The 122,907-nt window shown below is 41.7% G+C and overlaps 2 protein-coding genes across 2 annotated transcripts; both read right to left on the bottom strand.

The window, feature by feature from the left end:
* Nucleotides 1–9,286: 9,286 nt before the first annotated feature.
* On the bottom strand, nucleotides 9,287–45,431 carry plxnc1 (plexin C1). The gene is made up of 31 exons (XM_062517580.1): nucleotides 44,476–45,431; nucleotides 44,229–44,357; nucleotides 43,889–44,023; nucleotides 43,087–43,187; nucleotides 42,477–42,579; nucleotides 42,249–42,378; nucleotides 42,041–42,143; nucleotides 41,648–41,744; nucleotides 40,307–40,345; nucleotides 38,676–38,809; nucleotides 38,396–38,590; nucleotides 36,433–36,535; nucleotides 35,870–36,052; nucleotides 34,440–34,598; nucleotides 34,170–34,263; nucleotides 33,179–33,295; nucleotides 32,480–32,586; nucleotides 32,330–32,371; nucleotides 30,581–30,705; nucleotides 27,388–27,586; nucleotides 25,690–25,836; nucleotides 21,002–21,170; nucleotides 20,005–20,105; nucleotides 17,013–17,088; nucleotides 14,770–14,804; nucleotides 13,700–13,789; nucleotides 13,260–13,426; nucleotides 12,732–12,879; nucleotides 12,308–12,448; nucleotides 11,924–11,998; nucleotides 9,287–11,457 (listed from the first exon to the last, which is right to left on the bottom strand). The coding sequence occupies exons 1-31, from the start codon at nucleotides 45,385–45,387 to the stop codon at nucleotides 11,353–11,355; spliced, it is 4,461 nt and encodes a 1,486-aa protein (XP_062373564.1). The 5' UTR covers nucleotides 45,388–45,431; the 3' UTR covers nucleotides 9,287–11,352.
* A 10,473-nt stretch (nucleotides 45,432–55,904) lies between these two features.
* On the bottom strand, nucleotides 55,905–112,871 carry LOC134061787 (plexin-D1-like). The gene is made up of 15 exons (XM_062517581.1): nucleotides 112,863–112,871; nucleotides 112,332–112,465; nucleotides 112,055–112,249; nucleotides 109,680–109,782; nucleotides 108,731–108,913; nucleotides 108,105–108,263; nucleotides 79,853–79,943; nucleotides 78,302–78,376; nucleotides 75,760–75,831; nucleotides 75,617–75,691; nucleotides 68,228–68,308; nucleotides 62,902–63,042; nucleotides 58,957–59,031; nucleotides 57,917–58,057; nucleotides 55,905–56,253 (listed from the first exon to the last, which is right to left on the bottom strand). The coding sequence occupies exons 2-15, from the start codon at nucleotides 112,445–112,447 to the stop codon at nucleotides 56,231–56,233; spliced, it is 1,530 nt and encodes a 509-aa protein (XP_062373565.1). The 5' UTR covers nucleotides 112,448–112,465; nucleotides 112,863–112,871; the 3' UTR covers nucleotides 55,905–56,230.
* Nucleotides 112,872–122,907: the final 10,036 nt, after the last annotated feature.

Genomic DNA, 122,907 nt, shown 5'->3' with positions numbered 1-122,907 from the left:
GTTGATGAGAAGGACAGGAGAGGGGGGAAAGGTTATGTTGATGAGAAGGACAGGAGAGGGGGGAAAGGTTATGTTGATGAGAAGGACAGGAGAGGGGGGAAAGGTTATGTTAGGTGAGGTGGTAAATTAATCTGTCTTCTTGCAGGCCGAAGGTCAGAAAGTCATGTGAGCCAAGCAGCCAAAGACTAGAGTCAGGTTTTTGTAACGTGTTAATTTCTAACTCCGAAGAGCAGAATGGAAGATCAACAGGTGTGTCGAGGGAAGTGCAGGTCAACTTTACTCCCTCACTACGTGAGACAGATAGCAGCACGTGTGGAGTTTGGCCTCCTTGTCAGCATTACCGCCATCTCCGTCTGAAGGAGCAGGCTTATATATGCACACTGAAAACTACTGTATGCAGAATACAAAAGGTTGCCAGCCTGGGCCATCCCATATTTTGAGTGATTTGGATTTGTAGTGTGTGTGTGTGTGTGTGTGTGTGTGTGTGTGTGTGTGTATGAGTGTGTGTATATTATGTGTGTGTGTGTGTGCAGTGTGTATCCCGTATTTGGGTGATTTTGATTTGTGCCGTCTGGGTCAGCTCCAGTCCCTAATATCAATTACAACCTTGTCCGCCTTGTCAAGTTGTCAATGGCCGATAGAAACCAACTGTAAACACACCTTGAACAAAGAGTGCAAAGTGCCAAAGTACCACCACGCGCATCTCCCACTGTACGTATAAGGGGCGGAGGGGGCACCACAATTTAGCCAGAGTAGCTTTACTGCAAACTGCTTTTCACTATTCTTAGAGAATGTGCACAATTGCGATTGGCAAAACGGCAAATAGCCTACATCCTTCTTTAAAGCAACACCATGGAAGTTTTGCTCTCGGGTTCCCCCTACAGTTGGGAAACAGTAATTTCTTTACTTATGTCGTAAAATCTGTCACGGTTACACCAGAAGCAAGTTAGACATAGCGTACAATATAGGATAGACATATTGAGCTGCACATTAAATATTAAATTATGTGGTACTACGATACCAGTTATGTGATACATTTGTAAAACTAGGCTTTCAGCTCAGGTCTGTGCACGTTCTCGGTATTGTTTGGTCAGTAGCCTATAGGCGAGAGATTTACACATTGAGCTATAACTAGCACACACAACCAGCTCCCGAGCAGTTTGGTTGGCAGCATGGTGATAGAGCTGGGATACACGTGCATTTGTTGACAAGCCGAATTCTGCAGGAGGAGTCCTCTCGTCTTGAGCAAACTCGGACAGCATGCGTTGCATGTGAAATGTATAGCCTACAGTAGCCTATAGCATAGGCTACATATCATCATATGAATATAATTTCATGGGGTTTATTTTTTTCAAACGCCAAAAGATCGCGTAGCTCATGTTTATAAGGCAGCATCATTATACTCACAGAATGAATATAATTCAATTGTTTGTAGACCTATGGTATTGGTATAGGCTATATGGTCAATATTATAATATGAAGCAATCTGCAAAGTAGAAAAGTCGATTTGCATTATAGCCTGTGGCAAGACACTTTCACCAGAAAAGTAAATAAACAAACATGACTCAGTCATTTATTGATTTATTTTCAAGAATGTAGGCTAGCCCCTACCAAACGTGTAGGCCTATACACCCGGTGTAGATGACTGTTTTTTGTCCTAATATAAAAGGGGCTTCGTCATAAATCAGGCTGTAGCCTACAAAGTTTACACTTGTATCATAACACTTTCGGTTTCGTTGCTGCTTCGGCCATCAACTGTCTATTCAACATACACGCTATTAGGCTCGCACTGAATTTGAGGAAGTGGTGGGGGAAGTGTAGCCTATGCCGTAAAGCAATCAAATTTTGTAGTTCTTTTTGGGCAAGGATTCACACCCGAAATCCAAAGTTCCACAGTGCCAGTAAAAGCGATACAGACACCGTCAGGCTATGGCAGACGTGTCATTCAACCGATTGTAAATCAATGTACCATCACAAGGGTCTTGGAAATATATTATGAAGGTTAAAAAACTCCATGGTGTTGCTTTAATTCACACTACTCTTCTCACGACCCACCAGCGGGTCAGTTTCCCACCTCCACCACCTCCCCCCACCATTTAAAGTCAATTGTGAGGGTTATAACAATGTTACACCCCATAATGTCATACATTTTCTGAAAGATTGGACTCTTGGGAATCCAAAATTTACAATTTGTTGTATGTACTATCTGTTTAGTGCTTTACATTGTCAGATTAATCATACTATGTCTTAATCAAATTTAATCAAAAATGCCCTCCTCCCCCTCCTCCACTTTTGGTGTCACCCTGACATCTGGCTGCAGTGTAGCTGCACTACAACAAGTAAATGCCACATATTGGGTACTGAAATATTCACAAGAATCTATAGAAATTGAATCGTCATGTTGTTTTGACCAATATTAGTTGTCCAGATGTATAGTCTAGCTTATATACAACCACTGATCCAACAAAGTAAATGCACAAATAGAGACTTTTGTGTAATAAGTCCATATTTGGTGTAGTTACTCTATATCAGAACACCTGACATACAATACAAAAGGTCTACAAGAAACCTCAGAGTGTTACCTTTAATTTGAGACCAAGATTATGCTTCTTCACAAATGTGCAGTAAGCATTTGATTGTCAGTATGCATTTTGGATTGCCAAAAGTCCTATGGGGAGTTTACATAGGGAATTTTTAAAAACGCATGGACATATCTCGGCAAATAATGGTCTGCAGCACTCATATTTCATGTTATTGGCTCAAATTTGTTTCTAGGTTACAGTAGTATATATGACTTAGAGGGGTGATATGCGGTCAGTTTAGAGATGATTGCAATCCGCCTGGAAGAAAAAACTATATTCTAGCCTCTGTCGCCCTGTGTGGACCTGCTGTGTCTCAGCTTTCCAGAGAGGTCAAGCTTTTGATTACAGGTCAAACTAGGTGGGAACAGTGGCCTCTAAAGCAGGCGCTGTGCCATTTTAGGCAAACCTTACAAAACTATACTGTGCATTATAAACAAACAACTTGAGTCATTTTGAATTATCACACCTGTTAAACTCTCGCGGGGACGATAAAGTCTTAAATGCAGACGTTTTCCTGAACACACTTTTGTCCTCTGCCTTCTTGTGCATACCGTAATTTCCCGACTATTAGCCGCGGCTTATAAATTGATTTTGCAAAATGTCTTCAGCTATGAGGTTAATACAGGAGGGCAGTTAATATGATGTTAATATGGTTGTGTTTCTTTTAACACTAGAAGCGCCAAGCGCCGGTCATTTGACCGCTGACGCGTATTCCTAGAAGCGCCGTGTGGGTTTGACCTAGATATACCTAGAACTGCCGGGCTGCGGTCATTTGACCGCAGCGATTACAAAAAAAAAAAAATCTTTTCACTCGATTAAATTCCAGGACCCTACGTTCACGACTTTTCCTAAATACGCGTGTTTTGTCACCCAGAATTTTTACATGATCAAAAGCACACCGGTACAAGCTAGTTTAGAGCTATTTTGCGCTCACTTATGTGACAACACTATGTTGTCTCGCGTTCGGCCATTTTTGTCCAGGCTGCTATTCTCTTTTCTCACAGCAGATGTCGCAAGGATTTCCTGTCAGTCGGGCATGAGAATAATATTTTACCATAAAACATATCGTTTAGGCTATATATGTGCAATATGTATTATATATGTGCTTTATTTTAATAACTATTTTTCATTTACATGGCATAGTCTATGGAGGCGATTTACAGTGGTAAAATGCGAGTTTGTTTTGAAAACGTTGCGACAGGCCTACATGTGTAAAACATATTTTCGTCGTAGCCTATTTATGTACGTAGGGCGCGTATGCCTACGTACATTCATAGTTGTATATCTTATCTTCTATTTGTAGGCTATCTTTTAAAGCTCAGACTAATGTATAAGCATTTTCTTACATATTTGCTGGACATATTTAATGTCAAGTGGCGCAGCGTTAACACTCCTGTCTACAACGCCAGAGACCCGGGTTCACATCTTGGCAGGAGCGAAATGCAGAATCTTATATCGATTGAATTCCTGACCGTTTTTCAACGTCGATGAACAATTATTTTTTGTTAATGGTTTTTAATAACAACCTATCTGAAATAAACGGATGAATCACAATAGCCTATGTTTAGGCCTACCATTAACGAAAAATAATTTCGCCAGCCAATCATTTTCTGCCGCCATCTGACAAACTTTGACTAAGCCAGTTAGACTTTTTGCATCTAAAAATGATTATATCATAGTGACACGCGAAAAAATAAACGATAGTTTAGATAACTAGGCCTGCATGAGATTTTCCCACTGGACACACCACATCAGTATTGTGCTCGTTGCTACGATACACAGGACTCACATTGAGTTGACGACCAATGAAAATGACATGGGGAAAAGAAGGAAACAAAGTAGCCTGATTTTGATCTCACCTTAGGCCTACATACTTTCCTAATTCCTACGTTACTCAGACTTTTGTTAAATCGTCAGGGCCCGGTTGCACAAGGACATGGATTTACAGCATTGAACGTGATAGGCTATTAGGCTACTGCTGCGACTTCCACCGTTTCCTTTCCAGAGATTGCTGCGCATTCACTAATGAACGCATGCAGTCTACATTGAAGTGAAACGTGCAGAACGTTGTCCAAAACAATACAATAACATTGTGTGTTGATATCTAATACAATATACACATCTGTAGACATGAAGTGGCAACTAAAGCCATTATCAGTCATGAAAACTGTGGCGGCTGCATTAAGGTTTTGGCTGAGCCAGCTAGCCAGCCAACAACTTCATCAGCCAGCCGTTCTCAAAGCAAATGGCTTCGGGGTCTATAACACTATCCATTGCAGCCTATTTGAAACCGATCATCCCCCCTCCCCCATACACTCGTCTAGGCTAGGCTACAGACATCACCGAGGCACTGAGGACAATTAACTGCCTCCCCACCCCCACCCCATCTATCTGTCCCTGCATAGGCCTACTGTAGGCTGACTGTTTAGGCAACTCGTGGAAGAATGCGCAGTGTTTCATCGCATATGCACGTTTCATAATGTTCGAATTCGCCAGCGTGCGTGTAGTTATGTGAATAGAAAAGAATAGAATATAGCCTACTTTATTGATGCCTTGTTCAAAAGGACTTCCGTCATGAATAGATTGGGAATCGAACCAACACCCCTTGGGTCCTCAAGCCGAAGCTCTAACCAGTGAGCTACAGCCTTGCTTATCAATCATGTGAAAATGTGTGTCTCAATGCTGAATCTCGAATTCACATAGAAGTTAGCTTAAATTGTAGAAACGTGTGCTTTATTTTAATAACTATTTTTCATTTACATGGCATAGTCTATGCTGGCTGATGAAGGCCTAGCTTTTTTTCAGCAGACATCGCAAACATAGCCTACACATTCGCAAAACGGAGAATATCATTCACTCATTATTTTAAATTATGCTACTTCTCACGCCTATGCCTGCTCAGCATAGCTCTCTCTATCTCCCTCCCTCCGAGGTAGCTAGCCTAGACCCTATAAGATGCTTCTCCCTAAATGAATGAAAGTTGTTTTAGAAAGTAGCCACAGTAGCCTGTAAAATGCGGCATGAAATCCTGGCTACTGTGTAATTGAAACCAGACTGTTAGGCTCTTTGTTCCAGGTGACCAGGTCCGATCATTTTCGGCGGCGCGAACATATAGGCTAAATGAATAGAAGTGAATTTGGGGAGTGAATTAGAACTAGCCACATTCACTTTTAGAGCATTTTAGTTGAAAGTCAAGTTTGCTTAAGGTTTGTTCAAGAACTCTTCCAAAGTTGTTACCTCAAACAACACAAATCAACACAAATACATGAACAGATAACTCAAACGTGCTGTATGTCATAATGAAACAAACAACCACAGATTATCAACAACACGGTCTGACACGAATGACACATGGCTTAGTGCAAACTGAATTTATGACCAAACGATTTCATTCGTGCACGAAGCGCCATCTAGCGATCATTATGTGTAAGTAAAAGCCTCCCAGTCTAAGGACTCAGCGGTCATTTGACCGCCTCGCCGCACTTTAAAGGGATAATCCGGAGTGAAATGCACTTTAGATCAATTTTTCGGACTATTGGGAGTACATACGTTGAGTTGACACCAAAATCATGTCATTCGGATGTATTTTGAGAAAGTTCGAGTTCACCGTTTTTAGCCAATACTCGTTAGCCTGGAAGTGACCGGGGCAGGTCCTTTCGCCACTACAAAACGCTATTTTTATACCTCTTCTACTGTTCCAAACAACACTACACTTACGTGGTAGTGAGTAGAGGGTCCCTAAAGCCAAACCGAAGTATCCCCACGTCTTTATGTGGTCGGATAGAGAGTCCGGAATGAATTTAATCGAGTCAGTACCTTCCGGAAATGCCGCTGCGGCAGCTGCGCAACGCTTCAACAACACTTTACTAACATTTCCGGAAAGGTACTGACTCGATTAAATTCATTCTGGACTCTCTATCCGACCACATAAAGACGTGGGGATACTTCGGTTTGGCTTTAGGGACCCTCTACTCACTACCACGTAAGTGTAGTGTTGTTTGGAACAGTAGAAGAGGTATAAAAATAGCGTTTTGTAGTGGCGAAAGGACCTGCCCCGGTCACTTCCAGGCTAACGAGTTTTGCCTAAAAACGGTGAACTCGAACTTTCTCAAAATACATCCGAATGACATGATTTTGGTGTCAACTCAACGTATGTACTCCCAATAGTCCGAAAAATTGATCTAAAGTGCATTTCACTCCGGATTATCCCTTTAAGTAGTTCACAACAGCACGGCGCTTCTAGTAGGTCGTCAAAGCGGTCAAATGACCGGGGCGCGGCGCTTCTAGGTATAAGTGGGTCAGAACGGGGCGGCGCTTCTAGTGTTAACTTACATAAAACACTGTCCTGCGGCTTATACACAATGTGGCTTATATGCGGGAAATTACTGTATTGTGATCTCCATTACGGGAGGTCGGCACACTTTAATTTTTGCTAACCCAGAGCTAACTGGCTAAATAACTTAATGGCAAGTTGCATGGCAAGTTAGCTCTTCTCGAAGGCAGAGGACAAAAGTGCGTTCAGGAAAACACCTGAATTTCCGATTTTGTCATTCCCGCGAGAGTTTAACAGGTGTGATATTTCAAAATCCCCCGTTAATTTCCCATAGAAAAATCGTCAGATACCGTATCTCCTTATATGGGCAAAGATGGTAGCTTTTTTGTAGGCGAACTTCAGAGGTCTATATCGGAAGTCGAAGGTGAGCTAAGGCGGGCTCAAAGACTGCATACACAGATAGAGCGTTCTGATTGGACAGGCTGACTTGGTGCATCATGTTTTTAAATGGTCGTGCATCATTCCCTCAGTTTGCCTTGAGATGGGAGAAATACGGATTTCAATGAAATGATTTTTTACATCATTGAAAGCAGGAAGTCCAACATTGAAATACGTATTTCTCCCATCTCAAGGCAAACTGAGGGCGAATGATGCACGACCACTCAAAAAGCTGACAACATTTCACTGCTTGCTTACCCCAAATAAGGCTCGAAAACTGGTGGCCATGAAGTATTTAATGTAGCCATGCCATGAAGGGGGAACGGGAACATTGAAATGTGCCTAGCAAATTCCCAGACATATCTTTATTTTAATTTTATAGCCATTTGAAAGTCTTGAATCTACTAACACTTGCAGGTCTGGGGCCTTTTCAGGCACTTTGAGGCAGTCTGCTATACCTTGAGATTTTAAAGTTTTTCATCTCACTAAAAACACCTACAGTATGCAAAAGTGGCACATATTATAGTTGGTGGTTGGTAGAGGTCCTCAACAATAATTATATACCTACTGTGAAGCATGGTGGGGGCAACATTATGTTGTGGAGATGTTTCTCTTCAGCGGGGACTAGGCAATTGGTCAGGATCGAAGGGAAAATGGATGCTGCCAAGTACAGCCAAATTCTTGAGGAAAACCTGCATCCCTCTGCTAGACAGCTGAAGATGGGCAGATCGTTTGCCTTCCAACACGACAATGATCTTAAACATACAGCCAAAAGAATAAAGGAGTGGCTTAAGGATAGGATGGTGAATATCCTTGAGTGGCAAAGTCAGAGCCCTGACTTAAATCCTATAGATAATCTGTGGATTGACTTGAAGAGAGCAGTCCATCGCCATTCCCTAAAGAATTTGACTGAATTTTAACAATTCTGCACGGAAGATTGGGCAAATATTCCCCAATCTAGGCGTGCAAAGCTATAATAGAGACATCCAAACAGATTGATGGCTGTAATGAAAGCAAAAGGAAGCTCCACAAAGTATTAAGTCAGGGGTATGATGACTTTTCCAACCCTGTTATTCTAGTTTTATTTTTTTTTATTAATTTTCAGAACTGCTGACTTTTTTTTCGCTGTTATGATGTTGTACTGCTAAATTTGTAGATAAAACTGGAAAAGATTATTTTATTTTTGTTTTAAAAAAATGGGTTTTGATTTCAGCCTGTAAGACAAAAAAGTAACTATTTCAAAAGGGTATGATGACTTTCTATAGGCACTGTATGTCTAGCTAAGTTTTTACCTGGAAAACAACGGTGTTGGCTCCATATAAGTAAAAAGAACATTCAAAAATGTTATTTAGTTTTACTACAAATTGGAAATAAGTCAGACTAAATGGATCACTTAGTGAGTGTCTCTTTCAAATGCAAATTAGGGTGAATGGGCTTTCTTTTATTGTTTTTACAAAGTGCCATTGATACCTTCTCACATATAAAACATGTATATTTGGAAACTAGTTGATTAAAGGTTTCTAATGGTATCACTTATGTGTTTCTAGGACAAAAACTAGCAGAGATTGAGATGTGTGTTAAAATCCCCAGGGGAGGACACTTGCAGAGAAACTTAACCGTTCATTAGTTTTCATTAGCGTTTATTTACATGTTTTTCACACACATACTGACAAATTGCACATGAAAATCGTAATAAAACTTAGCACACATAAAAATAAGTGTTAGTTGATTAGTCGATGATTAAAATAAGCTTAATTTGTTTAGACAAAAACATCCCAGCTGTGTCTATTGCTAGCATCATGTACTGGTAGTGGACCAGAGACCAAACCCATACAGCAGGACATTAATATATAAGTGTATGTGTGTGTGTGTGTGTGTGTGTGTGTGTGTGTGTTCGTGCGTGCGTATTCGTGTGTGTGTGTGTGTGTGTGTGTGTGTGTGTGTATATGACCTTGAAAGTGACTGACACAGATAAACAAACCAAAGGAAAGAGGAATGTGACCTGAATTTAATAAACAATGGTTAAAAATATACAAATGATTAAAAATAACAAATTGTTAAAAAATATACAAATGGTTAAAAATATACAAATGGTTAAAAATAAACAAATGGAGGTGGTGTCATTACAGTCAGTAGACACTCCAATCCCCCTCAGGTCCTCAGTAACAACAATAGGGAACCTAAGTCTCCGCCCCAACAAGCAGCAACAAGTCTTATTTGAGCGTCCCCCCTTGCCGGTGAAAATACCATGAGTCAGAGGATTATACACACCAAATAAGTTGTATTTATCCATAGACTGTACATAAACTACCGTTAAATGACATAGTTGGCAGTAAGATGTAACCGCTAACTATCAAAACCGCCAGCCAACTAGTGAGTCTCTCGTTCAAGTTGGTGACGTAAATCGTTTGAGACGAGAGATGTACTGTAGTCCACTGAGCGGATTCACACAAAACTAACATAACCTTTAAAGTCTATGGAACAACAGTACTTTATTGACGTGAAAAAATATCTTTTAAATTCACACACATCTTTGTGAAATGCCCAGTACAATTCGAACGAGACCAAAAAATAATTATTATCTCTCCATTGACTCCCGTTCATAATTTTTCACAATTTAGGTCCAATGGACCGGAAGCAAATGCGCGTCACTTAGGTTCCCTATGCTGTAGTCACCTGCCACCCCCCAACACACAAAACGCACACACACACACACACACTAGAGTTCTCAACGGGTCGGGTCGGGTCGGCCCGACAAACCCGACGGGACCCGCGGCTTCGGGTCAAAAATATAAGCGGATGACTCGGGTCGGGTCGGTCTTCGGGCTTAATATTTTCCGCTCAGTGAAAAAAAAACAAAAAAACATGTATTAATCATCGCTGCTGTTTACCGCGAATCATCATGAATTTCACCTTGGGGATCAATAAAGTATCTATCTATCTATACCGTAAGTTTGGCTGCTGCATGCAACGTGCATGCAATCATGGAGCGGGTTCCTGTGCAAGTGGGCTATATGTCTTTGTGATTAGCTAACAACTCATTGCCATCAAAGTGAAGCGTGTATGAAGCGGTTATTGTTCAATAGGCTATCATGCTCTGTGGATGATTCTGCCTTTCTTATAGCAAGAACAGTACGTTTTCCCATTTATATCATGTTTGTATTGTGGAAAATATCGTTTCACTAGGTTTTTACGTGGGTTAGGTAGGCCACTGCACATAATTGTGCCCTTAATGACCGTCCATCTCCATTGGATAACATGGAAACACTCGACCGCCAGCGTCGGGCCGCGTGCGTGGTTCGGGTAGATAATTCATATTTATGTGTCGGGCTACATCGGGCTCGGGCTTTGAAAGCCACGGGCCGGGTCGGATCGGGTTGTAATTTTCAGGCCCGTTGAGAAGTCTAACACACACACACACACACACACACACAAACACACACACACACACACACACACACACTCACTCAGTGCAAATACATGTGCATAACATGCTGATTAAAGGCCGGTGCCCACCGGACACGTACACGGCACGACACGACAAGAAAAAAAAAATAGAACTCCATTGTTTTTAACGGAGAGCAAAGCCCACTAGAAACGCCTGCCGCGCAGCAGCCGCAAAGGGATTGAAAACTGTTCTAAAACCGTGCACATCAAGTCCACACCACACACACTGAACGCCGTGTCCGGTGGGCACCGGCCTTTAAGTTCTGTCTGAGTATTAGCAGACAGAAGTGGACAACAAGAACGTAAAGCGCTCCGTACGTACACGCCGCTGGCATGAGTGTGGTGCACTCTGCTCTGGACATTCGATTGCATTACATTTCACTGTTCTCACTAGAACTAGAACCCTTTTAAGGAAACGGGGGGTGCCTCTCATTTGGTCTTTTATACACCCTCCCTTCCTTCCTCGATCCTCGTCCTCACTGATCTAGGTAAAGAATGATGGGCGGCAACAATGGGATATTCTATCCAGTGTTAGTTATAGATTAGTGGGAAAGAGCCTCGAGGACCGAGCATCGAGGATGGAGGACAGAGTTTAAGAGCCACCCACGGTCTTCACTCCCAGGCCGTCTTCTTGTTGCTCTCAAACAGCTCTTTCACCTTCTGCAGTTCCTCTGTCAGCCCAGATGGGGCACTGTTCTGTTTCAGTGTCTGTGAGATCTGAGAGGAACACACAAAAGAAGTCAGGACCCTGAAGAAGACGCACTGCGTCGAAACGTCAGTCGTTTGTGCACCACAATAAAAAAAGTTTATTTAATCCAAGTGCTCCAGTCATCTCTGGGTTAGTCTTTTAGAAGTAGCCCAGCCAGCGTTTCACACAAAAGAAGTGCCTCAGAAAACAGGAGCCTTTTAAGGAACTATCTGCTTAAACAAATGCACTGCCCTGTATCCAATTACACTGATAGGAAGAGGTATCACATGGCTAGGTATAAACTAATATAAGATATCATTGGATTTGGTCAAGTACATTTAGCAGAAAGTCCCTGTGTCAGCTTGTGCAAAGAGAAAACCGACATAACTTGTGCAAAGATCTACTCACACTAAAACACAGCATGAGTAAAACTGATGGTGATTTTGTTTAAGAAGTTTAATAATAATGTTTAGTCAGTGTCTGTTGGGAACATACCTCGTTAAAGTAACGAGAAAGGAATTTGTAGATTTCACCGAGGGCCACAGATTCATTGAACTCATTTTCATGTTTCTAAAATGCAAAAGAACACAAGAGAAAATTACCAGAGTAAATAAACAACAATGTATTGATTTACTCAACCCTTCCCCTGAAAAAACACTGCGGAGAATTATATCTAAACACTACAAAACTAATCTGAACTATTTATTTTATTTGTTTGTGTTGCTTTCATTCTTTTCTCTTCACCAATAGTGTTGTGTGCCAGTATCATATCTTATGATTTGTAAGGCTCTCTAGGTGTTTCCAAGGGGATGTACAGAGAGTGAAACACAGGACCACAGCATGTTTACTTCCTCAAACACAAGTTCCGTAAAAACACACCTTTGATTCCTGCTCCAGGAACTCTTTGAACTCCGAGCTGTCGAGTGCTGATTGGTCCTTCACCTTGTTGTAGTAGGCCTTCACTTCCTGCTTATATTGAGGGATGTCTTTGGCATACAGTAGCTTATTGGTCGGGGCGTGCTGCGGGTCACACACACACACACACATAAAGCTTAGGATCTTAGTGTGTGTGTGTGTGTGTGTGTGTGTGTGTGTGTGTGTGTGTGTGTGTGTGTGTGTGTGTGTGTGTGTGTGTGTGTCTGCATCATACATTTTACCTTCACAAGCTATTGCTCGCTAAGGGAGAAGGAGTCCATGAAGGTCTGAGCGCCCACAGTGTGTGTGTGTGTGTGTGTGTGTGTGTGTGTGTGTGTGTGTGTGTGTGTGTGTGTGTGTGTGTGTGTGCGCGCATCATAAACGTTACCTTCCCAAGCTGTTGCTCGGTGAGGGAGAAGGAGTCCATGAAGGCCTGAGCTACGACAGACAGGCAGCCGTCCAGGTGTGGCGTCTTCTCCAGGTCAAACACAAACTGGGGGTTCTTCAGAATGTTCACCCAGAAGCGCAGAGGCAGGCTGGGATGGTGGAGGACCCAGAAAGAGAAGTAAATCAGGGAACAATGGCACAAGGGCATGAAAACCGTCACTCACAAAACACCCTGGACTGGCCGATTGAATCTCAAGGGGAGCCAGAGATTGATTGACAGTGTCATCTATTTGCAGAGATGAACAGCTTGGCTTCCGAAAGTAACATATTTGTTCCAACCATTTACTAAACCATGTGAAACAATGTTTCAGCCAGGTCGATAAGCTAAGTAGTGAATTCACTTGTGTTAAGTGTACAGGCAGAAAGAATAGACGGCAGGACACATGTCAACACAGTATGTATCTGTGTGCCCCATTAGTCTCAAGTGCCCGCGGGACTAGCCTCACCCCGCGACGCCATCCACCCCTACCTGTTGGTCTTCCAAATGTGCACCACATCAGGGTCACTGATCTTCTTGTTTTCTGCCTGGCCGTCCAGGAAATCAAAGAAGTGCTTGACGGCATGTAGAGGCTTATTGTTATTGGTCATACCCCAGATGGTTCTGAAGAGATTCTCTACATAGGAATGCACAGCCACCTGTTTGGATGGTGAATGAATGAATGAATGAATCAATCAATCAATCAATCAATCAATCAATCAATAAATGTATCAATTCAATGGATCGATCGATCAATCAATCGATGGATGGATTGATCGATCTATCAATCAATCGATGGATGGATCGATCAATCAATCAATCAGTCAATTAATCACACAATCAATCACTCAATCAATCAGTCAACCAATTACATGATTAATGTATTGTGTTTACTCTATGTGTAGGTATGTATTGCATGTATGATAACTGACCTTGGTAGAGAGCAGCTTGGTAAGATACACCTCTTTGACCTTGAGTTTTTTCCCCTCTGCACTTTTGCTGTCTGCTAGCTCGGGGTCAATCTGTAGGCAAAAAAACACGTTTTTACAGTCCCCTGTAGTCAGCCGGTGTGATCCCTTTTATATCAGTATAGCAGGTACCACTTATTACAAGTAATTTCCATGCAGTTTCTAGTGCAATTACTCTGCTGTTTCTAGGTTATAGCGATGCAAACAGCATTAATTAAGGTGGTAATTTCTATGGTATTTTTTATGTAATTTCATGGTAATAATCTTTTGAGCTCCTTATTACAAGTCATTTCCATGCAGTTTCCAATGCAATAACTCGTTTGTTTTTAGGTAACAGCTTTCATTTTAAGTATAATAAAATGTTCAAAATTTGAAACTTTACTTATTGTTTTTGTTTAATTACCTGAAAAAGAAAGCACAGGTCAGGTGACCCAAGAGATAACAAGATGGCACTTCATTTAAAAACACAGTGTTATGAGAGAGCCTTTTGGTCTGGGGTGGTTGTATGGGTAACACTGAGGTAAGGGTGAAACATTCACAACTAGAAAAGCACTCAGAGAGCGCAGACCTCCGCCTGTATTGTTCTTCCTAGGTTGTCATACATTTGCACCTAAAGTATTCAGATCGCCACCACGTGGCCATACCATGCCATTACATCACTAAGCGAAACTAAAGATCACTCCCAAAATGTAATCGTTTCTTCCTTGGGTCATTTCTGACCTTTATATCTTAAAAATGTTATCAAAATGGATCCATTACTTTTTTAGTTATCTTGCTAACAAACAGACAGGCAAACAAACAAACAAACACTGGTCCCCGATAAAAACATAACCTCCTTGGCGGAGGTAAAAATCCCCAAAAGACAAGTGTGGACTATCTATAATCAGTGCACAGAGAAATAATAAACATTTAACAGACAAGCAGCAAACTAAAAAAGAAACAACTAGAACGTTTTTTTTTCTGGTGCCACAACCTTTAAATATAATATAACTTTAAGAACAACCACACAAACATGGATATAAACTTCTACTCACCAGGTGATAGTACTTTGTTTCAAAGTCAGGTTCCTCTGTTAATCACACACACACACACACACACACACACACACACACACACACACACACATGCAACATACATGTTTGTATAGGATACAGTAGTTCTACTGTTTTATAAAACATGTTTACCTTATTTTTTATGTATAGACATTTTATAAATAAATTGCCTAATATTCTTCAAAATTTTTATATCAAGAACTCAGGGTTGCTGAGAAGTTTTGTTAAACTGCCCAATGAAAAACAATAACGGCATTCTACTGTATTCTATTCCATTCCATTCCATTCTATTCAGTAGAGAGAACAGTCAGTCAGTTCAGTCAGTGGAGAAAACAGAGAGTTCTGTCATTTCTAGGACAAGAGTAACAGCTGTATTTGATAGGGGTGAGTGGAGCAACAGAAGGTAATTTGAGAGCGTGGGAAAAAAAGGAGTTTTATTTTCCGGATGAGTGGATCACGGCAGATTAATAATCTCATGTGGTCTAATCTGGAGCGGCGTTGCGGCTCTCTGTTCTGCTCTGAGGGCCTCTTTGTACTGTGGGACTCGAGGGCTTATCCCCTGGTGTTCCGCTCAGACATTAGGTAACGGCACACGGCCAGAGCCAAACCAGGAGTCTGAGTAGCCAACATTCGCCTTGTGGACCTTTTGCTCATTCATAAAAAGTCCAAATGGTACAAAAAATATCAAAGGCCTACGTTAATGCCAGATAGTGTGTGCCTCTGTGAAGGATTGACAGTCTAGTGCAGTGGTTCTCAAACTTTTTCTTTCATTCCCCACTTTAATCAAGGGGGCTTTCTCGAGCCCCACCTGTCCATCATCGCTCTATAGAAAGTATAGGTCAAGCTCAAAATTGTCATATTTATAACGTCACTTGCTAAATATACATCAGTAGGCCTAACAAATAACAGTTTACTAAAGATAAATATCAGTTCAAAAATAGAGAAAATAAAAATCTAAATCAATGACCAATAACGTCAGTTTTTTGTCATTGACAAGGTGTCAATCCTTGCTTCAAAAAAAGCTGATTTCCAATAATACAGCAAAAGGGCCAACTATATGCTACCATTGTGTTATAAATGAAGTTCAACACTCTCACAACCTCGTTCAAAATCTTATTCAGGTCAAGCCTTGACGCGAGCGCTTCCCTGAATGAAACAGTCCGTCTGTTGCGCATCAGGCACTACCCTCTTTATCACGACGATAGCATTTATTTGACCTGCTATCATCTGTGCGCCAACCGAGCAAAGTCCCTCACAGTTTTCCCATTTGATTACCTGTTCTGCCACGTAGACTAATTGTTGAGATCAATGTTGAATAGTTCATCTGCAGTGGCCCTACTTTTGGCATACTCGCAGAATAGAATATCTTCGCCCGCTGTCAAGTTAACAAAGCGGACATAAGCAATAACTAAACCACCTTTGTGGTGGCCTTGTCCACTTGCAAGGCAAAACATGAGTGTTTGCGTTTGTCAAGCAGTTGTTCTTCGAGATCGCAGAACAGCAATTGTGTCGTCGGACAGATAGCCAAGATATCCTTCAATTTTACTGCGCTCGTCTCGAACATAAACAGGGTTTTTTTTCCCGCTGCAATTAAATCCGACATCAATCATTTTTTTCGGACTATGGTTCCAGGACAGACATTCTCATCTGGTCAATGATAGGCCTACAAGAGTCTAGATTACCTTGTTTGTGTTTGTTTTGTGAGATGGAGGTGCATTCTCGTAATTATCAATAAAGAAAGGCACAGGCTACAGATTAAAAAGAAATCTCCGGTTTTTCACGTCAGCTCGCGCCCCACCTGGCACGTCTCTGCGCCCCACTAGTGGGGCGCGCCCCACAGTTTGAGAAACGCTGGTCTAGTGTGTGTGTGTGTGTGTGTGTGTGATGGAGTGCCGTTACTATGAGTAAGGTGAGTATACACTCTGACTGCATTACCGAGCCTGGCTGTTTGGGGTTCTGGTCAAGCTCTAGGTGTGCCCTTTGGTACCTCGGAGACTCAAGTTGAAGGTCGGGTGGGGAGACGGGTTAGCCTGACGTAGCCATACTCTAAACTCTATTCAGAATTTGAGTCTGGATCCGAAGCATTGGGACATAATTACAGGAACGTGTTTCAACCGAAAAAAAACAACAACAAACCTCACAGTGATCTAAATACATTAACTGTATGTCTGTGGCCACTGTGGTGAGGAAGGGCAGTGTGTGTGTGTGAGTGTGTGCGTACTCACCTTTGAAACTGAGTGTAGGGCTCTGAGGAAGCTGCACTTTCCTTGTGATGACCTTGATGGTGGCCCCGTCAGGGATCTGTGGAGAGAGAGAGAAAGAGCATTTCTTGGTGTCTTTTCCCCATCAGGGCAGCATTATTTAGCAGGCAGCACAGTCCTATGTTATTAAAGCAGTCTAGGGCTGCACAGTTTGGGGAAAATCACCCAATCACAATCTTTCCAACTGGCCATAGCATGTATCAAAAAAAGGCTACTGTATTTGGGAAATACCAGAAATACTTTCTAAACCATCCATATCTGTCGATTTAACCTATTCCTTCATCACTACACTGACTCTGTTGATTAAACAGACAATTAAAAAGCTGTACATACTGTATTTCAAATACATGTATCATAAATACATACTGCCCATCCCTGGATGTGACAAGATTTACCACATATTCACAAACAGCATGATCCATTGCAGCCTTTGCAATGAGCTAATTGCATTAGTTCAATTTGTGACCGCACAGTTAATTGAAAATCAATTAAGTTAATTGAAAATCAATTAACTGTGCAGCTCCACTACAGTCACTTGACATGTTAGGACTGCAGTCATATGGAGGCTATACCATAAGCTCAGTCTCTTATATAACAGCACATGAGGGAGCTTAAGGGGAGGCATTAAGGGACACACACACACACACACACACACATACACATACTGTATATGTGTATATAGGCTACACACACACACACACACACACACACACACACACACACACACACACACACGTATAGGCTACACACACACACACACACACACACACGCACAAGACAAACAGTTACAAAACTGTAACTGCTCTCCTTAAATTCACACCTACAGTATTCACATTAACATCTCTCTCTCTTTTTCACACACACAGTCTCTCTCTCTCTCTCTCTCTCTCTCTCTCTCTCTCTCTCTCTCTCTCTCTCTCTCTCTCTCTCTCCTCTCTCTCTCTCCCTCACTCACTCACTCTATTTCACAAACAAACACAAACACACACACACAACGTGGGTAATTACCCTAGTGATAGAGAATGGAAATGTTTTCTAGGGATTTAATCTAATTGGAGTGTTATCAGAATGTGTGTAGTAACACACAGATTAAATTAACTCCCTAGAACACACATTACTTGATGACCTTTTGACAGAGACACACTTGTCCACACACACACACACACACACACACACACACACACACACACACACACACACACACACACACACAGCAGACTTAAGTGCAGTCAGCAAGCACCTCTGGGCACACACACACACACACACACACACACACACACACACACACACACACACACACAAGGTGCTCTGGTAGTGTGGAGTGTGTGCAGTGGTAGTAGTGCAAAAATGATCAGTGCAATAACTTTGCTTGTTATTAAAGGTTGGGTACGGAATTAGCAAAACAGACGGCAGAGTTTGAACATATACAACCTCAAGTCCCGCCCTCCATGCACGAGCGACAATTCAAATGCGCAGCGCGAGAGCGAGCCAGGCTAAATGAAATGCCAGCCTGGCGTCTACAGCACTATGAGCTCTAGTCTCCATACAATCACTCACATCAACTTCCCCAATTACATTCTTTATTCACCTCCAAAGGGTTGTAGTACATATGGTTCAGTAGCCATAGGTGTGTATATTTGAACAGAATCTGGTTTGTTCTTACCAGGGCGATTATCTCCTGAAATATCCGAGTTTAGTGCTGGCCCGTTGGTTCGCCTATTCCACCGTAGCTCCAAGCTGTTAAGTTTCGATTTCATGTTTACAGCACTCTTCGTGTCACGGTAAAATGTATTTTTTGCTACATAGCTTATTTATTGCGTGGGTGATTGAGTTTCCGTAGGTATCCGCTGCCTTAGTTAGTTTGTATAGAAATGAAGTGACACATATACAACAAGAGGGGAACATGGACGTGCAGCAGCAGGCAGTTGGTTTCGTTTCAGCACTGACTCGCGGTCACCAGCTTTCGAAAGGGTCGCGCGCGGTGGGGAGGGGGAGGAGGAAGAGGAGTAAGACGTTAGATTGACGAACGAGCTGTGAAATGATGGTATGGGGTGAGGAATTCTATTGGCTGGAGTTTTTCGAGCCCTGCCCGTTCCGCAGATGATTGACGTGTTTAATTTCCATTTCAGTGCTTCCAACTTAGTGGCTATAAGTGGGTTAGGAATAGGATTTCAAGTGATTTTGCAAAAATGGCCAACAAAGCTCATTCCATACCCTACCTTTAAATATTAACTAAGACTATGAAAAGACAAACATGTAAACATACTAGAATTGCTTAACAAACTAGAAAAATACTAGTACAGTATAGGGAAAAATAATATGCAATAGGGAATGAGCTACAAGGTGTAGAAGGGCTACAACATATATTAAAATATATATATATAAATATAAAATATACTGTAGCCAAGTGTCCAGTCAAGTGGACAGTACCTGCACAAGCTCATCACTGACCCAGTGGAGTTACATCGCACAGTGTCACCTTTAACATCACAGCACACACACACTCACTCACACACACATGCACACGCACATACGCACGCACACACACACACACACACACACACACACACACACCCACCAGATAGCAAACTTTAACATCACAGCACACACACACTTTAACATCACAGCACACACACACACACAGAGAGCAAACTTTAACATCACAGCACACACACACAGACACTTTCACATCACAGCACACACACACTCATTTACTTCCTTCCTCACACAGATATGGGCAGCTGGACATGCGCACACACATTTTCTCTAAAACACAGACACGTTTGAGCACGCGCACACACACACACACACACACACACACACACACACACACACACACACACACACACACACACACACACAATGTCTGCTTCCCTTGCAATGTTTGAGGGTGTTACGTGGGAACTTTTCTACACACACACACACACAAACACATACACACACAGTGTGTGCGTACCTTGTAATGTTTGAGGGTGTTGAGCATGGTGACTTCCCCCATCATCTCTGAGCTGCCGTCCACTTCCTGTAGGGCCTCATAATGCCCATCACGCTCATACTCTGTGTGAGAGAGAGAGAGAGAGAGAAAGAGGGAGGGAGGGAGGGAGGGAGAGGGAGGGAGGGGGAGGGAGAGAGAAAGGGAGGGAGAGGGGGCATTGCAAAAAAGGAGAAGAGAAAAAGTGAGAAAGAGGGGGAGGGTTCAAAGAAAAATGAAAGAGAAAAATAGAGGAAGGGAGTGAGTGACCAAAAAAACAGGTACTGCAGAGAGAAGCATGGTGGTGTTACTCTACCCAAGCTTGCTGTATGAATTTAAACAACACAGGTCAACACACACACACACACACACACACACACACACACACACACACACACACCTGGAGAGGACCATGGGATGGGAATTGAGTCCGAGACACTGGCGTACTGTGCAGGTGCCCCAGTCAGTTGCCCACAGTTGTGGCCCTATAAGACTTTCTGATAAGGGCTTCCTGTTGTTACCGCGGTACAGCAAGTACGGGACTACACTCTCTTCCTGTCGTTACCCAGCGGTACAGGAAGTATGGGACTACGCTCTCTTCATGTCGTTACCCAGCGGTACAGGAAGTACGGGACTACGCTCTCTTCATGTCGTTACCCAGCGGTACAGGAAGTACGGGACTACGCTCTCTTCATGTCGTTACCCAGCGGTACAGGAAGTACGGGACTGTGCTTGTAACCTGCGTTGTGTGGAACCACCGCGGTCCAGCCCTGCACTCGCCCGGACTCGAACCCACGAAACAGCAGCACCTCGGATCGGGAGTCGAGCGTGCTAACAATCCAGAGAAAGCCCAGGCTACTAGCTTTCATGCCAGCGGCGCTCTTGAGGCGTCAGGGAGTGAGGTTTACTAACGTTCTACTCACACAGCTAACGAGCTGGCATCCGTTACATGCTCTCTTCCTGTCGTTAGCGCGGTACTCACCGATGTCGATGTCGCGGAGCTGCTGTGTGTAGCGGAAGCCGAACTTGCGGTGGAAGGTGAGCAGGATCTTCTCCTTCACCTGCTCCACCGTGTCACAGTCCAGCGCAGAGATGTCCAGCGGCTCACTCACCTCCCCCTCCGTGCCCACCGCAAACAGCACCGTCAGCTTCTGCACACACACACACACACACACACACACACACACACACACACACACACACACACTTTATCATCATCACCGCAAACAGCACCGCCAGCTTCTACACACACACACACACACACTTTATCATCATCACCGCAAACAGCACCGTCAACTTCTACACACACACACACACACACACACACACACACACACACTTTAACATCATCACCGCAAACAGCACGGTCAGCTTCTACACACACACACACACATACACTTTAACATCATCACCGCAAACAGCACCGTCAACTTCTACACACACACACACACACACACACACACTTTAACATCATCACTGTAAACAGCACGGTCAGCTTCTACACACACACACACACACACTTCAAAATCATCACTGCAAACAGCACAGTCAGTTTCTACACACACACACACACACACACACATACACACACACTTTAACATCATCACTGCAAACAGCAAGGTCAGCTTCCACACACACACACACACATTTCAATATAATCACTGCAAACAGCACGGTCAGCTTCTACACACACACACACACACACACACACACACACACACACACACACACACTTTAACATCATCACCGCAAACAGCACGAGCTTCGAGACACACACACACACAGACACACACACACACACACACACACATACTGTACACACACACTTTAACATCATCACAGCAAACAGCACGGTCAGCTTCTATACACACACACACACACACACACACACATACATTTCAACATCGTCACTGCAAACAGCACTGTCAGCCTCTACACAAACACACACACACACACACACACACACAGCATACACCCTCACACACAAACACACAAACACACACACACACACACACACACACACACACACACACACACACACACACACACACACACACACACACACAGACAATCCTATACCAATACCAATACAGCTTCATATAAGCATAAAGGGGTAAAGTTACACTGTTTTTTGATATACCGTCATTATGCGCATTAAGCACACACCCTCACACACACACACACATACACACACACAGACAATCCTATACCATTACACGAGTGTGGCATTTTGTGTAGCATTGCACACACAGGATACACCCTCACACACACACACACACGAGTGTGGCATTGCACACACACACACACACACGCACACACATGACACAGACAATCATATACCATTACCAATACAGCTTCATATAAGCAAAAAGGGGTAAAGTTATACTGTCTTTTGATATACAGTCACGATGCGCCAACATGAGTGTGGCATTGCACACACAGGATACACCCTAGCTGTGGCGCAAATGTCATAGTGGTAGTGGCAATTCATAAACCAGTTTTTACAGTGTGAGTAGATAGAAAAATAGTAAATATTAATAAGTCAACATTTACCATTAAATATTCTAATATAACTCAAATTTAAAAAAATAATAAGGAATGAAATTCGAATGGGATAATAGAGGAAAATTGACAGCCCTAACACACACACACACACACACACGAGTCTGGCATTGCACACACAGGATACACCCTCTCACACACACACACACACACACACACACACACACACACACACGAGTGTGGCATTGCACACACACACACGAGTGTGGCATTACACACACAGGGCTGTGAGGCTTCACACAAATGCCGTTACTGAGTCATAGCACTGTTGTTGACACTCGTTTTCACTTTGACTTGCAGAACAATAACTTTACTGAGAATCCCTGCACAAACCACAGCATTGCCTACACACACACACACACACACACACACGAGCACACACACACACACACACACACACACGTCCTCTGTTCTGTTACGTAGAACTACAGCTATGAATATGAATGGGACTATAATATACAAAACGTTTCTATTGACCCAAGGTCAACACGTTGTAAACACCTGGTATGTTTTTATAACTACGCTCATGAATATAAAGTAAAGTATAATATAAAGTTTTTATGTCGCATTGAGAAACACAACTTCAAAGAGCGAGTTCTGTCTGCTCTGTGCCTCACCACATCCTGTGAGGATACAGGGTGGGGTGTGTGGAGGTCAAGATGTGTACATGTGTGTGTGCGTGTCTCAGACAGAACACACACCATGGGTGTAATCACAGATGAACCACAGCCCAATAATAATACCATTTGTGTGCATGTGTGTGTGTGTGTGTGTGTGTGTGTGTGTGTGTGTTTGTGTGAGGGCCAGATGTACGTATATTTGCGAACGCAGCGTTATCAGTGCCCTGGCGAACCCGCAGAAAGCTAACACTATGATACCTACAGTAAGCTTGCGTGGTATTTATGAAACGTGTACTGTAGTTCATCGGGTTATCAGCGTCTTTCTCCGCCCCCTTACCGCAATTTGCACAACATCTCAACAACATGATTCAATCACAAGCACAGTTGAATGAAGTTAACCGATGACAACATTAAAAGGAATCAAACGTTTAGCGATCATGAAATAATACAATACATGATAAAATGTCAACAAGCAGGGGGATAATGTAGAGCAGTAGTTCTACTCAAACTACTTGTGTACGTAGGCTATGGAAGATTGGTCAAACATAGCAAATAGCCAAGTAAAGTTTAAGTGCATAGTGTGAAAGTGAAAGTAAGACATTCAAAGGGGCAGCGAGAGTTAAGTGTGCTTTTGATGTAGTACAAAGACGCAGAACTGGTGCTCTGAATAGTGATTCTGTTGTCTTTGGAAGTTTCTCTTTTTGACGCATTTAACTACAATTTGGACTAACACCTGCTTTCAACAGGCGGTAATGTTTCACCGCAACAGATGTGCGCTTTCATGGGTAGTTTTCATACATACAGGGGAATATCTAATTCGGCGCATTTTACGCTTCTACTCCCATCCTTTTCACACAAAACTCCCATGTTCCCCTGACCCTCCTATGAATGCATATGCATGACATGGAAAAGTGCAAATTGCTATTCTCAGCTCCTGCACCAGGCAATCTGCACTTTTTCCTCAGTGTGGCCTGTCTGTACATGCCTCGACATGTTTTTACGCACACGTTGCAAAACAAGTAGGCGCGTAGTGGGCGCAAAAGCGTACATCTGGCCCTGAGTGATGTCTGAGTGCGAGAGTGTGTGTGTTTGTGTGTGTGTGTGTGTGTGAGAGAGAGAGAGAGAGAGAGAGAGATACAGAGAAAGAGAGAGAGTGTGTGTGTGTGTGTGTGTGTGTGTGTGTGTGTGTGTGTGTGTTTGTGTGTGCCTAGTTGTGCCATCATGTCAGCCAGCTAAATGAAAGAGAAGGATATGCTATACCAGTACCTCAAGTCTCCACTTCCTTCCTCTGTTGTGAAGCAGAACTGAAACCTGTTGCCAGGGCAACACCTTTTCCCACTTTATTTGTTTGCTTGTTTGTTTGCATTATATACTGTGCATGTGTTGTAGGCTTCTCACTATCATTGTTATTGTGTTATTGATTTTGTGTGATGCATTGCCTTTTAATCTAGAGCCTGAGTTTGTATTGTAAATAAAGTCTGAGCTCCCTACGATCTGATTCAACACCAGAAACAGACACACACACACACACACACACACACACACACACACACACACACACACACACACACACACACACACACACACACACACACACACACACACACACACACACACACACACACACACACACACACACACACACACACACACACACACACACAGATGTCTCTTTTCCTGTCAAACTCCACCCAGGCAGTATATGGATGATGGTAGATTAGATTGTGTAGATTGTGGTTAGATTGTGGAAGGTGGAGAAAAAATAGAGAGCGATGTTTGCTCTCAAACTCAAATGTCTCATATCATAGCACTACGATATTTAACACACACAAGTTGTAAGATCACAACAAGGTTATTTTGTCTCAGCATAGCACTAAGATATTTAACACACACAAGTTGTAAGATCACAACAAGGTTATTTTGTCTCAGCAAAGCATTGCGATATAAACAAACACAAGTTGCAACATCACAAGGTTATTTCACCCACCCCAGCACCACCAGATTGGAATTGTGGCATATATTTTTAGTTTACGTATGTGTGAACCCATAGCTCAAGATGTCAGCGGTGAGTTTGTGGGTTAGTTGTGAGTTTGTGGGTCAGTTGTGTTTGTGGGTCAGTTGTGTTTGTGGGTCAGTTGTGTTTGTGGGTCAGTTGTGTGGAGTAGAGAGTGTCAGTGGTGAGTTTGGATATCAGTGATGTGCTTAAGTGTCAGTGGTGTATCTGGGGTAACAGTTGTGTGTTTGAATGATGTTTGTGGTGAGGGTGTCGTTGCTGGGCACAGTGTAAGTGGTGTGTTAACAGGCGAGACACAGAAAGACACACACACACACACACGGTGATGGTGTGTTGCCAAGGGGCAGAATTTTACACATACACACACACACACGCACACACATGGAGCTAGTTATGTTTTACCTTGGGACTGAAATCTACACACACACACACACTATACACACACACACACACACAAGGGAAGTGGTGTGTTACCAGTGAGTTGAAGTCCTGGGCCTGCCACAGCAGCCAGTCTTCGTTGAGGGTGTAGAGGGCTTTCCCTGTGACCGAGTCCACCGGGCCTTTACTGATCTGCTCCATCAACGCACACACCAGCAGGTACAGCGGCTGCCCCACACTCTCCTGATGGACACACACACACACACACACACACACACACACACACACACACACACACACACACACACACATACACACACGTAAACATGAGAAACACACACACACGCACGCACACGTACACACACACACACACACACACACACACATAGACACAGACAGATGGCTTTATCAGACAACCTGCTAAAAAGGTCTCTTAAAGGGATTATCCGGAGTAAAATGCACTTTAGATCAGGGAGTACATACGTTGAGTTGACATCAAATCATGTCATTCGGATGTGTTTTGAGAAAGTTCAATTTTACCGTTTTTAGCCAAAACTCGTTAGCCTGGAAGTCCTTTCGCTGCTACAAAACGCTATTTTTATACCTCTTCTACTGTTCCAAACAACATTACACTTACGTGGTAGTGAGTAGAGGGACCCTAAAGCCAAACCGAAGTATCCCCAGGTCTTTATGTGGTCGGATAGAGTCCAGAATGTATTTAATCGAGTCAGTACCTTTCCGGAAATGTTGCTGAAGTGTTGCTAAAATGTTCCCCAGCTGCAGCAGCGACAATTCCAGAAAGGTACTGGCTTGATTAAATTCATTCTGGACTCTCTATCCGACCACATAAAGACCTGGGGATACTTCGGTTTGGCTTTAGGGACCCTCTACTCACTACCACGTAAGTGTAATGTTGTTTGGAACAGTAGAAGAGGTATAAAAATAGCGTTTTGTAACGGCGAAAGGACATGCCCGGGTGTTGACTAACTCTCTCTAAACACATCCGAATTACATGATTTGATGTCAACTCAACATATGTACTCCCAATCATCCGTAAATTGATCTAAAGTGCATTTTACTCCGGATAATCAATTTAACCCCTAGTTGTGAAAGTGGTGATGGCTACACACATTACTGTAAGGGAACATGCCAACTTTTAGCTATAGGCTAGTAATAGGCTAACTGGTATAACCCACTTACAGTGCATTAAGCTAAGCTAGGCTAGGCTAACAGTGTCAGACTGGGTTATTGCACACGCACACACACACACACACATACACACACACACACACACACACACACACACACACACACACACACACACACACACACACACACACACACACACACACACACACACAGAAGAGCTTTATCCTCTTATATGAACTCTAGGGTAGACAGGAAACAGGCTTCCTTCCCCAAATAGTTGATATGGACCTTTTAACACACATGAATCTGAATGAATATAAGACAATCCATAAATACTGCCTGACCCTAAGAATGAAAAAGAAACAGAACAAGAAGTCAGCACACTGGAATATGCTCCTCAGTTTTTTTTCATGGTAAATCACCATGTGTAACTTTTCGGAAGGGCTAGGGCCCAAAACATTACACGTGGTGATTTACCATTTCAAAAAACCCTAAACTGAGGAGCATATTCTTCTGTGTGGACTTCTTGTTATTTTTCCTGACATATGCTTGTCTGTCCAGCACCCATTCTATATCGCTTTTGGATGTGCTTGCGGTACACTTGAACTCTTTCGCAATGAAAAAGCAACACAACTCCTTCCTGACCCTGAGGAAGCCGTAGAGGCAGATGGACATCCAGTTGGTGAGCAGCTTCTCCACGATGGACTCGGTGCGGCGCAGCAGCAGCTTGGGCTGGGCGTTACTGGGCTGCTCCATCAGCGACACCAGCAGCCCCTCCATCACCTGCGTCAGGTACGGCAGGTCGTCATGCAGCGCCAGCGTCAACAGGGACGCCACCATCACCCTGGGGATATACGGAGGAGGGGAGAGAAGAATGGATAGAAGAGACAAGCAGGAGGAAGAAGAGAGAGAGATAAGGATAAGAGCGTAAAGAAAGGATGAGATGTAAGATGTAAAGAAAAATAGAGAGAGAAGGAGAGAGAGAGAACCATAGGTAGAAATGAGGAAGGATACGAGGGTGAGGGGCAGAGAGAACAACAGATGAGAAGAGAGAGAAGGAGAGAGGGGGTAGAGAGACATAGAGAGAGAAGAGAAAGAGTGAGAGAGGGGGGAGAGAGAGACAGGGAGTAGTGAGAGAAAGAGATAGAGGTGGAGTTGAAATATGAAGACAGGAGCCGTGAGATGGGGAGAGAGTGGGGAGAGAGAGAGAGAGAGAGAGAGCAGAGTAGAGGAAGTGAGAGGTCAGGTTGGGGAGAGAGGGGAAATGATGAAACAGAAGAGGGAAAGGGGAAGAGCAAGTCAGATGGGGCAGAAGCCAAACAATTCTGAGAATCAAATAACTTGTAGCAGATTCTCTCTTTGACTTGGAACCATAAACCAACTTAGCCTCACATCACACACCTCACATCTGACTGGGGAAGTGTGCTGTCAAATATGCAGCGTGTGAGTGTGTGTGTGTGTGTGTTTGTCAAGTATGCTGTGTGCGTGTGTGTGTGTCTGTGTCAAGTATGCGGTGAGTGTGTCTGGCTTTGCAAGGCCAGCAACTTCACTATTCATCCAGGGAGTCGGAACAAGATGTGAAATTGAGCACCAGACCTCAGTTGTGTCACGGTGTCAGATGTCGTGTGGGGGAATAACTGTAGAACTGAATTCCCCATTTCATCCCTTAATACGTATAGAACATTTACAGTTTACAGTACAACAATGAGGAATAACATTGATGTACGTAGTAGCTGCATTGCAGCGGAGGCCGTAGGTAACAGTTACAACCAGCATTGCCTCAAGATACCCTATAGAGTCCTAGGCCTTTTCCGCAACAGAGTCCCTACTCACTTCAACTCTGTTAGCGAGTGAACCGCCTCCACTCTAACTACTGTGCGTACTTCCGCTCAATTTCATTTCTCTTCATACTCCGTCTGGTATAGCTTGACACAGCTTTGTTAACTCCGGCAAGTGCATCTCCGCCCAATCAGCGAACAGAGGGTGTTCCTAAGAGCGATTACATTCAAGTTTCAAGCCTTTTTGTTATCGTTGTGTCCCCCTTGGTTATCATACATCATTACCAAACGTTAGTGATTGAACTCCATCCAAACCAGGAAATAAACGTTTGCCAATGGATGTAGAAATTGGAAACTCTCTTCTTCGCAGAGAGTCTGGCCTCCAGGCTAATAGAGCCCAGTGCCAGATCCGAATGCTCGTTCGTGGACTGCATCTTGAGCTGGGGGCTGGGGCTGATGACATCTTTATGTGTCATTACTGTCACAACAGCGGGTATGATTCAAACAGGCGTTGCTGTGATAAAGCTGGCGACTGGAAAGTCTGACATTTCGCCACTACTCCGCCCTTCTCTCCCAATAATTCGCCACTACAAAGCCCTTCTCTACCACCATTTCAACACGGTGTCACCTCACTCAGAATGCACTGCCCTTCAGCAGGGACAGAGCCACATGTTCGACCCTCTCAGACTATTTACACAGTGCAAATTTCTCAGTAGTGTCATAAATAAATTCTATAAATTCTATAGTTTGAGACACAACTAAAGTTCACAAGTTTCAGGAAGTAAAAGTCCTGCCATGCATTAACTTCTGTCTTTGTACACAGGTCACACCGCTAATTAGCTAATCTACCTGGCTGCTAATTAGCTAACCCGCCTGGCTGCTAATTAGCTAACCTACCTGGCCGCTAATTAGCATCAGCTGGTTTACTAGATGGTTGTAATCAAATGATGTCTGCCTCTGCATAAGACCCTCTCCGACTAGCTCCAGGCTGAATTTCCAATTTCTGTACTTACAATACCTAATATGAGTGGAAATATGAGAATTGGAATGCAGTCCCGGAGTCATACTTAACTCTTTTATGACCCTGTGAAGCGAAGTTACGGCAGAAAATCTGCTTCTAAGCGCACTAAACTTTACACACTGTTTTTTTCCACACTGAAGATTCCGTTATCCATGAGAACATCAACATGGTTGTAATCTGATCAAGTTACTGTGTGGATGTGAGGAGATTAAATAAACACAACAGACTCACAATCACATTCACACTGATACAGTATATGACACACTCACACTTACACACACACACATGTTCACACTTTTCACAGTTCTCTCTTCACCAAGGCCACTTCCTGGAAACACACATACAGATAAGAAGCTGTGATCTGTGGTGCCGTTTTCAGTTCTCTGAGACCTAACGCACAAATACACACACACACACACACACACACACACACACACACACACACACACACACACACACACACACACAAGCTGGTACTTTCAAAAACACTATACATATGATGCTATACTGCTTAACACGCACACTATCTATATTGTTTTCTAGGCTAACACACTTGGCTGACTAATACATATTTTTTCCATTTGCTGAGCTGGATGGTGGTGATCAATAAAGATTCTTGCCTTAAACTGAATGGTCATCATTTCTAATAAATTGTGCTGGATCATGCTGGACACAAGCGGAAGTGGAGCAACTAAAATGGGAAGAAAGGCTTCAGTCTCCAGCTAAAAATAAAACATAGCTGACTTTGTATTTAGCTACCATTAACTCATATATTACATTGTCGTCTGGCAGTTATATACTGTAGTACGTTACATCAAAATCGTTCTTTCAAGACCCAGTTTCTGTAAGATTTTGCGTTTGCTTCTGTGGTTTCAACCCTTTCAATACACTCATACACGCACACACACACACACACACACACACACACTTCTCATTTTCTCACACACACACACTCACACAAGCGTGGGCTCTCTCTCTCCCTCTCTCTCTCTCTCTCACAAACACACACACACACACACACACACACACACACACTGACTTGTCTTTGACGAGGAAGCTCTTCTGCTCCTCCAGCGTGTGGACGAACGAGGTGAGGAAGAGCTGATCTCTGAGCAGGTGGGAGAGCGCTTTGCACCTCTGGTCCTGATGCTCCTTCACGGACAGCTGCAGGACACAGAACAGTTACATTCACTTTCAGAGCACATTCACACCGAGAACAATAACAATAACGAAAACGGGAGAAAAGTATCACTTTAGCTAATATGAATGACAACGTCCACACATCAATAACATGAAGAAAGATATAGTTGGGGATCACTTTCAGTCACTTCTGTTGCAACCTTTGTAGTTAAAGCAGGTGACTTGATATTAGGACGTTGTAGGTTCAGTTCCCTGATTAGGTGGCACTGCCATGCAACTTTATTTTAGACTATTCTTTTTAACTTATGTCAATAAATGGTCTATCGACATAGAGTAACTATACACATAAATATCTAGGGTTAAAATCTTCTGCTGTGTTTCATCCACTCTTATTCAAAAGTGACAAGGAGAGACAGGATGCAAACTCGTGCAGGCACATGGAGACACCACCTGGTAGTAGCGAAATGCGACACAGGTACGATGCTTTCTAGAAACAGGTGTTACAACATAGTTGTTTGAGCGCACGCTGCGTTGTACCATGATGGTTAAGCAACATCGTTGCTAACTTTTGTAGAAACGCATCTCATTGCAATTTTGCGAATAAAAGCTGACAGCCAATCAGAATCCTAAACATTTTATGAATAACATCAATCAACATGAGGAGAGACTTTCCTTATCAGGTCAGTGTGGATGCTTTACTATACACTGGGTGGAACTCCAGGAGAGTAAACCCACAGAAAGATAAAGGAAATAGAACCTCCAATTGTGAAAACATATCTGCAGGAATTTTAAAGTATTTTGGGACAAAATATAATAGTAATCTTAAAGGAATACTATATGTATTATAACAATTTGATAGCATTTTGGGACATTTGGGACTATAAGTACTACTACTAAGACTGTACACTACCACTTTGCGTTGGACAAAACGTCTGTTAAATGACATAAACATAAATAAAAACATTAAAAAGCAAACAAATATTAACAAAAACATGAACATAAACATAGCACAACTTTAGTATAGAAATCTTATAGAATGAGACAGAACCAGGCCCAAGCAGGCCTTAAATGAACTAATGAGATGAAACTGCAGGAACATGGGTTAGCGTGATAGACGCCCAGGAAGAATTGGTTAGCATGTAACCATAAACTGAAGAAACCACACACCACACCATGTTTCTACTGTAGATACAATGGATGCTTTTAATGTTTTAGTCTCGGCTGTGCTGCCTTTGTCAAGTCTTGCTGAAAACTTGGTAAATTAAAAACATCCACTGCGTCTGGAAACAGAAAATTCGGTTTCTTAGTGACCAGCACCTCGCTGAGAAGCATCCACGGTGTGGGTTTGCAAAGGGTATAATGAAACTACCAGTGCCAGAAACGTAACATCTGCTGACATTACTGACCACGAGAAAGGTCAGTGAGGTGAAATCTGTTTAGAAATAAATTTACTGAACGCTAAACATGTCCAGACATCAATTTACTGAACACTACACATGCCCAGACTTCAATTTGTGTAGGTGTGTGTGTTGGGGGTGGGACATGTATGTGTGGAAATTTGTATTTACGAGACAGGTGTCACTATGTATGTGTGTGTGTGTGCAACTGTTTTGCTCTGTCATCTTGCATATCATCTACAATATCTCACCTGAGTTATGTCTTTCATCATAGATGTTGCCAAGGGTCCTCCCTAAAATACACAAGTCCAACGTAAAAAAAGACATCAACCATTGATCAGCCATCAACATACTGCATTTCTACATTGCATGCATTACATATGCATCGATCTGCTAGCTACCTCAGGAAAGAAGATTCTAGAAGCAAAATGCTTGTAGTCCAGGAACGGAATGGCTCCTGTGCTGGGAATCAGCTCCGATTTCTCCGATGTCTGCAAATCCACAAAACCTACGAGAAAAAAGAAAGATGTGTGTGTGAGAGAGGGGGTGTGGTGTGTACAGTATGTAAGGGGGCTGTGAGGGGGGTATGTGTGTGTGTGTGCGTGAGGGGTGTGATTCATTTCTTGACTCAACCCCTGTCACATTCTACCCACCCAAAAAGCCCTCAAAATACACTTCTTAAAAAAAGAGGCATCTAATTGTTCTCACTTTATGTGTGAAAATAGTTCATACAGAATCATTAAGGACCTGCAGACTTTCACATCATCCGCAGCACAATTCGCAGCACACTGCAGGAGTCCCAGTAGAGGTGATTTGATTGGTTGTGTGAGATGTGTGTGTCTATAGACAAGTGACCTTGGCTGATCAGAGCTACAGTATACGTGAGAGTTGTGGGAGGGGTGTGTGTAGAGGGGTATGAATGTGAGGTGTGTGTATGAGGGGTGTTTGTGTGTGATGTGTAGGGTATGTGTGTGTGAGGGGTATGTGTAGAGGGTTATGGATGTGGTGTGTGTGTGTGTGTGTGTGTGTGTGTGTGTGTGTGTGTGTGTGTGTGTGTGTGTGTGTGTGAGGTGTGTGTGTGTTTTCTTGAGGAGACTGACCTTGGCGGATGTCATTGCGGATCTGGCATTCGATCGTCTCAATTCGCTTTTGCATCTGATCTTTTAGCATGCTCTGCTTCTTACGATGGAAGTACACACCCACCAGCACCACTGCCACTAATACACACACACACACACACACACACACACACACACACACACACACCCACACACACACACACACACACACCCACCCACACACACACACACACAGAGGGAGAGAGAGACAAAAAAAGAAAATCATTATTAGACCATAATGCTCTTGTTAAACACTTGTGACTTTGGACTGAGAAAAGCACTCTACAAAAAGCCTATTAGTGGCTTACTTACTTAACCACACACATGCGCATGCATGCGCACACACAGACACACACACACACACACACACACACACAACCATACACAGCACAAATTGTGATCCATATCAGAAAATAAGACATCATGTGACAACAGCTGACTTCAACTGAATCACCATGACAACGCTGCAGCTAATATGAGCTAAAAGCCTTTACGAACAGCATTGCCACTTGCATCCAGAAATCTGTTGATCATAACGATTTTTATCTAAATCACTTACTTTTAATGGTTGCTATATAGTATATGTACAGTATATGTATTTTTTGTCCAAGGTGATTTACAGTAGTTTTCTGTGAATTAGCCGCATTGTGTTTAAGCCACAGGACTTAAAATGCAGATAGCCAACATATCAACATTCACAATAATCCTCACCACAGATGATACAAGTACTGCATTAACAATAATGCATTGAATTTAGTTATTTTCATTAAGCTATTGATTGAATTTACATTTTTGTTTATTATTGCTATTCTCCTTAATGTGCTATTACCAACTTTTAAGTTGTTTACTGTTAAACTGAGATATTGTAATGTTGTTATTCGTATGTCACTTTGGACAAAAGCGTCTGCTAAATACCATAACCATAACAATATGTGTAATGTACATGACATAACGCCCCCATAACGGTCCTTACCACAAATGGCTAATGTGGTACAGGTGGAGATGGCAATGATGTAGAGCAGGTTCCGGCTCTTTTGAAGTTCGTATGAAAAATTTCCAACAGCGATCTAGAACAAAAAGGAAAACAACATCATGACACTGATGACAGTGGTGTAGCTATCCTATAATTAATTATTAACATTGACAGTGATAATGCTAATCGTTAATTATTGATCTTACTGAACAAAGCTTTAACAGTGATCTTACATCGATACTTTGAAATAAAAAGTAAAAGGTTTCTTACCTTCAGTAAGTCTATGCTGATGTCCTGCTGGTTTTCAATAACACAGAGAACTGAGGTGTGGTCTTCGATTCGTTCTATCTTACAGTGATGGGGCACCTCCCCCTGCATGGCCCGGACCTCGATCTCTGAGTCTTTCAGCTCCAGGGAGTCTACAGTTTTCTGGACGGAGAGAAAGGCCGGAATAAAGACAGAGGTGATGTGAGAGGACTGAGGATCACATGAGGGCCCACATACAACCAAGTATCTAAACATCAACTGTGACGTGACCGTGCTGGTGTGCGGTCCAAGACGACAAATGTGTTGTTGCCCACACATTGTGTTAGTTGGTTTATTCGCTCGCTGCCATCTTGCCAGGTTGTTCAAAGCCTTTCTTTTTAGTAAGCTCTGTGTACACAAACAATGCTCTCAATGCTCTAGTTCAGTGTTTCTAAGTTGTAATGCATAGCTAATTGAATGTGTGCTATTGGGATTGTATACATCTAATGTGCACAAATATAATTTTGGTAACCTCACAACCTCAGCCCATGCAACACTGTGCAGACCCCCTGGCAACCCCTAATGGGATCCGGGGACTCCAGGTTGGGAACCGCTGCTCTGGTTCATGTGTAGACACACTTCAAACAAAGTTTCATGTTGTGTTGATTGATCTCAGGGCCAGATGTACGTTTTTGCACCCATTTCAGGCGTAACGTGCACGTAAGAACATGGGGAGATATACAAACAGGCCGCACTGAGGGAGACTGCCTGTCACGGGAGCTGAGAATGGCTATTTGCACTTTTCCATGTCATGCATATTAATTCCTGAGAGGATCAGAACACTTCAAGTATTTTTTAAGTGGATTGGTAGAACTACTAGGCCTACTCTGTCTGTTGCTGCTTGTTGACATCTTTGTATCATGTATGATTGCTACATTTTTATTCTTTTTAATGTTGCAATATTCAACTGCGCTTGTGGTTCAGCTGTGCACACGCAAAAGACGTTGTAGAGGGGGCTGGGATGGGCGACGATGATGAACACTGTTAACGTAATGAAGTGGCAGCTTATTAAATTCCACGCAATATAGCAAAGCACAGCGTTCGCATTCTTATTCTGCGCATACAAAAACTCGGCGCTTTCTTAGTACACCTGGCCCTTAGTGTTTTAAAAGTTTTGATGCGATCATAATAGTACTCCTAGCACTCCCATTAAAAAAGGCCTATTGACTCGAAAACTAAAATATGGTCTGACTTAAATGTGCCAATTACGTCGTAATTATGTTTTTAAACGAAAGTTTGTACATTCACTAAACGACCCTAGGTGACATTTTGACACATGACACATTTTGCTACACAAGCACACATATGACGTCCTTATGTAACTTGATGTGTTCACGTTTGGGTACCTTGCATTGACTATGAATCGGCCCTTACAGTGTGTCTGTTTAGGCTACCTGTATGATGACGGACATGTCGTTGCCAGTGCGTGTGGTGGTGAAGCTGGTGAATTGTGGGTCTGGGAGGTAGGTGAGCTCCTCTCTGCAGGTCACTGAGGTGTTCCCCACCAGCAGCTCCACAGACACCTGTCTGGACCCAGCAGAGTCCAGCACACCAGCAGGGGTGAAGTAGACCAACGTCTGGAGGGAACAGATGACCATGATAAATACACATACACACCAGATACACAGATACACACACACACACATACAGTATGTATGTCTCTAAACACCAGGAGGGGAATAGACAAATGTCTGGAAACACAAATCTCAAAGTCTTGATATTGGACTAAGTCCAGTTCTCACAGCTAAGCTACACTAAGCTGGTGGGCGGAGAGTTGTGGAAGGGCTGGGCTGGGCTGGGGTCTTAGCAGCCAAAGTGAGACAGAGGTGGATAACCAAGCCCAGTCATTTGTGGGGTCATGTGGCTTGATGATGGGAAATGAGGAGGTGGGAACCACAGAAAACTTCTGCTATAAAACTGCTGCGATACTTCTGCAATACAAAGGTCATATTCTTACCTCCTTCTTTTTCTTGAGGGTGAGCTCCTCAGGTTCATCTTTGTGCTTCACCTTTTCCACAAACTTCAGGTTAGAACCGTTAAACATGATCTCTCTGCCTCCACTGCAGAACACAGAACACAGAACCCAGCATCAGGTCACATCATTCGTCGGAACACCTGAGGAAGTTTGTGTACTTGCCCCAACAGAATATCAACCACATGGTACAGAATAACAGACTAATAAATAAACTTTTAAATAAATAACATTAATATCTACCACAACAACAATAATAATAATAAAATAATAATAACCATCATCATACATGTTATTGTTATTACTATTAGTACTATTATTTTGGACTAAGGTTCTTATAAATAGAAAAATACATATTATATGTGATGCAAATATATGCTGTACTGTAAGATCCATCCATGCGAATACATGTGAAAGTTCAGAGAAGTTCAATAAGCACAATGAGGGAAATTTCATGATGCTGATGCTCACAGTAAACTAAATATGCTGACAGCTGTGGTGGGATAGCAGTTTTTAACAGAGCCTGGTGAAAAACACTGAAGTGACAACAGTAATGAGAATCCCCCTCATCAGTGACAGGCACTCTACACAGCCAGATAAAAATGACCAAAACGAGAAGCAAAGTCTGTGACACAGACAGCCTCACCCAAATCAGAGCTACACAGACAGCATGACATGCGCAATCCCAAACCCAGAGTTACACAGACACCATGCGCAATCCCAAAACCAGAAGCAAAGTCTATGACAGAGACAGCCTAACCCAAACCCAGAGCAACACAGGCAGAACGACAGACAGAGAAGTGAAACGGTTGTGCTGCTAGCAAAGTTGTGAAATGTGAAACATGGGGTGCAATGTCTGCCACTTTAGTTTTACTTGAGGGAGAGAAGATGGTGGCACTGAGGTGTGAAACAGAACACAGACAGAGACTGGGAGGCAGACAGAAAGACAGATATGTAGACAGACTGACAGACAGAGAAACAGATAGAGTGCTGCAGGAAAACAGGAAGACACAAACCCTGATTTCAGAGTAAGAAATAGATTTGCACATACAGCATATGTACAGTAACGGATGCCAGCTAGCTGTGCCTGTGGAACATTAGTAAAGCTCACTTCCCTGACACCTTAAGAGTAGTGCTGGCATGAAACCTAGCAGATCATTTGCTAGGAAGCTTGATTTCAATTCTATTGTGAATAACTTTGCTGAACAGAATACTCTACGAGATATTTTGTAATGAGTAAGTTACAGGAGTCACTGTCAGCTGTTGGAATTCTGGCGGCTGTGCCATGCTGATTACATTAATATAGCGAGGCTACACAGGCCTATCATGAGTGTGTGCATATTGCGTCATGTAGTCAATTACCACTTAATAAAACCCAAATTGTTGCAATATTGCCAATCGCTGCTACAGTTGCAAACGACCAGTTGTCGGATGACGTTGTTGTAACAGCTGTTTCAATGTTGTAAATCCTCTTATCTAATATCGAAATCAACATTGCAATAGCCGTTGGCATTGTCGCAGAACATGACTGTAAATGTCATGCTATATCTATATTCTATATACAATTACTTGAGGGCTGCCGTTGTTGTAACATTGTTTCAACATTGCCATTCAACCTTCAACGCTGTCAACCAATGGCAGCGTTGATACAACGTGTGCGTGCTAACTGGGTGAGGTTTTAGCTCAGTTGTTAGCACGCTCGACTGTTCGTGGGTTCGAGTCCGGACCTGTGCAGTGCTGAACCGCGTAGGTGCAACACAATGCAGGTTACACATACACAGGTTGGTTCTCTATTACACTATAGGATGGTGCGTAGCCTTCGGAGCTGAATAGCTATCCATATCATATGTCATGTCTGTTTGCGTTGTACTCTGGAGATGCTTTTCGGGATAGATGCATGAGACTGTACCTGCCCTTTGTGGTATTTGGTTTTCAGGATAGACTGTACCTGACCCATGTAGTCTTTGGTTCCAGACGATTGCAGATTGGAGGGGAGTCGTAGGTCAGTTTGACGTTGCCATGACACTGGCCATCAGCCGTCAGCAAGCACACTCCTACAGTGTCTTTCACGGCTCTGGTCGGAATATGGAATGCCAGAGACTCATGGGAAGTGGAGTTTCTAGAACGGGACAACACTGGGGACCTGGTCATGTGACAAAACAGAAAATTAGAACACATATTTACACACTCAGTTCAGACGTTTTCCCATGGCAAAGAAAGGCACCTACTCTTTTGGATTGCAGTCCATGTTTCCTTGGAAACGGACCTTTGTGACTGATTCCAGGTTTCTTCCTTTAATAACTGCACGGTTTCGGCCATGGATGGAAACCTCATCAGGTGTCATGGATAGAATCTCTGGCTTCTGAGATTATGAGCAGAAGAACAGAAGAAACAAAAAAGACAGAGTGAGAAAGGGACAGAGAGACAGAGGGGGACAGAGATAGAGAGAGAGATGGACAGAGAGAGTGAAGAGATACAAAAAGAGATAGAGATACACAGTAGGCCTATGTAAACAATATGAACTGAGAGCAAAACAGATTGATGCAGTCAACAACAAAACCAAACATATACTGTACTGTATGTACAATTCAAATGTATAAGAAACAATGAGCATCTTGAAGGAGACCAAGGAATCCTTAATTCACATAACAAAATACCTCCAGCAATATCTGAATCCACACGTTATAAATGAACACATAATATTTTCAACTCCTTTCTTTTGCTAGTGTGCTTATCTCTCTCCTTTTATCTTTGCATTTCTGCTGGTGAAAATAAATAGAGTATTAGTGTGACTGTAAGGGAAATCCTCTCACACTTTAAATAATGGTGTGGTTGTTCTTGTCTGTACTGTTGTCTGTGTTTTTCTCTCTATTTAGAAGCACATACAGAAAGAGCTACAGTACAGTATATGGAGACTGTGCACGTGTGGGGGAAATACAGGTCTGGTAAAAATAACCTGCACTTTTTAGAGGTCACTCTCACTCTCACAGCTGGGCTACACCACAAGCCTAATTGAAGCCTTATTGCGGAGCGTAACAATAGTTTTAGAAGACCGGTCTAATTTTTCGATTGTATACGCCACAATCCCGTCTGGTGTAGCCAGTTCCATTGTTTATCGACAAAGCTAACTGTAGCAGCATACGCTATGTGAATGGAACACTTCAGTAAATGTGCCTTCTAGCCTGTCTGTTAAGCGTGTAAACACATCTCTCTGATTATTGTAAATATCCATATCAATACCACATCATTATGCAGTAAATGAACTGAAAGATTCAAAGACAAAAACAGTGAAAAAACTGGTATGGTACCGTTCATTTATCTATTACTTGTCATAGTGACTTTCTAATATATCTTATTTCAATATTAATCTATTCATGAAATGATCTCGGGTTTCTGTCTATATGTCTATAACACAGCATATACCGGTAGTTTGATTTTATTTTTATTTGATGCTACATAAATGATGACGTCTCTGCCAATGTGTACCTGGAGGCCTGATAATTGCACTACATAATGTCATTGTTTTTGCTGATAGGACCATGATCCTTTTCGTCACTTTTAGACAAACAGCTAGTGTAGTGCTAAATGGGTACCCAGTATCGAATATTTACAAAAAAAATGGAATTATCACACTGTGTAACAGCAGGATGTGAAAACGTACAAAGAGCTAAGAGCCAAAATAGGCGAGGGACATTTCTCAGTGGTAAGCTCTTTACGGGCAGGTTATTAATACAGCACCCTTAAGCAACCACATCCCTCAACTGAGTTGAGCCACATCTTCTTCCACCTCCTCCTTCCTTTTCCTGCTTCACTGATCTGAATTTAAAAAAGGAAGCTGCAAACAGTTTGTATAACTTACTGTGTAGTTTTGCCCCAGTATGATGTTTTTACATATATCCTAGAGAGAGAGAGAGAGAGAGAGAGAAGATGAAGCTATTAAAATGAGTCAGATATCACCTCTAGACTATCCTAAAAACAAAAGGTGATAAGCCTTTTTCTGTTGCTGCCCCTCGACTCTCGAAATTAAGTCCTGTGCCACCAGTAAATCAAATGTAAAGACCCATCTATTTTCTTTGGCCTTCAATGTCCATTAATTCTCCCATTGTTTGTTTATTTATCGTATTTCTATTTCTTTTCAGCAGTATATTAAATGCCACAGTATATTTTGCTCTAGGCCTATAGTAGTAACAGTTTTGTTAACCATATCTTATATTTTAGTTTTTATTACTGTATTTATTTTATTTCTGTGAGCACCTTCGGTCAATTCCATTGCGTTTAAGGTTTAGACCACAGATCGCGATGGCATGAGTTACAACATTCTAAAACCTTTCTGCTACTAAATGCTTTGTGATGGCTTGTGACAACTTGCAACAACGTGCAACATTTAATTCACACCGCTGCAACTCCTGCAATGGTTTTGTTTCGTCGTGGATCTTTGGTGTGAATTGGGCCTTAAGTGGGGTACAAACCAAAGATTCATGACGAGACGAGCTACAATGTTCTAAAAACTTGCAACTGTGACTAGACATGTTGAATGCTTTACGACAGCTTGCAACGACAAGCAACATTTTATTCACACCGCTGCAACTTCTGCGGTGGTTTTGTCTCGTCGCGGATCTTTGGTGTGAATTGGGTCTTAGTGTGCTATTTAAATAAATGTGACATGACTTGACTAGTTCTCTTAAAAACCAGCTGTGGCGCAACTGGCGGGGGCACCTGCACCGAATGCCGGCATCCCAGATTCGATTCCCGCCCTGTGGTCCCGGATCCCAACCCTATTCTCTCTCCCATTCACTTCCTGTCACTCTTCACTGTCTCTATCATTACAGGCATGAAAGCCCAAAAATATATATTAAAGAAAAAAAAGAAAAAAAAGTTCTAGAGAATTCTACAGCTGCCAGAAAGCATTCTACATTCTGCAGGCTAGCATGGGTGAGGTCATAATAGGTTAAGCATTCCGTCATTCATTTCGATGGTGGCAAGAAGCGACGAAAAAAAGAAATAACGAAAGCACGACCCAAATCCACAAGCATGAAAAAACAGTTTGAGCCGGAAAAGTGTCAACATCTCCAAAGCTCTAATTTTGTAGCTGCTTAGCCATTCTCACTACTCGCTACTAGCATGACATTATTTATTTTGTAACATGCCAGAGTAGGATGCTGTGAGAAATATTTGTTGTTGTTGTTATTGATTGTCTCACCTGTGAGGTTTCATAAGCCTTTGTGGATACTGTCCTCCAGGTACAAGCATCACCTGAGAGAGACCACAAACACCCTGCAGAGAAGCACTCCATACACCTGTGGAACACACACACACACACACACACACACACACACACACACACACACACACACACACGCACACACACACACGCAGACACACACACACACGCAGACACACACACACATCTATTATCACACAAACAAGATTAATACTTAATACAAAATATCACTTTTTTCAAATATCGTCTTTTCAGTGTTGAACACTTGCGAGTCAGTGTTCATTATGTTACACAGTGGAATGTGATTCATCTCTTCATAAGTGTGTTAAACAATAAATAAATGTAAGAAGATCAAGAACACAGTTTTCTTACAAAGCAGAAGTTGGTGTTCCTGTGATGCTGGAGCACTTTTTCAAAAGCACGTCCTTAGTGAGCGTCTCCGTCTGGACTGTGATCGTAACTCTTAGGCTGAGTCCTGCACACATGAACACACACAGAGGCTCTCTGGGTCAGACACACTCCAGCTGTCCACTGTGGTGTACTGGAGCAGTAATAAGCAGACATGTGTCCATTCACACACCTTCAGCAGGGAAGCTCTCAATAGAGAAGCTACAGGAACAGTTGGAGGGGCCTGGACTGTCACACTTCTCTAAAGCACATGAGAAACGGATGCCTCCGTTCAGGTTGGGTGCAGCCGTCACTGTGATGTCCTAGCAGGGGAGAGAACCACAGATTCACTCCAGGATCTGATAGGAAATGAACAAAAACAACAACAACACGAATAACATCAACATGTAAACCTGTGTACCTGCCCAGTGCTGACCATGTGGACAGAAATAATGTCCCTCAGCTGGGACGTCCCAGGAACCGAGACCCAGTCAGAGCTGGAACAGGCATGCTGAAACGTGCATCTGGAGGGACAGAACAGAGTACTGAAGGCCAAATGTGAGGAGAGACATTATGCTAACCAGATATATACAGTATATACATATATATATATATATATATATATACAGTATATATATATATTCCCCCGGAGGGGCATACCCCTGGACCCCCTAAGGGAGAGCCCCCCCACATAACAGATCCCAATTTAACTCCTGGTACTAACCACCAGAGACTGTGTACTGCCAACCAATGAGTGTGAAGAGGGCAGGAAGTGACAAGAGGTCTGATATAAGCAGTATAAAGGGGTGAACAACAAGCAAATGTGTGTGTGTGTGTGCGTGCGTGCGTGCGTGCGTGCATGTGTGCATGCGTGTGTGTGGGGTCCAGTGGTGACAAAAACACAAGTTAAAGTACAATGATATTCTAATGACAGATGTGTGATATGTGAGAGTGAATTCAAGTGTGCAAGTGCCCCTAACGTTCAGGTCATTAATGCAAGACCACAGTGGTGCAGCTCCAAGTGTTCTCACCTGCTCTGAGACACACACCAGCCACAGAAGGGGTCCAGGGCCGACCAGCAGTCCATCAGAGTTTGATACACACCACACCTGGCCACAGGTACCTTTATCATCTACACACACACACACACACACACACACACACACACACACACACACACACACACACACACACACACACACACACAGTGGTTACTCATGCCATTAAAATGCACTTAGCTAGCCCAATGCATTCATTAGGATCCAAACAGAGATGAAGTTAGAAGCGACCAAACACCTCCATGATTTCCCTATTAAAATACAGTTACATGAGTAGTCACACGACCAAGTATGGTGAGATAAAATAAAACGTGGTGCATTTCTAAGCAGGTAAGAGGGATAACTATATTGTGTGGCGCAGTAATATCCTCACTCTTGCACTTTCCGTTTCACTTTGGATTGATATATTACTGCGGCTGCGCAGAGTCAAAGTGCTCCCAATATTATTCCGCCACACAATATAGCTATGCCTTTTACCTGCTTAGAAATGCACCACGTTTTATTTTGTCTCACCATACTTGGTCGTGTGACTACTCGTGTAACTGTATTGTAACTGTAGGGAAAACAAGGAGGTGTTAATGAATGCATTGGGCTAGCTAAGTGTTATCAAAGTTGCGCCACGCGCCAGAGCCAGTGAGTACACGCATTGAAACGTGAGAGGTATCAACTCGTCTTAAGTAAGCAAATAAAATAGTTTAATATGAAAAAAACGGTGAAGTGTTCCTTTAAATCCACTATACAAATAAACTGACTTCATTTGACTTGGATGACCCACCTGGTTTCCCTCAGCCACGTACACGTCTGTGGGATTCACTGGAGCAAAGAGCATTTTGGGTAAAAACTTCCGATCCTCATCTAAACTGTACAGCACAGTAGGGCAGTCAGGTTTGAAGGACTCATCCAGAGCAACCTGGAATACAAATAATGAAATGATGGAGGCCATTTGTCCAGTCAAACTAAATCTGTGGAATCATAGGGGAAAGGCTTCATTAGAGCTACAAAAACAGTGATCTCCACATTATACCAATGAACAGATGGGATGAACTGTCAAGACACGGGAAGCTCCTGTTAAGTGTTATAATGTCTACTACTTGTGAAACAATGGCTTACAGTACCTTGATCAGCAGTCCCGTTCCAGTGCCAAAGAAAAGAACAGTCCAAGAGTTGCTCTTCAAGGCAGCGACAGATGTGATGGAACTGTATCTGAAGACCACAGCAGCTGGCCTGAGAACTTTATCAATAGACTATATAGAGAAACATGCATATTACATGCAAGTCATCGTAGGTCAACAGACATTTCACTTTTACAACAAGATTAAGGACATTGACGACTAGACTGACCAATATTAATTTTCCTCTGACCTGTACTACATCTTTTGAATCACATGAGTCGCCTTTGTTGATACAGAATCCTGAAACAGGCGCTGTGTGCGATCGGCTGATATCGAATATTGCCACCACGGTTTCTCTGGGGTTCGTCTCGTTCTGAAAGACACCTGCCCAAAGGATGGGAGACCCTCCTGGAACAACAGCCGAGGACAGAAGTTTCCAAGGTTTGTCACCCACACAGCACTGCAGGATCGCACCTTGGAGAGTGGTAAACGTCTTCGATTTGGTGTTTTCCATGACCAAGCTTAAAAGTTTCACTTTAGACTCCGATAGGCTTACATTCTTTTCGTTCAAAAGTAGGTATACCTGCGGGGATGCAGCAATCTGGAAACCATCAACAAACTCGACCTCGATTTCGGGAATATTGTGAATGCATGCTTCGACAAAACCTGGACTTTTTTTAGAGAAAATACCGCCATATTGTCCGTCTTTTGTATTCCGCAGAGTAACCAAGGCATCGCTGCCCCATTTTGTCTTTTCATTTCTGCCAACCAGTACGTATTTATCATCTCTGTGGCCAACAATCGCCGCTATGTTTGGGTATGCTCCAATGGCGATGGATTCCCTGTGTTTTGTTTTAGAGATGTCATTGATGTCTAGCACTTCACAGTATCCGATGTCGTATGATCCACATGTTATCACTGAGCCATTACTGATGAAAGGAACCAAAGTCCTCACTTTGTTTGAAGCTGTTGCATTTGATATCTCTTTCCGCGTCTCCGGTTTAAGGTCAACCGTCACCTGATGAAGCTGAGTATCCGTAAGGACGAACAGTTTATCGACCCCTACAGCGAAATCAAAGACATCCTCATTAAATACGTTCGAGTCTTTACATATAGCGTACCTGCAAACAGATAGAAGAACTGCCAGAAAAGTAATTTCCATGTTGTGCTAAACTTAGGCTACATCTGTCTGAGCGTGATGCCTGTTTGAGCGTGATGCCCATGTCTCGACAGCACGGCCACTTGCGTCTCCTCAGACGCGTAATTGTTTAGGCCTAGTTCCACAATTTCGCAAAGAGAAACTGTCACTTCCGCATGCACTGGTTCACTTTGTCATTGCAGTAATCACTAAATCACGCAGCTGACATGCAGAACATCATTTTGTCTAAATTCCTTGATTCGTTAACACTCCAGCGTCAACGTCAACAGGTCAACATAATGTGTGCGTGTGTGTGTGTGTGTGTGTGTGTGTGTGTGTGTGTGTGTGTGTGCATGCGCGCGCGCACGCGAAATCGAGAGAGAGAGAGAGAGAGAGAGTACTCGTGTGTTTGTGTGTGTGGAAAGAGAGAGAGAAATGCAACATGAAATGCACAACATTCTTGATCATATTGAAAGACTAGAATAGAACGTGTCATATTAAATAGGCTGATTGTTCATTGGCCACGATGGGAAATCCCTCCAGCACAAGGACCCACTCTCGTGCCAAATAACCATAACCAAATAAAAAAAATATTTCTTTGGAAATGTTCTGGCATGGTCATACAGTAATTTCCAGTGACAGTGTCATGCATCACCATTCAAATGCTTCAAGATACATAGCCTACTATACACTAGGGCTGTGCAATTAATCGATTCATTAAATGATGATTAATGATTCTTTTACTATCAGTTTCATAACAAAGCTCTCATTTTGTCTTGAGTCGTTTTAGGGTACAGCTATTTTTTCTGTTGGATTACATTTACAATTACATTTCTAAATGTTAAAATAAAAAGGTTTTCAAAATGGACAATGGTTCTAACACCACTGAGTAATCATCAATCAATAAAAGTGAACTCAATTGATTAAGTGATGATTTATTTTGATCGATTTAATGATTTTTGCTAGGGGCGTCTAGATGTCTAGGCTTGATTTTTGGCATAATGGAGCATCCCTGTCACACCCACTTTCTCTCTCTGATGCACTGCATTATAGTTGACAGACTACTGCCATCTAATGACTGACATGAAATATGCACATGTATTACATTTCAGACTAAAAATTCACTTGTTTTGTGCAAATAAAAATGCCATTTCCTTTCAGTTTAGCCTTTCTGTGATGGATCTTATTAAGTACTGACCAAATCTCCAGGTGACAGAATGTTAGAATTAGCCTGACCTGGGAACTCAGTGCAGGGTTCAATCAGAGGGGTGGGATAAACAGTTGTCTTGAAAATTCCCTCTCCACGCAATAGGATAGCGCTAAACGAATCATCTTCTTGTTCTCAAGTAGCAGGATGCTTAACAGTCGCAACTTCTGGTTGCATATAAGTCGTCATTATGTTATGCCCGCAAACCGACTCTATACACGATGTGATTGGTTCGGTGGTTTCTGCCCTGCTCCCAAGTCAAACGGAAAGTTGCTAGACTGCTCCGCTAGGGCGTCTAGATTTCAAGGCTATGTTAGAATGTGATGAAAGTGACTATGCTGATTTATCACCCATGGTTACAGGGGCAGAATCACCCTCAGCCCTGATTTTACATCAGCCCCCCCAAAGTGGTAGCCTGGACAATCCAGACCCTGGTAGTCTAGAAAGGTTAAGGGTCTGGCCACGAATAATGTAATGGCCCAACTCGAGGGGCGGCACCAAGCAGGCATTTGAAAATCTCACTGCATGCAACTGGATAACACTACTGTACGACCAATGTTTACTCTGACTGACTCCGGATTTCGACGCAATTGCATAACACTACGACCAATGTTTACTGACTTCCAATGGTGTCATCTGTTTAGCTCGCCTATCAGATACACTGATGTGATTTGTTCCCCCCAATGCAAGGGGCAAAAGTATCAAAGTATCATGGCAGCCGTGTGATATTGTGCTCTTGCGAGATCTCAATTTATGAGAATAAGTGTCTTATCTGCTCAATACATTATAATACTATAATATTGACAGATTCAGTAATTCCTCGCTAACGTCTGCCCTGCACTGTAGCTTGAATGTCCTTCTTCCTACTTTGGATAAAAGTGTCTGTAAAATGAATCAATTTAAATGTAAAAACCTAAACCATGACATTCCTGCTGTTGATTATGTAAAGACTACAGCAGGATTTTAAAAACAGCCGTTTTTGCCTCTTTTATCAAGCGGATCAAGCGGAAACCTTTACCAGAGTTGACTCACAAGGCCATCTATTCTTCAGGGTGATATCTGCAAATTATGTAATCCATCATTGTAATTCATCACTGAGTGTGAGTCATCCATCATTAAGTCATGTTTGAGCGTGAAGTGTTGAAATGGTCTGAACAGGGTCAGGAAAAGCTGTTGAGATGATTCATCCCTAAATATGATGTCACCAACACACTATACGTAAGGGATAACGGCCGACGAGGTGACCGGTTCGATGGAAATAATGGCTAGGTGGAGGTCTAGAACTCCGGCGACGTGCGAAGCACGGAGACGGAGTTACCTCCGCCGTGCCATTATTTCCATCGAACCGGTCGAGAGGGCTCTGGATGCAGCCTGCGGGACGGGGCGGGGACATCCACATCCACATCCATGTGCGACGTCACACTTTTTCTGCGCATGCGCGAAACTTTCTCAGCGCGAGCTGTGAAGTTGCAAACCGGTCTCCTGGTTTCTTTGAGGTCTATGGTTGCAACCCATTATTACACTATGTCATAATTTGTTTTCCACAAGGATTTTCTCTACAAAATATCACAGCCGAGAACGAGCCTCTTGCATTATTTCAGCCAGCGATGTGAAACATCGTGTCGTCATGATTTGCCACCACAAGTTGACGATAGTACCGGGAGAGAGGTAGGTGTTCTGCTAGTAATTTGTTTTACATATTTGAATTACATATGTATTTTTGTTGAAATATCATACGATCCACATAGGCTATGTTTTTGCAACTGATCAGGGCTTGTTGAAAACTTGACAACCACGTTGCAAATTATTTTCTGAGCTAGTTTAAGTCAATTTAGCAAGCTAATACTGCACTAGATTTGGTTAGAATGGGCAGCTAGGCTAAATCATTAAAGTCCTTTGCTCTAAACATTAGACACTTGGTTTGCCTAAATCAGAAAAGTGCTAAAGAAGTCAACAGCAGAAGATTGTTTTAGGGGGAAAAAGTTGTGTCAGAAGTTATATTAACTAGTAATGTTTACTTTATTCTGAAACCTTGCATTGGTGAACCATGAGCTACTTGATTGCTAGCACTCTGCAATGTTATACTGTGCTAGCATGAATGAAGTAGCCTAATAAGTAAATTAATTATTATCTTTATTAGGCTACCACAAGTTTCTATGAGGCTTGTAGAAATTGCTGCCTTCAGTTAGCCTAATTAAGGTCTTTTTCCAAGTATGAACACTAATAGTCTGGACTCTGTTTTCTTCTCCCTTACACAATAATACAGTGTCATGTAATTTATGCACACTGTACACACAATGACTCCCCCAGAATAATGTTCAATCTTAAAAGATTGAGCTTAGTATGGTGATTAGAGATGGGCGAAGTACTCAATTTCAGTACTTAAGTCAAAGTACAGATATTACTGGTCAAACGTTACTCCGATACAAGAAGTTGCATGTTCAAAATTGTACTTAAGTGAAAGTACTTGCTTTTAAAAATACTTAAGTATTAGAGTACAATTTGAAATTGCATTTGTAGGGTTTCCAACTCTTGCATGCCTCTCACAGACAGACAGGGGACATACTTTCAATATAGGCCTAGTTTATTGAAAGTAACGATTAAAGACAGCCTTAACAGAAATGTACTGGAGTGATATAATTGGTTCTGAAGATACTTCTCTTCTCTTGTGTATTTTTGACGGTCCTGACAGAACCATCAGTACTTGAGAGCATCATGAAAGCACAAAACAATTGCGCTAGGGTGTACTAAGTGTATTCTGTATTCATGTATTCTGTCCTCCCAAATCTGATTATCTAATGATTTTGTTCTTGTTTAGTTACAGTTGCACAAACTAAAAGCAGTCGGCTTTTATCCCCTGCTGCTTGTGGCCAAGAAGAGTAAGGGAGGATTCAAGGCACAGCTGCTATACCTTGATCAGCAGCTGAATGCAGATAAAATGGAATTGTAAGTATGCTTTAGTACATTATTAACTTTTTGCATTACCTGTTATGTTGCTTCACCACTAAAGGCCTATGAAACAATATCAAATAACATAGCCTCGATACATCTTATAGGCATATAGGTGAACACAAAAAACATAAGGAATTCTTTTATAGCCTTATACTCCGGCTCCTCCGAAATTTGTGCAAAGCTAGTGCAAATTGTATCAATAGCAGTGATGATGCCAGTAGCACGTCACTTGCTATCGGCTATGGGCATTACATTCATTCAAACATCACTTCCGAGTTCATAGCACTTTCCAAACAACAGCAAAAACGCACGGGTATGTAATATGTCTAATATTGCCATTAGCATTTACTTTGCAAAGACAGTAAAAAGCTCTACTAACTGCACAGGCTTGATTCTACATCATCACAATCTAATATGATCTACCTACATCAACGTCATTTGGCAATACGTTTCTTGGAAAACATTGTTTGTACGGGCACTGCACTAGTTAAAAGATAATTCAAACATCAACAACAGTTGACACCTCCAGACAACAACCAAAACAACAGAGAATAAACATATAGACATGTGGCATCAAAAATCCATTTGTTACACAGGAACTTGATGGCTGTTAAAAGCAAGCCTGGGTTTTTAGAAGAGATTTAAAACCAGTCATAGATAATGCTGATTTAAAGTGTTGTGGTAGACTGTTCCAGAGGCGCAGTGCATAGATGCTGACGGTGGTCGTGATGGAGGAGTGTAAGAGCTAAGCATGTTTGACACATAACCTGGAGCCTGCCCATGTAGTAATTTAAAAACAGTCAATGCCACTTTATACTGGATTCTATTGCATTGCAATAGTCTAATCTAGAAGTAATAAAAGCATGTACAGTATCATGACTTTCTCAAGATCTACTTCAAAATGTTAAAAATGATTTTAATTTAGCTATTGTTTTGGGCTGAAAGACAACAGCATTTGACTTGATTTGAGATTCCTCTCAGGCCATCAATTTGCTTAGTAGGACAAGACAGAAGTATTACGTTATACGTTATACAACTTTTTACCCAAAAGAGTTGTTATGTTACTTTATTATACGGCTCTCTAGAATGTTGAGGGAGGTCCCATTCACTTTGAAGGACGAAGCAAAACCCCTCCGCTGCGCGTCAGGGTTCTGTTCATCCTGTCAGGAATTATTTTCCGATAATGACCGGTGTTCTATACATTATCCCTTACGTAACACATTTCTCTGTAACGCATTACACACATTGATTATAATATGATTGATGATTTGTAATGGATATAACATATTTATTGCATGTTCTGATTATTTCACAGTACCACAGCCAGCTGTCTCCATTGCACCTACTCCCACCCTCATTACCCTCACCCCCACCCACCCTGCCCACCCTACCTACCCTACCTACCCTCACCCCCACCCACCCTGCCCACCCTACCTACCCTTACCCCACCCACCCTACCTACCCTCACCCCCACCCACCCTGCCCACCCTACCTACCCTTACCCCACCCACCCTACCTACCCTCACCCCCACCCACCCTGCCCACCCTACCTACCCTTACCCCACCCACCCTACCTACCCTCACCCCCACCCACCCTGCCCACCCTACCTACCCTTACCCCACCCACCCTACCTACCCTCACCCCCACCCACCCTGCCCACCCTACCTACCCTTACCACACCCACCCTACCTAACCTCACCACTCCCACCCTACACACTCTCACCCCACCCACACTGTGTGCTTCCCCAGTGAACAAGAGGATGATGACGGAGATCCTGATCTCTGGTGTGACTTAAACCTATCTCTCTCTCTCTCTCACACACACAAACACACACACAAACACACACACACACACAGTCTCTCTATGGATGCATGCCAATTGTTTGTCAAGGGAGCAACATCAACTGATAAAGGCATGAATGTATTACATGTAAATTATTTATTTTATGTAATTTTATTTAATTTTTGAGAGTGAGGATATCTTCTATAAAATGGTGACATAGTTGATATTAAGGTTACGCTCTGTGTGAGCATGTTTAAATGGTTTTCTGTATGTGTGTGTTTGTAGGGGTTGTGATGTCATGGCGGTTGTTGTCATAACTGTAGATTCGCAAAGCGCTGCTTACGTGGAACTCATCTCCTTGACATTCCATTGCTTAGGTTCCTTTGCTTAGGTGCCATTGTGTTCAACGCAGCTTAGCGGTGACATAGTTGAAAAGGTTAAGGTTACACTTTGGTTTTGAAATGAGTGTTTGAACAATGTTCTTCCAAGAAAAGGTTTAATAAATATATACAAATCGTAAAAGCATACATCATCTCCTTCAGTGTGCATATTGTACACAGTTCTCTGCAAACCTATGGTAGCATCATGCCTTCAGTGTGTCTTGTCTCCACACGTAAAATGTTGCACATATAATATTGATATTTTATTGTTTTTGACAATACACAATCACATTCTGTCTCTCTCTCTCTCTCTCTCTCTCTCTCTCGCGCTCTCATACACACACACACACACACACATACAGACAGAGAGAGAATGTGTATAATTTCCCATTTGTATTGTTTTATTTGCACTTTTAATCCTGCTGAATTCTACAAGGCAAATAAATGAAGTTAAAACTGAAGTTAAAAGGAAATGTTCTGATTTGTGTCTATTATTTTGTCAGAAAGGTTAATTTGTATGTGAAAATCACAAACAGATATGTAGTAAAAAAGGAGTGAGCCTCAGAACGGGGGTGGGGGGTGCCGGTGGTTATGGGGTGGAGTATTATGGGCTAACCTCTTGGAGAAATAGACCTAATATGGTCACTACGGTCAATGTAAGGGGTCATGATATACAGTACTGTACCTTATCCTGTTTTCAAAATGATGCTAAATGTGATTAGCGATAAGTCAAGAATTGTGATTTCGATGCTTTTTAAAAAACAATTACAGTGTATTTGGTGATTTAATCATCAGTAACCTAATATTGAATATCGTGTGATCATTCACACCAGAGGCCATCCAAGATTCTGCTCGACCCTCCGCACACACAGAAAATGAAAGTCATGTTTCTATATCATATATTTTGGAATTCATAACTGTACATATTTTGTTGATAATGTTGAGTATTTTACAATCTGCATCATTATTAGTAGCTAAAAATGTTTAGTCATTTGTGTACTGATTTCAAGACTATTACACTTACTCATAGGCCTATGTTTAAATGGTGTGTAGGCCTAGGTGTAATTGAGTGTGCATTATCGAGTGTGTAATTGAGTGCCTGTCGCTTTAAGAAATACGTGAGGTGCCTTTCTATATCACGGTTTTACGCGAGTGAAATAAAAGTTGCATGACAAGGATATGTGGATGCAATTAATTTTGCTTTCTGTGTCATTAGATAAATTACATGTTCAAAACAGTAACAAGTCGAAGAAAACTTTCAGGGATCAGATAGCAGAAGAGATGAGTGTCTTGCAATGTTCCTTATTATGATTTTAGTGAGCACTACGATTTAGCTCTCTCCAGAAGTTATTTATCCACACGTTCCAGCAAACAAAACAGTGCAACAAAAGTGCAACAAGTTAGTCTAAAGTTAACATGTAGGCTAGGGAATCAAGTTCATCCACACAAACTGATTTCTTTCAAGATGTTAAGCTTAAGAGAGTGAGTTCTTAATTAACGATAGGCCTATGATTTGTGACAAAACATACCTAGTCTCTGACCAGATTGCGTTTCTTAGCGCTACAGTTGGGGAGTTTTAAACGGAACGAACGAGTCTCAGCCCAAGATCAGATGGGCTGGATGTATGGCGTGAGTGCGTGTGTAAACAGGCAAAATCGAGTTGGCAGCTCTGCTAATAACTATGAAAACGGTGCTGACAGATACTGCGGTATAGGCATCATTTCCTATACAACTAGCCTACATAAACAGAACTTACTTGAAATTAACTTTACTCACGCCATAATAGGCAAAGTAGACTAGTCATTGAAACTGCATTGAAATGGTGTATTTAGCAGTCAGAATTGATTATTTATTACATTAATTTGCTAAATTATTTGCTATATTGTCTGCTACATAATGTAAAAGTAATTCTCTACGGCGATTCAGGTAGCGACAACGTCAATATCTATGAATAGAATCTAAAGAACACTGACGCTCTATAGAACACTGACGCTCTATGACGTAAGTGTGACGTCGAACATGGATGTGGATGTGGATGTCCCGCAGGAATAGAATCTAAAGAACACTGACGCTCTATAGAACACTGACGCTCTATGACGTAAGTGTGACGTCGAACATGGATGTGGATGTGGATGTCCCGCAGGCTGCATCCAGTCATTATTGAACCGGTCGACCTCGAAGGCCGTTATCCCGCTTATCTCCCGTTTGCATTCATAACCTGTATATTTAGAACATCGTTTTATTCCACCGTTGCGTCCGTTAACATCGCTAAAACTGTCTTGACTGTGGGACTACTTTCCGCCACATATCAACTTTCTACTTGCAGGACAAAACTGCCGTTACTAGTTCTAAATGGATAGTTGCTATGGCCAAAAGCCAGTCGTTAGTTCTAAATGGCTAGTTGCTACGGCCAAAAGCCAGTCGTTAGTTCTATCTCTGCCGTTGTCAAGGGGGCATTTCCCAGGATTCTGATTAACTTTAACTTTGAAAGATCGCTACTTTTATAGCCTACATGGCATCCAACTAGCTACAATCCACCTCCGTCATATGCTACAATGTTACTATGGTTCTGCACGTCTGTATTTCAGCTTGGATGCAACGTGACAGTTCATTTAAACTTAGCAACGAGTTTGGCGAATTAATATTCAAGTGTGATACGGGAACTACTTCAGAGGTAGCAGGTTATGTAAGGGATAATGTATAGAACGCCGGTCATTATCGGAAAATAATTCCCGACAGGACGGACAGAACCCCGACGCGCAGCGGAGGGGTTTTGCTTCGTACTGAAGGGAATTATTTTCAGATAATGACCGGCGTTCTATACATTATCGCGCTTATTATATGGCTACTTGCCAAAACGAGAAAATCAACTTATCTCAATGTGTCTTTAGCAGGCAATGACTTGGCTACCGTTTCGTGGCTTCCGCAACAACTAGCGGAGTGAACCCGTTGCCATTGGCAGCGGTCATTATACCTTCGGAGCGGTCAATATGCAGATATAACGGACCGGTAGAACGTTGAGAGGCCCATTCAAAGTGAATGGGAGCTCCCTCAACATTCTAGAGAGCCATATAATAAACGAAGTTAATGGCCACCCCATCAGCCAATCAGAGAAGAGAATTCCATTGTTGAGGGAGATAATGGAATAGAACGGAGTGCAGTAGAACATTTGGTCCTGTATGTTTGTCATGTACCAAGGTGCACAGGAAGGGGGCGCCATAACCACGAGGGAGTAATGCTGATTTGACTTCGGTCACCTTAGAACCAGAGAGTGATGTAGTTGTCATGGGAACAAACAATGCCATCTGAAGTAATCCTCCTAACAGAAATTAAATTGTGGTCAAAGAGCATACAGTGTGTTTTCAACATTCTCTGTGATCATGAGCTCACATTGATTATGTGAAGGAGCTGCTAAAGGAGCTGATTCACTTCCTGTTCCATTACAGGTGTTTCCTAGGCACAGTGATTTACATGTAGGCTATTCATGTAGCAGAAGTTTTTATACACAGTGATTTACAAATGACAAATATATTACAAGGGCCATTCTCAAGGGCACAATCGGCAGAAGCCGGGAACTGAACCCACCATTTTTCAACCTACTGCATGCCACTCCTGTACCACAGTTTCTGAAGACAAAAGCAGACTTGTTTTTATGGTAAAGAAATAGGTTCATGAGGCTTACCCCTCAACATAATACAGTACAATGAAGAAAGAATGCAATTTGAGTCTTGGGTGTTATTTTGAATGACGAATTGTGCAGTTACTGACAAGTGGATCACATAACCATTCATGTATTGTAAAATGCACTGCTCTGAAGATACTAAAAAAGACACCAAGGTTGGTAGAGCTTATATTTCAGTATCCGAAGGTCAGTCCAAGTGAGTGAGAAACATCAGACTGACAATGTCCATTCAAGAACATGGGAACATGGACATGTACAGTACATCACCATTTTCAGATGTTTTCGGATTCCTCTGTCCACATGAAAATGCAAAGCCCATATAGTAAAAGAATAGGCCTACGACAGTGTTTTTCAGATTGTTACGTCTCAGGAGCTTGTGTGGACAAAAGGCTCAAACCACACAAAATTTGTTTTTGTATTCAAACAAAAAAAAACTTCAATGTTGACCTCTCAGGCAAGGCTCTGATGTCATTATAGGTAATATAGAATGGAAACCATTTTTGTCTTGGTTTGATGAATTCAGAGAGGTTGTGCATATAACCAAAGAGAGCCATCATGAAATAGCCACTAAAAAAACAGATTTAAAACGGTTTTAATTGGACTTGTAAAATTGCAATTGAGTTTCTTTTTTATAAATCAAAGTTGAATATATATACTATTTTAACATAAGAGAACACAGTACAATACTTGATTCGTCCATTCCATGTCCTCTTTAAGGTTACACAGAGCATTGCTAAAGTCTGGATCTCCATACTGCAGGCTGAACTTGTATTCAAGCTGCAAGCTCTTCTCCAACTGATGAATCAGTGGCTGGTTTGCCAGGAAGTGTGACTTTTCGTATATCACCATTGTGGACCACCACTCAAAGATTCATCTCCATGGTAACTACAGGTGGTAAAGACAACACAAAGCAAAAATGGTTAGGCTGTTGAGGAATATTCAGGCAATGTGCACTTAGGTATTTGCCGGGTATTTATAAAAACTGATCATTCCTCCTTCGTAGCCATTGAAGGCTTCAAAGAACACAACACGCATGGCGATACTTTGTTCAATACAGGATACAGGATTGCTTTATTGGTCAAATATGCAGAGTACACAGGAATTTGGTGATCCAAGTTAAAGAAAGAGAGTAAGAAAAAAAGAAGGAAGATGAAAGGAGTTAAGGAAGTTAAAAACAAGGAAACATTTAAAGGAATAGTTTGGAATTTTGGACATAGGACTTCGTTTCCAACTTAGCCGGGGTGATAAAGGTCGGCGTTCACCTGGTGCTAAACTGGTGCCGAGATAATGCAATTCAACGGTAACATCCAGCCTGCCACTAAAAACAGTCTTAAAAGTACACTTCACCGATTAGCATTAAGCTTTGTATCTTTAGAAAACCAGTCATGTTTTTGAATGGCCGTGCATCATTCCCTCAGTTTGCCTTGAGACGGGAGAGATACTGTACGGTTTTCAATGCTGGACTTCCTGCTTTCAATGATGTAAAAATCGTCATTTTACTGCGCAATTGATCAAGCAACCGCGGACGGACAGAGAAAGAAAATAAACATTTCTGTAATCAGGAGAAATGCTTGCTAATTCGATGTGATTAAACAAAGAGCCATACAATTAAGTGGTGGTATGATGAGCGTTCATTGAAACTGTTGGAAGGCTATTTAATTATTTAACGACATTTAGAACAACATGGATTCTTTCAACTCCCATAAAAACAGCAGAGACTGTACAATACACTGGGTATTGGGTATTGTTTAGTCAAATTTGAATATAACATGCATGTCAGAAGAGAATTGTGTCCAGGGCAGTGATTTACCCTCGGCCGTTTACCATATAGACAAAAGTTGGCATGGTGTTTCCTGAATCCTTACATTCAGGCATTCAAATGAAATTTCATTAAAAAGCATATACATTTTTTTCCCCATTTGCCTACCAGAGTATGATGCTTGCATGAGGGAAACCCCCATATAATTGCTGTTGTTTCCAGAGGCATTTCTCACGCAGCCATGCAAAAGCAATGAACTATGTTGTTATATCTTAGTAAAGCAGGCCTCTGATGAGCATGTTTTCACAAACTTTGTGTGAGCAATGTTAGCACTTTAAACATTGACTGCTATGAAGTGAAAGTGCATGTCTAACAATAGAGCATAATAATAATTGTGATTATATAATCATAATGGTGATTTGATACCTCCATTTAAAACATGTCTTTAAAACATGTTTTCTAGGCTGATTTGGCATGGACTACACTCTCATCAGGCATAATAATTAAGAAAAGTTTAAACCTACTGTGATATCACGCACTACTACCTTTGCTACTACTGTTTGTTGCCTATGGGGACTATTTTCAGGTGCTGCGTGATATCACTGCGCCCATGGTACATTTGCAACCTTCCAGTCACAAGCTCAAAGCCCAGTGCAGTGCAGTGCAGTGCAGTGCAGTAGAAAGATTGAGCTTACTTTGGTGATAGCCAGATTACATGTAACCAAGTTAGGCCACAGAAAACCAACAACAATAACAAAACCACATTTAACAGGACAGTGGACTACTCACCAGTGATGACATCATCATACTCTTGAGCTTGGTCTGCTGTCATCATCCCTGCAATAGCTGATATCATTTGAAGGTCATCTTCATTTGTGATGTCATCATAATAGTCCTGTTCTTTTTCATTGGCATGCTTCTTCTCCTCCACTGTTTTAACATCCAACATCATAGATAGATAGATAGATAGATAGACACTTTATTGATCCCCAAGGGGAAATTCAAAAAAGCCATGCTCATTAACACTTGGAGGTCCAGGGCCTTTTCAGGCACTTTGAGGCAGTCTGCTATATCTTGAGATTTTTTAGATGAAGTTTTTCATCTAACTCAAAACACCTATGCAAAAGTGGCACATATGGTTATATTCTAGAGGTCCTCCACAATAATTATATGAGAGTGAAGTGGATGTAATGAAATTACTTTTTATTATAATTCTATTTATAACTATTTAAAAAGCTACTTTCAAAGGTTAAAGGTCAAAGGTAAAACATACACTATATATATGAAGGGTTCAGATGCAAAAGCCTCTAAATCCGTCTGACCACTTTTCTTTTAAATGAGCATTTTGTATCAGGCTCCTATAGGGTTTCGCCTACAAATCAATATTTCAGACCAGGAAGAGAATGGTATTTAGTGAGTTTTGTATATATATAAAGCTAAGACTTTTGAAGTTTGAACTTTGAAAACAACAATGTTGGCTCACTTAGTGAGTGTCCCTTTCAAATGCAAATGCAGGTTGAATGGGCTTTTTGAATGGGCCTGCTGCAGATGAGAGGACTGAAATCCTAGGATTTTATTTTATTGTTTTTACAAAGTGCCATAGGCACATTCTCTTTAAACATACACATTTGGAAACTAATTGATTTAAGGTTTCTAATGGTGTCACTTATATGTTTCTAGGACAAAAACTAGCAAAGATTGAGGGGGGGATTTAGACTCCAGAGGGTTAACAAAGGCTGGGACAAACATAGTTAATTTCTCATGTGTGTATTTAATCTGTGAATATGGTATGGCATGATAACTCATAACACGCTGATACATAAACTCACCCTTGGTCATTTTAGAGGCATTCTCATCAGTGGTGATGTCATCATAATCCTCCAGCCCATCCTCTCTCAAAGACTCTGTTGACATAAATCCTCTCACTAAATCATCCAACTCCACCAGCCACTCTATAGCGTCTCTTATTTGAGCTGCATGTTATACAGTTCATGGCATAATAAAAGAACCAGACCCATGCCCATACTGGGTCCTGGGAGAGGCATAAAAATATAGAAAATATCACAGATAAATGCCCCCCAGGTATCAATACAAATGCCGCTGTACATGCGGATGAGTCTGAAAATGTTTTCTGCGGGGTACCATATACAGTACAGTATAGACAGGGCAAAACCCAGAACGATCTGAGGTCACTTCAAAACTTTTCTCAATTGAGTAGTACTTTTCATGTAGAATCTATTTCTGCTTTGGACATTTTTATATCACGCATAGTTAATGGAATAATTTGCATATTTGAGTACATTAGCGAATATGAAGCCGTAACAAATAAATATATTGATAACATGGCTGTAAGTAGATAAGTTAATGCCATTGTGAGCCTTGTCATTTGGAATGTGGTTGTGAGTAGGGGTGTGAATCTCTCCCTTTTAAGACGATTCAATTCGATTCATAAAGCTACGATACGATTTAAAGACGCGGTTTAATAGATGCGGTTTAATACTGCACGATTCAGTGCGATTCGATACGATTCGATACGATGCAGTAATAGGCCCCAAAATGCAACATAGTTCTCAATCTCATTTTATTTTCCATAGTGCAGATTTTTTTTGCTAGCTACTTTAAATGGCATGAGAAAAGTTACAATAGCATGTCATTAGTTATGTTTTTCCAAAATACTTGATTGACTGGATTACAAAAGACAACAAACATTTTGATAATAAGAACGTGGCCAAATGCCTCTAAATGAAATCACTCAGCCAATTAGGCTAATAGAGATACATTCATATCACCCTATAGCCTACTTAGCTGCAGAACAAATCACATTAGTTTAAAACTATGTGATGTAGTTGTAGCTCTTGGGAAAAGAGTGTCTGTCTGGATTACCTTTCATAAATAAGGAGGCTACTAACACACGTTGTGAGAAGCACGTTCAACACATCAACAATGACAAGTAAGCTATACAATAGCCTACCCTCACTCCTCATCAACTTTCAGACGTGCACCGAGTAAGGCAGCGAAGCATTGGAGAGACACCCGCGGAAAGGGGAATGCTGGAGGCTGACAAGGGGTGTTTTGTTGTAGCCTATAAGCTACTGTAGGTTTAAGGCTTGTGCTTACAACTGAATATGACTTCATTCAGGATACTGCAACACAAGTTAACGTCAGCTTTATCTGTGTTTCACTAAACTCGACAACTAGTTTGTTTCCACTTGCCACTGTAGCAGTGGCGCTACTTACCCTCATTGGAGAAGGCTAGACACTCTGGTGTGTTAGCAAATCAGGGTCGGTGTCATGATTTTGAAAGTAACATAATTTGTAACGTTAGTTTTTCGATTCGTCATTTTAAAATGAATTTATCAATCGATGCATAGTACATTTAAACCGATCCAGGGGTTTGCCTACCGATGCACTTGCATTTTGAACGTTCCGAATGATTACCGATACGTATCGGTTAATTTTTACACCCCTAATTGTGAGTATTTCTATTGAGTACAATATGTCCATTTTGTTAGGTAATTGATTAATTGTTTGCAATGGTTCAGGCCAGGGATTTAAATTCTCTGGGGGGAGTAGGGCAGAAAGAGATAGAATGGTTTGAGGTGAGCCACTGTGCACCTGCTTAAACTATGCAATTTTTTTTCAGTTAATCAATTCGTTCCATACTGTTATATATGATTAAATGAGTCATTACCGGTCGAACGATGTGTTTTTCTGCCGCCCTAGTGGTCTGTAGCGGTAGAACCACGCTTGCAACTTCAGGAGCCCTCGGGCACGCACCCATGCTCTACTCCAGGAAGTGTCATGTAAAGTCTCGTGAAAAGGCACGGCAGACTGACCGATTGAGGAGTTTTGTAAAATATACACGCTAAAGCTAGGGGAAGCTCTGCAGAGAAATATGCAAGCGTAAAGCGAGTAAAAACAAAAAGTGAAAGCAAAACCGGCGATGAAATCGCCAATCCTGCATAGTTTTCCTTTAAAGGCCTAATCAGGGTTCCCACTCTAAGTCAGACTTAAAATTCCCTGACTTTTCCCTGACCATAAAACAAAATTTCCATGACAGATTTACACTAAATACATTCAAATTGTCACCACGGCACTAACGCTGATTAACAGCCATCAGCGAAGGAGGCGAATGAGACTGCTGGAGGCACTGCAAGCCCCTTATACGTGGGAGCGGTTGCGTATGCAGCGTTTTTGAGAAAGTGTTGTCGGCGAGTTCACAGAGGAGCTGTGGATTCAACATTTTAGAATGACACAAGTCACTTTTAATTTAAAAAAAAAAAAAAATTACATCATTCTCCCAGCACCACTTCCTGTCGACCGTCTTCTTCGTCGTTTTCGTTCCTGGATCAAGTGACTTGTGTGATGCAAAAAAAGTATTTCCATTGCAGTTTTGCGAAATATACAAATTTCGATACGCTCTGAAAAACACTTCACCTGAGCGCAAAACTTTTTATCGAGTTTTTTCTAAATTTGTGTTTCCATTAAGCACATTTCTTTTCGCAACTCTTAATTTGCGCAATTTAATGGTCAATGGAAACGCAGTTACTGTCTCCTGCATTTCCATCGCCAACAAAGCAATCCCGATCACAATCACCATAATGACTGTGAAGTCCTTAAGTGTATTTTGTTATGATTTTACACTATTTTGGAAAACCCCATTTTGAAATACATTAATTTAGTATTATATTTAATATTAAGCATATATAATCAGTGTTCTTATGCAAATACGACATCATTGTGTGTAGTTCAAAGTATGTTTTACCACATTTACACAATAAATTCCAAAGACAATAACAGATATCTGTAAAAATAAGACAAAAACCTTACGGTGTTGACAAATAAATGACTGTGTTGTTGACTACAACTGAAGATCTTAACAAACAGCTAGGGAAAGTAATTACAAATCAGTTTTTAAAATGGAACCCTCAAGGTAAAAGGGAAAGAGAGCCCAGTCAAAAACAAGAGGCAACAGGATTTTAACCGCAGCTATATGGTAGTGTTCACTAGAGTTATTGCCCTCGGAATGGAGCTATTAAAGAAACACTCCATCGTTTTTTTTTTTTTCATATTAAACTAACTAACTAGGACGACTTGATACATACCTCTTGTGTCTCAATGTGTGCACTCAATCTTTCTAGCAAACGGCACCACTTTGCTAGCACTTCATACAATTAATTCATTAAAATCCAGAGATTAAGTTAGAAGCGACCAAACACCTCCACGTTTTGCCTATTTTAATACAGTTACACAAGTAGTTAAGTTACACAACCAAGTATGGTGACACAAAATAAATGTGGCGCTTTTCTAAGCGGTATAAAGGATAACTATAATGTATGGCGGAATAGCACTTGGGAGCACTTTGACCCGGCACAGTAATATCCTCACTCCTGAAGAATTCTCTCCCCCTCCCCCTCTCACTTCCGTCAATAGAATCAACGAGAGGATTTTTTCGTAGCGCCCAATAAACAGCTCTTGGCATTCGTAAACCATGCCTCAAATACAAGAAAATTAATGTGCGGTTCCCAGACCGTAAATTTCAATGTTGTAGACTACTTTAGTCTACATTAGCTTATCTAAAAGACACACTGGATTGTTGGTCTGATTAGTTGAAGAACTATCCAAGCGAACAATGTCCATTGATCACGCCACTTGTGCAGTACAAATAAAGATTGAGCTTACTGGTGATAGCCAGACTACATGTAACCAAGTTAGGCCACAGAAAACCAGCAACAATAACAAAACTACATTTAACTGGACAATGGACTACTCACCAGTGATGACATCATCATACTCTTGAGCTTGGTCTGCTGTCATCATCCCTGCAATAGCTGATGTCATTTGAAGGTCATCTTCATTTGTGATGTCATCATAATAGTCCTGTTCTTTTTCATTGGCATGCTTCGTCTCCTCCACTGTTTCAACATCCAACATCATAGATAGATAGATAGATAGATACTTTATTGATCCCCAAGGGGAAATTCAAGAAAGCCATGGTCATTAACACTAGAAGCGCCAAGCGCCGGTCATTTGACTGCTGAGACGTATTACTTGAAGCGCCATGTTGGTTTGACCTAGATATACCTAGAACTGCCGGCTGCGGTCTTTTGACCGCACTGATAAAAAAAAAAAAAAAAGTTTCACTCGATTAAATTTCAGGACCCTACGTTCACGACTTTTCCTTCTTTTAACACCCAGTATTTTTACATGATCAAAAGCACACCGGTACAAGCTAGTTTAGAGATATTTTGCTCTTACTTACAGTATGTGACAACACTGCCAGTCTCACGTTCGGCCATGTTTTTTCAGGCTGCTATTCTCTTTTCTCACAGAAGATGTTGCAAGGGTTTCCTAGTTTCCTGTCAGTCGGGCATGAGAATAATATTTTACCATAAAACATATAGTTTATATATGTGCAATATGTATTTATATTATGTGATTTATTTTAATAACTATTTTTCAATTACATGGCATAGTCTATGGAAGCGATTTACAGTGGTACAATGCAAGTTTGTTTTGAAAACGTTGCAACGTTGTTCTATTAGGCATAGGCCTACGTGTGTAAAAATTATTTTCAGCTGAAATTCGTCGTAGCCTGTTTAAATTAGTTTCGGCCAAATCATTCATCTGCGCACAACTAACAAAGGACATTGGCAAGCGATTCTTATGAATTATTTCCAGATGAAACTTGTCGAATTGAAATTAGTTTCGGCCAAATCATTCATCTGCGGGCAAACTTTTCTTATGCATTTATTTGGGCTTACTTAGTATGCCTACACACATACATAGTTGTATATCTTCTAAGTTGTATATCTTCTATAGTTGTATCTTTTAAAGCTCAGACTAATGTAGGCTATAAGCATTTTCTTACATATTTGCTGTAAATATTTTACCATTGTACAAACTATTTACTATTGTGATATTGTATCTAAATTTGTACAGCGGCGAGTGGCGTAACGCTAGCTCTCTCGTTTAGCACACAAGTGACCTGGGTTCAATCCTTGCTGCGAGTGAAATATTGTACCTTACTGTATATTACCTGAATTCAATAACCGTTTTTTAAACGTCGACGAACAATTATTTTTCGTTAATGGTTTTTAATAACAAACTATCTGAAATAAACAGATGAATAACCAAACGTTTTAAAATAAAGACAAATAAGCAGTCCAACAATTAGATCAAGGCAGGGATTGAACCCGGGTCTACTGAGTGCTAGGCGTGAAAGCTAGCGTTGCGCCACTCGCCGCTGTACAATGTATGAAAGTGTTGGTCAATAGAGAGGGATATAAATGCTTATTACCCTCTTTCAATGAAACAGCAGTCTGCTCAACTTACCACGGATATGCTTCATGAGTCACAAAAACGAACAATGTTTATTAATAATAATAATAATAATAATAATGGTTATGGTTATAGTTATTAAGCAGACGCCTTTGTCTGTTAAGGACAATAGCAAAAATAAATGTCAAATTGTATCAATGGACAAATTATAACAAAACAGTACTATCATACAAACCATAACACATAACAAATGCTCAAAAGACTAAGTGCATTTTAAACAAATATGCCTTAAGACCCCTTTTATAAGATCCAAAACTGTTGCTGGAACGGAGAGCAATGGGCAACTCATGATATATAATAATACATTTTATTTATATAGCGCCTTTCTAGACACCCAAGCTTATTATTATTATTAGCCTATTATTATTGTTCAGGCTCCATCGGATTCGGAGAGGCACAAAGACGCTTAAAGACAGTACAGACGGCCGATGATCGGCGCAGCACTTTAGGCCTACATAACACACTATCCATTGCAAAGATAGCCTATTTGAAACCTTCGCACATGGAAGCATTCAATAGATGGGCAATTAGCATAGTTGTCTTGTGCGATCATTTCCCCTCCCCCATACACTCGTCTAACCAGTTTACAGATATCATATGATTATGCGGCATTGAGGACAACTGCCCCCCCCCCCCTCTCTCTCTCTTCTCCCTGCATCTTTTAGTAGGTTAGGCCTACTGTATTAGTTGTTTGATTTGTGAGGCAGAGCAGTAGCTGGCTGTTTAGGCAACTCGTGGAAGAATGCGCAATCTTGATCGCATATGCGCGTTTCAGAATATTCGAATTCGCCTGCGTGCGAGTTGTGTGAGAAAATGTGGGTGTGAATGCTGAACCACGAATTCACATAGAAGTTAACTTAAAATGTAGAAATAATTTAACTCTTTTCAGCAGACATCGCAAACATACAACATTCGCAAAACTGAAAACATCTTTCACTCATCATTTTTCATTACTACTTCTCGCGCCTATGCCTACTCAGCATAGCCTATTGCTCTCTCTATCTCCCTCCCTCCGAGGTAGCCTACAAGATGCTTCTCCCTCAGGTATAAATGAATGAAAATTGTTTTAGAAAGTAGCCACGGTAGCCTGTAAAATGCGGCATAAAATCCTGGCTATATGTTATTGAAACCGGCTCCGTCGGGTCAGGCTCCTAATCACAGAACGCATGCCTCCGTTTTAAAATAGCCTATAAATAACATTTACGTACTTATTAAATAACATACAACTATAAGTAGCATACAAAATGTAAAAACAAAATATAAAATATAGCCACAAGCGGCGATGCGGGCCCTCGCACCTGCGGTCCGCGACCTGTGACATTTTGGAATCTAACTCAGCCACACCCTAGGCCAGAGCTCTGTCTCTGACTAGGGGTAGCAATAACACACATGCCCACCACATTTGGTTCATTGTTGTGAATGTATGTGTCAGCCACAACAGACAACACATTAGGTGGCGCTATAGAGTCCATAAGCCACACCCTAGGCCAGAGCTCTGTCTCTGACTAGCGGTAGCAATAACACACAAGCTCACCAAATTTGGTTCATTTTTGTGAATGTGTATGTCAACCACAACAGTCAACGCACTAGGTGGCGCTATAGAGTCCCTAAGCTCTGTCTCTGACTAGCGATTGCAATAACACACGAGCCCACCAAATTTGGTTCACTTTCGTGAATGTGTATGTCAACCAGAACAGGTAACACACTAGGTGGCGCTATAGAGTCCCTAAGCCACACCCTCGGCCAGAGCTCTTTCTCTGAATAACTATAGCTAAACACATTCCCACCAAATTTGGTTAATTATCATGAATGTACGTGTCAACCACAACAGACAATGCGCAAGGTGGTGCTAGAGTCCCTAAGCCACACCCGAAGCCAGAGCTCTGTCTTTGACTAGCGGCAGCAATAACACACAAGCCCACCAAATTTGATTAATTTTTGTGAATGTTTGTGTCAACCACAACAGACAATGCGGTAGGTGGCGCTATAGAGTCCTTAAGCCACACCCTAGGCCAGAGCTCTGTCTCTGATTAGCGATAGCCATAACACACAAGCCCACCAAATTTGGTTCATTTTCGTGAATGTATGTGTCAACCTCAACAAACAACGAACTAGGTGGCACTATAGAATCCCTAAGCTACACCATAGGCCAGAGCTCTGTCTCTGACTAGCGATAGCAATAACACACAAGCCAGGCATCCCAACCTGCAAAAAGTCATATCAGGGAGGTATCCCCCCCGAACAAAAAAAAAAAAAGGCTTCAGGCTACAGGCTATAGCCTAGTTTATCATATGAAAATATGTAGATTACTTTCACTGACTGCTTATACTATATATATAAACTGCTTTTATTTTTATTCCAATGCAACTTTAAACAGGTCTAAGGAGATTGTTGTTTTCATGTAGTTCTGGCAACTAGCCGGTCTGAATAATGTGCACATAAAATGAAACTTCACTTACCTCAACCACTGTTACAAACTGTACAGCGTGCAAGACTGTCATTATGTTATACTTTTATAAGACGGGGATAAACTTTCGTGTTATCAGATGTTTTTGGGGGGCACTCTCCCTCTGCCATGGCACTCATGTTAGATACACTGAAGACTGAACTCACTGATTACTGTAATTCGGTTCGGGTGAAGAGATACAATCCCGCCCAAACAAAAAATTTATTGGTTGACTTACCGAAACACGCCAATCAGGATGCTTCATGAGACACACTTGCATATTCTCTAGTGCCCTTGCCTCTCCGACGTGCGTGCGCTACACAGATGCTGACGCAAATTGGAGCACAGTCTGTGTTGTGTGTGCGCGACCTTGCCGGCTCACTCTAAATTCCGGGAGATTTGAAGTAATTTGCGGGCATCAGGGAGCCGCTATCAAAATGCAGGAGACTCCCGGAACTTCCGGGAGACTTGGGATGTCTGCACAAGCACACCAAATTTGGTTCATTTTCATCAATGTATGTGTCAACCACAACAGACAATGTGCTAGGTGGTGCTTTAGAGTCCCTAAGCCACACCCTAGGTCAAAGCTCTGTCTCTGACTAGCAGTAGCAATAACACATAACTACATCCAAATTATAACCTTTTTTCTGCCTATAACATCAACTTCCAGTTTCTTCAATAAGACGCCATATTTCAAACCTTTGCCATTTCAATATACTTCGAAAATTCAAAAATCTGTTTGCAATTTCTGCCCAACCCCTCAAGATCATTTTACTGCTAACATGATTTCGAAAAACCGTCTAGGAGAAGCGTTTCAAATCATAATCATAATCATAACTCAAATTCCTCTAAGATTCACTATGTAGTTTAAATGTAAAACTTGTTCAGATTCTTGTAGAACACACATGTAAGCAGCGTCCCAGTCTGAGGACTCAGCGGTCTTTTGACCGCCTCAGCCGTGCTTTAAGTATTACACCAGCACGGCGCTTCTAGTAGGACGTCAAAGAGGTCTGATGACAGGGGCGCGGCGCTTCTAGGTAAGTGGGTCAGAACAGCACGGCGCTTCTAGTGTTCACAAAGGCTGGGGCACACATAATTCATTTCTCATGTGTGTATTTGATCTGTGAATATGAATGAATGAATGAATGAATGAATACTAATTATCCACAAAATGTGGAAATTTGACTTCAGTCCACCATAGAAACATACATAACAGATAAGACAATACAATAGCAAAAACAGACACTCCATTTGGTATGGCATGATAACTCAATATGGTATGGCATGATAACTCAAAGCATGTTAATACGTACAGTCACCCTCGGTCACATTAGGGGCATTCTCATCAGTGGTGATGTCATCATAATCCTCCAGCCCCTCCTCTCTCAAAGACTCTGTTGACATAAATCTTCTCACTAAATCATCCAACTCCACCAGCCACCCTATAGCGTCTCTCATTTGAGCTGCATGTTATACAGTACATGGCATAATAGAAGTACCAGACCCATGCCCATACTGGGTCCTGGGAGAGACATAAAAATTTAGAAAATATCACAGATAAATGCCCCCCAGGTATCAATACAAATGCCGCTGTACTTGCGGATGAGTCTGAAAATGTTTTCTGCAGGGTACCATGTACAGTATAGACAGGGCAAAACCCAGAACGATATGATTAAAGGAACACTTCAGTGTTTTTTTCATATTAAACTATGTTAGTCCCTTAAAGTGTAAGTTTGGCGGAAATTGAAAATAAAGCTATTTTCTGAATGAAAATACATCAACTAAGCCGTGGAGGAAGTAATTTTCGCTCATCACGCAGTACAGAGATAGCACGGGCAGGAGCAACAGTCCAAAATCGCAAACAGTGGGTTAGCATGGGGATTACAGCCACATGCTTCACCCTTCACCCAAGCTGTCAAGTAGTGAAATTTGCAGATGATGCTTTACCAGGTCTTATTAGACAGGATGATGATAGCCACTACAGAAAATAGATAAACTCCTTTGTGGAGTATTGTGACAGTCATTTCCTAGAGCTAAATGTCAAGAAAACAAAAGAACTAGTGATAGATTTTAGAAGAAATAAGGGAACCTCGGTGGCAGTGGAAGTTAAAGGGGCAATTGTAGAGAGAGTGAATACATACAAATACCTGGGGGTTGGTTTTAATGATAAACTGACATGGTCTGACCATGTTTCATCACTGCTGGTCAAACTGAGTCCACGTTTGTACTGTATGAGGAAGCTGAAGCTTTTTAACGTGAACTCAGAGATTATGAAGATGTTTGCAATGTCTGTGATATGCAGTGCGTGGAGCTACTGTCTTGTTGGGTTGGGAGGGAATGTGGGGGCTACTGAGAAGAAAAAGATTGATAAGGTGAACAAAAGGGCAGGCAACATGGCGGGGTTGGAAATTACTTTAGATAGTGTATATCAGGAGCGCTTGGAAAAAATGACCATTAAGATTATGCAGGACTCTGGTCACTCTCTCCATACTTGTCTGGAGAGCAAAATCATAGAGCGTAGTGGTCGGCTAAGAGCGCCTCTGACACGCATAAAGCGGTATGCCCTCTCCTTTATACCACAAGCCATTAGGCAGCACAATAAGCACTTTAATCGTACATTTGTAGAACTCTAATTGTGTGTCTGTCTCATGCTAACTTATTTGTGTAGGCTACTATTTATATGTTCTAACAGTGCCTGTAACTACAGGTGCAGGTATGTCTTAGTGTACCCTCTACGGAGGCTATTTTTTTTTTTTATTATGTGTTTTATTTGGGCATGACGGGGTGCACAGCAATGTAATTTCCATGTAAATGGATGAAATAAACCTTGACTTGACTTGACTTGCTTTCAAAATCGCATTTATAAACCAGTAACATTGCTCAAAACAGCGCCAAACCTCATCAGTAGCTTGCTCTAGGTGTCTACACATAAAACGAAGCACCAATCAGTCTGTAAACTTTGGAATAGTCAGTATACACGTAGAATCACGTTTAATTCTGAAGCACAGAAATGTCACCCAGGGAATCACAGAATCACCCAATGAACAGATCTGGGCATTTTTTCAAATATGAGAAAATGAATGTTTGGTTGCCAGACCATGTCTCACTGTATGGTCTAGAGCTGAAGATCTTTGCCCGAACCCGACGGGACCTGTGCGAGTGCGAGAAAGATTCGAAAATGGATTTTCCTCCACAAAAACATGTAGCCTAATCATGTGAGTAAAGGTTCTCAAATGGTAACTAAATATGAATTGAGTCTTAGATGCATAAGGTAGAAAGAGTATAGCCTAATGTTGGCATTATTAGGATATTTGATTATTTCAGCTGCTGTTCACCGTTGTGTTGAGGCTGGAATGGATTGTGGAGAGAAGTGGAGAAGTTTCGAAGCAAATTCTGCGGAGCCTTTATTTTAATATTAGCCTGGTCATATCTTAATACTGTTATTGCCAAATAACATCTTAATTTACAATTTATCTTAATTTTATTTGTTAACAAAGACTCGTTTTTATTGGCGCGTTGGCCCATTTGTTTTCGTATAGGGCTCGGGCACATGCTTTGCATTCTAGGAATATCGCCGACATATTGGTAGCGCACCGAACGTAATATCCATTCACTGGCAGAAGACAAGGAGCAGAAATATAGTAGCGATTAATTCTTTCCTCTTGAGATCGTGGGTTGCACTGTTACACCCCACTATACAGCAACATACGACCAAGAAGGCAAAAACTAACTAACAGGAACACACTAATAGGCGGGAGTAAATCCATAGTAATCCATAGTAAACTAAGGAGTGAAGCTGCCAATATGGCTGCGCCCGCAAAGTTTTCACGTCATGATCCCGAGCCCTATTGGTGGTTGTGTGGAGAGATTTTCATTTCATTTTCATTAGTGGCCTATAGCCTAAGCCTAGTTATAAATAAATTATGTTAAAAGACGTATACATGACTCATCATTCATGACTAAAGGCAAAAGATATGTGCGTGCAGGCTTTTAAAAAGCTGTCAATCAAAATGTCGGGTCGGGCTCGGGCCTTTGTCGAGTCTAACTATTAAGGCCCGCTTACAGCTCTAGTATGGTCACACTTCCATGACATATGTGATGCAAGGTGTCGCTCATCTTCCCCTCGTTCGTCACGAGTGGGCGTTTTGTTTGAATTGTCAGTTTGCATTTCATAAGCTGTTCGTTTTAACTTGCCTCAAGTGTTTCTCACAAATGGACCATCTTAGGCATTCGTACAGCATACAAAAGTATTAATAGCCTACACAAACTATGCAAGCCATTTTAAAATCTTGTTTCATTTAAACTAGCCTACTCAATACAATCTCAAATCCTCACCAGAAACACCAACAGTGTTGGTGTATTTCTCCAAATCCCAGTTTTGTTTGATTTATGAACTACTAGCTGGCCGTGGAAGAAGAGATAGTTAAAACATGAATTTGTCTTTTAAACGGAACCAAGTTTCAAAGGCACTGTTGCAGTACAAAAACGGACCTCGTGCTTTCATTGGGCAGATGCCTCACATTCAACAGACTCATTTGCAAAGAGATGGGCATCGGGCAGCTTTTCTGTCGCGCAACATGTTTTCAAATGCAGCGCTGCCTTCCCGGAATGCTTTGCGGGTGTGTTTAAGTCGCTTGATGTCACCCATAGGAAAATAGCGGATTACGAAGTGACATATATGTGTGGCCGCATCGTCATTTGAGAGGTGGTAGGCGCTAGCCAGGCTAGTTCTATTATGCAAAGTAGGACAATTTTACCTTTTTTGTTCATGTGCAGCTTCACCTTTACAAGAACATCATAGCAAAGCAATTATGGATGTTTTTTACTTAATTAGTGTAAAAATACATGCTCCAGTATGTGCATCATTTTGTGAGAGCTTATTGGTGTCATTTTATTGACTAATTTGCATACAAGAAGAAACATTCTTCTTCTGTTCATGTTATATCTTCCCTCCAGTTGTCCACTGCATTTAGTAATAGTAACGAAGATAGACATAATATATAGAAAAAGGTCCATTTTTGTTTTTTAAAAATGAAAAAGGAGCTAATTTGCGTAATTCTACTAATCAGCATAAATAAAGGGTATTGCCCCACATAAGTTTGGGTGACATTTTATGATTAGTTAATGAATATTCTATTCCTTTCAGGTGTGGGGCAGCCGTGGCCTACTGGTTAGGGCTTCGAGCTTGTGACCGGAGGGTTGCCGATTCGATCCCCGACCAGTCCACGGCTGAAGTGCCCTTGAGCAAGGCACCTAACCCCTCACTGCTCCCCGAGCGCCGCTGGTTGGGCATGGCAGCTCACTGCTCTAGATTAGTGTGTGATTCACCTCACTGTTTGTTCACTAATTCGGTTAAATTGGGTTAAATGCCCTCACAGGATCAAAAAAGTATATATTCTATTCTGAAGGTATCTACAGTGTAAATAATGGTCACGTTTATGTTAACATAAACTAACTTCAGTACATAAGTACAGAACTCATTTCACAAATATGGCAATTCAGATTCAAAGCAAGCACATTATGTTCATTTTCTGTTTAATAACATTACAACTATTTCCTTTCACACAAATTCCACAAATACTTTAACTGTTTGCTCATGTAATTAAAAAATGGCTATAAGAATAATGTAGTATAAACAAGCCAGGAAAACAAGCAGGACAGAACATACTGTAGAACTATATAACCTGTTTGGAAATAGCTATTTATGCAGTAAATTGGATCAAGTTCTGCCTGATGTACAGTGACATCAATGTAAGACAGAGTCTGGTGAGTCATAATATATATGTGACCCTGTAAAGCGGAACCACTCGTTTCGGTAAAATGTATTAAATTAAGTTATTGTGCTCACGTGAACGGCAATAAACTAAGCTTTCCAACGATATGTATATCGAGGGTATTGCACAAACTATCGCTAAGATAACCGCATCCAAAGTTGACATGGTTCTCCTGTCACGAAATGCCAGAAGAGGAGAAATCACCTTTTTAAGTGGCGCGTGCACAACGGGAATGACAGCAAATGTGTTGAATCTTCGCCGGGTTTAACAGTCAAAACGTATGTTTTTCCGTGAAATGCGTTCACGATATGAAACTGTAGACTGCATACAGTCGAATTATGCGAAAACGTGAAATTCAACATTTTAACCCGGAAGTTTGTTATTGTTGATTTTCTCAAAATAACGTTGTGCGCAAAACGACTGATTTCGCTTTGAATGGTCACATATGTGTTACACAGATCAACCAATAACTGTTATTGTAAGTCATCTAAGAAATCACTCTCTCTGCCTGATGTCTCTTGAATAATACATTTCATGACCACACTTGTTCAGAAGCGTAGTTATTTATTTTAGAGCCAATGCACAGCTAGGCTCAAAACAGTGCTTTTGACAGACCTCTGATGTGTAAGCAAAGACTCTAAGTCACTGGCAGCATACCAAACCCTTTGAGCCAAAAGTCGTAGTTAGCACATAACCTTTGTCATTCTTAACAGACTGGAGGTTAACAGTCCAAGCAATAACATTATATTACCTCATGGGCCCATGGCATACCTAATATTATAGGTTTGTCATGGACCTACTGGTGTTAAGCCTTTCTAACAGTTGCTCAGCAGTTATTGACCACTCTTTACATGATTCTTTCTTCAACTTAAAAAAAACGTTTGCAAATACTTTTGTGAGGTCATCATCGTGAAAGCCAACACCTTTCAGAGTTGCAATAGCATACATGCAAGGATTCAGCGATATTGGATGGATAACCAAAATTAAATTACCTCTCCTTGTAATTTATTTCTCAAGTCATAAGAGTACTTCATACACAGGTCTTGCAACCCATTTTCAGCACTCAAATATCAAATGTCCTCCAGTAGATCTTTTATCAAATACGCTTCCTTATCTTTCATCATTTTCCTTCCGATCAATTTCAGAAAGTCCTCAGTAACATAATATTTAATTTTTTCCATTTCTTTTCTGTCCAGTGTAGTCACTAAGTGGCTGTAAGGGAAGGCAACTGACAGGTAGCTGCTTCTATGGTAGTATACTGTACATCCACAGCAAATACATCAATGGATTGTCTACTCAAAAGAAGACTTGGGGCCCTATTTTCCTGATGCAAAACTTGGCAGAAAACATATAATCATCACAACACAATGATTTTTCCCATCATAGACTCAAGTTTTTTGCCATACACTTCTCTTTCATTGTGCAGCGCGCCAAGGGGTGTGCCAATTAGCGAACTAAGGAGGGGTCATTATCTAAAAATTGCTATCGTACACTACCTAAAACACATTGAAATCAGTGGCGAGTTCATATGAAGAGCTCTTTTCCAAAACGCTATAAATCCATTTTTGAAAATATTAAAAAATCATGTTATTTAATTGTGTGTTTCAGGTAATATCAATACAAGATTTTATTGAGTAAAGATGAATCAACTTAACATAACCCAATACAGTTTCACTGAGATTACTTAAAAAACAAAATGTGAAAAAATATTTCTGAAAATTCATTAAATGGTGGATATAGCGTTTTGGAAAATAACTCTTCATATGTTGTTTTAACACTTGGAGGTCCGGGTCCTTTTCAGGCACTTTGAGGTAGTCAACTATACCGTGAGATTTTTAAGCTTTTCATCTAATTTAAAACGTCTATGCAGAGATGGCACATATGGTTATATTCTAGAGGTCCTCCACAGTAAGTATATGTGAGTAAAGTGGATGTAATGAAATTACTTTTTATTGTAATTCAGTGTAAACACAACTATTTAAAAAAACGATTTTCAAAGGTCAAAGTTCAAAGGTAAAAAACACACTATAAATATATCAAGCTAAGACTTTTGAAGTTTGAACCTTGAAAACAACGGTGTTGGCTCTGTATAAGTAAAAAGAACATTAAAAAATGTTATGTAGTTTTACTACAAATTGGAAAAAAGTCAGACTAAATGTGCCACTTAGTGAGTGTCTCTTTCAAATGCAAATTAAATTGAATGGGCCTTTTGAATGGGCCTGCTGCAGGTGAGAAGACTGAAATCCTAGGATTTTCTTTTATTGTTTTTATAAAGAGCCATAGATACATTCTCTTTTAACACACATTTGGAAACTAGTTGATTAAAGGTTTCTAATGGTGTCACTTATATGTTTCTAGGACAAAAACTAGCAGAGATTGAGATGTGTGTTTGGAACAGTTTTTCAAATCCCCAGGGGGGGATTTAGGTTGCTTTCACACTAGGTCCGTTTAAGTGGACCGGACCGGAGTGCTGTTACTTCTACCGTAGTTGGTCTGTGTTCACTTTACATGTTTGTCTGCGCACCCGGGTCCGTTTTAGTCATAAGCACCATGCTTCTAGACACGAACTTTGAGAATTCTGTTTACAAATATCACTTGGCAACACAGCAGAAGCTGGTGCAATGAAGAAGACAAAGGTAAAGATTCTTTAGATTCTTCAGAACGTTTGCTTAGCAACCTGCTCCAGGGTTCTAGCGAACTGGACCCGAGACCACTTTTTCAGGCGTCCACACCCGAGTTCGGTACGGTTGCGTTCACACTATCAAAAACAGCCGAACCATCGGACCAAACTAACCCGGATCCGGTCCAGAGGACCTAGTGTGAAAGCACCCTTAGACTCCAGAGGGTTAAGAGCGCATTATCAACAGTGATATGGGCAGGTGCACATTTAATGAGCCCATCAGAGGAGCCACAAATCTGTCAACATACCATAAAGGTTGGTCTCATAGTAATCAGCAGTGACATCATCATAGTGCTCCACCATTGATTCTCTCAGTAAAGCAACTGAAAAGTAAAGAGAGATCAGTATCAGACATCTACAGGTACAGCAGCCCCCCCTCTTTTCCCCCTACCTGAGATGGGTCCCCTTTCATCCTCCTGCACGTCTTCGTACAAGGAATTCTGATCATCAGAAAGGAAGCAATCTGTGAGATGGAAAATGCTAAAGCTCTTTTACATTCATCGACCTAAACAAACATAGCCTGACAGAGTACTGGCTTTGTATATCTGTAGGAATATTATAAAACACAGATCAACATGTTAAGTAATGCAGTCAGTATAATTGCAAACACCACGTGTGTTTTTTGCTTCTGATATTACAACAAGGACTTTCAATCCAACCCTGATTCTTCAGCCATCAGTATGGCAGCTGCACACAACTCAAAACATCGTTATCACAGACCAAAGAGCAAATTCAGGCATTCTGCCAATATTGTGTTTGGGCCCTCAGTGAGTGATATGTTTTTACAGTAGGTTGCATGCTTGTCTACATACTTAGCCACAGTGGTCTTTATGGACCTTGCTCTGTGCACTGGTGATGTTGGAACAGGATGGAGCCAGCCCCATACTGTTCCCACAAAGTTGGGAACATGGAATTGTCTAATGCTAAATAAATGTTAATGCTGATGCATTGAGACTTCTTTTCACTGGAACTAAGTGGCCAAGCCCAGCTTGGGGATGGCCCCTTCCTGTTCCTACATGACTGTGCACCAGAAAGGTCCACAAAGATACAGGTACACAGAGTTTGGTGTGGATGAACTTGACTGGCCTGCACCTGTCCTGACCTCAACCCAATAGAACACTTTTGGGATGAATTAGAGCGCAGACTGAGAGCCAGTCTCCTTGCCCAACATCAGTGTGTGACCTCACAAATGCACCTCTGGAAAAATGGTCAAAAATATTTGATATTATAGCTACAATGGGTGAATTGATGTCATACTGAACCCTATGAAATAAGAATGGGATGTCACTTAAGTTCATATAAGGCAGGTGACACAATACTTTGGCAATATAGTGTAGTTCCAGAGCCATTAAGGGGGTTCTTTGCGGATAGAGGGCGGAGATCAAGTTATCTGGGACTGACCCGTTTGCTGTATTCAAACTGATTTCAGAGTGCACCCGGTGCTGGTCTGTTTCGGATCTAATAGCTGTCAAGGGATGTGGACATGGTCTTAGTATCTCACGCTAACACAAATACATTGTGACCACAATGTCTGTACATTTCACGCTCAAAAAATCTGCAGTCGAGAGGTTTAGTGGTGTGAGTGTGTGCTAATTGTGTTGCGGTTTAAAAGCGGAAAAATATGCATATGCCATGTAAGACTTGGTGGTTTCTCTGCTGTGAGGAGCAGCAGTCTCTGCAGCCTCATCTTCTCTCGTCTTTTTCATAAAGTAGCACACACACACACACACACACAAATAACTAATCATTTTAAGGAGTTAGTTATAGTCTACTGTCTTTTTATACCACTGCTTGGTCAAATTTCCTATTGTGATGCGCTGTTTGGAACGTGCATTATTTTTCTATATACCGCCCGGCTATGAAGTAGTTCCCTACTTTTGGGCTTATTACACTTGAATATTAATTCGCCAATGTCAATGTAACGGTAAAAACAACAACGTTGTATCTAAGACAGCGGCAATATAAACGAAAGTGATAGTAGCAGTGGTATAAGCGGGATAATCAACTCCGCGCCCTGTGCGTTTATAGGAAAATAATGCACTTATCGAAGTGTAAAGTCCCCTCCGCCTGCGGCGTCGGGTCCTTATTACCACTTCGAACGTGCATTATTTTCCTATAAACGCACGGCGCGTCGTTGATTATCCCTTACTTAATGCCTACAGATGAAAATGTCACACTGCAAAAAATATCTTTTTAAAAAAAAGGAACTTCTGTGATATGCATTTTGGCATAGGATAAACAACGCGGGACCTATTTCTTCATTCCCTTCATTATGTGTAATATAAATAAATATACTGCTAATGTTCTGGCGGTCTTTGGAGCATTGCAGTCAACTATTATATCAGCTCACGAATGACAAACTCTGAAATGAGATGTTATCATCATTTAGACAACAGTGGCATACAAAAAAAATGCCGATTGTAGCTTACAGCAGCTGGTTGTTAGGTCAACCTTATAACGTTGTCACCGTGATCTTCTGCCCCACGTCTGCGTGCGCATCTAGTTTTGTTGGTAAACGGGAAATACGTGTACTATATAGGACACACATTTGTAATTTGTTATCCATGTTGTAACTATTGGTAGTTATTGATACGTATTGTACTGAACATAGAGTAGCTGATTTGTCAATGTGTTCTTCCAGGAAATGCTGATAAACAAGAGTCACATTATATGATGAATCAGGGAAGGATACTCATGACTGGGAATATCCAAGCAAGAGAACGTGGGTATTGCTGTTTTCAAAGGGGTTTCTTTCCAAATTATAATGTCACTGCTGAGTTTTCAAACTCAAATGGGGTCAACAGTGTTTTTGAAATGTTCCGTTTTAGGGGTTCAAATACTCTGCAGTTGTGTGGTTGAGTGGCAGAAGCATATTAAACGTATTGCGGTTTAAAAACGAAAATAGAATGGTGCATACACCCAGTGAGACTGACCTGGTTTGGTGGTTTCTCTGCAGGGAGTCTTCACATCTTCTCTCTTCTTTTTAAAGTAAAAGTAGCACACAAGAGCTGACAACAAACACAGAATTACAGGGCTCAATGTTAACTTTTAACCCCTTCAGACCCACATTTCTTCTGTTGGGTAAAAAAATAATATTCAGCTGATTCTTACTCCTATCCAATGTAGAAATAAAGGTGAAACAAATTTCTTTCTAGGATTTTTTTTAATGTCCATCACAGTGGACACCTCGACTAAACGGGTGTAAAATGACATGAGAACTTAGGGGAAAAAACACTATATTTTTAACATAGCAGTCTTGAAACAAATAATCACACATTACTTATACATTTAGAACTGAATGTTTTCATGTGTCTAAATGTTTTTATAAGTCTGAGAGAAGGTCAAAACATGCACATTAACCCTCTGGAGTCAATCCCCCCCATTGTTTTTTTTTTTAATCAACGCCACTGTGTCACAGCATATTCACAGCAGAACGAACGTCCGTCCATTCATCTTTAAAAGTTCGGTTTTCACCATCTATGCCTGGACTAGAAGCACAATTGGGGGGAAATATCATGCATTTTGAATGTCCATTAGCACATCACTAACAATTTAGTCACGTCTAGTCTCGTCAACGAAAACGAAACCTAAATTTCGTTGTAGTTTTTATTATCAAAGATCTATTTTTAGCTCGTCAACGTCTCATCTTAGTCATGGAAAAAAGGTTGTTAACGAAAAAATGTCGTCATTTATCGTTAACGAAATTAACACTGATCCTAATGAATGAACTGGGCTAGCGAAGTGCTGTCGAAGTTGTGGCGCGCACCAGAGCCAGTGAGTACACGCATTGAAACGTGAGAGGTATGCATCAACTTGTCTTAGTTAAAGGAATAACATAGTTTAATATGAAAAAACGGTGAAGTTTTCAAGATTCAAGATTCAATTTATTGTCATTCACTCATGCACGCCTGTACACAAAGAAAATTAAATACTGCCCCCCTTAGCATTTGGTCAGTACACATAAAAGAACCTAAGAGTCTGTACAAATTAAATAAGGTTAAAAAAGGAATTCAAATTAGTTCATATTAATAGTGTTCATATTAATTCATCTACATATCAACATTCACAATAATCCTCACCACAGATTGATAAAAGTGTCTGCCAAATTAATGAATGTAAATTTAAAGCAACACTTAAGAGTTTTTCGTACTTTAACATAATGTTTCCAAAATCATTTCAGCGGTTCATCAACTCGTAACAGGGTGAACGGCACTTCTGCATTCACTTCGCGGCCCTCTAACGGCTATAACCGCACTATAGAACTTTACCAGATCAGGTAGCGTACCTGTGGTTCCATGAAATGAGATCTAAGAAATCACAAATTTGACTTGCTTTGATGTCGCAATACATCATACTGTCATAAAACCATGCAACATGCTCTGCCTTGTCTGTGGACATTGTTATTTGGTGGATAAACAAATAGCGTGCGTGCAACAGAGGAAAAGTGCTTAAGTATTGCTTTAATGATATGACATGGTCCTTACCACAAATGGCTAACATGCCAATAGAGATGACAGTGACGTAGAGCAGGTTCTGGCTTTTTTGAAGGTTGAATGAAAAATTTCCAACAGTGATCTAGAACAAAAAGGAAAACAACATCATGATACTAATGACGGTGATGGAACTATCTTATCATTCACGATTAACAATAACAGTGATAAAGCTTTGTTCAGTAAAGGGCAAAGTCTCCTATTTGCGCGTAAAGCCCTTTTTACACACTTTTTAAGTTATACACATTTTCCTATTCCCGCTTCTGTCACACCTACAGTGAGCAAGTTTGAAATCAAGGCAGCCTTAAAGAGGCGTGATTTCTTTGAAATCAAACCAGACCGATCCACCACCTCATTCATTTCGGTTGATATGAAAATGTGGAACGTGGACTTTTTCCATTAACCTTCTGAATGTCATTTAAATCCGGAAAGAACACAAAAAAATCTTTGATTTTGAAAACGTCAGCATGGTGAACGGCCAATAGTACAGTAGGCGTTACTTTGTGATGGCCGTTTCCCTCACGCGTTGCCTGATTCACGATGTGTGATTGATACTGTAGCCCAGTTCTTCTCATTCAATAGGCGGCCCGGAAGCAACCTCTAAGTGGCCCATATAGTTTTGACTGAAATGTAAGCTAGATTAAAAATATTTCTCGAGCTTTCGGAAATGCCAACAGAATTCCCTAGTAGCCTAGTCACCTACAGACTGCAACACTACAACTCTTTTATTGTTTTGTTTTTTCGGGTGTTTGTAAATTCAGTCTGGCACTCTGAAAATATTTGCAAGGCTCTGCACTTCGAAAAAGACGAGCATGAAGTAACAAACTATTTGTCATATGTAACCGGGTCATGTTTAGTGTTTATTTAATTTGCCAGTTTAAAAGTGTGTGTCCCCTTTAAATGGCAGAAAAATACAGTGATGTCATGATGTAGTTCCCGAATGGGTTTGTAGCAGAGATGGGAGTAAGTCACACATATGCAAGTCTCAAGCAAGTCTCAAGTCTTAACGTTCAAGTCTCAAGCAAGTCCCAAGTCGTTTTTGTGAGGGTCGAGTCAAGTCAAGTCAAGTCATAGCTTAGGTCGAGTCAAGTCAAGTCAAGTCATAGCTTAGGTCAAGCAAGTCACAAGTCAAGTCATATAATAAGCTGGAAGACAACCGTCTTAAAACTTGAAGAGACGGCAGCCTAAGTTTTATGTAGCCCTCCTTTGCACAAAAGGGCTAACAAATAGAAGAAGGGGATATAAGGCTAAAGAATAATTATAAATGCTCACTAGGACCAGCAGGATCAGAATTACTAGGAACGACTACAGGGCCTGGTGTACCAAACAATAATTACCAGACAGAGTACTCAACACGGTAGTTTATCATGGAAACAGCAGCAAACCACTTCCATTTATTTACAACCATTTTTCGATATGTTGCAAAAGACAGTCCTTTTTTATGTGTTGCAAAAGACAAAAGACAAAGAAGTGCAAGGAGGAATGAACTTGAGAGAGAGAGAGAGAGAGTATGTGTGTTCAGCTCATGTTTTCATTGCATAATATTCCATTAATAAATACCATACGGAAATGAAATGGAGACACTTCTATGTTAGGCTATATACTACGATTTACTCTTGAAAGTGGCCTATTTCTCATTTATGTCATAAATCTCTCATATACTTATACATACATTTACAGTAATAGGGTATGTGCATGTTGTTTGGCTGTTATACTTTATATATATATGATTTAACAAAAATAAAAGCAGCTAGCGCTAACAAACTAACAGCTACATTGATGTGGTAGACCAGGGATGGGCAACTTTCATGACTAAGAGGGCCACATTTTTTTATCATCACCATCAGAGGGCCAAATGTGGCTGCGCACTTTCGCACATCTGACATGAGAGAAGCTACAAAATAATTCTGAATAAGAATGTATATAACATACAGTAGGCCTTTTTTCATGCTCAAATGCATTTTTAATAGGCCTATACATTCCCTAACGACAAATACAAGTATTTTACAGCCACATGAGTGAAAAGTATTAAATCACCATTCAATGATAGCACAAAACTGAAAACCAGTTAGTGCAACATAGGCTCATAGGCCTATTCAATGCATTTATGCTCCCACTCCATTTTTAAGAATGTATAGATATTTCCTAACGTCCATAGTGAGAGTAGGCCTACAGATGTGATGTAACATCCATCACATCTGTAGCCTAGCCTACTCTCATCCAACGCAAAGAAGTAGCCTACTTGCAGTCATGCATGATTTGTCTCAGCTTCCCCTTGACATTATCGAGAATGTCAACAATTATGTGCGTCGGGACAAAGACCGTTTCGAAGTTTTTATCTCCACCAAGGAGGTTATGTTTTTATCGGAGTTTGTTGGTTTGTCTGTATATGTTAGTTTGTTCGCAAGATAACTCAAAAAGTTATGGATGGATGCAAGAGGAGGTGATGTGTTCGCTTGGAGGAGGTTTGAGCACTCTGAGTGATTTTCTAGTAGATTGGACTAGCAACTAGCGCTAGCTAGACCTGATCTGCCAAGTGAATCAATCTGGCAATTTCAGATAGGCTACCGTAGGCTATTTCAGTCAAATTGTCTGTTATTTGATAGGCGGGATCAATGTGAAACTAAGTCAACATGATAAAACTTAATGTAATGCAAACAGTAAGCTCTTGTCACGTTTTACTGATGGAGATGGGATGTTAGCTGCCAGCTAACGTTAGATTAAAAATAATGTGAAATTAGCTAGAGACATTTCTTACTTTTCTTTGTGTAGTCGGAAATGGCGGATCAAATTTTGACGTGGTGCTGGATGTGTCGGATATTTTTGCGCTGCACACCTTGCACTCGGCGAATCGTTTCTTTTGTTGAGTTGAATAGTCTTTAAATCCAAATGTTAGGATTTTGGGAACACTGCCTGCTGCAGTAGCAGCAGAACTGGTAACAGTTTCCATCTTCTAAACCCCGACCGCTCTACTGTAGCTGGCTGGCGCGTCACCTAGCACCTAGTAGAGAGGTTGCCAGGTTCGCCCACATGCAACAGGAAATATCCAATCGAAAATAGTTTTTATTACTATTATTCACCAATTAACCAAGACAGCAATGACTTGTCGAGTCATTGCATGCTAGTCTAAGTCAAGTCTCAAGTCATGAGTAGCAAGTCCAAGTCAAGTCAAGTCTTTTCGCACTGTTGATCAAGCAAGTCACAAGTCCTCAATCTGGCGACTTAAGTCTGACTCGAGTCAAGTCATTAGACTCGAGTCCCCCATCTCTGGTTTGTAGTGATTTCTGGGTAGATTCAGAAGAGCGGGAACGAGAGAAAGGAGACAATGCTGCGGGCATGAAATAGAGAGAATAATTGAAAAGAATAATTTGCCAATAGTGTGTTTTGATACTGTATCCTGAACTCTGGAATATGGCGATTTGGAGACTGTATCCTGAACTTTGTATCTCGTTGAGAACACCCTCCAATGCAGTGATTCATATGAAGTTGTAAGTGTTTGATGTCTCGTTGCTCGACGTTCAAGCATAGTTTTATGTAACGTTACTGGTATTAGCTTGCTGTAATGTGAACTCATGATTTGTTGTGTATTTCTCTCATTTTAATATCACCGCTACCGTTTTATGCCATAGAGATTTACACTGTATCACCGTGCTGTGCTCGTTTATTGCGTTATAGTTGTAGGCTATTACTTTTTGATACGCCATCTTGAAGTGACTTTGGCTAGGCTATTGACTAGCACTGTTATTGAAGCACCAGTTGCTAAAGATTGTTTTTTCTCTTTTCTTACACCTGCCCAATAATAGTTTCGTTTGGGGTTGTTTTTGTACTGAATCAGATAGAGAGCTACAAAGCTTAGCTAATTTTGTTTTTGTACATCTTTTCTAAAAACTATTTCTTTGCATATCCTATAAAGAACCCTAAATATATCTTTGTTGGTTTTGTGTGTTTTATTCCCCGCCAACACATAGTTCAAAATTGCCATTAACACAAGCAGCAGATTGAAATAACACTTTATGTTTCATTCGAGAGTTTGACAACGGTGAGGATGATTAGCACTATGCAAACAAGTTTTATTGAGTTAGACTGTGTCTCTATAATAGTTCTGTAATCTGATGTATTTCCTCATGAATGTAATTCTGTAATTTATCTTTGGATAGCTATCTATCTATCTATCTATCTAGCCTATCTAACGTTCGGTTTCACTTGCGCAGACGCGCACACATTCAATCAGTGCTCGCATTACTAAATTATAACCCAATTGCAGGCCTCTTTATTTGACCACACACAATTAAGAAATATTTCTAATTTGGAAAACGTTTAGTTTCCTTTCCTTTCAGCTAGTTCGAGTCAACCATTTACTTGTGCCGCAATTGAGGAGCTTTAGTGTTGCCTACATGACGCGAGAGTTCGGATGTGAAGCGGATCAACACAGCCTGTAAGCTAGTGCCATGTAGGATAAACGTAACTGTTGTGTACTCATAACTAACTAGGATAATATATTTGCACACTGTTATTAAAAGTAAGGGGGCTACTATTATGAAGTAGTGAAGCTGGCAGTGTTGGGGGATTATGGGTAGCTGCGTGAGGTTAATGGGACGTGCATGCATTGTAATGTGACGGACAAGTTGAGTAAAAGTGTTACACGGAGTCTGTGTGTTTCGGCTCTTCCTTAAACACAATATTGGCGACGAGAATGGCCGAATTTGGATTACCCCCACCTGCACAGTTTCTGGCCGTCCCCGGAGATCCTCCAGTTCCATGGGCAAACTGGCTGGAGAGTTTTACAGTTTACCTGGACGCTTTGGGATTTGACGATATCACCGACAAGAGGAAAATGGCTCTCCTCCGCCATTGTCTCGGAGTGGAGGGGCAACGCATTTTTCGCAATCTCGGGACGCCTGCCACTTATGAGGCTGCAGTTGGCCTCTTGACGACCCATTTCACTGGTCGTCAAAGGATTTTACTCCGACGGTACAAGCTTCGGAAACGCCTGCAACAACCCGGTGAGTCTGTTCGAAGCTACGTGACAAACTTAAAAGACATGGCGCGCTTCTGTGACTATGGGGCTTTGCAAGATCAAATGCTTCGGGACCAGTTCATTGAGGGGACATTGTGTGAGAAAACAAGAGAAAAGCTGTTGCTAGAAGAGGATAATTTGACATTAGGCAGAGCTGTGGAGATAGCGCTGCAAGTTGAGACAGCCATGGAGTGCTCTTCTCTGCTAGGAAGCGGGCGCCCCCTCGTGGACAGCGCTGCACGGCAGCTTCAGCCTGCTTATCACACCAGCATGCTCTCCGCCGGCGACAGCCAGTGTTCAGAGCAGGGTTTTCCGGTACAATTCACACAGAGACAGAACAATAGGCGAACTGCAGAGGCATGTGGTAACTGTGGTTCTAAATCACACAATTCTAAGGCACAGCATTGTCCCGCCAGAGGACAACAGTGTAGAAATTGTCTGAAGCAAAACCATTTTGCTAAAATGTGCCGTTCAGCCCCTGCCACTCTCTCACAACATACAGGACCTCCACCGGCTCAGCACAGCCACACGGAGATCAGAAATGTGACTGCTGGTCAGGTGGCTTTCAAAACATGTACCATTCAGTTAGCTGAGGTGACCCTACCATTATTAATGGACACTGGTGCGGCTGCATCACTCCTAAATTCAAGCACTTACTACAAGTTTTTCTCTCACCTGCCATTAGAACAACCTGCCGCCGCTCTATGTGGCTACGACAGCTCCAAGATCGATATCCTAGGTGTGCTCCATGTGCCCGTTCACTACGGCTCCAAGCATCTACCATCTTTTCCCTTTCACATCGCGAGGAAAGGAGCCAACCTTTTAGGCCTGGACCTGTTCACAGGCCTGGGGTTCACGCTCAGGGATGATTCTGGCTCCGACATTCACCACATTGCCTCCACCTGGCAGCAAAAGTGGCCGGCTCTGTTCGATGGCCTAGGCTGTCTCTCAGCCTTCACACACAGGCCTCTGGTGAACCCTGATGCCTTGAGAGACGAGGTCACCCGCGAACTTGGGACACTCCTGGACATGGGCATTATTGAACCTGTCAACGCTGCTCCCTGGATTTCAAACCTAGTTATTGCAAAAAAAAAATCTGGGGGAATAAGAATATGCGTGGACCTGCGTTTAGTGAATAAGGCAGTTATTCCAGACCGATACCCTTTGCCTACCGCGGAGGAGCTCACTGCACACTTTCATGGCTCAACAGTCTTCACAAAGCTTGATTTACGTCAGGGCTACCTGCAGGTACCACTCCACCCAGCCAGCAGAGACCTCACCACTTTCGTGACGCACGCAGGAGTGTTCCGGTACACTCGAATGGCCTTTGGGTTAAGCTCCGCCCCTAGCTGTTTTCAGAAGGTGATGAGCACTATACTGGCTGGCATCCCGGGAGTAGCGGTCTTTCTGGATGACATTGTCGTTCATGCTCAAGACATGGAGACACATAACAAGCGCCTCCAGCGGGTTGCTCAGGCCCTTCTTCAGAACAACCTGACTCTGAACGAAGAAAAATGTTGCTTTGCTGCCCCAGCCATTGACTTTGTTGGATTCCGCCTGTCAGCCAAAGGGATTTCCCCACTACAGTCCAACATCGATGCCATACATAGGATTCCGGAGCCGACCTCAGCCTCTCAAGTGGCTTCGTTTTTAGGCATGACTGCGTACTACCTCCGTTTTCTTCCCCACTACTCACAGACCACTGCACCTCTCCGTCAACTGCTTAAAAAAGAAGAGCCATGGCACTGGACCACAGCCTGTTCAGAGGCCATACAAACGCTGAAAGCCCAGCTCACAACAACCCCTGTACTAGCCCACTTCAACCCTGAATGTCTGACTCTAGTCACCTGTGATGCGTCTGATCGGGCTATTGGTGCAGTCCTTTCACAGGTGCAGGACGGGGTGGAGAGACCCGTCGCCTTCGCCTCCAGGGCGTTAACACCAACAGAACAGCGCTACTCTGTCGGAGAACGGGAGGTGCTCTCTTGTGTTTGGGCCTCAGAGAGGTGGCACCTTTACCTCTACGGGCGGCGGTTCACCCTCAGGACTGACCATCAGGCTCTAACCGCATTGCTGACAGCATCAGGATCTGGGCATAAACCCCTGCGTCTGCACAGATGGGGGGAAAGGCTGAGACAATACGACTATGAGCTGAAATTTACCCCTGGAAGGGACAATGTAGTCGCCGACCTACTCTCTCGGTCCATTGATGCCCCAACACCAATGGTCTCCCCTGAGGAGGACACAGAGACTGAATTCATCCACATGCTTCACACACCCTTGCAGTCGGCCGTGTCGTTGGAGGAGTTGCAGCGCGAGTCAGAGCATGACCCCACACTGTCCGCGCTACGCATGTACATTCGCTCTGGATGGCCAGCAAAGGTTCATGACGACCTCATGCCATTCAAAAGGGTGCGTGATGAACTCTCATGTTGGGGTGGTGTGTGTGTCTCAAGGGGCTTGTGCACTGTGGTGCCCTGTAGTCTGCGGGGCCGCATCCTGTCCATGGCACATGAGGGGCACCTAGGCATTGTTAAACTCAAACAGCGATGCCGAGATCTCATCTGGTGGCCAGGCATCGATCGCAATATTGAAGCCCTCGTTAAAGACTGCGTGCCATGCCTCCTCAGTGGGAAAACTGGACCTCCAGTGCCAACCCCTCTGCAGCCGGTCCCATGGCCATCCCACCCATGGGAACATCTCCAGCTCGACATCTGTGGGGAGATCCATGGGCGTGGAATTCCCCATCATCAGCGTTTCCTGGTGGTGCTGTACGACCTCCATTCGAAATGGCCCGAAGTGGTTCCAGCCGGAACTGTCACAACACAGGCCATCACAGACATCCTGGAAGCCTTGTTCGCACGTTGGGGCATGCCTCGCGCCATCACAACAGATAATGGACCCCAGTTCATCTCTGCATACTTTTCCCAGTTCCTCAGTGATAGGGGAATCAAACATATCCGCACAGCATATTACAATCCACAAGCAAACGGCGGTGTGGAGCGGTTCAACCAGAGCCTAAAGAATGGCATCCGAGCCCATCTGGCTCAGGGGTGTACATTCCAGACAGCACTCAACCAAACCCTAATGCACTACAGGGCTAGCCAACACGCTACAACTGGGACCTCTCCAGCACTTCTCATGCTGGGTCGGGAGATGGAACTACCATTGGACAGACTCAAGGCGCGAGTGCCTACAGCCAGCAGCTCTCAGGCTCAAACCAAAGCCACAGTAAACAGACACCAGCAACACATGCGGCAGTATTTTGACCGGAAACACAGGGTCAAGGGCGCTGCTATTGCCGCAGGTGACTGGGTTCGAGCTCGTAGGCCTCATCGGGGCAACAAGATGGCTTCATACTGGAGCCAGCCCTTCCAGGTGCACCGCCAGCTGGGCCCCGCCACCTTCATGCTCAGTGACGGATCACGATGGCATGCTAAAAGACTGAGGAAAGTGCGGAACCCGGGTGAGGGAATGGTGGCTCCACTGCCATCGGCGCCACCTCCACGGATGCCGACACATATAGAATCACAGCAAGCCTCCCATACTCTTCAGGCGGCGGCGTCACCAGCACCCCAGCAACCACAACCTGCACCCGACCTGCAAACCCCTCTGCTTTCCTCTGGCCTCCAGCCAGACCCGAGGCTGGACCGTGTCACAAGCCCAGCTGTGGAGAACCCCCCAGCTGCTTCGGATGGGCCACAGCCCACAGAGGTCGAGGAGTGCCGACCCGTAAGGGCCAGAGGCCGCCCTGCCTACTTAAAGGACTTTGTCACAGAGTGACAGTGTAGGCCTTGCACTCTGCGTTGTACTTGTTAAATTGTTTTGGCAAAGACTTAGTTAGTTAGTCTAGTTCCTTGGGAGGGAGGGGGAAATGTTGTGTACTCATAACTAACTAGGATAATATATTTGCACACTGTTATTAAAAGTAAGGGGGCTACTATTATGAAGTAGTGAAGCTGGCAGTGTTGGGGGATTATGGGTAGCTGCGTGAGGTTAATGGGACGTGTCGTGCATGCATTGTAATGTGACGGACAAGTTGAGTAAAAGTGTTACACGGAGTCTGTGTGTTTCGGCTCTTCCTTAAACACAATAGTAACGTTATCTGCTATCTTCTGAGATGGAGAGAAAAGGCAAATAATGAATAGTATTTTGTACTAGGAAATCATGAAGGCAACAAAGATTAGTCTACAGTTTGCGAGGTTATCCGGTTCCCACTGTCAACTCAAATTGAAATCAAGTGATTTGAAACATAGAACATATTAGAACGATTAGTCTAGTCTAGTCTTTGACTTTTGAGTCGTTTTCCAAGCATCTATGCCGTGCCGACTGAGGCATTCCCAAAAACAACTGAGGCATTTCCAAAAACAATTTCAGTTCCTTTGACTGTGGAAGTGAAAGCCATAGTTCCAAATGGTTTCAAATTTGCGCACTAGACAAAATATGCTATCACGTCTCAGGATAGACTAGGCTACTCGTATGCTGGCAACACAAAACAGTTCACAAACTCTCTGTATTTATTTTCAATTCCTCTCGTTTCTCTGCATTTCTCTCAATACTAGGGCGACAAAGGGAACGAAATATGATTTGACATTTAAGCTGATAGTTGCCAAATTTGCCGAACAAAATTTAGAAGACAAAACTGTAAATAGGCAAAATATACGGCAATATATTTCCCACTTTTATACGTGTTCTGTCTACGTCCGGCGCTTCGATGAGGTTGAATTGGACTGTAAAAATATCTGAGAAGTTAGATGGCAATTGTATTAGGAATTTCACCACGTAAATCTGACTCCATAGATTGTATTGTAACCTCTAATAAATTACCAAATAACTAGTTTGTTTAACTATGGCAGAGAATGGAATGGCACACTAAACTTTTAGAGATATGCAAACTGAGCGAGGAGAATTAACCATTTATTAGGCCTTGAGCCTTAGGTAAAAGTAAAGTATCAGTAATTATCCTTGAACAAAGGAACAAAGGAGAAAATGAACTTAACCTCAAAACAAACAATAAACTTGGACTTAAACCTTAACAAGTTACCAAGTTACAATGCTACATACACCAGATAAAACAATATATCAAATAATGAAAATAACAAACCCCAAAAGAAATCAAAAGATAGATAGATAGAGAGAGAGAGAGAGAGAAAAGGCAGGGAGAGAGAGAGAGAGAGAGAGAGGGGCAGAGAGGTCAGTGTGACCTCTTGCCTAGACCAGAGCAGAGCAGGAAGAGAAGAGACCCGAATCACTGCAAGTGTTTTTCTTTTCATTCATCCAGCCACCCCCAGCTCAGCAGGGCTTCTTTACCTGAAAGTGGGTGTGGCGTCTAAATCTCTATAGTGTATTTCTTAGTCTATAACCATGTACAAATATATTAGATTGCAATGAAACTGTGATTAGGCTGTTGCCCACATTACAAGTATTAATTCAAGACCAAACATGGATGTATTATCATTTGTCATGAAACAGATACATTTCAGTTTCCAACATTAGTTCATCAGAGGCATGGAGAGGGGGAGAAGAGGTGTGTCCGAGGGCCTTTACCAAATGGCCGGCCACACACACAATGGGAACAGTTCAAATGCAAATAGATCACCTGGACACAAAGGAGTCTAGCTGTGAAGTCGTCTCCCCCGTTCTGAACTTTAGCAGATGGAAAATTACCAGCTTACAAAACAAAGAAAAAACATGTGTGGCTTTCAACTTGTATTGATTGAAAATAGGCCTAATGTTACGATTTTCAAACCTGTCAATATTCAATACACTGCAATGCAGTGCATATTATAATAAAACATAAAACAGATTAACCCTTTCATGCGCAACGTCCACATGCGTGGACAGTAACTTTAACTCTGTTTTCTACTTATGTATCATGTTGATATACACCAATCCACTTCAGGGCAGTTTTAGTAGGTCCTTGGCAATATATTAACAATATGTATCATCTTATATTTGGAATATTGACTGCTTGATGACATCATCAATTCAACATGAGTGACAGTAATGGCCATATGCTGAATGCTCCAGGCATATCTGTAAAAAGCTAGTACTCAAGAAGGCAAAATCATGTAAAAAAAAATATTATGCTGTAAAGGAGAGTGTGTTGAACAACTCTATGTTTTCAGAAATTAAATCGGATGTAAAATGGAGTTCGTAGACCCTAAAAAGCAACTGTCCACGTATGTGGACGTTGCGCAACAGAGGAGTTAAATGGCCAAAAATTAGATTTTGTAACTAGGACTTTTTTTTTTTTTTTTTTTTTCACATATGATTTTACTTGCTTTAAATTACAAAGAAACAAACATTTGGTAAACATATTTATAAATAATGACCTAATTACATGTGGTAATGCCAAGGTGGTATGGTAATATGGGGGTAGTAGAGGGGTGGGTGAGTAGTAGAGGGGTGGGTATGAGAGTACTAGAGGGGTGGGTGGATTAGTAGTAGAGGGGTGGGTAGTAGGGATGTAGTAGAGGGGTGGTTGGGTAGTGGTGGTAGTAGAGGTGGGTAATATGGGGGTAGTAGAGGGGTGGGTGAGGGTTGGTGAGCAATAATGGGGGTAGTAGAGGGGTTGGGCGGGTAGTATGGAGGTAGTAGAGAGGTGGGTGGGTAGTATGGGGGTAGTAGAGGGCTGGGTGGGTAGTATGGAGGAAGTAGAGGGCCATAGTTTCCACATTTTCTGTCATTACATTTTATTCTTTTTTACCCCTTTGTTGCGCACTGTCCACATACGTGGACAATAACATAACTTCTATATAAAAGCATATTTTTAAAAAATTCCAACTGATTTTCAATATTGGGTTCATATAGAGTAATAAAATCAATACTAAAAAAATCTAGACACTTTTTTTCATAATGCGTGCATTAAAGGGTTAATATAATTAAACCCAGCACTTTTCTAACCACACACAAGTTTATGTTATTGTCCCCGGCACTAATAAAAACAAACTGACGCCCTTGAGCATGAGAGCGCATGAACCATATCGTTTCTCCTGTATTTTATTTGACAAATTTGACAACAGCTATTTCAAATCATAGCCTTCTTTCTCTTTATAGCCATGGCGGTACGCATTTATATTAAAGGTATACTATGCAGGATTGGCGATTTCATCGCCGGTTTCGCTTTCATTTTCGCTCGTTTTATGCTTGCATATTTCTCTGCAGAGCTTCCCCTACAGCTTAAGCGTGTATATTTGACAAAACTCCTCAATCGGTCAGTCTGCCGTGCCTTTTCATGAGACTTTACATGACACTTCCTGGAGTAGAGCATGGGTGCGTGCCCGGTGTCTCCTGAAGTTGCAAGTGTGGTTTTACCGCTACAGACCACTAGAGCGGCCAAAAAAAACACCGTTCGACAGGCAATGACTCATTTAATCATATATAACAGTATGGAACGAATTGATTAACTGAAAAACGTTGCATAGTATACCTTTAAAGAAAAACGTTTGCGAATCCTTTTGTTTTGTTGCCAGAATGCTTTTAAATGAAAGTTTGACTCGGGTAGGCCTACATAGACATACAAACCACAAACTGGGATGGTTCTAGGGGTAACGAGCACTGCCTCAAAACGTGAAGAGCTTCGTGGTTGCCATGCTGAAGCGACACTAGCATTTCCTGGATTTTGTTACTAGCAGCCTGTCCTCTGCCAAATACAATTGTAGCCTATTTTAAGACCGTTTTACAAAAAAAAAACGTCCGCCAATGAATGTAGCCTAAATGTCCTGCACTGAGGCTCAGAGAAAGAGCAGAGTCGAGAAAAAGAAGACCTGCCTATGCAAACATGTTATGTGCAAATCTAACAACTGAGATGCATCCCCTATAATCATTATAGGTCAAAAAAGACAAGTAGAACTCACAAACGACCATAGGATTCATGAGATCATATCCTTTTGAAATAAATTAAGTCACCGTTAATGCCACAGGGCAAACATGTGTTTCTTAACGTCTTGAAACTTTCTTCTGTGAACTGAAAGTCCGATCAAACTTCATTCAAAGGCAGTCCATAATTCAAATGAAATTGTTTTCTAAAGAAAAAGTCCTAACTTTTATAATAGGCCCAAATAAAAGAATATTTAAATAGGCAAGATGTTTGTAGTGCGTCGGAAAATGGGACATTTTATTTTTAATTGTTTCCCGCCTGATCAAAACCGTTTGTAACATTTGTAATTCATTCTCCCTCCTTCGCTTTCTGTTCGGAATGAAACAGCATGAGAGAACAATAACCATATAGTTTCTCCTGTAGGCCTATTTTATTTTACAAATTTGACAATAGCCAGCTTACATTTCAAATAAACATATAGCCAAATGTAGGCAAGAGGTTTGTGGTGCGTCGGAAAATGGGACATTTTATTTTTTAATTGTTTCCCGCATTTAGAATCAAGAATAACATTTTGTTTTGATGCCAGCATGAAAACAAGCGTACCATCGGCCTATCCACACAATTGAAATAAAATGTATGAATTGATCCAAAAACGAGATCACAAGTTGAGCTTCGGACATAGACTTATATGCTTTTAATGGAAACTGGCCTCGTGACCTCATGAAGCCATTAGTGACAAAACAAACCTAAACGAAACAGCCAGATGCTTCTTCATAAAATAGGCTAACAGCAGACACCTTCATAAACAATAACAAGTTTTATTGTGAGACTAGGGGGGTATTCCATCATCCTCGCTAATAAAGGCGGCGCTTAAGAGAAATAACCTGGCTTGAACTAGCGCCAACTTTTACTTGGGGCTGAAGCCGTTCCATTAACTGATGTTAGCTGCATCTTGGCCTCGTTTATTTAAACGAGGCTTAAATCAGCTTCATGTCTGCTCTTGTACGAGGTAGAAAAGTAGACCGAAACAATAGATTGACGAAAAGAGGATATAATGTCGTAAAATTAAGGCAAACTAAACGATTTCAGTTCGATTTACAAGCGTCATCTACAGGATTTTCATCGGAAGTGATCAAATTGAACACCGAGTGAAAAAAATAGATAGTTGCCTACATAAAAGGATAATAACGAAATCGTAGGCTACTGTAAATCGCTTAATTATGATGGTTTGAATTTGGACTTTGATTTTCTTCACTCTGAACAAAACGAGTGAATAAGTAGGCTATTTAAACTCAACAACTTTGGCATAGGTTATTCAACAATAAAGATAACCTACGTTTGTAGATTACAGTTTTTTTCAATCGCTAACAAGCGTTTGTCCATTCATTTGACACATTTTCAAAACTCTAAACACAGACTCTCACCTACAAAACACAACTGGCCAAATGGATCATTTTCCTCTCAAAAGCACATCCCATGTTGTTACACCACCTTTTGTTACATATACACTAACTCGTCATTTCTCTGCACACTCTAACTTTACCAAAACACTGAAAACCTGACTCAAAATGAAGTTATTTTGTCAAAGAATGAAGCTTGTTTTCACTTCACAAGATACATGCAGTCAATCAGAGTACACTAGGTTTCAAAATACTGGCTACTGTTGACATTACAAAAACTGCATAGACTTTTATGTTTCAGTTTTACAGGTATTTGCATGCAAAACATGCAATCCAGCATTTTTACACTAAATTTCTGGGTTGGGAACTGTGTGTCCAGATGTAATGTTCACATTCAAATGCATTCAAGTAAAAAGCAAATCTTTTCTTTTTCAATTTTTTTTTTTTTTTTTTTTACTGTTCACTAGGCCTACAGGAGGTGCAGTATAAATACAGTAGACTATGATAGAGCAGAAAAAAGTTTTACAGCATTGCAGTGAACAAAATATCCATGAAACACAAGAGCATTCTGAACAAAAAACAACAGCAAAAAGCCCAGATAAAAAGGGGGTGAACAAAAAAAAGCACAATATTACTGTGTCTGCACCTGCTCCTCTCAGTGCTCCTGCACCTCTCACTGGGCCTGCTCTTCTCCCTGGGCCCCTTACTCTTACTCTTCCTCGTCCAGACATTACAGTATTTGTCTTTTTCTGTTTCTGCTTCCAAAAACATCACCTCCTCTTTTTACTGTGTAAGTGTCAATGTAATAGAGAGAAATAACCCCTGCCACTGAGTCTCTAAGATGGACTGGAATCAGCTGTGGTTGGCCCAATTTACCCAACATAAATCATCTGTGTGTTAATTATTCAATTGTTTGTTTATTATCAGCTGAGATGTATTGCTTTTGAATTGATAACATTGCAGAAGCAGAGGTTTTTACTGTATCTAAGGTTTGGAATATTGTTTTAACTATTGTGGGATGTTGTGTGTTAGCATTCGAAAATAATACAAAAACGATCCATTATTTTGTTGGGAGGTATAGTTTGTCTGTAAAGAAAATGTAAGCATTGTGAAAATGTATTCACTGACTGCATACTGTGTGAAAACAACATGAAATGTGTGAATGGTATGGCCACAAAAGACCGATGCTGTGCTAACTGTGTTTAGAGTTTTGAAAATGTGTCAACTGAATGGACAAACACTTGTTAGCGATTGAAAAAAACTGTAAAAGGGTTCACTCTGAAATATTTTTTCGGTGGTCATAAAATAAACTAGATGTACCGCAAAGCGATACACAATATGACCGCCGCTCAGTCCTGCACATTCTCTCCACAAATATCAATCACGCTTTTGTTTCCATCGCCTATACTCCATCCCCTACTGCAACTTTTATGTATGTAAATGAGTGTGTGCATGTGTGCGCTTGCTTTTGTGTATGAGTGCTTCTCTGTCTATGAGTGTGTGTGTGTGTGTGTGTGTCTGCTTGTGTGTGTTTTATGTGTCTCTATGTGTATGTTCACTGTGTTCTCTGCCGTCACTGTCACTCCAATATCAGATCACACACACACACACACACAAACACATGCGCAGGCACACACTCACACACACACATACACACACATGCACACATACACACACACGCACACACACACACACAGGCACACACAGATACACCCACAGAGAGAAAGAGAGAACACACACAGAATACACACAGATAACACAGAACACACACAGACACACAGAGAGAGAGAAAGAAAGAGAACACACACAGAATACACAGAACATAAACATACAGCACACACATATACACACATGCAAACACACACATGGGCACACAGAAATGCACCCACACACACACACACACACACACACACACACACTAACTTCTCAGCTCCGGTGGTCTCACACAGTGCTGCATCGCACAAAACATACTCAAAGATGTGTGTGTGTGTGTGTGTGTGTGTGTGTGTGTGTGTGTGTGTAAGGGTGTATGTGTGCATGCGTGTGGGCGTGTTTGTGCATGTGTTTGTGTAATTTTTTATGTACATGTGTGTATGTGCTGGTGCGTGTGTGTGTAGGTATGTGTCTGTGTGTGTGTATTTATGTGCGTGTGTGTGTGTGTGTGTGTTCCTGCATGTTTGTATGTTTGTTGCACCCAGAGGAACTAGTTGATTAAAGGTTTCTAATGGTGTCACTTACATGTTTCTAGGACAAAAACTAGCAGAGATTGAGATGTTTGGAACAGTTTTTCAAATCCCCAGGGGGAGATTTAGACTCCAGAGGGTTAATACCACCATCTACAGGCCGATGGGTATACAGTCCTGAATGTACACATAAATCCAATTATTGTATAGCCCCTCATGGATGAAAGTCCACAAAACATACTCCCAGCCAGAGGGTGTCAGGTTAATCATACACATGAAATTTGGTGCAGTTCATAACATCTCATCTGAAGATAGGGGCAATTAAAGCAATATTACATTGCATTTTCAATTTTTACCATGGGGGTGCAAATCACAAATGACTGGTTATAAGCTAAGTTGAGGTGAGCTCTTGAGACCACATGCCATAAACATTTTGTCATCCTCAGTGCCACGGTTCAGGTAGTTATGTAGGAAAAACTGCAATTTTTGGGCTTCGGGCGGGGGCAGCGCGAGGGGGAGTGACCCCCGGGGACGAAACAAAATCTTTCCTTAGAAGTCTACTGGGGCTACATGCCCACCAAGTTTCATGTGCCCCGGTGTTACGGTGTCCCGGGAATCGCTGACCAAAAATTCAGAACCGATGACGGAAAAAAAAACACAACTATATGACCGCTTCGCTAGCTATGCTAGCGGCGGTCATAATTAGTATTGTCCAGGGAGTATTGGGAGAAAACCTAGCCTATTGTCTCCCATAAGCATATAGTTCTGCCAAAGTGTTTGTGATAATAATTATTTGAAATGCAATATTGGCTTTCAATTTGTCATTTGTGACCATTCAAAGCGAAATCAGTCGTTTTGCGCACATCTTTATTTTGAGAAAATCAACAATAACAAACTTCCGGGTTAAAATGTTGAACTTCACGTTTTCGTATAATTTGACTGTATACAGTCTACAGTTGCATATCGTGAACGCATTTCACGGAAAAACATACGTTTTGACTGGTAAACCCGCCAGGATTCAACACATTTGCTGTCATTCCCGTTAACTAATTCCCCAATAACTTAATTTAGTAAATTTTACCGAAACAATTGCTTTACAGGGTCACATTTGATATTTAATTTGTGTAATACAGTTGATTTGATATCCATGAACTATAGCCTAGGCCTAATCAATAGACTATATGAAGCGGTTTTAATTATTATAGCCTTTAGAAGGTTACAGAATTAGGCTATAGGCTGGCTTGCCTTGCATAGCCCACTGACAGCCTGCCTACTGTCACTGAACAAGCTAGCCTACTGTACATGACCCTTTATCAATAGTGATATGCCTTTCATTAAAGAGTAGCCTATAACTAAACTAGCATTAATAATGTGTTAACATAGCCTATGTAAATTCATCGCATGGGAACCGAACCCGAGAACACGCAAAACATAACTTGGTTGATATCCTGTCACGCTGCGCACGACACCACGAGAGACGCACTTTACGCAGAGCCGCAAGATTCCTTGGACCACACACAGATCGAGTTCAAACAATGTAAGTTGCATAATTTTCAGAAATTCTTTGAAACGAAGCGAATAGGTAGCCTTAATCAATGCTTGCAACACTGTCGGAAAAAAGTTTCTCCTTCTATTTTTTAAGTTGTAGGCTACAGGTGACGAAAGCACAGGTTGACGGAACCAACTTTTGGTACTCGTTTTTCGACTGGTGTTTTTTTTTTGCAACACAGATTATTTTAGCTCGGTAGTTAGCCTGCCACCGACCAGGTTAGTTCAGAAGCATATGTTACCCCAGCAACTCAGCTGAGATTCCTGTTAGCGGGAGTAATGGAACCGAACTCTCTCTAAAATTAGCGAGGCTTATCAAAATTAGCCGCGATTTACGGTTAGCTGGGTTGATGGAATACCCCCTAGGGCTAGGCTAATAAAGGCAGAAAAGATGTTCAGCTTGCTTCGGGATTTAATTCACTTTTGGATTGTTTGGCTAGTGGTAAATGCCGACATTCCTAACCCTGCTCACAAGTGCCACCTGGTGGTTGTTTGGGTCATTGCAGCTTCACTTGGGAAAAATAAATAAAATACACGTGATTCACGCGTGAGGTCTCATGAGAATCTCACGTGAAAGCGGCCAATTTAAAGCAACACCCACTGTATAATGGTGTCATCACATAGCCTAACAAAGAACTGACTTCTCAAAACTTCACTTTTACTCTGAAGTTTGTTTATAAAAAGTCAAGATGTGCTTGAGATGTGTAGATTCATAATCTAAAAACTTGCCATCATTTCAATGGCAACTGCTTCTCATAATCTCAATTAATCTATGATAACGATTGTGTAGACTGCAGCTTCGAATACAGTAGAGAGACTGACCATACAATGCCACCATCCATTACAAACTAATCAAGAGACAGGAGAATATAAAGTATGCTGCTTGACAATAGTGCAGATGTCTGTGCAAATGTGGGGACAAATTGGACAGAAATTGACAGATTCAAGCAAAGTAGGCTGTGGGATTAAAACTGAAGATGCACAGTAGGTGAGCTCCAATATCCAAAATGGGTAATTACAGATGGTACGGGTTGAGAATGCTCCTTTCATTCCCGCACATCGGGACTCCCGAAGCATCGGGAAAACTGCAACCGCAAGGGGGCAACATAGACCGTCCGAGTTTTCGAATGTTTACAGCCTACCTCACAGCTCTCTCACTCGACGTAGCCTATAACTCAGTCAGTCCAGCAGAGATGCCAGAGCAACGTTTTGGTCAACGGAGAGGGAGAGAAATGCTCCGCATATCCGTCTCATTTAATCATTAAAATGAAAGTGATTGGCGAAATTAATCAAACGACGTTTCAATAAACCATTGTTGAAATGAATGAAAATGGTTTTAGAAACCTATAGGCCTATCAGAAGGACTATTTCCTTCAATTCAACCTGAAATAGGCTACTCGAAAGGCAACCTTAGATTAATTCATGAATTCATTACGGTTACAAGACCGCATTTCCGTGAATAGGCTATTATTGTCAACGTCAAGGCGAAGACGAAAGAGATGGACAAGATGGACATTTTGGCAACATTTACATGCTAGGAATAGGCCTACTTAGAAATGTGTAAGCTATTTTAAAACGAAGGTTTGTTCATTTTAACCGGCGACGTTTCAAGTACATTTCCCGAATAAAGCCTATTGAAGTTCACATCCAGCTGTGGCGCAAGTGGTTGATGCATAGGTATCGTATGCCAGCGACCGGGGTTCGAAACCTAGTCGAAGAACCTCTCCGGAACCCATCAAAAGAAAATGCATCGATTTATTAAAAGAAACGAAAGACTTCCTGTTTTGAGATTCTTTTTATGTTTGCGATGTCTGCTGAAAAGAAAAGTTAATATGTTAATTCGTGGTTCAGCGCGCACTCACACACATTTTTACATTGACATAGTGTCGGGCTCAAGTGTCGTGTCGTCCTCAGTGCCGCATATAGGCTATAATGTAGTGACCTGGTTAGACGAGTGTGGGGGAGGGGGAATGATCGCACAAGACAATAATGCTCTTCATGAAATGGATCTCACAGGCGGCTGTCTGTTTTTAAATGTAGCCTACTACACCACTTGCGAAATCGGACGTGGCACATAGCCTAATTATTAGGCTACTGGATAGCAAATCCATAGACTTTGTTCATCCTATATCCTTAAAATGAAAGTGATGACTGGCGAAATTAATCAAACGACGTTTCAATAAACCATTGTTGAAATGAATGAAAATGGTTTTAGAAACCTATAGGCCTATCAGAAGGAAATAGCCTTCAATTCAACCTGAAATAGGCTACTCGAAAGGCAACCTTAGATTAATTCATGAATTCATTAGGCTACGGTTACAAGACCGCATTTCCGTGAATAGCCTAGGCTATTATTGTCAACGTCAAGGCGAAGACGAAAGAGATGGACAAGATGGACATTTTGGCAACATTTACATGCTAGGAATACTTAGAAATGTGTAGGCCTAAGCTATTTTAAAACGGAGGCTTGTTCATTTTAACCGGCGACGTTCAAGTAGGCTACGGCGACGTTCAAGTCCATATGCCGAATAAAGCCTTACGTAATTCACATCCAGTTGTGGCGCATGTGGTTGAAGCATAGGTATCGTACGCCAGCGACCGGGGTTCGAAACCCAGTTGAAGAACCTCTCCGGAACCCGTCAAAACAAAATGAATCGGTTTATTAAAAGAAATGAAAGATTTCCTGTTTTGAGATTCTTTTTATGTTTGCGATGTCTGCTGAAAAGAAAAGTTAATATGTTAATTCGTGGTTCAGCGCGCGCTCACACACATTTTTACATTGACATAGTGTCGGGCTCAAGTGTCGTCCTCAGTGCCGCATAGGCTATAGGCTTTAATGTAGTGAACTGGTTAGACGAGTGTGGGGGAGGGGGAATGATCGCACAAGACAATAATGCTCTTCATGAAATGGATCTCACAGGCGGCTGTCTGTTTTTAAATGTAGCCTACTACACCACTTGCGAAATCGGACGTGGCACATAGCCTAATTATTAGGCTACTGGATAGCAAATCCATAGACTTTGTTCATCCTATATCCTTGGCGGAGATAATAATTAGGCATATCAAATTAAAAGCACACTACGACAGGTATACTTGTGTGATCACGCAACACAAGAGAGCATTTAGCGATGGGACAGTTGTGAATGAGTGCTTAACACCCTGGAGTCTAAATACCCCCGGGGGATTTGAAAAACTGTTCCAAACACACATCTCAATCTCTGCTTTTATCATATTATAGAGACACCATTAGAAGCCTTTAATCAACTCGTTTTCAAATATATAGCCTATGTTTTAAGAGAATATGGCAATGATAATGGCACTTTCTAAAAACAATAAATTCGTAGGATTTGTCCTCTCACCTGCAGCAGGCCCATTCAAAAGCCCATCCACCTAATTTGCATTTGAAAGAGCCAATCACTAAAGTGACACATTTAGTCTAGCCTACTTTATTAGTTTTTTTTGACCCCTCTAATAAATTGCCTATAGTCCTACTACGATAATGGAGGAAGGGCTGCCTAACTGTTCCCCCTAAGAGTTTTTTCATAAGATAAAATGTTTACTAGCATTATGAAAAAAAGTGTCTAGATTTTTTTAGTATTGATTTTCTTACTCTACATGAGCCCAATATTGAAAATCAGTTGGAATTTTTTAAAAATATGCTTTTATATAGAAGTTACGTTATTGTCCACGTATGTGGACAGTGCGCAACAAAGGGGTAAAAAAGAAAAAATGTAATGACAGAAAATGTGGAAACTATGGCCCTCTATTTCCTCCATACTACCCACCCAGCCCTCTACTACCCCCATACTACCCACCCACCTCTCTACTACCTCCATACTACCCGCCCAACCCCTCTACTACCCCCATTATTGCTCACCGACCCTCACCCACCCCTCTACTACCCCCATATTACCCACCTCTACTACCACCACTACCCAACCACCCCTCTACTACATCCATACTACCCATCCCTCTACTACTAACCCACCCACCCCTCTAGTACTCTCATACCCACCCCTCTACTACCCACCCACCCCTCTACTACCCCCATATTACCATACCACCTTGGCATTACCACATGTAATTAGGTCATTATTTATAAATATGTTTACCAAATGTTTGTTTCTTTGCAATTTAAAGCAATTAAAATCATATTTGAAAAAAAAAAAAAAAAAATAGTCCTAGTTACAAAATCTAATTTTTGGCCATTTAACTCCTCTGTTGCGCAACGTCCACATACGTGGACAGTTGCTTTTTGTGGTCTACAAACTCTATTTTACATCCGATTTAATTTCTGAAAACATAGAGTTGTTCAACACACTCTCCTGTACAGCATAATATTTTTTTTTACATGATTTTGCCTTCTTGAGTACTAGCTTTTTACAGATATGCCTGGAGCATTCAGCATATGGCCATTACTGTCACTCATGTTGAATTGATGATGTCATCAAGCAGTCAATATTCCAAATATAAGATGATACATATTGTTAATATATTGCCAAGGACCTACTAAAACTGCCCTGAAGTGGATTGGTGTATATCAACATGATAAATAAGTAGAAAACAGAGTTAAAGTTACTGTCCACGCATGTGGACGTTGCGCATGAAAGGGTTAAGTTTAGGATTTGGTAGACAAGACAACCTCGGAAAAGTTCTTCAGATAAACAATGTTTTATTGAATTAAAGGAAAGAAAATGTATCGCCAGGGTTTCGGGGCTTGCGAAGGCATTCGTTGATCTTATCGATGCAGTCCTTGCGGCCACTTCTCCCCATCGTAGGAAACTTTCTGCTTAGTGTTGACAAAGGTCTTGACGTTGTGTGGCAGTGCTTGCTTGCCCTTCGATCCATCCCAGTTGGTGGTTTTGCACCAGGCTCTAGTGCTCCTTTGTGGTGATGGCTCTGAAGAGCAGGCATCCGTATCTACCAGTGATGCGCGGGCTGATCCAAATCGAGCGCACCCGCGGTTATGGGTCAAGAAAAAATATTTTTAATGATATGCGGGTCATGTTTGGTCGGGTCGGTAAAAAAAATAAATTGTCATTTATATCGTACATAATTGTCTTTAGAAGAAAAAGACATAAGTTGCAGCATTCCCACTGAAACGCGATTCTATCCCCCACATTTTGTCACGAACATGTAGAAATGCACTTGTTGTTTCTGCGTAGACAGACCCTCGGCTACACTTGACATGCAGTTGTGTTCTGTTCTCAGAGCATATGCTTTCTCTGTCTATGATCTGCAGCTTTTATCTCGAACTGCTGGCCTCTACAGAAAGTGGCAGAATCGTCTACTGAGCAGCGAAGTTGCCGATGCAATGCGTGTTTCTCAAGTCTGATAATTTCCAGCAAGATCGAATGGTATTATGGAAAGAAAAATAAACTAAAAGTTTCCCAAATCAGGAAATATTTCTTAATTTAATGTCATCAAGGCATATAGCCTACAATTGGTATGAGCATGCAATATGTGCGTCCTTGCGCAACTTATAGGCCTAGTGGCTCGTTGGAAAGCCCCACGTCTGCTCTTCCCCACGTCGTGCAATAAAGGTTTCATCTCGCTGCAATTTATAATCGCGGAGCAATGGACTTTTGGTCCATTGATGAAGACGTTAATAAAGAGTTTCTTAATAATATTCTATGCCTGCATTTCATGCTTGGGAGAGCTTCAAGGCATTCATGTGAGGAACGGCTGAAACAGAATTTGTATAGGAAAATCCTAGGCTAATTATGTTCAATGTTGAGTCAAACAGCCACATTTTTGGATGAATGCTGACACGGAAGAAAAAAAAGGTAGACTAAATGCATGTTTCCCAAATTCTGAGCAATTATAGGCTATATATAATTAGGCAATATAGGCTATATTATTGTTTTACATGCATATGAGATACCAATTTTGCATAGCTCAATGACGCTACGACTAAGTTAGACTAGGCTACTTTTTACAATAAGCGGGTCGGGAAGCGGGTCGGGTCCTGTATTTCAATATTTTTTTTTTGCGGTCCGAGTTGCGGTCGGGTTAGTTGTAAACGGCGGGGCGGGGCGGGGCGTTCAGACACGTACCCGCGCATCACTGGTATCTACCAACGTTGCCGCGACTCTGTTGGTGAATTCGAGCATGTTGTTCTAATCTGGGCCAACAGCAAGCAAAGTCACGTCATCGTGCTGAGAAGGAACTTGAATGCTGTTGTCGAATGTGGCAGAGAATACAGAAGAAGACTTTAACTATTACTTATATATTCTTATGACGAAACGCGAAGAATAAATACGAGGACTGACCATCTCGCCTCTCCGCGTTTCCCCCAATAGGCCTACCATGGCGACAAAGAAATAAATATGATTTGACATTTTAATGTTTGTAGCGCGCCAGTTTACCCAGTGTGTGTGCATTGAGTAGTTCCTTAAAATACGGAACAAAGAGCGTCCCGTAGGCTATCTGTTCAATACAGAAGAAGACTTTAACTATTACTTATATATTTCTTATAACGAAACGCGAAGAAAAAATACGAGGACTGACCATCTCGCCTCTCCGCGTTTCCCCCAATATCATGGCGACAAAGAGAAATACATATGATTTGACATTTTAATGTTTGTAGCGCGCCAGTTTACCCAGTGTGTGTGCATTGAGTAGTTCCTTAAAATACGGAACAAAGAGCGTCCCGTAGGCTATCTGTTTAATACAGAAGAAGACTTTAACTATTACTTATATATTTCTTATAACGAAACGCGAAGAAAAAATACGAGGACTGACCATCTCGCCTCTCCGCGTTTCCCCCAATATCATGGCGACAAAGAGAAATAAATATGATTTGACATTTTAATGTTTGTAGCGCGCCAGTTTACCCAGTGTGTGTGAATTGAGCAGTTCCTTAAAATACGGAACAAAGAGCGTCCTGTAGGCTATCTGTTTAATACAGAAGAAGACTTTAACTATTACTTATATATTTCTTATAACGAAACGCGAAGAACAAATACGAGGACTGACCATCTCGCCTCTGCGTTTCCCCCAATATCATGGCGACAAAGAGAAATAAATATGATTTGACATTTTAATGTTTGTAGCGCGCCAGTTTACCCAGTGTGTGTGCATTGAGTAGTTCCTTAAAATAGCCTACGGAACAAAGAGCGTCCCGTAGGCTATCTGTTTAATACGGAAGAAGACTTTAACTATTAGGCTACTTATATATTTCTTATAACGCTGGCTGTAACCATTTTCATTCATTTCAACAATGGTTCATTGAAGTGTCGTTTGAATAATTTCGCCAGTCATCACCTTCATTTTAATGATTCAGTGAGATTAAGGAGTCGACTATTGACGGATATGCGGTCTTCATCATTAAATGCAGTTGAAACTTTCTGCCACCTGGTGGTTGTTTGGGTACATTGCCTTAGCCTCGAAAAAAATCGGCTTGACGCACTGCGGGATCTCTTCGGGAGTCCCGCGGGAGAAGGTGCATTCTCAACCCGTACCCACTGTATAATGGGGCTTTCTCTATTTAACAATGTAGCAATGTGATGTCTGCTTGATACCTGACGAAGACCTCTGGTCGAAACAGTTTCATTTTTTGTAGATGTGCGTACACATTCATCTATCTATTAATGCAAGGAACATCTGTCTGTGTGTCACTCTGTCTGTCTGTGTGTTCCACGCATAACTCTCGAACCACTCATCCGACTGACCTAAAATTTGACACAGATCTTGGCATGCGTGAGTGCAGTGCAAAGTTTGGTCGTTTTTGGACAGAAAATGACAAAGATATCGTTAAATTAAGCAAAGTACAATTGTACCGCTCTATTAGCCACGCCCCTTCTCACTCTTACTTCCTCCAGCATAGAAAAAAAAACATTTTGCTGACAAACTCACGTCTAGCCTTTCATGGAAATTACGATGTCTCACTTAAACAACGGACCGTTTCAAGATTCTTCATCTTGGATAAACATGCTGAGTCCGACATACATGCACCCATGTTGGTAAGCAGGCTGTTAATCTCCTAATAATTCAGGAAGGCTTACATGCATGAATTCATTATGATTCATGTACAGAAAAATAAATCATCATGATCATGCTTAATAAACCATAGTTCATAATGATGTAGCCACCATACTTAATGCTTTAGTTGATGCGTGGTTCATGCATGAGGTCATGAATGACATATAGTGAACTCATGTCAATTCCTGATGATTCATGAGATATTAAGCCATTAAGTATTGCATAAATCATGAATGAATTCATGTATGAATTCATGATGATTCATGTACTCTTACCGCAAAGTGTTAACCAATTTTTGAAAGTGAGCGCAGAAAATTTATTTTAGACCTAAACTTGACTTACAGTTTTTTCCAATCGTTTACACACAATTTTGAAAACGGGGCTCTTTTTGTCTAAACACATCACACAATTAACCAAACACAACACCCAATCAGCAGAACATAACAGATTGCTAGCAAAATGAAATATTTCTGTCAAAACAATAAACACATTGATAAAACCTTATACTGTTCTCATATCACTAACACATTCTTCGAATGATTCCACACTGTCGCTATCTTATACACACCAACACAATAAATTCAAAACACATCTGTAAAAACCCTCCTCCAATATATGGATCTTATTCAGACATATTGTTTGAGAGCATTAGGATAATTTAGATGACAAAAATATTTTGATGAACCCTCATCAAGTAATGCACAAAACTGATGCTGCAGACAATATTTCTTTCTTTTACTGTACCATATGTTCAGTTACAGTGACAAGTCAATCAACAGAAAATGGCAAAATTATAGTTCTTACTACTGTAAAGTGTAGAAAAATAAAAAATTGTACACAAATAAAAAGTACTGTACACTTACAGTCACTGAAGAAAAACTAAAGCAACAATACAAACAAGTAACAACAATACGTAATACTCTAATCATCTCTCCGTCTAGCTGGATCAAGCCATTAGAGTTCATCCACATCACAGGCTATGGGTGCCTCTCATTTGGGCTTTTATACATCCTCCCTCGCTCCTCGGGCCTTGATCCTCACTGATCGACATAAAGAATAATGGGGCGAAAACAATGGGATAGTCTATCCAGTGTTAGTTATAGATCAATGGGAACGCCCCTCGAGGATCGAGCATAACACACCTGAGTGCTGCGTTTTCAATTTTGCACATGCGTGCTTACACACCTGGTGGATGTGATTATTCAATGTGTTCATTAGTGTGGCCATTGGCAAGCCAGGGCTTTGTAATGAGAAGGAAGTACCTAACAATCTTTATCTGTGTCTAAGGTGTTAAAATGTGTTTTATGTTTTGACATTCACTGTGTGTAATGTTTTGCAAAAAGTGTGAAGCTGAATTTGTGCTTAATGTTGTACTGCTCTGCGCAGGTGTTTTGCTTTTTAAGTGTTAAGTATTGTTAACTGTTTGATAACCTTAATTTTAGTGTGTATACGATTGGAAAAAACTGTAAAATCAAAGGTGTTCGATTTTTTTTACTGATATTCTTAATAAGTCCCATAGAGGGTTGTAAGACAATTCAATGTGTATCTAGAGATGCAGAAGCTATGATACCATTCAGAAACTATGTGTTTTAATACAGAACGATTTGGTGCGCTTTGATCCAATTCAATACGATGCACAATGTAACAGTTCTTAATTAATCAAATGTTCTTTATCATTCTATAGTATCCAATTCTAGAATTATCAAATACCTAGGCTATAAGAGACCGCAGAGTTATTTGTGTTACTTTATGGCATGAGAAAAATTACAATTGCATGTCACTGGGAATACAATTTTTCCAAAAGTCAACTGTCAGATGTCCACCGGAACAATACACCCGTGGAAAGGGGAATGCAGGAGGCTGAACAAAGGCTACAACAAACACCGCTTGTTTGTGTGGTAACTAAGAGGCTAGGTTAGAGGCTTGTGCTTACGACTAAATATTCTGTATGACTTCATTTCAGATACTGTAACACACATGATAACGTAAATTTGATACTGTAATGTTAATTTGTAACATTCTAGGCCTACAGCCGCCTTCGAGCTATCATCTTGTAGTGGCGCTAGACCTTGATACAGCCATCGGGAGTGCGAAGCTGGAAAGATGCTGAAGTCAGTGGCAATACGTTTTATAACAATACCAGATTTTGGGGTTGCTCCTCTCAAAACGCAAAAGTGAGGGGGAGAATTTGCGCAGGCTGAAGAGCACGTAGTTACGCTCATGAACCCTTACCCACCTTTGCCCCTAAGATCTTACATTGACATTTTGAAATGGAAAGGAAAAGGTTTCTTACCTTTAGTGAGTCTATGCTGATGTCCGGCTGATTTTCAATAACACAAAGAACTGAAGTGCTGTCTTCGATCCGGTCTATCACACAGGGATGGGGCACCTCCGCCGGCATGGCCTGGACCTGGATCTCTGAGACTTTTAGCTCCAGGGGGTCTGAATTTTTCTGGACGGAGGGGAAGCCCAGGATACACAGAGGTGAAGGGAGAGGACTGGGATTCACATGAAGGCCCGCAGACCACCTAGACATCAACGGTTACAGTGCTAGTGTTCAAAAGAAGCATCAGCAATAACGTCAGTGAATGTTAGGCTAACAGTAGTTACGAGCTTACCGAACAAAAAATTAACCAAACTATGACTTGAACACTGAGATGCATTCCAAATCATGATATGTGTACAAGCTTTGTGTACGCAGTTGACAACGCAAGACAAATGCACATTTTGAAGTGCCTCTTATAATCTTCACAAGCTACGTGAACGATGAGCTCCAGTTGCAAACACGTATATGATCCATAAAATTGGACACGTTTTGCTACACAAGCACACATTATGGCGTCCTTATTTAGCTTGATGTGTTTGCGTACCTTGCGTTGACTATGAATCAGTCCTTAGTTGTGTAAAGAGGGGGGCTACCTGTATGATGACGGACATGTCTTTGCCCATGCGTGTGGTGGTGAAGCTGGTGAATTGTGGGTCTGGGAGGTAGGTGAGCTCCTCTCTGCAGGTCACTGAGGTGTTCCCCACCAGCAGCTCCACAGACACCTGTCTGGACCCAGCAGAGTCCAGCACACCAGCAGGGGTGAAGTAGACCAGCGTCTGGAGGGAACAGATGACCATGATAAATACACACACACACACACACACACACACACACACACACACACACACAGACACACACCAGCAGGGGTGGAGTAGACCAGCGTCTGATAAATATACTGTACACACCAGTTACACACACACACACACGTGTGTCTATAAACACCAGGACGGATGGAAAAGACAGATGTCTGGAAATGCAAATCTCAAAGTCAAATATTGGACTAAGTCCAGTTCTCACAGCTAAGCTACACTAAGCTGGTGGGCGGACAGTTGTGGAAGGGCTGGGCTGGGCTGGGGTCTTAGCAGTCAAAGTGAGACAGAAGTGGATAACCAAGCCAAGTCATTTGTAGGCTGATGTGGCTTTCAAATAGTCTGGCTATCTTCACACTAAGCTCAATCTTTTAAGATTGAACATTAGTATGGGGAGGCTGCGCTTTGTTTCTACTGCACAAGAGGCGTGATCAATGGGCATCATTCAAATGACTCTGTACGATTGGATAGTTCCTCAACCAGTCTGACCAATGATCTGGTGCGTCTTTTGGATAAGCTAGTTTCTGATTGGAGCCAAAGGTTCTGGCAGGAAACAGAGAAGATAGATGTGCCGTTTTCCAGCCTATGCTGCCGGGCGAAATCCAAATTCACCAGAGGTTAAGGCAGGGTTCACCCAGCCTGGCTTCAACATGGGAAATGAGGAGGTGGAAACCACAGAAAACTTCTGCTGCAAAACTGCGATACTTCTGCAATACAAAGATGTCATTCTTACCTCCTTCTTTCTCTTGAGGGTGAACTCCTCAGGTTGATCTTTGTGCTTCACCTTTTCCACAAACTTCAGGTTAGAACCGTTTAACATGATCTCTCTGCCTCCGCTGCAGAACACAGAACCCAACGTCAGGTCACATCATTTATCGGAACACCCGAGGAAGCTTGTGTGATGTTCCTCTTGCCCCAACAGGTGCCTGACAGTAGTCAACACCAATCACATGGTACAGAATAAAATCAATTAAATAAATAACATAAATTAATATTTTCCCTTGATGGATTTTCAGGCCCTTTAGACTTTTAACCTTCTGCCACCCACACACACACACCTGCACAGACACTAGATAAGCTAGCTGATAAGATAAGCTAGCTGGTTTGTTGCAATGTGGTAGTATGGAGGCAGCATGTGGTGGTAGCATGTAGCGTAAGCTGAACTAGCTGGTTTATTGCAATGTGGTAGTATGGTGGCAGCATGGAGGGGGGTGTCTCCAGTGCCCACTTGATAACTTCAATGACATGCTGTATACCGTATACTGCTGTGGGATTGGCCATTTGTCTTGTGTTTGTGACCATTGGTTGACAGATTGGTGGTTAACTTGCTTCTTTAAGTTATTTTTGGACAGGGGCTTCTTAATATGTTTTCGCCTTGTAAAATAGTTCCTCTAGCTCACCAAACACCAAACACAAGGGCCCTGAGTAGGACAAACTACAACAACAACAATAATAAAATAATAATAACCATCATCATATTATATTATCATTATATGTATTACTATTTCAGACTAGGGTTCTTATAGAAAAAGACATAGTATATGTGATGTAAATATATACTGTTCTGTAAGATCCACCCAAGAGAATGCATGTGAAAGTTCAGAGAAGTTCAATAAGCACAATGAGGGAAATGTCACGACGCTGATGCTCACAGTAAACTATACTGTACACTGAGGGCCAGATGTACTAAAGTTTTGCGCCCATTTCAAGCGTAACGTGCGCGTATAAACATGGGGATGGTATGTACAAACATGCCGCAATGAGAGAAACGCGCAGACTGCCTGCCGTGGGAGCTGAGAATGGCTATTTGCGCTTTTCCGTGTCATGCATATTAATTCCTGGGCGGATCAGCTGAAAATGGGTGTAACGCGCAAGTACAGGGGAGGAGAGGTGCTAATAGCGATTGATTAAGTATCGCCATATGTATGAAAACAGCGCACGTCTACTTTGCGTTGAAAAACTTCCGCCTTCTGAAAGCAGGTGTAATCCAAATTGCGGTTAAATGCGTCTATTAGAACAACGTTTAGAGTCAGTTGAATCAATATTCAGAGCATCAGTTTTCTTCATTATACTATGTCAAAAGCAACCTTAACTTTTGTTTGCCTCTCTAAAATCGTATTTTCTCTTTCACGACATAACCTACACTTCCCAATCTGTTAGACAGGCATTACTGTAAGTCATATCCGTATAGTCTACCTGCAGTTAATAGTTCACAAGTATTTTTTTAAGTGGATTAGTAGAACTTCTAGGCCTACTCTGTCTGTCGCTGCTCATTGACATCTCTTTGTATCATGTATATGATCGCTAAACTTGGATTCTTTTTAATATTGCAATATTCAACTGCGCTTGTGGTTCAGCAGCTCTGCACACGCAACTAGCGTTGTAGAGGGGGCGGGAACGGGCGGGGATGACCGCAGTTAACGTAATGAAGTGACAGCTTGGTAAATTCCACGCAATATAGCCAAGCACAGCGTTCGCATTCTGCGTTTACAAAAACTCGCTGTTAGCGCTGTGTAGTACATCTGGCCCTGTGTGTGGAGAGATGTGTTTGGAGTAGTTTTTAACAGAGCCTGGTGAAAAACAGTGAAGTGGTGGTAACGTGAATCCCCCTCATCAGTGACCGGCATTCTACACAACCAGATACAAAATCCCAAAACCAGAAGCAAAGTTTATGACAGAGACAGAGCTACAAAGTCAGAGTGAAATAGTTACGCTGCTAGCGACGGTGTGAAATGGTGACACTGAGCTATAAACCGAATGCAGACAGACCGATATGTACTGTAGACAGAGAGAAAGGTAGACATCCTGGCAGGCAGGCAGGCAGGCAGACACCAGACAGGCAGACAGAAAGACAGATATGTACACAGACAGACAAAGAGACCAGCAGACAGACAGATGGCTGCAGGACAACTTATCCACTGTGAAACACAAATCTTCCGTTATGATAAATTAAGTAAGAAGTAGATTTGCACAGCATACACAGGCTGGTTCTCTATTACACTATGGGATGGTTTAGGGGAAACAGAGCTGAACAGCCTATATAATTTGTCATTTTAAGGACTGTGTTTAAGCTGTACTCTAGAGATGCTTTTAAGTATGAGACTGTACCTGGCCCATGTGGTATTTGGTTCCAGATGGTTGCAGATTGGCGGGGTGTCGTAGGTGAGTTTGACATTGCCATGACACTGGCCATCCACCATCAGTAAACACACTCTCACAGTGCCTTTCACGGCTCTGCTGGGAATGCGGAATGTCAGAAACTCATGGGAACTGGAGTTTTTAGAATGGGACAATACTGGGGACCTGGTCATGTGACAAGACAGGAAATTAGGTCACACATTTCACACAGTTTAAATGTTTTCCCATGGCATGGAAAGGCACCTACTCTTTTGGATTGCAGTCCATTTTTCCTTGGAAATGGACCTTTGTGACTGATTCCAGGTTTCTTCCTTTAATAACTGCATGGTTTCGGCCATGGATGGAAACTTCATCAGGTGTCATGGATAGAATCTCTGGCTTCTGAGATTACGAGCAAAACAGAAGAAAAACAACAGAGAGAAAGAGAGAGTGAAGTGTGAAGAGTGAAGAAGTGAAACAAAAAGGTAAGGTAAGGTACTTTTATTTATATAGCGCATTTAACGTGCACTGAGTGCAACCCAAAGAAGAGATAGAGATACACAGAGCGTGTAAACACTACGAACTATGACTGAGGCCAAAACAGATTGATGCAGTCAACAACAAAGCCAAATATATTTGTCTAGAGGTCACATAGCCCCTGAAGACCAACATACAGAAAAAAGGTGGTCACTGTTAAGCAACCACATCCCTCAACAGAGATAAGCCTCCTGCCTGTTGGAATGCATCTTCACTGGTCTGAATTTAAAAAAAGAAAGACAGAAAAACTTGCAATACTTACTGTGTAGTTTTGTCCAAGTGTGATGCTTTTACATACATCCTAGAGAGAGAGAGAGAGAGAGAGAGAGACAGAGAGAGAGAGAGAGAGTGTGTGACGGCCTGGTAGACCTTCCGCTCATTTTTTTAGGGGCCAAGCAGCGAAGCTGCGGAGGCACCTATTATATTGTGTTTCTATGATTTTTTTCTTCTGCCATTGAAGTCAATGGCAGCCCATAGAACCGACTGGTCGAAAGTTGTGAAATTTTGTACACTGATTGGGGACAGTCTCTTGAGTCATGTGACCAAGTTTCATGTCGGCAGCTCAAGCGCTCTAGCGCCACCAACAGGTCAAAGTTGGACGTGCGTTCACGCACGTAACTTTTGAACCGTTGGTCCGATTTTCGGGAAACAGGAAGTGAGCTCATATCTCAGCAACCCTTGCATGTATCAAAAGCAAACTTAATAGATGGACTGATGACCTAATCAGGAGGACGCTCAAGAAATTTAGTGACCTTTGACCTCTAGCGGGCGCTGTAATTCAGAAACATGCCTTTTGGCCTGTAGCTGCTGATGTGCTTAGAGTTACTTAAGCAATATAGCACGAGTGGGAGTGGGTTGTTGCTGGATATTCCCACGGGTGTTGTTCGGCCGTAGCCTCGAGGCCGGAGGCCGAGTGGCGCAGGCAACAACACCCGTGGGAATATCCAGCAACAACCCACGACCACGAGTGCTATATTGCTTTTATACAACAATTCTACCACTTGTTTTTTGCGCTAATTTCCCATTATAATGTAAACGTTTAAATCGCTAAAACTGTCTTGTTTGTAGAACTACTTCTCTCCGCCACAAAAACTGCAATTACTAGTTCTAAATGGTTGCTATGGCCAAAGGCCAGTCGTTAGTTCTAAAAGCACGTTGCTATGGCCAAAAGCCAGTCGTTAGTTCTATCTCTCCCGTTGTCAAGCAATGTAGCCTAATAAACGTTAGCTCGCATTGCGTCTGGTTAGGACATGCTTTTAGCTTTGAAACATCACTATTTTACTTAGCCTACATGCCATCCAACTAGCTAATATCCACCTCCGTCATATTCTATGTTCTGAGCGTCTGTATTTCAGCTTGGATGCAACGTGACAGTTCGTTTTACACTTCACAACTTCACATTGTATCGCGGAGTGATTTATTATTAGCTGTGAAAAGTCCGAGTGGATTATCGTGGGATATTTCAACTCATGGAACGTCTCTCGGCCAATCAGAAACAAAGAAACAGCTTCATAGAACCCAATTGTTGTATAAAATGTAATAGTGGTGTCTAGTCATACTGTGGAAGATCCTTATGTCGACAGATGGCAACTTGTGACATCAACGTAATTGATTTGGCCGCGATTTTGGATTTAATCAAAAACACTAACAAATTTCCCTAGGTCACAAATTTCAACCGATCCTCACCAAAATTGGCACAGACCATCATCAGACCATGCCTTGTTAGTGTTTTAATTTCTGTAACAATTGACGGAAGCGCTTGCCCATCGCAGCCAATCGAAATTGGCGGCGAAGCCGCTAAACAGCAAGTGAGCACATATCTCAGCAACCTTTGTGTCTATCAAGACCAAACTTGGTATATGGACTTGTGATCCCATCGGGAGGACGTCCAAGCAGTTTGGTGACCTTTGACCTCTGGGGTGCGAAGCCGCCAAACAGGAAGTTAGCTCATATCTCAGCAACCTTTGAACCTATCAAAACCAAACTTGGACTTATGGACTCGTGAACCGATCATGAGGACGCCCAAGACATTTGGTGACCTTTGACCTTTAGGATACCTGCAATTAGCAAAAATGCAAGTTGGCTTGTAGCTTTTCACGTGTTAGACATGAAACTTGCTCTGACTGCTTACGGCCATAATGTCTCATTGAGCTAACAGCGCCGAGTTGCCGTGGTTACTCTGGCCTACTGCTTGGCCCCTTCATTGCTGCTTGCAGCTATATTTTAACTTGTCTTTGTTTTCAGGTGTGCTTACGACCTTACGAGCTGATGGACTGCACCTGAGGTTGGCTATTGGTTTATTTGATTTGGCTAATAAATCCATATTTTAGTTAAAGATCCAGCCTCTCAACTCCCTCTTTTGTTGTGCCTTACCCCTAGGTCATAACGAGAGAGAGAGTCAAGAAGCAATTAGCCCATTTCACAAGATGCCGCCACTGTGTAAACTATCTTCCTCTGGAACAGCTCAGTCTACAGGAAAGACAGAAACAGGAAGATGTTTTACCCTGCCAATTAAGGCATCATTAACATCAACTAGGCCAGACACCTTGACACTGTGAAATGGGCTTATTAAAAAACAGTCAGATATAGACTATGATAAAAACAAAAGGTGATGTGGCTTTTTCTGTTGCTGCTCCTCAACTCTGGAATAATCTCACTAGAAATTAAGTCCTGTCTCACTATCAGTAGCTGTAAGGTTTCATATTTGGTAAATAAACAACACAAGCTGCGTTTCCATTACTAATATGCGCAAAAACTTTGTCGATATTGTCTTGATGCCGAAAATCAAAATTTTCGCAATTGCTGTGTTTCCATTACATTAGGCTAAACTAAATTAAAATCTTGTGTATTCTCGCGTGCCGTGAGTCATTAGGAGACATGGCGGATATCAACATTGGCAGATTTAGGCTACACTAAATACATTGAAATTGCTACCAAGGCACTAACGCTGATATCATCAGCCACCAGCGGAGGAGGCAAATGAAGGCCGTTTTCCACCGAAAACGAACCTGGTGTTGAACTGGTGCCGTTCTGAATTCTTTGAACCGTGGTGCTATCAGAGAGGGTTAAAGCGGAGTAATGAAGGATCTTTGGTGCTATCTAGTGAACCAGCATTTACACCAGTTCTGAACCGAACCAAGGATGCGTCATCAACAATGGGTGGTGCATGCAAAATCAAAAGTGAATGAGATGCATAAACAGGAGAATGCTATGACCAGTTGTCCCATAAAAACGACAGAAACTAGCTGTTTAAAATGCTAGTCAACGTCTGCAGTGTAATGCTAGTTGAGTCGTTTTGTTTACTCATGGCAACAGTTGATAGGCCTATGAACGGAAAACTTGTGCTTTTAGCACAAGCCACTTTTAATGAAAAACACATCATTCTCCCGGTACCACTTCCTGTCGACAGTCTTCTTCGTCGTTTTTGTTCCTCGTAACATCCGGTTGTTGGATCACGTGACTCGTGTGATGCGAAAAAAGTGTTTCCATTGCAGTTTTGCGAAATATACAAATTTCGATACCCTCTTAAAACCACCTCACCCGAGCGCAAAAACTTTTCATCGAAAAATGTATGTTTTTTCCGAAATTTATGTGTTTCCAATAAAGGGACACTTCACCGATTAGCATTAAGCTTTGTATCTTTAGAAAATCATGTCATGTTTTGAATGGTTGTGCATCATTCCCTCAGTATTGCTACACTTTATGGCAAAAATTGCACTGGTCTGTTGGACTTGAACAAAAATAAACAATATTTTTGTTGCTTAAGCTTAAGCCTATGTATTCAGTCATTATCCAATGGTAGGCTACACTAAAAATCCATGTGAAAAAAATTACTTCTCACTGTTCTCAGGTCAAATATTTATATGCGATTAAAATGCGATTAACTTCGATTCATTAATTACAAAGCCTCTAATTAATTAGATTAATTGTTTTAATCGAGTCCCAGCCCTACCGGAAATACATTCTAGCTGATGTTGATATACCTGAGGGTTGTCTCACCTGCAAGGTCTCTGAGGGCTTCATGGAGGCTGTCCTCCAATTACAAGCACCTGAGAGAGACCACACACATCCTGCAGATATGCACTCCATACACCTGTGGAACACACACACACACACACACACACACACACACACACACACACACACACACACACACACACACACAACAATACTTTAAAGAACAACTTAAATATATTATCACACTAACAATATTAATAAGAAATCTGTGCTATGTTGTGAACATCTGCATTTGAAATTCCTTGCTTTCAAATGCAGTCTTTTCAGTGTTGAACGTTTGCAAGTCAGTGTTCATTATCTTACACAGTGGAATGTGAGCATCTCTTGATAAGTGTGTTACAAACAATATATAAATGAAAGAAGATCAAGAAAATACACTCCAAGTATTTTGATTTGCTTCAAACACATTGAGAAACAGCTTTCTCACGTTCCTGTGATGCTGGAGCACTTTTTCAAAAGCACGTCCTTAGTGAGCGTCTCCGTCTGGACTGTGATCGTAACTCTTAGGCTGAGTCCTGCACACATGAACACACACAGAGGCTCTCTGGGTCAGACACACTCCAGCTGTCCACTGTGGTGTACTGGAGCAGTAATAAGCAGACATGTGTCCATTCACACACCTTCAGCAGGGAAGCTCTCACTAGAGAAGCTGCAGAAACAGTTGGAGGGGCCCGGACTGTCACACTTCTCTAAAGCACATGAGAAACGGATGCCTCTGTTCAGGTTGGGTGCAGCCGTCACTGTGATGTCCTAGCAGGGGAGAGAAACACAGACTCACAACAAGATCTGACAGAAAATCAACAACAACAACAAAAACAACATCATCAACAACAACAACAACAACAACAAAATGTAAACCAACGCACCTGCCCAATTCTACTCCTGACCATGTGGACAGAAATGATCTCCCTCTGCAGGGACGTCCCAGGAACCGAGACCCAGTCAGAGCTGGAACAGTCGTGCTGGAACGTGCATCTGGAGCGGGACAGAGAGTACTGAAGCACCAGTGTGAGGAGAGACATGGTGATATTCTGTAGATTTCTATAGGTTTCTATCTATTCTATGGGTGTCTATTAGCCTAGAAATCTACCGCAATCTACCGAAATCTAATCGCACCCTAGGTGTCTATAGCTATGGTGCTGACCCCCAGAGCCATAATGACTGTGTACTGCCAACCAGTGAGTGTGAAGAGGACAAGAAGAAACAAGAGGTCTGATATGCACAGTAAAGGTGATGGTGATATACACATCAACGATCACAAGCAGTGTTGTATCTGTGTGTGTGTGTGTGTGTGTGTGTGTGTGTGTGTGTGTGTGTGTGTGTGTGTGTGTGTGTGTGTGTGTGTGTGTGTGTGTTGTGTGTGTACGGGGCTGTATGCCAGCTTAGCTGCGCATGCAACTCACTACCCGATGCCTCAAAAGTGCTCCTAGCATGAAAGGGGCGTGTGCAGGGCTGAATCAAACAGGTTCAACACAACACAGGTTTAGGGTAAAGGCGTGCCTGTGTGTATTTGTGTGTGTGCATGCGTGTGTGTGGTCCAGTTGTCTATAGTGGTGACAATAACACAATAACACGTTGCTGTAAGACTGTTTACTGTGCAATGCTATGTGAATGACAGATGTGTGATAGTAAATTTAAGATTGTTAACATAAGTGGAGCGAATGACAGATGTGTAATATGTGAGAGTGAATTCAAGTGTGCAAGTGACAATAAGTTGAAGGTAATCAACATATGTGTGTGTGTGCTTGTATTTTACGTATGTGTGTGTGTGTGTGTGTGCAGTCCAACAACACTTTAAAGTGCAACAGTATGTGAATGACAGATTTGTGATATGTGAGAGTAACTATGAGGTCATTAACGCAAGACCACAGTGGTGCAGCTCCAAGTGTTCTCACCTGCTCTGAGACACACACCAGCCACAAAAGGGGTCCAGTGCCGACCAGCAGTCCATCAGAGTTTGATACACACCACACCTGGCCACAGGTACCTTTATCATCTACACACACACACACACACACACACACACACACACACACACACACACACACACACACACACACACAGTATTTTGATTACTCATGTAATTTTAAGACCATCATCATGCCATGTAGTGGCATGCATGATAACAACATACAAACTGTATTGCTTTTCAGATGACCCACCTGGTTCCCCTGAGCCACGTAAACATCTGTGGGATTCACTGGAGCAAAGAGCATCTTGGGTAAAAATATCTGATCCTTCTCTAAACTGTACAACACACTGGGGCAGCCAGGTTTGAGGGACTCGTCTACAGCAACCTGGAATACAGTTAACCAAATGATTTTATTTCTCCAACCAAATAAAATCTGCAAGTAAAATTGCAATCATGGGAGAAAGGCTGCATAGACTTAGAAAACCAATCTCCACATTTTACCATCAACGAACAGAACAGATCAAGATGCAGGAAGCTATGTGAGGTGTTACACGGTATAAGATATTTACAAAAATTGTGAAACTATGACTAACCTTGATCAGCAGTCCAGTTTTAGTGCCAAAGAAAAGAACAGTCCAGGAGTTGCTCTCCAAGGCAGCAACAGATGTGATGGAGCTGTTCCTGAATAGCCTACCACAGCAGTTGGTCTGAGAACTTTATCATTAGACTATAATAGAGAAACATGAATATTACATGTAAGTGGGTCATAGCCTATCCGCACTGAACATTTCACTTTTGAAATGGCAAATGTATGGTTCTCAACAAATAACATAAGAACGTTAACTATTGATATTTATTTAGGCTACTGAGCTCCTCTTTTCACACTGAACAGTTATTTTTCACAGAGGCCAAAGGCTTTCAGCTATCTCAAAAATTATGTACAGCTCTCATTTGAGATTGTCTAACCTGAATATAGTCTTCCGATGTACACGAGTCCCCTTTGTTGATACAGAAACCTGAAACGGGTCCTGTGCGCGATCGGCTGATGTCGAAAATCGCCACTACGGTGTCTCCGCGATTCGTCTCGACCTGAAAAACACCTGCCCAAAGGATGGGTGAATCTCCTGGAATAACAGCGGAGGACAGAAGTTTCCACGGTGTGCCTTCTTCGCCTGCACAACACTGCAGGACGGCACCTTGAAGGGTAGTAAATGTGCCCGCTTTGGTATATATTCCGTCCTTGGTGTATTTACTGTCGAGGCTCAAAACCTTCACTGTCGTCTTGGAACTCCTCTTCTCGTTCAAAAGTAGATATACATGCGAGGATGCAGAATGATGGAAGCCATCGACCAACTCAACTTCTATGTCACTAATATGTTGGATGTTTGAGGTTGGCGTACCTCGGATATCTGGTTTAGAGAAAATTCCTCCAAATTGCCCATCTCTTGTGTCCCGCAATGTTACCCAACCACCGCTGTCACATTCAGACTTATTTACGTTTTTGCCCACCAGTAAGTATTTGTTATCTCCATGGCCAATAATAACCGCTATGCTTGGGTATGTCCCAATACCGATGCCTTCCCTGTGTATCGTCTTGGAAATATTATTGATGTCAAGAACTTCACAGTATCCACAGTCGTATGTTCCACATGTTATCACACTGCTGTTGGAGAAGAAGGGCAGTATAATCTCTACTTTGTTTGAAGCTGTTGCATTTGATATTTCTTTCCACGTCTCTGGGTTGAGGTCGAGCTTCGTCTGGTGAAGCTGAGTTTTCGTTAGGACGAACAGCTTATCGACCCCAACAACGAAATTAACAACATCCCCAACGAAGGTGTGTGATTCTTGACAGAGAGCACACTTGCTAACAACCAGAAGAATTACGAGAAAATTAACTTCCATTTTGTGTCAAACTTCGGCTACATCTGTCTGAACGTGCAGCCTGTCTGAGCGTGATGCCCATGACTCTTCAGCGGGGCCACTTTGCGTCTCCTCAAACGCCTATAAGTTTAGTTCCACAATTTCGCAAAAGAGAAACTGTAGCTTCCGCAAGCACTGGTTTCCTTTGCCAGCGCAGTAACCACTGTGTAAATCACGCAGCTGACATTCAGAACATTGTTTCGGCGAAATTCCTTGATTGTTAACACTCCATTGTCGAGAAAGGTATAGGATATGTGACTGCACACAGGTCAATCATATGAAATGTGATTGAGTGCGTGCGAGCGACCGAGAGAGAGATATAACAAAAAATGCACAACATATTAAGCCCTATTCGCACGGGATTAGTATTACCTGTGGACCTTTGGTGATGTGTGATAATTGCGGAGAATGCCTGAGATCTTAAGGCCTATTCGGACGGGATTAGTTTTATGGGGGGACGTCGAGTAATGCAGGTTTATCATATGACCTCTGCAGGCACGGCGTTATGGGTGGGCCTGACGGTCCTAGGCCCGCCCACTTTTCCCCAGGCCCACCCGAATTTTTTCACTTAAAAAAAAAAAAACTCTAGCCTATCTATTTTTCGATAAGTCAATGTAAAACAGCAAATAATCAAAATTGTGGTTTATATTAATGGGAGAATTTCAAAAAATGAATTAATTTACAATAAAGTTTGTTTGTGCAGCTTGGACGAATGATTTTAGGACTTGTAATATCATCAAAGGCAAGCGTCAATATGAGTCTTTCCCTCAAGCATTGAGTGTAGCCGTTGGTAGCTCAGTAATGGAAAGTTAGTTTAAACAGTATCCTACGTTTTAAGATAGAATGGCACAACAGTCTAATACTTTACACGAATCAGCAACGAGTCACTGTAATGAGAAATAGTTTTGTAGTGCGGTTTGCTGATGCATTCAGCCTCGTTTAATAGGCTTATATATTTTTTTAGCATGACCGTAAACCGAGTCGAGTTCAGTCTGCATTTCAAGCGAAAAGAAAATCAGTAGGCCTACCCTGTTGGAAATGTCATGGCAATGTTCTTGTCAGTAGCTAATGACACAGTATTCACGAAATAGCCTTTGACATGATTTGAAACAATAAAAAGCATAGGCTCCATGTTCATTAATCTTTCTGTCTTTCTTGTCGAGGAATGTTGGGCTTATAGCTATTTTGCGCAAATTCTTATGACACTGGGACACAGAAGAAAGAATTGAAATTAGATAAGCCTCTCCTATTTTTATGTAAAGTAGCCATCTAAAAAACAAAACATTATGGCTTTAGTTGTAAACTACAGAAATAGATTAAAAATGCTAGACTGTTCAGATGGAGCTCATGCTGCATGAACCAACATAAATAACGAAGAACGAAAGAGACGGGACGCAAGGAAGAAATAGGCAGGTAATTCTGACAGAATTTCTAAAGTAGCCTTTGCTGAACGTGAACGTGACTTGCCATAGAGAAACACATGATAACGTTGGATTAGGAACATAGGCTATTATGCCACACAAAAACATGGGGTAAGTGGCTAAATGAAGTTATTATTTTGCTGTCACTTCGTCTGTTTGATGGTCTAGAATGTTGTATTGGTATCTGTGGATAGCTCTAGCTCTCCTCTTTCATCTGACATGCGTGCCATACATTTCTGGTTTCACGAGTAAATCAAATTGAGAGTAATGGTAGCCGAAGCTATATATTATTATCTGTTTGTCACTTCGTCTGTTTTTATAATACAAAATGATCGATGTATTTGGTATCAATGGAAAGCTCTGCTTCTCCTCTTTCATTTGATATGCGTGTCATGTCTGTGCGATGCGTGGTCCGCGAGTAATTCAAGCGAGAGTTCTGGATGCGCGGGTGAACGCAGAGCAATATAGACTGTAAATATGATATACTTTGATTTAACTTCATGATTTTATTTTATTTCCATACTTGATCGTGTTTAGTCTCGTTGGAAAGCCCCGGTTCTGCTCGTTCGTGCAGTATAGGTTTCATCTCGCTGTGACTAATAATCGCGGAGCAATGTAACAAAGAAGAATGGGTGTGTTTTTTGACGCACTTTGCGTCCGTCGGGCTCATAGGGTAAATAACGAAGAACGAAAGAGACGGGACGCAAGGAAGAAATAGGCAGGTAATTTCTGACAGAATGTCTAAAGTAGCCTTTGCTTATATTGGCAGAATGTGTAAAGTAGCCTTTGCTTATATAGGCGTGCAAATCATCGCCAGGTTATTCAAACGCATAACATTTAGCTGCGACATATAGTTCACAGATTACTTGATATCAGGTTTGTCTGGCATCATTCGCGCTGAACGATTACGCTATTACAAAGGGGCGGATGTGTTTGATAGGCCGTCCAAACTCCTGCCAGTAAGATGCCTCTGTGCGTAAAAACGCACGACAGGTTTTCTCATTACCTGGCCCAGCCATATTTGGTCAGGCCCACCC

This window comes from Sardina pilchardus, chromosome 17, assembly GCF_963854185.1.
Source record: "Sardina pilchardus chromosome 17, fSarPil1.1, whole genome shotgun sequence".
NCBI lineage: Eukaryota > Metazoa > Chordata > Actinopteri > Clupeiformes > Clupeidae > Sardina > Sardina pilchardus.
The sequence above is the reverse complement of the archived record's forward strand: the minus strand, read 5'-3'. Positions and strand labels throughout refer to the sequence as shown.

Excerpts from the sequence above, each read along its gene's own strand:
- plxnc1 (XM_062517580.1), bottom strand. The coding sequence starts at position 45,387 with ATGGAAATTACTTTTCTGGCAGTTCTTCTATCTGTTTGCAGGTACGCT. Across the intron at positions 36,536-38,395 it reads CCAAAGACTACATGGGTCAG|TGGAGGCAGAGAGATCATGT; the intron begins GTACAGTCTATC and ends TGTGTTCTGCAG. Across the intron at positions 11,999-12,307 it reads TCCTGGAGCAGGAATCAAAG|AAACATGAAAATGAGTTCAA; the intron begins GTGTGTTTTTAC and ends TTTGCATTTTAG.
- LOC134061787 (XM_062517581.1), bottom strand. The coding sequence starts at position 112,447 with ATGACACCTGATGAAGTTTCCATCCATGGCCGAAACCATGCAGTTATT. Across the intron at positions 109,783-112,054 it reads CCAAATACCACATGGGCCAG|CGGAGGCAGAGAGATCATGT; the intron begins GTACAGTCTCAT and ends TGTGTTCTGCAG. Across the intron at positions 59,032-62,901 it reads GTATGATGATGTCATCACTG|AGTCTTTGAGAGAGGATGGG; the intron begins GTGAGTAGTCCA and ends TTATGTCAACAG.